The sequence below is a fragment of the Schistocerca americana genome, chromosome 3 (assembly GCF_021461395.2).
Source record: "Schistocerca americana isolate TAMUIC-IGC-003095 chromosome 3, iqSchAmer2.1, whole genome shotgun sequence".
Classification (NCBI taxonomy): domain Eukaryota; kingdom Metazoa; phylum Arthropoda; class Insecta; order Orthoptera; family Acrididae; genus Schistocerca; species Schistocerca americana.
This window is the reverse complement of record NC_060121.1, coordinates 573194873-573328723: the sequence shown is the minus strand read 5'-3', so window position 1 is coordinate 573328723 and position 133851 is coordinate 573194873. Positions and strand designations below refer to the sequence as shown.

General features: G+C 42.1%; 1 protein-coding gene across 1 annotated transcript; it reads left to right on the top strand.

Moving 5' to 3' along the window:
• The first annotated feature begins 41966 nt into the window (after nucleotides 1–41966).
• Nucleotides 41967–112970, top strand: LOC124607194 (cholinesterase-like). Its single transcript, XM_047139417.1, has 10 exons — nucleotides 41967–42078; nucleotides 42548–42682; nucleotides 46165–46441; nucleotides 55991–56176; nucleotides 59588–59790; nucleotides 69700–69850; nucleotides 85589–85770; nucleotides 102783–102912; nucleotides 103498–103630; nucleotides 112550–112970. The coding sequence occupies exons 1-10, from the start codon at nucleotides 41980–41982 to the stop codon at nucleotides 112716–112718; spliced, it is 1665 nt and encodes a 554-aa protein (XP_046995373.1). The 5' UTR covers nucleotides 41967–41979; the 3' UTR covers nucleotides 112719–112970.
• Nucleotides 112971–133851: the final 20881 nt, after the last annotated feature.

Genomic DNA, 133851 nt, shown 5'->3' with positions numbered 1-133851 from the left:
CTTTTTAAGTTCTCGGGTTAAGAGAGAAATGAAGGGTTTGTATAATTCTTACATTGCCTTCCGTCAGTCAGATTGTTAACGCCTATTGTTATGCGATATTTTAATGCTACTGAGAATTTAGTGAATGTATTCAGACGTACTTTCCACAAATAGGAGCAGTGCTAAGATAAGTTCTCGTCTAGTTTGTGACATATATGCTTTTCCTCCAGGAATTCATCTAATGACCTTTATTGATTGCGGTTAAGTTTTTCTTCTCTTTGAAACTAGCTAAGCGTAGTAAGTAAATTTGAAAAGGCAGAAGAGAATGTAGTTCAGGTAATAGAATGTGCTAGTCTGAAATGTTACCAGTAATTAAATACAGTAAATAATTTCTAAATGTTTATCTGGATCAGAATAACGAATAGACAGACATCAAGTGGTTTAGCAGAAGCAACAACCAATCAGACAATAAAGCTGGTAGGACCTTCTATTCTGTTCATCGTTGTCACATAACTTTGCTACCTCATGTGCCAGTTGGCAGAGTCAGTCAGATGACGCTTGAGGTTGGTAACTTAACTGTTTTTCTGTACAGTATGTTATTTCGTGAGACAGAATATCTTAAACTAGTTATTAAAGTATGCAGAAGAGTTATAAGATCATTAGCAGCGGTAACAACGCGTGCAAAATTTTACGAGTGATCTGCAATTTGGTACCCTATAGCCTTCAACTTACAATGGTAGTAATCGTAATTATATTGTATTTCAGAATTCTATGTATATAAATTTAACTGTTTAAATGTATTTAAATCTTATGGATAATCGCTTAACATTGCGAGGAACAAAATAAAATCATAATACAACAAATGTTGGCAGCTGTGGAAATCGAACCTATGTCAACAAACTAGCCATTTAACCAGTAGGCTACAGAACCGACGTCTGTACAAATGGTCAAAAATCTCTCAAAAATTCTCGCTTTGAGAACTTAAGAGCTATTATTGTGCGTACGCGTCCTGTTCTGCAGACCATTTCGTTGCTACAGACGACGTACTTATATATCTTAGCAAATAAAAAATTTTCAAGTATTTATCGGAAAATGCTGTCACTTGCAAAATACCTCGTATCAATATACTGAACCATTTGTGAAGTATGACGATGATTAAGATCTCATGATTCCTGATGCTTAAGGACAGGAACAAGTGCATAGCGAGTGACTGTGCAACGGATGAAGAAACCAATATCTCGAGAACGAAATGAGATATTCAGTTTTAAATAAAATTTCCATTTTCTTTCTACATAGCAAATAAAGCTATGTTTCGGCTAAAGATCAACAACAAACAAAGTTTCCGCAATGCATTGTTACCTGTGTAAACTCTCAAATTTCGTGCTGTACTTTACTGAATTTGAGCAGCACAGTCACTATGACGCATAGTGTTAAAGAAATTCAGTCCTTTACCAATCAAATATATTATACTGAAAGACGTGCAAACATCAATGGTTGCACCTAATAGTTATCTTAAAGATGAATGATAAATATTTCATAACGACTGGCATGTCCACATGGACGAAACTGGGCACATTATGCATGACCTTCTGACGGATATAAAAATATAACTTGAAAACTAAACGAGATATGTTCGTGCTCTCAAATTTCAATAACTTTTCGATATCTTGTCTGCATTTCATTTATACATTAAGTTTTTACCTCTGCAAATTCTTTAAAATTTTTTGTTTTGCTTTACTGTATTTGATGCAACACAGTAACTACGACGAATAACGAAAAGAAATTCAGCCTTTTATCAAGCGAAGATATCAGACTGCATGATTTGGGAAAATCTAGTCTTTTTCGCTAAATAGATTTCTTGAAACTGGATCATAAGTATTTCAAAGCGGCCGGAATGCCATGTCTCACCACAGGTAGCAGCATTAGGCGAGCAGTATAGCGACAACAAGGCCGCTCTCTGCACGGAATGTAGAGAGTATACAGTCAAAGTGATTTTCTAATTAATAATTCAACACTGAGAGGAATAAAATAATACTAAAGAAAACTTGGTGGCAGCAGGATTCGAACCCAGCCTAATAAATTACCACTCTATATGCTAAACCACTTTTTTTAAAAATCTTATTTTGTTCGCTTTTGTTCGTTGCATCTGCTCGGGGTGGACGTCGTAAGACGCCCCTTTAAGTTCGTTGTTGATCGATTAACTCAGTTTTTTTTACTGCAGAGGGCAGCTAACCCTCTGACCGAACACGCTGAGCTACCGTGCCGGCTGACCACTCATTCACACCACCATTATAACAAGTGTTCTGTGAATCCTCATACTCTATATTTGCAAAATGTGCAGTGCTCGAAGAAAGATACTGACGTCGATCTGTGCACAACTAGCACCATGATTGCTGACGGGGATGACGTCACACAAAAGCATGCATTGTCGGAAACGGACAGCAGCGTCTCTTCACTGATCTGATCTTACAAGAGAACCTCCCCATCGCACCCCCCTCAGATTTAAGTTGGCACAGTGGATAGGCCTTGAAAAACTGAACACAGATCAATCGAGAAAACAGGAAGAAGTTGTGTGTAACTATGAAAAAATAAGCAAAATATACTAACTGAGTAATCCATGCGCAAGATAGGCAACATCAAGGATAGCGGGAACTCAGGAGCGCCGTGGTCCCGTGGTTTGCGTGAGAAGATGCGATACGAGAGGTCCTTGATTCAAGTCTTCCCTCGAGTGAAAAGTTAAATTTTTTTATTTTCGCAAAGTTATGATCTGTCCGTTCGTTCATTGACGCCTCTGTTCACTGTAATAAGTTTAGTGTCTGTGTTTTGCGACCGCACCGCAAAACCGTGCGATTAGTAGACGAAAGGACGTGTCTCTCCAATGGGAACCAAAAACATGTGATCGCAAGGTCATAGGTCAACCGATTCAGGAAAACACGTCTAATATATTCTGTACGAAACTGGTGACGGTATGTGCGTCACATGACAGGAATATGTTGTCGACCCACCTAACTTGTACACTTGGCGAATGGGTAAAAAGATTATTCTACCTTGCCCGATGAGTTTGTCACATAAACTCCAACAAATGAATGCAACAGTTTCACAGTCACACAGTTTTCCCTGTGCTCTGTCAAAACATATGTTTTTAACGTTTTCAAATTTTTCCGTGTGTAGACCGTCAAATCCTGCATACGTCCAAGCAAATCTGAACATGTCCTGGAATTTTGGAGAGCGAAGTTGATTATGTGTGAGTGCCTGAACTTTGATAATTGTCTGAAAATAAGAAATTAAAACTTTTCTCTCGAGGGAAGACTTGAACCATCGACCTCTCGCTCTGCAGCTACTCACTCTAACCACGTGACCACGGCACTCCTGAGATCCTCCTCTCCTTGATGTTGCTTATCTTTCGCATGGACTACTCAGTTTGTATATTTTGCTTATTTTGTTCATATTTCCACACAACTTCTTGCTGTTTTCTCGATTGATCTGTGTTCAGTTTTTCAAGGCCTATCCACTGTGCCAACTTATAACTAAATCTGAGGGGGGTGCGATGGGTTACGTTCCCTTGTTAGCACCGCTGACAACCATTTCAGCTCTCGACATTGGCTCCTAGTTATTGCCGAGAGAGGGCCACAGAACATGCTTTCATCCATTTTGTTAGCAAGCCAGCATGTGTTCGAAGGGAAATGGCGTAATTTTAGTGTATTTTCCGGCTCCCATTCGATGACAAATGGCATAATTTTAGTCTTTCATCCGGCTTGCATTACAGTGTTTGCAGTGTGCTGTAGCACTTTAGCACATGATCACCAGCCGCCATTTACTAGCACCCTGGTAAACAAACCGGACAGCGTGTGAATGTGTCCAGAACCGAAAGTCTCAGTAGTTAATGCAGCAACATTATGAGCGCACACAAACGTGAACCGACTGCAGCGCCCCCTCTCACGCTCCACTGTCAATTACATTGTTATTTTGCTCGAGATAAATATCTTTTCGTCACAAAACAGTAGGGAAGTGAGATTTACACATAGAACAACTACTAAAAGTTAGATATAATGTTAGGAGTCGTGGCAGGATGTTTAGACTATGTGGTATTGTGAAGCGAAAATTCTTCGAATCGGTGGTGAACAGTTTAATTATATGCGTTTACATCTGACGATTCAGGCGTGTTACAAAGAAGCGAATAATATGTGAGGACACTGTAAGTACAGAAAAAGTGTAGGTGACAAAATCACTTGTGGCACACATCAACGATACAACTTTCTTGCGAAAGAAACAAATAGCAAGTGCGAGTAGGCTAACTCAGACACAAAGAAACTAAGAAGTAGGTGGTCACAAAAAAAATCAGTGCAATGTGCAAGAAAATCAAATCCTACTTCCTAAAATTATAATCAATTGGTGTTATCCTGTGAGACGCAGACGGACACCTCCGAAAAAGTGGCAAAGAAGGAGGAGATAGCAGATAGATGGCAGAGCTCCGTTAAAGACATTCCTTAACGTAATTGGGGAACAGGAATTGCTGATACGGAAGGAAAAACGTGATCCACAACAGTAGAAATCAGTATAAAGGCAGGGTTCCTAAGAAGGTAATATATAAAATGTATGAAGCATATACGTATGATTTATTAACTGAGTGATAGATACATATAAGGCATAAACAACTATAACAAAGTTACATAGTTTCTTTCATATCAAGAGTAATAAAACATGGGGTTTGGATCTTCTGGACGAAAAGTGGTATAAAGGTACTCACCGTCCTGTTACGTTAGTGCATTTTTAGTACTTTGTCGAAAATCCGTTCTTTCCAAAAATTCTCTTCGGTACTGATTTTGTTAGGGTTTGTAGTTCTTCCAGCAAATTTGTCGCCCACTCTTCTTGTATTTCTCTTTTCAGCTGACACACTGCCTCAGCTTGCCTTGCATTGCGAGAAGCACACCTTGCAAGTATTCTCTCGAGATTTTCCACGTGGTTCAAATCCCGGCTATGGGCAAGACATCGGTACCTCCACACCAATCTCTTCAAGTGCAGAAACCTGCACAGATGCATTACCTTGTATAAACATTAGACTCTCGTTCCCTATGTTCTCATACATTCTAATCCGTTATATTAAAATAAACTCTATTGTTCACCCAAGAAATGTATGATTTACCTTTTGTGCAGAGAGCTGCCAAAATCGTAACACTTTTACCACCAAAATTCCTACGCATTCTTACTTGCTGGTCTGTGCTCAGATAATGCCAGTCATATTAAAATCCTTCCGGACTGTCAAAATTAAACTTCTTCTCATCACTGAAGATCACTTGATCCCATTCTCAACTAGATGATATATGAAATTACATACAGATGAAATTACATATGGATGATATACATTTTTCAGCAAACTCCAATCAAACCTGTATATGTTCAGCTGTTAGAGCAGGTTTCTGCAGTCGTTTCTGGAATGCAAAATGTTTTCGTATCAGAAATTTGTCTTACATGTCTTGCAGTTACTGATAATTGTAAACCATCTACAGGTTGAGAAGAAGAACACTTTCTCACCCTTGCTTAGTGCAAATGTAACCGTTTCAGTGCCTTAGATTGTTTGCTATTTTCCCATATTATCCGTTCTGTCCATATCGTTCGCCGAATCCAACGAAATTATAATTTACTGCACTAGAACGGTTCAAATTTTTGAAGTTTTGACGATTAGAGAATCGCATTTTCTTATATGCGCCGATTTTCGCTTTTCCATCACGTGACAAACGTTTCCCGCTGGGCTACGTCACAGTCGTGGTTTATATGTACGATACGCACTGTCACTAATTGCGCCTGTTTCCTGTCTGAAGGAATGGCAAAATGTGATACCATTTGACTGCATTAGTCAGTATATTGGATCTCATAATCTTGCATATACACTGACAATGTCAATTTTGCTACAAATACCCATGCCTTCATGCTGATTTCCACTGCTGTGTAAAATCGTGTTGAATTATCTGCTTTCAAAGAACCGAGCCGCAGTCAATTATGTATCATCACTGTTAATTAAACCTGTGGGATTTGGCGTCTAAGGCTTATTGTAACCCCATTACTGTATTTTGGGTGTTACTATAGAAACTAGCACTTCACCCACAACACTACAAAACGCTTACGTGCGGCCATGGTACAGAATAGACTCAGCACGGCAATATTGCAACCGCAGTTGAAAACAAAACTGTCGCAGAGTGATCCAGTCTGTTGCCACACGCAAGACCCCTGACTTCTTATACCGAGCGTGCCTGCAATCAGCGTTTCAGCACAACAAGTGAACTACAAACGAGGATAAATAACTATTGAGTTGAGAATCATTCCAGCAGCATCTGCATGAGGCCGGAGGGCCACTGACGGCGACTAAGTGACGTGGGACAGTATGCAGCAGCTGCAGGTTCGGGCTTATACCACCACACCTTCTAGAACTGCCAAGTCCTCACAGGACTTTGTACTGCTCTGCTGGGGAGCTACCTCCTCGCCCACTTCCACTAGTGGTCAGACTGGTGGAGGGTGGCGGGGGGGGGGGGGGAGGAGGGGAAGGAGCTCGAGTTACGGGCAGTGCCGCCGTCCACCTCTCGGTGTTGGAACGGGCACCTAGGCACCACCAGAGGCTGGCAGCCCCTCCAAGAAACTCGAGAGTCTATAGCGACGCTGTCCCGGACCGCGAGCGGCAGAGTTGGCTTTACGAGAGGCTGGTGCAAATCTATGACGTCAGAATCCAAGATGACTGACCTAGAATAGGATCTCAGGTTGTTATTTTCATTCAGGGCCTCTGGTACAAGTATAGGTATCGAACACTGTCTACCTATTCTACGTACTCTTAAAGGAGATTTAACAATGTGACAGCACTACAGGGTCATTTTCATCTGTTTCCTCTTTATATTCAGACTACATTGACGACTGTGACCTGCTGCCATCTGCAGATGTGCACATCGCTATCCCACGACATGTCACCTCGGTGTGTATTCCTGAGTAGTTTGGAGTATCGCGAATTTACTGAATTGACTGGTTTTCCAGGAATTGTGGTTACGGTATGTCGATGACATTTTTCTTTGATATAAAGGAAATTTTCTGATTTTAACAATTTTCTTCACCACCTTAAAGGGCTCAGTGATTGTGTGCAATTCATGATTGAAAACAGTACTTGGAACACTTACCATATTTGGACATTACTGTCACATTGCAGGATGATTCTTCCAAATTTGATGTTGATCGGAAGACTACCAGTGCGGACGTAGTGAGATATAGTTCGTGCAGTCTTCCTCTCCAGCATAAACAGGTTGCTTTTCATGTTATGCTCTTGAGGTTACACAACACCACACTGTCTGTGGAAGCAGTTAATCTGGAATACGGGGTAATCCAGTTCGTAGAATTTTCTGATGGACACCTCTCTGACTCTGTACGGAGCACTTCGGCCTCACAGTACTCTACAAAATTCTTCTCACGGTGTCTCCCATATAGCTTCATCTACTTCCACTTGCCTTAAAAAAAAAAATTGTCTTGAGTGTTCCTTCCTCAAGCAGTTTTTGTATATATTCCGCCCGCGTTTCAGCCTTGAAGAAAAGTTTGATGCCATGAATAAAAAGGAAACAGCTATCAGTAGCAGTAAGAACAAGAGCTCAGATGACATGTCAGCTTTAAGTAAAGTAGGAAGGGTTTTTTGCTTAGTACTGGCATGCTATGTGAGCTCATGGTGTTCATACAGCTGCTGTTTCTTGTTTCTTCCCTACGCACAGGATCAACATCTCCTACAGTCGCACAGCCATCTACAGCGTTGTACGTGGCTAGTAATTCTTGATTTACCATTCCACACTTTCTGTCAATCTCGTTCTTACGTCACAATCCGTTTTCATAAACAAATTATGTAATCCACGTATAGGGCACGACATTTTAATTGGAAGTCGGTACTCGGTATCGGCAGACAAAAACAATACTCCAGTGCCTGTGTCGTTAAAAAGAACGATGCAAAGTTCTTTCAGACATAAATGCGTGTCCGAAGGAACAGCTACTGCGGCGACTGAGGCGTGCTGGCTCGTATCGATATCTGCTTCGCGGCCTAATGGCATGACTTCACCGTTCCGAGGCGCCGCCAGGTGGCGCGACTGCGCGCCATTGCGAGATTATCGGTGATCTCTGAATCAAATGAGACAGATAGATAGACAGAGAGAGAGAGAGAGAGAGAGAGAGAGAGAGAGAGAGAGAGAAAGAGAGAGAGAGAGAGAGAGAGATGGCCGTTGAGGCACGAGGCGTTGCCCGTGTTGAAATAGTGTTTTGCCTTGTACCCGGCAACCATTACGGTGGATTTTCGATCTATGGGGAACTTAGTAAGCTCGGTGTTTGGAAAGGTGTTTTTCTGGTGCATTCCATTCATAGTCTAGGTGGATCAGACAACCACATTCCTGGAGATTTACGCCGCTTTAACTTAGACGCCGTGCACTTCCTGCGAGCGCATTTGGCGTGACGCTCAATCGCATGGCGCGAGTTGTTTTGGGGCGACGCCTCTGCCTCCCTTCTACGTCGTATTGCTTTCTGGTATTTTATTTTGTTACTGTGAGTGTATTTGTTTCAATATAGGCTTAAGGTTTTCCGTTTGTAAAAATTAGTTTGTAAGTCGTATCGATGCCCTTCATAGTGACCTCATAGTGTGTTTAGGGTTACTGTTCTGACTGAACGGTTTCATGGCAAGTCACTGTTGTTTAGTATTTTCTCCTCTAGGGGTGCTAGTATCGTACGAGTTTCTGTTCATTTGTTTTTAATCCTGGCTATTCATTTAATCTATGTTCATGTTTTAATATGTATTGGTTTTAGTTATGTCTTAGACGCCTGACCTGGCCAGCTTCTGAAGGTGTTTATTGAGACCTTTAATATGGACACATTGATCAGCTGCTCATCATTGCCCTATCTGATTCTGAGGTAAGGTCTTGGTTGGCTTTACGTATGTGACTGCATCCAAAATTTTGTGAGTGCTATTTGACTTTGCTGACTATTCAAAATAGTTCAAATGGCTCTGAGCACTATGGGCCTTAACTTATGAGGTCATTAGTCCCCTAGAACTTGGAACTACTAAAACCCAACTAACCTAAGGACATCACACACACACCCATGCCCGAGGCAGGATTCGAACCTGCGATCGTAGCGGTTGCGCGGTTCCAGACTGTAGCTTCTAGAACCGCTCGGCCACTCCGGCCGGCGCTAACTATTCCTCCGGGCAAGTAACTGTAACTGTTTTGCATTTAATTAACTGAAGTCGCATATTGTATTTAATTATGTTTGTCACTTTTAGAGCTTTTATCTATTGAATTTGCTTAAAATCTTATTTGATGGCTACTCGAGTTCTTACTTAGTGGGCAGCTAGTAGATTTAGTTCGTTTTTAAAAACTGTCATTTAATTGTACCTAACTGAAGGGGATTAGGTGTCTCTTTATTTGCGCTTCCTTTGTTGGAGGGCCATTGCGCTTGTATTACTGTTTGATTTGGACCTATCTTGTTTAAGCGATTCCTTCGCTGCGCTGTTTTCTACCTTTCAGCGTTTCTTGCACTGGCTGGGGGGCCTGCGAGGACCCGGTACTGGAGTGGCTGTGTAGGGCCTGCTGTCGCGTGGCTCTGCTCCGCGCGGCGCGACCCTGGCAAGCTGCTTGTCAGGCAGCTCGACGTCTGACACCGTCTCTCACCTCTGCGGGCACTTTTCACGCCACTTCTTCAGCTCCCTAACTTGTGTTTGTCTTTCCTTCTGTAGCCTTTAGCGTCTTGTTCCTCAGTGCATATGTCAATTTTATAGTTGTTCTAATTGTCATTCAGCTTTGCCTCAGTTAAGAATTTTAAATTTTTGGTGCTCCCTTTCTTTACAGAAAATGGATTGTGAGGCACAATGTTGGGACGTGTAATGTCATTAACTGTGTTTCAGTTGCTCGAATTCTTTGTGCAAATTAGATATTTCTTCATTTGTGATTATCTCATTAAGAAAATAAATTCAAGTTGTGAGAAATAACGAATGACTTCATAAATGGTGCGTAGCCTTCAACGAGGAGCTGCGATCATTGTCCTATTCGTGGAGGTGTCAACCTTTATAATTATTATAAAATACAAAAAATGTATTTGCAGTTGTGAATACGGACCATCAGCTATATACAGGAGTGACGACAGTGAAAATTTGTGCCGGACCGAGATCCGAATCCAGATATCCGGCTTTACACAGATGGTCGCATTAACCATTTTCGCTATGTATGCTGTTCAATTACGTTATATGTATACGAGTACAGGCTGTGCACAGGAACGATGACAAATAGAAGTTTTCGTCTGGCCATGAGTCGCGTATGGATAGCCAAAGCTGTTAAAGGCGACAGTCTGGCTTGAGAAACTGAGTCGTGAGGATGAACGTAGAGTTTCTGCCTGCGATGCACACAACCTGACTATTTTACTCTGTAGGCTTAGACACCACTTTATTGCTAGCAGGAACATGGCTAACTGCTTTAGAAAAGCGGCTTTTCGACTCACCTTTCGTAATGAGTACAAATGACCAAAAGGGATGGAGGTAGAAGGCTTCCTTCATGATCAGGGAAGATATTGCGATCGGACATACTTGAATACAGCCTTCCACTCTCAATAGTATCTTATTTGTCAAGGTCTTTGAAATGCAACGTTTCACATGATATTGAAATTTGATCAACACGGCGTCCAGTTTCGACGCGCTGAAGGCAACGTCGGCGGGGTCACGGTGGTATATGCGGGCTTGGGCCTTCATACTATATGGGTACTGGATCTAACTTCCGAGATGCCAGCGGAGGAACTCATAGCGGTCTTCTGGCCCTGCGACATGGTTCGCAGTTACACCAAAGACTGCTGGGTGCAGTTCAATATGCACCCCGTTTTAATCGAGGTGCATCACGTCATGATTGTACATTGTTGTCCTGAACCATCCTATTTAACCATCAGCGGATGTCGTACAGTCGTTATATATGAAGTAGATCAAAACAACATCTCCTCTGCGTGTGGCAAGAATGGTCGTCTCCGTTGAGAAAGACTGCCACAGCAAGTCACTACTGCCCACTGAGATGCCGAGAGAGACTCAACAAACGGTATTGGCTGTCACCCACGTGACGGCCCTCACTTCGCCACCAACAGGTCGATAACCAACAGAGTCGCTGTAGGAAGCGGCACGCCTACCTGCGGAGTCCGACAGAAAGGAGGCACCTGCATCCATCTCTCCCTCTTGTACCACATCGACGCCTGTCGACGCCGTGCCGGACGCTTCGACAGATTTTTCATTGACCATCATTCCTACAGCGGCTTTTCTGCAGCCACGTCGGCGATCACTCCCGTCAGTGTAGGTCGGTTGCTTGCGCAATTAGCGGTCATCCAAGAAGTGTAGGCGGCCGCACCGCACGACCTCCAGTTGTGATGCATCGCCTTTCATCCAAGATTCCGTCACTGATTGCCCTGGAGACATCTCAGTGATGTCTCAAAACGAAGAGGACAACGACGTTACTTTAGCTAATGGAATAATAGTGACTAGTGTGATGTCTGTGCAAACAGACGACCTAACACAATTCCGCCCCGCTGTCGGCTCGACTTTCTGCCGACGCCATCGACGATGTTTGCCGTTGATCGTAGGGAAACATGCGAGGTGCTGACGACCTCCGCATGGAGCGGTTACCTCGAGGACGAGCTGGACCACGTTCAGGGCCCTGCGACGCCCACGGTGGAGCGATAAATGCATGGCAGCAACGGTGGCTACCAGGGACACGCGGTTGGTGGCGCTGCCATTCACCCACGTTCTGATGCCTATCGGCAGTCGCCTCACGAGGTACATTGAGAGGGAACAGTTTGTTCCATCACATTACAATTACTTTTTGTTGCATATTATTGAATATACTTTCAACATTTTTTTTAGTTTAAATAGTATGATATCTCGAGTGAAGAGATGTGGTCACCGCGTAGGTCGGTTAGTGCCAACCTAAGCTTGGAGTAAAAGCAGAGATGATGCATTTGTTTGCCAGGGGGTAGTCCGGGGTTGGTAACAGGTCCCCCTCCCCTCCATGTAAGGGAATGCCCGCTGAGAGCCGCCATGATAGCCACTCTTGCTGTAGCGGCTGAACAGAGCAGACGGGATCGAGGGCTCAAAATGGCTCTGAGCACTATGGGACTCAACATCTTAGGTCGTCAGTCCCCTAGAACTTAGAACTACTTAAACCTAACTAACCTAAGGACATCACACACATCCATGCCCGAGGCAGGATTCGAACCTGCGACCGTAGCGGGCGCGCGGTTCCAGACTGTAGCGCCTAGAAGGATCGAGGGCGATCTCCGTCTTTGCCGCCCATTTTACCATGGCATGACGTATTATGTTTTACACTGTTACCAATCCGATCTTTTTCAGGAATGAAATAGCGTTTCGTTACGGTCATTCATTCATTTTTTGAGAAATTTTGCATTTACAATTAAAGTTTTCTGTTAGGGTTTCTTATTCAGAGGCGAGAATGGACGCTCGCGTCATTCATTTATAGTGCTGCAATCACTTGGTGCCTTCAGCACACGAGAGCAGCAATAGCTTTAAAAAAATCGTATAGTTTCACTTTTAGAAGCAGCGTTTCTTGCAGTGTGAAAGTAACCTGGGGCCTCACCCCTCCTAGTTAACACATGGTCGTAACGGCTGATGAGTAATTTGGATGACGATTCCGTGTGAAACCTGGTTGGAGATGCGTATGTTACATACTTAATGTTCTAAGCGAGTGACGTAAAATTTTTCTAGGCCATCTCATAAATCTTGTTCACGGTTCCTCTTTAACCCCCATTTGCAAGCAGCTCGTCCTAACTACTTTGATAAGGAATAGGTTGAGCGTGTGAATGATTGTATAATATGGAAAGCAAGAACGAAGGGTGAGTACAAAGAAATTAGCTGTTGGTATCGGTCACCCCCGTGGTGCTGAATTGCACTACCAGCGAGCTACCAGTTCGTTCTTGGAAATTAGTTAAGGTGAGAATGCTTACGTGTGCTGTTAACTGATTATTTGCGTGTGCCGTATTTCACATGATGTTTTATTTTTTTAGAATTTGCTTTCTTTTGTGAATATGGGAGATGTTTGTGTGCGGCCTTATACGAGTATCTGAACAACATGAACAAACCGCAGTCGGTCACAGAGAAATGACTCACGTGACAATTCTTGAACATTTACACTCATGTCTCCATACCCCCGCCGGAGCCGGTACGACACGATGTGGCTCTATTCACGCATCTGTCTATCTCTGATGTGGGCCTTCGCTGTGTATGCACTGATCTCTCATGTACACACCCCCACGTCCGATGGATATCTACGTTCAATTACTGCGTAGCGTGTCTTGCAACAACGTTGAGATAAAGTATCTATTAAAGAGGTAGACAGTGGTGTGGCGCATCCTTCATCAACTGTACCTCTCGACATCTCTCTGGCTGATATGATGTCACCTGTGAAAACTCGGTACTACCATGCGACTGGTTTGATCGATACTCCTTTATACACCTCCTGTGACTGATGCCATCGCCTGAAGTGCGCCACTGCTTGTGAAATGTGGACTATGTGGAAGCAAACGGTCACCTGTTTCCTACGCATCCCTACACTGGTGGTCGAACCATGCGCTTTCATTCGCCTGATGGACGTGTGTTTCCCGGCAGCCAAGAATCAAGAAGTACTCTGGCTCAAAGGACGGACGGAAACTCACCTTTATCGAGACGGGGCCAAATCGTGACTTGGTCTTTCGATCATCACACAGAATGACCATGCCGTGGTTCAAAAACGTCTACTGTACCAGGGCATTTTCGCCAAGTACGCCGCGCAGGGTAGCCGCGCGTTCTGAGGCGCCTGGCCACTGTCCGCGTGGCTCCCCCCGTTGCAGGTACTCCTCCTCCCTTGGGCACAGGTGTGTGCGTGTTATACTTAGCGTTAGTTTAAGTTAGGTTAAGTAGTGTGTAAGCCGAGGGACCGATGAGCTCAGCTGTTTGGTCCCATAGGAACTTACCACAGATTTTCAAAAAATTTTCGCCAAGTACCTCTGTGGGATTTTGTGCGATTCCTCACTCACACACATTACATCTACATCTACATTCTACACCTACATTTATACTCCGCAAGCCACCCAGCGGAGCGTGGCGGACGGCACTTTACGTGCCACTGTCATTACCCCCCTTTCCTGTTCCACTCGCGTACGGTTCGCGGGAAGAACGACTGCCGGAAAGCCTCCGTGCGCGCTCGAATCTCTCTAATTTTACACTCGTGATCTCCTCGGGAGGTATAAGTAGGGGGAAGCAATATATTCGATACCTCATCCAGCAACGCACACTCTCGAAACCTGGACAGCAAGCTACACCGCGATGCAGAGCGCCTCTCTTGCAAAGTCTGCCACTTGAGTTTGTTAAACATCTCCGTAACGCTATCACGCTTACCAAATAACCCTGTGACGAAACACGCCGCTCTTCTTTAGATATCCTCTGTCTCCACTGTCAACCCGACCTGGTACGGATCCCACACTGGTGAGCAATACTCAAGTATAGGTCGAACGAGTATTTTGTAAGCCACCTCCTTTGTTGATGGACCACATTTTCTAAGGACTCTCCCAATGAATCTCAACCTAGCACCCGCCTTACCAACAATTAATTTTATACGATCATTCCACTTCAAATCGTTCCGTACGCATACTCCCAGATATTTTACAGAAGTAACTGCTGCCAGTGTTTGTTCATCAAGCTCCTGTCGGATGCAGCGCCTGATGCCGCACTGTCCTCGTTTTCTGTTTACCCTCTCCGCTACCTACAACTGCTACTTCACACGACAGGTAGAAAGACAGTTAAGGCGGCAACTCATGCAAAGCGGGAAATCCGGGTTCGATTTCCTGTTCGACACAAATTTTTACTGTCGTCATTCCCTTGTACTGCTAATGGTTGTTCGTATTCGCAACTCCGAATACATTTCATGTCCAAAGGAACGCTGCATCATTCTTCTTAACAATACACTCACTGCGATATGGTATTTATTTGGCTATACCGTGCAGCAACTTTCAATTAAAATGTCCTCACCTGTACAGGAGTTACATAATGTGTGTACGAGTACAGGATGTGAAGCAGGAACGACGACATAGGGAAAATTGGGATAGCTGTGTGTCGTAAATAGCGAAAGTAGTAAAGGTAACCAGATGTGTAAAGTCAGAAATTTGATTTCGAGTCCCAATCTGTCGCAAATTTCAACTGTCGTCATTCCTTTATAAGTCTGATGGTTGCTCACATTTGCAACTGCGAATATATTTCACGTAATTCATCTTAAATTATATTAGGCTGGTGCTTAAGTTCGTAGCGTTTTTGTTTTGCATGTTGGTATTCCGGTTGCTAAAGGTTTATTTGTCGATTATCCTCTTTGATTTGCAGTGCATTGTTGCTATTTGAGTTTACATATTGTTATTTTGTCATTGCCCGAATTCTTACGGGACTCGATAAGATTGTCTGCCGCGAGTAATGAGTGTAATGGGCAGGGGTACTACGAATGTAGTGTGTGGGCGTTAACCCTAGCATTACCAACGTATTTTTTGTTACATGTAATACCAACGGGGGGGGCCTCAAAGGCCCATAAAGAATACCACAATTTATTTTATCATAAATCAAGTTTATTTACTTCTGACACCTCTAATAACAATTCAAAATGCTTAGACATTGTTTTTGTATACTGGATAATAAAATATGTTATTATAATAGGAATAAAATGAACAAATCACGAGATTCAGTTTATATATTTTTTGGAATAATGTTTCAAAATAGTGTTTTCTTATAAAAACGACTTTTTTAATTCGATACACTACATGAAGCAAACAAAATTTACTGTCTCATTCTGCAACGCATTTTTCACACAACACTGTCTTCCTGCAGTGTTTCCCACAGACGTGTTTGTGGCACTAAGAGCAGGTAACAGTTGACTTTCCCAGCTTGTTGTACTTGATCTTTTTAGATGCAGCTTCTTAGCAGCATAGGTGGCACCGTCCACGTGTTCCTGGTTCTGCTGTTGAGGATGATGGTTCTACAGAGCAGCTGAGCTTCCGTTGTGTGATGCTTTCCATTGCCATTATTACTGGCTTCTGAAGTCCATACAAATTTTGTGCCCGTTTATCTACTTGAGATCTTATTAGTTCGAGACCTAAGTTAGTGATAAAAACTCTTCTGCGGTTTAGCAAATTCTTTTTCCAATTCGGAAAGTTGAGGAGGAAGAGTGAATATGCATTTATTGCTGCTATGTCAATGAGTGTGTAGAAGAGGGACAAAGGCCATCTTCTTGTTCCTCTCTTTGTGCTGTAGTGTCTTGCCATCTGGTCTATGGTGTCCACGCCTCCCTTTGTAGAATTATAAAAAAGATTTATGTTAGTCTTTTTTGAGTCTTCATTGAACACCCCTTCTGAGTGATAAGTTGAAAGCATCAACAGCAGTCGTTTTGGCTTCTCGCGGACTAGCGTTGATGCAAGAGTAACTGGTGGCCTCTGTGTCTGAGGGTCAGTATAAGCAAAGATGGAAGAGTGTAAACTGCGGCCAGTTGTAGTCTTCAGCTCTTCAGGTATGTGTCGTCTGTTAGACTGTAGGGTGCCAACAAGTGTGAGGTGAAAATAATTCCATAGAGTCTCAGAAAGCTCCACTGAAGTATAGTACCGATCTGTGGTAACATTACGGCCTGATTTTTCAATAGGTTTTATTAGTCTCTTTACAATTTCCATCGGTCCATTTGAATGCTGTGTATTTCCTGACTTGCCTGTATAGATGTCCATGCTGATCACATATCTAGTCTCAGAATCAGACAGCATTCGAATTAGAATGCCGTATTTTCCAGGTTTTTCTTTTAGAAACACCTTGAATGGACAGCGACCACGGAACAAAGACAACATCTCTTCCACTGTTGTATGTAGACCAGGAATGAAATACAATGGAAGTGAAGAATTGAAGCTTTCAAAAATTTCTCTCATTGGAGCAAACTTGTCAGTCTGGCGACGAATTTCTCTTGTGTTCTTATCATCAAGCCTCAATATTTTAGTCAATTCGAAAAATCGGGTCCGACTCATTGATCCATAGTACACTTGTCGGCCCTGAAGCAAAGACCATAAATCTTGGACAGGTATTTTATTGTCATGATTTGAACCCATGATTAGCAAGAGTCCTATATAACAAAATAACTCATCTTCATCTGTGTGCTGAATACCTAGTCGAGAAGCCTCTTCATTTGAGTGTAGTTTTATTAGGTTCATAATTTGAGGTGTAAAAAAGAGCTCTATAGCCTCTTTCGGAGACGCAATTCTTCCTTGTTGTCCTAGCCCCATTCTTTCTCGCACTATATTTTGTACAGAACGCCGATATTGTCGAGATGGCTTCGTAATATACTCTCGTCCACTTTTTGCAATGAATTTATCACATTCCGTATCATTATCATCTGGTGGATTGGCTTCAACCTCATCTTCATTCTCAGACGATGAATCAGTTCTAATTTCTTCCACATCATCATCCACTTCACTTTCCTCTAAATCTGATTCGTTCAAAACTTCTTCTAGCACTCTTTCAATGGAACTATCACGTAAACGATGTCTACTCATGTTGCTGGTTCAACAGCAGCAGAAACACTGAAAATAACAATGGTCCGCTTCATAATAATATGTCTGAAGGCAACAATGCCAAAATTCGTTTCATGGTAAGAATTTGAAACGAGAGACTCAACCTCGTAAATCTTTCCTTGCTATTACCAACGGGTGGGCTTCTAAGGCCCACAGAGAATTAAATCAAGTAAATGAATTTTAATTACATTTTTATTCCGAAATTCTGTAATGACTCAATAGTACATTCAATAACGAACAATTACCTTTGCTTTCAAGTTCATATATCAAAGGGTGTGGATACAAGATAGAAAAACTGAGTCAGTGGGCCTACGAGGCCCCCCCGTTGGTAATGCTAGGGTTAAGTTGGGAATGTGAGCGTGCAAGGGATAAATCCCTGCAGTCGCACTATCCTCTGCGTCCTCAGTGGCTCAGATGGATAGAGCACCTGCCATGTAAGCAAGAGAACCCGCGTTCGAGTCCTGATCGGTCCACAGATTTTCAACTGTCCCCGTTGATGTATATCAATGCCTGTCGACAGTTTAGGGTCTTGATTTAACTATCGTTTCCTACGCTAAAGAGATTATAGAGACAGGTAATTCTAGTGTTTACGTAAAAATAAAAGAATAACTACAATATGCCAAAATAAGGTCGTGTAATCCAGAGAAACATCTCATACGTTTAAGGAAATGTTTTGTAGCACGTTATAAGAGGCACTTTAATCCCTAATCCCTATCTCAAGACCACTGCTTAGAAGTCTATGCCTCTTCTTTTTCGTCTCCCTCTCCTATGTGAGTGCTCGTTAATAACTACTGTAAAACAGTAAGGAAAATCGCTTAAGTGATGTGTTAATTGAACTGTAGGTAACATATCAAAATTAAATGTAATTACAGATTCACTCGAACGTTTTCCACAGGAATCCTGCGCTGTGGGAGCCCTATAACCTGACCAACCGCAGCTACCTGCTGATGCAGGTCAACTTCACGCTCGCACACAACAGTCTTGGTGAGCGCATGGACTTCTGGAACGAGAACGTGCCACTGGAGGCGTTCCCCGGGACCTACTGATTAGAGTTACATGAGACTGTGAATACTGGATTACCACTTCGACATTTCGAAACTTTCTGTCAGCATTTCACGGAAGCAGTACTGAATGTTTTAAAAGTAGCTTTCTACAAAAATAATTGCGAAATAAAATATTAGTTTAGATATTTCTTCATATATCTCTGCTCGTTTTCTTTGTTTAAACAAGTGACGTATCTGTACTTCACAATATTTTTTGTTTTGTAATAGCAATATTTATTTGGGAAATTATAATTACGGTACCTTTTCTCTGTAGGTAACTGTTTCCTTCGGAATAACTCCTTTCGATCATCCTATACTGTAATAGAGTGCCGAGTATTTTTTAAGGCACAGGTGTGGTTTCTTTAAAAACCTCGGTTGCTACCACGTTTAAAATCCTTTTGGTAAGTGCGTCGACCCTGACGACGTCTAAGTCGACAAGGAGTTAGTTTCTGTCCACACAGATCTGCCGTATGGAAGTATACTGTTTGTCACAGAAAAAAGTCAAAATTGCAAGTTCACAGAGCAGTCTTGCTTTCAAAATCCTTAAATGCTTATTTCACAAGAGAATTCTAATAGAATGTGGATTTCCTCAATTTGTGTAATTGTTTTACGAGCACTTACAAGAGGAATTAGGAATGGTAGACAGTGTTGTGCCAAAATGGTGTATCTTGATGTAAAACACTACAGGTAAAAATAAAGTATTCGGTTCCAATTTTAATATTTCCTGAGAACTACGACAATCATTCGATGACATGCCTATTTGATGTGAACCTGCTGCTTCTCTTAGAAAAATTGTGAACGATAATTAGTTTTCCTTACATGTTTTTGGTACATGTTGCGCAATAATGTAAGACAAGTCTTAACTTAAGCTTTAATTTTGTCTATAATGCAACCTAAAGTAGATGCATAGTGTAACATACATTCAAATAATCTTCAATATTGTAGCATCACACAATTCTTCATTCAGTTGTCGCTGTTGCTAACCAACGGGTAGAATGTATCGGAACTACTACTACAGATAAAATTGTCGATGAACTGCAGATTATGATACAGTGTAAGACAACAGTAATGGAACTGTGGGCATAACGACCCAATGATCTGTGAGCCCATTCCCCACCCTTCATGGTAAAGTACACACTCTCTCCTCTCCTTTGCCCCTCCCATTAATGTTGATTGGTCAACTTGCATGAAGTGTGTTCATTTAGGACCTCCAATTTAGTATTCAATTTGTTGCCCTTACCAAACCAGCTTATTACCCAACTAATTTCTGATCAAACGTGGTCCCCAATTTGAGTGCCAAAATCAAACATGGCGGTCCAAGATGGCAGGAAAGTAAAGAGTCACCAACATGATGGATGTGTAAGGGTTCATATAAGTCCACCCTCAATGTAACCCCCATGACATCACAGTGGACTTTATCCAGTGTAAGACGACGTTAAATTACGTAAAAATCTTAGTAAGATAGCTTATTTGACATTTTTAAAACAGCTACATAATTCATGATCTATTTGTTTAAACATTTAGGGACGTTCTTGAGTCCCTACATAGATCTGTGTAGCAATAATACGTTACTAAATTACAATGCAAGAGTTCTCATACTTTTCTTGTAGTCGCGATGTATCACAAGGATTATTAAGGATCTACTTGTTTTACACAGTTACACATTTCGTGGTCTATCTATTTAAATATTTAGGAAAGTTTGCAGCACGTCACAGGACATGTATGTGGCAGTATTTAATTACAAACTCACTGGAGGTGGCATGCGCAGACTCTCAATACATTGCTGATTGAACGAGCCACCACCTTCTGCCGTCTTCCACAGTGGACCTCTCGCTATATGTGCTGTCACTTGTTTGTGGCACCCACACCACGCCAGAGCTGGAACCGTTTTTTCTCCCAACCACAGCCCCACACCACGCCTGTTGTGAGTGACGTGCAAGGGAGATATATTTTGACCCCAATACGCAGAGGAATATCAAAGAGAGCATGGGCCAGCACAGCTAAGAGATCCTGAATATTATTAGTACATTTCTCGACAAAAATTTCTTGTACAAATTCAGTTCAACTATTCATCACTAAGGCTGAATGTCAATTTCCTTTTGACTTCTTTATCGAGTCATACACTTCCATGTATGGAATGTGCGAAATATGCAGGAACAGCTAATGTTCGTGAGCCATCGACTCTACTGCATGAGGGAGCTATGATGTGGTGGACCGATCACAGGCAGTCGCACACTCCAATGAGTAGGCCTCCACGCCGTTCTACGAGTCGCCTTTTCTTGTTACAGTGCGCATGCACATAAAATGGACGGGTGTTATGGCTACAGTAGAAGTTTTCTGAACATCAGAAGCAACTGCATCAGTTGTACATCAGTTTTAAATAAGCATGTGACAGCCTAGACAGGAATGGACCCTCAAAAATATGAAAGGTTTTAGGATCCCACTAAAATCATAGAGGCCGATGGGATTGAGAATGAAAGTGATAGTCTGTAAGGACAGAATAGAACAAAAAGTTGACAGCATAATTCCATGTATGAAGGCAGTAAAAAGTGATCTCTGCACTACTCTTTAAGTTAGCACTAGAAAAGGTAATTCGCAAATGCCGATTAATCCTGGGAGCACATTATTTAACCAATGGGTCCACTTGGTTTCGTGCGCTAATGATGTACCATTAAGTATGAGGAATGACAGAGGTCTGAAGGATAATTATGCTCTATTAGAAGGAGCAGCACGGAAGTTAGGAGTGGAAGTGAACACGGGCAAAAAAAGGTATTTGATGATGGGGCATCAGGAGGAGAGACTACAACAAAAATAAAGGGTAAAGAATTTCAAAGACTGGAACAGTTTAAATACGTGGGTTCGATACTAACCGAAGATAACAGGACAGCAGTAGAAAAGGAAAACAAGCTAACAAGTGGAAACTCGCGATATTATTCCTTTCTGATTACATTAAAGTCCAGGAATGTTTGTAGGAATAAAATAATTAAAATGTAACTGATTACATTAAGACCTACAGTAACGTAACTTATGGATCTGAAGGCTATGAAGAAAAATAGCAGGTTACTGAGATGGGAAGGAAGATTTTGTCTGATATATTTAGGACAGTGGAAGAGAAAGAAAGCGGGTGGTTAAGAACCAACTCAGAACTAAAAGCACTTTCTGCAGAGATGACTATTGCAATGAAAAGAAAGCAAGGAAGAAAATTATCAGATAATCATGTACAGAGAAGACCCACGAAAAGATGAATTAAATATATGGAAGATGAACTCAAAGCAATAAGAGTCAGGAATTGGAGAAGAAAAGGAATGGACACGGAAAAATGGAGATAGGTGCAATGGAAGACCTGGTTTTATAACTATTTAAATATCCTGAATCATTTGTAGTACATTGCAGGGCATCCATAAAGCAGTATTTAATTACAAACACACTGCACGTGACGGACTCAGTCACGCAATACATTCTGACCACGCACGACAACGCATGTCGCACTCCTCTGCAGTGCTACGCTCAGAATGGCTGTGGCTATCCTTTTGCAGCAACCACACCACGACAGTGACACAGGTCACCTTAACTTCCAACCTCACACCACACCCAACGCTAGGGGCGTATTTTTGCCTACAAACACGAATGAACAGTCTCAGAGAACATGCACCTGCACAGCCAATAGCTGCTGATTACGCCAGAAACCTGATAATAACGGAAACTGCTTGCAAAATTCAGTTTTCTGGTTTTTAATTTTAGACTGAGGCGCAGTTTGCGTTTGACGCGATTTTTTGGTTGTGTACTGTACACGTGGGATGTTGGAAATACACAGGAACAGCTAGTGTTTGAGACGTGCCATCAGCCTTTGGAAGCTCTGAGGCAGTGAATATATCGCTGGCAGTTATCCTGAACAATGTGTACACTGCTGTACTCTCCTGCAAGTCACCCTTCCTTCTTCAGGCATGCTCATAATGAGTGTGGGTTTTATGTCTACATTTTGTTTAAACACAGTATGGTTTATAGCCCCCCCTATGAACCATGGACCTTGCCGTTGGTGGGGAGCCTTCCGTGCCCCAACGATACAGATAGCCGTACCGTAGGTGCAACCACAACTGAGGGGTATCTGTTGAGAGGCCAGACAAACATGTGGTTCGTGAAGAGGGGCAGCAGCCTTTTCAGCAGTTGCAGGGGCAACAGTCTGGATGATTGACTGGTCTGGCCTTGTAACACTAACCAAAATGGCCTTGCTGCGAACGGCTGAAAGCAAGGGGAAACTACAGCCGTAATTTTTCCCGAGGGCATGCAGCTTTACTGTATGATTAAATGATGATGGCTTCCTCTTGGGTAAAATATTCCGGAGGTAAAATAGTCCCCCATTCGGATCTCCGGATGGGGACTACTCAAGAGGACGTTGTTATTAGGAGAAAGAAAACTGGCGTTCTACGGATCGGAGCGTGGAATGTCAGATCCCTTAATCGGGCAGGTAGGTTAGAAAATTTAAAAAGGGAAATGGATAGGTTAGATATAGTGGGAATTAGTGAAGTTCTGTGGCAGGAGGAACAAGACTTCTGGTCAGGTGAATACAGGGTTATAAATACAAAATCAAATAGGGGTAATGGAGGAATAGGTTTAATAATGATTAAAAAAATAGCAGTGCGGCTAAGCTACTTCAAACAGCATAGTGAACGCATTATTGTGGCCAAGATAGACACGAAACCGACGCCTACTACAGTAGTACAAGTTTACATGCCAACTAGCTCTGCAGATGACGAAGAAATTGATGAAATGTATGATGAGATAAAAGAAATTATTCAGGTAGTGAAGGGAGACGAAAATTTAATAGTCATGGGTGACTGGAATTCGTCAGTAGGAAAAAGCAGAGAAGGAAACATAGTAGGTGAAAATGGATTGGGGCTAAGAAATGAAAGAGGAAGCCGCCTGGTAGAATTTTGCACAGAGCATAACTTAATCATAGCTAACACTTGGTTTAAGAACCATGAAAGAAGGTTGTGTACATGGAAGAACCCTGGAGATACTAAAAGGTATCAGATAGATTATATAATGGTAAGACAGAGATTTAGGGACCAGGTTTTAAATTGTAAGACGTTTCCAGGGGCAGATGTGGACTCTGACCACAATCTATTGGTTATGAACTGTAGATTAAAACTGAAGAAACAGCAAAAAGGTGGGAATTTAAGGAGATGGGACCTGGATAAACTGAAGGAACCAGAGATTGTACAGAGTTTCAGGGAGAGCATAACGCAACAATTGACAGGAAAGGGGGAAAGAAATACAATAGAAGAAGAATGGGTAGCTTTGAGGGTTGAAATAGTGAAGGCAGCAGAAGATCAAATAGGTGAAAAGACGAGGGCTAGTAGAAACCCTTGGGTAACAGAACAAATATTGAATTTAATTGATGAAAGGAGAAAATATAAAAATGCAGTAAATGGAGCAGGCAAAAATGAATACAAACGTCTCAAAAATGAGATCCACAGAAAGTGCAAAATGGCTAAGCAGGGATGGCTGGAAGACAAATGTAAGGATGTAGAAGCTTATCTCACTAGGGGTAAGATAGATACTGCTTACAGGAAAATTAAAGAGTCCTTTGGAGAAAGGAGAACCACTTGTATGAATATCAAGAGCTTTGATGGAAACCCAGTTCTAACCAAAGATGGGAAAGCAGAAAAGTGGAAGGAGTATATAGAGAGACTATACAAGGGCGATGTACTTGAGGACAATATTATGGAAATGGAAGTGGATGAAGATGAAGATGAAATGGGAGATATGATGTTGCGTGAAGAGTTTGACAGAGCACTGAAATACCTGAGTCGAAACAAGGCCCCCGGAGTAGACAACATTCCATTGGAACTACTGACAAAACTCTACCATCTGTTGAGCAAGATGTTTGAGACAGGCGAAATACCCTCAGACTTCAAGAAGAACATACAAGAATATAATAATCCAAATCCCAAAGAAAGCAAGCGTTGACAGATGTGAAAATTACCGAATTATCAGGTTAATAAGTCACAGCTGCAAAATACTAACGTGAATTCTTTACAGACGAATGGAAAAACTGATAGAAGCCGACCTCGGGGAAGTTCAGTTTGTATTCCGTAGAAATGTTGGAACACGTGAGGCAATACTGACCCTACGACGTATCTTAGAAGAAAGATTGTTGATTGGAATACTCTCTTTCAAATTATGAAGATGGCAGGGGTAAATACAGAGAGCGGAAGGCTGTTTAAAATTTGTGCAGCAATCAAATGGCAGTTATAAGAGTCGAGGGACATGAAAGTGAAGCAGTGGTTGGGAAGGGAGTGAGACAGGGTTGTAGTCTCTCCCCGATGTTATTAAATCTGTATATTGAGCAAGCAATAAAGGAAACAAAAGAAGAGTTCGGGGTACGTATTAAAATCCATGGAGAAGAAATAAAAACTTTGAGGTTCGCCGATGACATTGTAATTCTGTCAGAGACAGCAACGGACTTGGAAGAGCAGTTGAACGGAATGGACAGTGTCTTGAAAGGAGGGTATATGATGAACATCAACAAAAGTAAAACGAGGTTAATGGAATGTAGTCGAATTAAGTCGGGTGATGTTCAGGGAATTAAATTAGGAAATGAGACACTTAAAGTAGTAAAGGAGTTTTGCTATTTGGGGAGCAAAATAACTGATGATAGTCGAAGTAGAGAGGATATAAAATGTAGAATGGCAATGGCAAGGAAAGCGTTGCTGAAGAAGAAAAATTTATTAACATCGAGTATAGATTTAAACGTCAGGAAGTCGTTTCTGAAAGTATTTGTATGGAGTGTAGCCATGTATGGAAGTGAACCGTGGACGACAAATAGCTTAGAAAAGAAGAGAATTGAAGCTTTCCAAATGTGGTGCTACCGAAGCATGCTGAAGATTAGATGTGTTGATCACATAACTAATGAGGATGAAACACTATACAGGGTGTCCACAATGAGACTCCAACATTTTAATATCCTTTATCTTTCTCATTTCAGATGGTGGACCTGTGAATCCTGAAGGGACAGACAGAGCAACTCAACAAGTTTGTGGTGTGCAAATTTGATACGCCAAGTGGCCGTAGTGGAGCTGCAATCAATTGTTTTAGCAAAATGGAGGATATGAAGGAGCGTGAACAAGTGGTCTGGTGGTGTGCAGAGACAAAATCGGCGACCCAAGTGCAAAGAAACTTCCGTCGAGTTTACAACAAAGCGCCCCCGTCCTTCAAGACTATAAAGAAGTGGTGTGATCAGTTTCTGGCTACTGGGAGTGTTGCGAAAGGGCATGGTGGTGGTAAGCCTGGGACCAGCGAACATCATGTGGAACAAGTGCGGCGGTCATTCGAACAAAGTCCACAGAAGTCAGTGCAACAGGCCGCACGAGATCTTCGTATGTAATGTTCAACAGTGCACAAAGTGTTTCATCAGCGATTACGTTTGTACGCATATAAAGTGCAGGTTGTGCAATAAATCAAGCCTGATGGTCGACCAAAGCGAGAAGAATTTGCATGTGTCATTTGAGATCGCATTGCCGTGGACGAGACATTTTTATCACGCGTGATGTTTACTGACGAGGCAACCTTTCACGTGTCAGGGGCTGTCAATCGTCACAATGTGCGCATCTGGGGGTCCGAAAATCCACATGCACCTAGGGAACACATGCGCGACAGTCCAAAAATTAATGTGTCGTGTGGTTTGATGATAAATCGCATTGTTGGGCCGTTTTTCTTTCAGGAGCCGACTGTGGATGGAGCCATCTACCTGGACATGTTGGAACAATTTGCCGTGCCACAGATAACAGTCCTGCAGCCAAATGTGATGTTTCAACAGGACGGTGCACCACCCCAGTGGAGCCTTGATGTCTGAAAATTTGTAAATGACCCATTCCCGCAACGATGGATTGGCCGTGGATGTCCAATTCCTTGGCCGCCACGTTCGCCCGACATAACACCCCTCGATTTTTTCTTGTGGGGTTACGTGAAAGACCGGGTATACGCTACACCAGTAAAGGACCTGCAAGACTTGAAACAGCGCATAAGAATTGTCATCAACTCTGTCACAGAACAGATGTTCCGCAACACATGGCATGAAATTAATTATAGACTTGATATTCTTCGCGCTACCCGTGGCGCCCATGTGCAAGTGTACTGCACCGTGCACCTGTGTATGAAAACTTGATGAGCTGCTGTATGGTTTCCCTGTATTTGTTCGTCAATAAATTGTGTTTCCTCTCAGATTTTATGAGTTCAAATGTTGGAGTCTCATTGTGGGCACCCTGTATTTCGAGTTCAAATGCACAAGACACATCAGTTGTAAATTACTTCTTCTTTAGTAGTAAAAAATACATATGGATCACACATTGGCACTATCGATAAATTCACGACACACGTTTGGGCGTGGTTACCCTGAAAAGCAGCAGCGCCAATGTAATTATCCTGTGGATAACGTCTAAAACTTCGTAAGGCTGGTTGCAGCTGAGGAGATGGGAATGTGAGTAGAGCGTAGCGAACTGCAGGTAGAACTGCATAAGATCGATGATTGCTACAGGAACTGGGAGTTGGCATTCAGTTTAAGTCAGTGTGATATATTGTACCTACATAGGACGAAATATCCAGTCCTGTATGGTTACACGATTGATGAAGAATCACTATAACCCAAAATAATTACGAAACGCCTGGAGATAGCAATCCAAGGCAACATAAAGTGGAACGATCACATAAAAATAAATGTACAGAAAAGCAGACGCTAGGCCCAGATTTATTGGAGGTATCTTAATGGAGTGTAATTCATCCACAAAACAAGTGGCTTTCAAAACACTCCTTCTACAGAGTTTGAGAACCTTATCAGGTCATATTAATGGAAGACTCAGACCAGCTCCAAAAACATGATAGTTTAGATGTCGCAGGGACATTAGGGCGCTACAGAGACGCTAAAGGAACTGCAGTGGTACACTGTACAAGAGCGGTGCAATACGAAGATGTTTTCCGACGAAGATCCAAGAGAATAAGTTCCAGGAAGAATTGGTTAACATATTACGTCCTCCTAAATAAATCTCGTTAAATGACCACAGCGAGAAAATTAGAGGTAATATGGAGGTTTATCGCCAAGCGTTCTTTCAACACATTATCCACAAATGAAGCGGGTACCAGAATTACCATCCACTACATACCATAAGGTAGCATGAGGGTGTTAGACGTCTGATTATTGGTATAGTTTTCGTATAGACAATAGCATCACCTGGGAAAGACTTTATGGCGCGTACAATGTTAGCTATTGTAAACAGCGCAGCGAGCGAAATCGCGGATTAAGTAAGAATTGAGACGTAATTTAGACACGTCCTTGTCTAGGGAATATTCCGTACCAGGCAGCAATACTCTAAAAGAGGGCTGACAGGCGTAATGTAGGCAGTCTGCTTTGGTATATTTACTATACTTTCTAAGTTTTCTGACAGTAACACATAGTATTCGACTTTCCCTTCGCTGTGACCTAAACATTATTGTAGAGAGCAGTCGCGTTACTTCATACTTTCTGTCTGTGCAGTTGTTATTCATAACATGAAACATGCCAAGTAATGCACAGTTATTACTACTTTAAAAGAGGAAATTTTCTACACTATGCTCTATTGGCACAGTAATACTCATAATAATGGAACAGAAGAAATCTATGTTACGTATATGACCCCATTTTTCTTCCTCACAGCCAGTGTCGACTCGTGGATGCAATAAAAATAATAATACCATTACAGGTGACAAATTTGTCTGGATCTGTGCGTAAGTAATGAGCCAAAATCTATGCTGTGTAACCTAGTTCAAATACACACATCAAAAATAGTTTCGCATCACCCCTGTTCCCAGAGATCCTGAAGATAGATGGTGACTATGGATATTGTATCACAGACACATTCCATTTTACTGTTCAGAGATGTCAGTAGACCCGCCCAAAGGTGAAAACAACCATGCATGAGCAGCACCTATTAGACGGAGAAGGTCCAACAACCGATCAGTTCCGGTCTTCCCACTAGGAAGGAGGTACACAGGTCGTGTGGTCTGTAGTTCAACAATGCCTAGACAGTCAATACCGCGTTTCGAGTCCGCATAGTTACTTTGTGCCAGGAATGGCTATCAACAAGGGAAGTGTCCAGGCGTCTTAAAGTGAACCAAAGTTATGTCTATCGGACATGGAGGAGATACAGAGAGACAGGAACAGTCGATGACAAGCCTCTCTCAAGCCGACCAAGGGCTACTACTGCAGTGGATGACGGCTACTTACAGATTATGGCTCGGAGGAACCCTTACAGCAACGCCACCATGTTGAACAATGCTTTTGGTGCAGCCACAGGACGTGGCTGCATGATGCACACCTTCACTCCAGACGTCCATGGCGAGATCCATCTTTGTAGCCACGACACCATACAGCGCGGTACAGATGGCCCCAACAACATGCCGAATGGACCGCTCAGGATTGGCCTCACGTTCTCGTCACCGATTAGTGTCGCATATGCCTTCAACCAGACAATCGTCGGAGACGTGTTTCGTGGCAACGCGGTCAGGCTGAACGCCTTAGACACACTGTCCAGGGAATGCAATAAGGTGGAGGCTCCCTGCTGTTTTGGGGTGGCACTATGTGGGGCCGGCGTACGCCGCCGGTGGTCATGGAAGGCGTCGTAAAGGCTGTACGATACGTGAATGCCATCCTCCGACCGATAGTGCAACCATATCGGCAACATATTGGCGAGGCCTTCGTCTTCATGGACGACAATTCATGCCCCCATAGTGCACATCTTGTGAATGACTTCCTTCACGATACCGACATCGCTCGACTAGGACATGCTACCGGGTATTAGTGGTACCGGTGTGCACAGCAGTCTGGACCACCACCTCTGAAGGTCCCACGGTATGGTCGTTTTCACGAGCAATAAAAAGGGCGGAAGTGATGTTTATGTTGATCTCTATTCCTGTTTTCTGTACAGGTTCCGGTGCTCTCGTAACCGCGGTGATGGAAAACTTTTTTTCGTGTATGTATTTAATGTTGTCCGTTAACTGCTGTGCAGTGTATGGTATATAAACAAATTGTGGAAGTAAGCAGCTATCTTGTTTATGTGTGCACACACTACAGCGAGAAAAGGCGACTCCCAGAACTGCGCTGTGGTGTACACATCCCAGCACAGAACTGCTTGTGATCAGTCCATCGCCTCTTAGCTCCCCCCATGCTGATGGCTCGCAAACATTAGCTGTTTCTGCGTATTTCCCACATTCTACATGCGCCAGCTAGTGATATCGACACCTCTGCATGTCATCTCACAGTCTTCATGGTCATACAATTAAATGAAAGTGCCTAGTGTTCTCACTCCTTTAGGGCTCCTACTAACTGGTTTCAAACCTAGTGAAGTAGTGGAAAGTTAAGAGACTGTTGCTTTTCGAACCAGGAGGAGGGAAGTTAAAATTCTCATTCACCCTTACAGATCTGTTTCCCTTGAATCCCTGACAAATATTGTAGTGCTTCTTTTAGGGAATGCGTGTACGATTTCTGGTTCCATGCTTTTCAAATCGGAGTTGGTGCTTCGTATCTAACGACAGCGTCGTCGACATATCATTAAAACTTTTATCTTCCTTCGCATTTTCTTTGCGTAGCCCGGCATATGGGATTGCTTCAAAAATTGTTATTGTGTTTAAATATACTCACAATGTCTGACGCATTGTCTCTATGATACTTAAGTTTTTAATAAGGTTTAACATGAATATGCAGTTTTACTGTAACTATTTTCTCTCCAACTCTAGGGGAGTGTGTCGCTAAATCTCAGAGCCCGAGTGCTGATGCAGCTAACAGTTTTGATTAGCAGGTGGAATATATAGCAGGTCTATTGAAGTCGCTGCTCCGGTTACAGCATACCGACGCTTTCGTACTGGAGGTACAACGACGGTGTTTTCAAAGAATAGCTCTGTGCACAGCTGACAGCACATATTTAACGAATTTGTCAGAACTGTTCTTCTTTTTCTACTTTTTATCGTAAATGCTAGTCACATATATTTCCCTCACAGGTCTGTGCGTATAATTGCTCAAAGCAAATGAAAAGCAGACAATCCAATAAGATTTCTTAAAATTTATTTGTGCGATATAAAAGTTTAGGCGGTCGCACTCAACTTCAGGTTCCAACATGCATTCCTGTATATACTACCAGGTAGTCTCTTCAGATAAATAAGGGAATATCTTGCCGAGGGAATATGAAAAGCAAAACCAATTTCGTTCGCATAATTAAAAATTTCAGTTTTTAGATAGTCATCTTCTGGAGAATTTCACATAAATTAGGCACGCGTAATTTCTAATTAGCGATTTCAAGCAAAGACAGGATAAAACTTTTGCCGGAAAATTTTGGTACATTACGGACTAATAGTGATATTCTGAGAAGGATTATTAAAGCAAAACATCAGTGCCTTCCATACCTCACCTTAAGACCGAAAATGTGACTTTATTTCTACAAGTTGTGACAGTTGTTTGATAAATATAGCACTATGCATTAGATAAGGACGTCAAATAATACAAATCACTGAAACAATATAAAACACTTTAACGATTATTTACATACGCACACTAATATACCACATACTTGGACTTAGCTATGGAGATCACCTAATCAAACTTTTGTACCAATCATATTTAGTAAGAAGAAGTATTTATACCCGTATTTTACGAAGTCGGTCCATAGGTGCAGCATATTCCTCCGCGCTTGATCCTCTTCAGACTGTTGGTCCCAGTTATAATTGAGGTAATTATTATAATGGAGGAAGAGGAATCCTTGCTTTCCACCGTGTTCAACGCCTGAAACAGAGACGTGTACCGATTACAAATCACTGGTCGCAGCACTGCATGATGGATTGCACCTTACTTTAAATAATTACATGGAATGCAACAACAGTGTAAGAATGACGTTCCGCATTAATTTGGGAAAGATTAATACTGAACTAAGAAATCTCCTTCTCAAGGATGAAATCTTAATTGATCTGGAGTCTCGTAGCACTTCACTGAGAAAAACAGTAGCAGAGTTTACTGTGCGAGCACCCTGGCCACCGTCAAGTTTTGGATACAGAACTGGTTGGATTTTTTGAAATTTGTGGTAAGTTCACATGGGACGAAACTGCGTAGGTCATCGGTCCCTAGGCTTACACACTACCTAGTCTAACTTAAACTAAGTTACGCTAAGTACAACACACACATCCATGCCCAAGGAAGGGCTTGAACCTCCGATGTAGGGAGCCGCGCGAACTGGGCAGTTGGGTAAGGAGTCCTGTTCAAGATCACTTTCTTTTAGCAAAGCTGTGCTTTCAAATCATGAGGCGAGCCAATCTACGCCCTTGTGAATCTGCACTCCACACACATTTCATTTGCGACATTTCTCTGATCGAAACACAGAAGAATCTAAAGTGATACATTTAATGTAAGGACTTGAACATCAGTGTGCTCTTCTATAAAACTGGCACTAACGAGAGTTTTTCGCTCATCCGTTTCTTAATGTTACTTTGCACAGAACAAGGGCTAATCATTTTAGAATACGGTACGATACCACTGTTCCGTGATTATCGCGGTACGCTTGTAGTCCCACCCGGACCTACAGGTGGCGCTAAAGCTGCAAGAAGTTATCTCTCTGAGAGCAAAAGCGCACTGGAATCATCAGAGCAGGCCGCAGTTAACGCCACAGGTGTCCACGACAGAACGACTGGAGCGAACACATAGGGTCTTACCGAAATGAGCGGAACGAGTGGTTCACCTGGCCAGCGGTATAAGAGAGACACTTGGCGGCTGGCGGCTTAGCAAGCAGACGAAACATTGACCTCATTTTAGGGTATTAAAGACACTTGGAAAACTGCAAAGTAAATTTCCTCGAGAATTTTTGAGGAATAAAATAAAAGAACACTGCTGAGTGCTCTCTTTGTCAGCCCAATGGCTGTCTAGTTGGACAGTGTGCACAGCAGCCTTCCGGTAACTTTTGCTCCTGGTACCTCGAGAGTCTTGTTCCTGGTGTGTACGGGCAGAGCCTGTACATTGCCTTGTACTGTGTATCCTCTACTTCAGTCCCGAAGCAGAACACTTTTCTGCTTTATTGAGGTTAAAATGAATTGACGGACTGGGTCATTCGGTAGTGCACGCGGAATGCTTATGTTAAAGTTGAAACTCTGCAGTGTATTGGTAGTGAACTGCGGATTTCCTGTTGAAGCTTCTGAATACGTTAATTCAATTTCGTTTTAAGTATGTTCCCCGCACTGTTAAAGGGTATCAGCGGGTATCAGGAGGAGACTGAAACCCCGGAGCAGCTAAAAAAAAGGCCTGTCTAACGGTGAAGAGGCTATACCGTATTTGTTGATATTTGTTGATGGACTCCACCGTGTATTGTAAGGCACTCCATTACCGCCCTAAGATTACAGTCCTCGCTGAGCTTATCCTGACACGTATTTCCTACTGTCATCAGTTGCTCTAAAAGGTATACAATACTTGTGTCAATATTCCTGAGAAGCTTACTTTGAAGGGTGTAGATTCCAATATAAGAACGATGATACGGTCTTGTAGAATATGTTCTATTAGTACACCTTCACAGGACACCAAGCATAATGAGATGATTTCGCAGCCAGTAGAGAAATGGGGCGGTTTTGTCACTCAAGTTTCGGAAACCAATAAGTGTGGATGTTTTTCGAGGGTCTCTTGGCTGTTTCCCACCTGTGCAGCCATGACACAGGCGACGTTCGGTTATGTAAAATGATTATATGGTGTCATTGGACCTCACGAAATTTTGGTATCGGACGCCGCTACCATGTTCACCGCCATTCAGACAGTTTTGTTTTGTATTACAAGTAAGGTACTCTATCACCACTGCTTATTATCCGAACCCCTCATTCGCTGAGAGGGTCAGTGGGAACCTTTGGAGTGAGTTTATTGATTAACACCATCAACATCATACTTGTGGGATGACACATTGGGGTTGTGGGTTGTTGACTTACACCTTCAACACTGATAAATGTTTTACACTCATGACCCCATTCGTTAATATTTTTTATTGACGATCGTTTTCAGTTGCTGAAACTGTCATCTTATGATTTTCCAATTCTTTTTTTTTCTTTTATAAATCGTGCTCCATTTACAAACAATTAACTGATAATCATAAGATGACACTTCCAGCTATCGAAACCGGTCGTCTGTAATAAATATTAATTAATGCGATCTTGGATACAAAAAGTTTAATCAAGTTAAATATAAATCACTCCTTCCATTTTGTCATCGTGAGGAACTTCAGCCTTCAACGTTCCCATAAATGAGCAACATAAGGAAGCACCAAGGGGGCCTCGGTCTTCTGTTTGGCCGAATGCACTCGTGTGATTTCTGGTGTATTTACATTTCACTACCTAATAAAAGAAATCTTTATTCGAATTTCACGCTGCTCTTAATACATTATTATTATTTCCAGGAGCATTTCTTATATATAAGTCTTTGAGCTTATTTATTTCCGCTAGGTATATCATAATTAATGCCGTAAATGCAGACAGTTGAGAGTACATGGTATTAGAAGCAAGAAAGTCTAGTAAATGTGGACTCTACAATGCAAACGTGAAGAGCTGTTCAACATATGTGTTTCGGAGTAGCGAAGATGAACAATTACTCATAGCCTTATAGGTATGCACTTCAGAGCCAAAATTAAATGGACCATTTCTTTTTTTTTTTTTATCTAAAGTACTACTGGCAGTTTAACAGATTTGTTTCACAGTATCGAAGAGGAAGACGTGCCAATAACTCTTGAGGCTTTAGAACCCTTGTTTACCGGACATTTGTGCTCTTAGTTCATACAAGTTCAACTGCATGCGTTTACGCCATTGATTATGGCGCACCTTGCATTTTATTATGCTTTCATAATACCAGACACATTTTTATTATCCTACCTCGTTGTTACTTATATATATATATATATATATATATATATATATATATATATATATATATATATATATATATACTACGTGATCAAAAGTATCCGGACACATGGCTGAAAATGACTTTCAAGTTCGTGGCACCCTCCATCGGTAATGCTGGAATTCAGTATGGTGTCGGCCCACCGTTAGCCTTCATGACAGCTTCCACTCTTGCAGGCATACGTTCCATCAGTTGCAGCAAAGTTTCTTGGGGAAAGGCAGCCCATTCTTCACGGAGTGCTGCACTGTGGAAAGGTCAGTGTGGCCTGGCACGTAGTCGGCGATCCAAAAAATCCCAAAGGTATTCTATGGGATTCAGGTCAGGACTCTGTGCAGGCCAATCAATTATAGGGATGTAATTGTCGTGTAAGCAATCCTCCACAGGCCGTGCATTATGAACATGTGCTCGATCATGTTGAAAGATGCAATCGGCATCCCGGAATTGCTCTTCAACAGTGGGAAGCAAGAAGGTGCTTAAAACATCAATGTAGGCCTGTACTGTGATAGTGCCACGCAAAAAAAAAAAAAAAAAAAAAAACAAGGGGTACAAGACCCCTCCATTGAAAACACGTCCACACCACAACACCACCGTCTCCGAATTTTACTCTGGCAGATAACGTACACCGGGCTTTCGCCATGTTCACACCCTGCCGTCGGATCGCCACATTGTGTACCGTTATTCGTCACTCCACATAATGTTTCTCCACTGTTCAGTCGTCCAATGTTTACGCTCCTTGCACCAAGCGAGCAGCCACTCGACCATGAAATCCAAGTTTTCTAGCCTCCCGCCTAACTGTACCTATTACACATAAAGAACCTCTTCAACTGTCGGCGGTGTCTGTCAGTCAACAGACGAGGTCGGCCTGCACGCTTTTGTGCTACACGTGTCCCTTCACGTTTCCACTTCACTATCACATCGGAAACACTGGACCTAGGGGTGTTTAACGTTGTGGAAAACTCGGATACAGACGTATGATGCAAATGACACCTGACCACCTTCGAAGTCCGTCAGTTCAGCAGAGAACCCCCCCATTCTGCCCTCTCACGATAATGACTGTTGAGGTCGCTGATATGGAGTATCTGGCATTAGGTGGCATCAAGATGCACCTAACATGAAGTCCACACATTGCATGTTGTATTATCATACAGTGAGACCTTCAAAGGTGGTGGTACAGATTGCATCGGTACATCGGTACCTCTAATACCCAACAGCACGTCCTCTTGCACTGATGCATGACTGTATTCGTCGTGGCGTACTATCCTCAAGTTCATCAAGGCACTGTTGGTCCAGACTGTCGAACTCCTCAAAGGCGATTCGGCGTAGATACCTCAGAGTGGTTGGCGGGTCACGTCGTCCGTAAGTATCTCTTTTCAACGCATCCCAGGCATGTTCGACAGGTTTCATGTCTGGAGAACATGCTGGCCAATCGACTCGAGCGATGTCGTTATCCTGAAGGAAGATGTGCACGAAGGGGCGGCGAATTGTCGTCAGTGAAGACGAATGCCTCGCCAATATGCTGCCGATATCGTTGCACTATCGGTGGAAAGATGGCATTTGCGTATGGTACAGCCGTTACGGTGCCTTCCATGACTACCAGCGGCTTACGTCGGCCCCACGTAATGCCACTCCAAAACAGCAGGGAACCTTCACCTTGCTGCACTCGCTGGACGGTGCGTTTAAGGCATTCAGCCTGACCGGGCTGCCTGCGAACACGCATCCGACGGTTGTCTGAAGGCAGATGCGACACTAATCGGTGACGAGAACGTGATGCGAATCCTGAGCGGTCCATTCGGCATGTTGTTGGGGCCATCTGTACCGCGCTGCATGGTGTCGAGGTTTTAACGATGGATCTCGCCATGGGCGTCGGGAGTGAAGCTGCGCATCATACAGCTTATTGCACACAGTTTGAGTTGCAACACGACGTCCTGTGAATGCACAAAAAGCACTATTCAAGATGGTGGCGTTGCTGTCAGCGTTCTGCCGAGCTATATTCCGTAGGTAGCGCTCATCCACTGCAGTAGTAGCCCTTGGGCGGCGTAAGCGAGGCATGTCATCGACAGTTCCCGCCTGTCTTTATCTCCTCCATGTCCGAACAACATCGCTTGGGTTCACTCCGAGACGCCTGGACACTTCCCTCGTTGAGAGCCTTTCCTGGCACAAATTAACAATGTGGATGCAATCGCACCATTGTATTGACAGTCTACACATGGTTGAACTACAGACAACACGAGCCTTGTACCTCCTTCCTGGTGGAATGACTGGTACTGATCGGCTGTTGGACCCCTCCGTCTAATAAGCGCTTCTCACGCATGTTTGTTTACATCTTCGGGCGGGTTTAGTGACATTTCTGAACAGTCAAAGGGATTGTGTCTGTGGTACAATATCCACAGTCAACGTCTAACTTCAAGGGGTTCTGGGAACTGGGGTGATGCAAAACCCTATATAAGATGGACGTTGACTGTGGATATTGTATCACAGAGACAGTCCCTTTCACTGTTCAAAGATGTCACTAAACCTGCCCAAATATCTAAACAACCATGCATGAGAAGCGCCTATTAGATGAAGGAGGTACACGGCTCGTCATATAATGGTCCTTTTTATTGTCTATAATACAGAGCGTACAGTCATCTTTATTTTACAATGATTATTGCTATTCACCAACAGCAGTAACGTAAACAGGCATAATATGCACTATTGGGCAACGGAAAATCCACAATGCCTGCGATAAATGGAACATCAGCGACCTTGGCGGGTTAATGTATGGTGCGACATTATGGGAGGAGGGATAATTGGCCGCCATTTCTCGATGCCAATCTAAATGGTACAATGTATGCTGATTTCCTACGTAATGTGTTACCGATGTTACTACAAGATGTTTCACTGCATGAGAGAAAGGCTATGTACTTCCAGCATGAGGGATGTCCGGCACATGGCTCGCGTCCGGATGAAGCGGTATTGAATACCATATTTCATGACAGGTGGATTGGTGGTCGAAGCACCATACCATGGCCCGTACGTTCACCGGACCTGACGTCCCTCGAATTTCGTTCTGCGGGAAAGGTTAAAAGATGTTTGATGTCGTGATCCACCGACTTCGCCTGACAACATGCGCCAGCGCATTGTCAATGCATGTGCGAACTTTACGGAAGGGGAACTACTCGCTGTTGAGAGGAATGTCGTTACACGTATTGCCCAATGCATTGAGGTTGACGGACTTCATTTTGAGCATTTATTGCATGAATGTGGTATTCACAGGTAATCACGCTGTAAGAGCATGCGTTCTCAGAAATTACAAGTTCACAAAAGTTCATGTATCACATTGGAACAACCGAAATAAAATGTTCAAACGTACCTACGTTCTGTATTTTAATTTGGAAAACCTACCTGCTACCAACTGTTCGTCTAAAACTGTGAGCCATATGTTTGTGACTATTACAGCGCCATCTATCACAAAGCGAAAAAAGTGGTACAACTAAAACATTCTTATTTCTTTACGTACTACACGAAAATGTAATAAAAATGTGGGTTCCTATTTAAAAAAACGCAGTTGATATACGTTTGACCTATGGCAGCGCCATCTAGCGGGCCAACCATAGCGCCATCTGGTTTTCCCCTTCAAGCTAGACAAGTTTCGTTCTTTGTAGTTTTTTCGTTTGACGCTTATTTTGTGTAATATTTGGCCCGGTCACGACCAGTGGATCACCCTATATATATACACAAATAATTGCTGCTATTTGTGACACAGTTTGTTTCTTTCAAAAATTTCACGTTAGAATAGTTCTTCGTTTTTCACAGCAGTATGGTATGTATTGTATGCACTAATTTCTGCTCATACTCCCCTGATAGGAGCATCGCAAACCTCACGAATTACATGTGTAAAGTTAATATGGATAATTCTATACATATTGAAGTAATAGTAGCTGACTTTGGCACTGCGTGAATACATGAACTGAAGTACTGTTCTGCATGATTCACGAGTATTACACATGAAGATGCTTTGCAACTTCATTGTATAGAGCTTGAATACACAGTAGCCAGCGGTTCAGTCTCTCTGACACATGAGACTGTATCATCCCTAGTTCAAATAAGTTCATAGCAGCGGGATGCCATAAATAAAGGGATAGGTCTGTAGACATTACCCTGAGCGCAGAATCATTGTACAGTGATGTGATACATAGTCAGGCCAGCACAGTAAATGTCCAGGAGAGAAAGAGATGGGTTATAATCTGTAGACATGTGACCACTGGTGTACAGAATTGCACGACATACTTCCCCCACATTCTGAATCAGTAAACTGCGTTTTAATACCCTTCTATTTATTCTCAATATTCATCACCACATACCAGTCACCATCTATTTCTATGCCTATATTCATATGCTGTGACCTACTAACGAGTAAATTTTATGTGTAGAAGCGCATAGTTGTAGTAGCACACTGGGAGCAACTGGTATTGTCTCATCCGCAACATTCACTCTCTGTCTTTGCACTATCACTGGAATGTTCCACAATTCAATGAATCGTGCGTACGTTGGTGTCCGACATGCGGCGTGCTGTTTGAGACTCCTTCTGCACTGCAGATGCTGCTAAGCAGGTTGCAGCTGCGGAACTTGAAAGACTCTGGCGTTCTTCTTTGACTCATGAACAGGTATATCCGTGCTCTACTGCTGGGTGTCTTTAGCGATGAGCGACAGAGACAATAACAGATCATTGTCCTGCTCCAACATGCTGACCAGTTCCGCTACAGGATCCCTTGTGCTAAAGGTTGGTGTCGCTGCTGCATATCCCGACAAGCTGGGATGTTGTGCTTTCATAGTCTTGACAAGGTGGAGGATCCCACTGTTGTTGGTCTCTGTTGTGCTGCTGAAAGAAGGAGAAGAAGAAGACGAAGTATAAGAACACTTACCTATAACGATAATAATAGCAACTACAGACATCGAATGTGCACATTCATTCTTGGGGCTGTAGCCATGATAGGAAATGGTCGCTAGAATACAAACCGATATCAAACTCCTACTAAGCAGTGCCTGAAAGGGTACGTGGAACGTATAGAAAGGCGTCTCCAGGAAAGGCCCCTGATGTGAGACTGAACTGTATTCTTTGGTACCTGAGATAGACAGTTCCACTGACGACATTCTTGAGTTCTCAGCTTCAGAGGCAAGTATCTGTGGAGCTCAAAATTTTCTGACGGTCATATTCCCATGAAGGAGAAGTTGACGAGGAATTTACTTAATCAAATCCCTGAGAACGACTTTGTCCGATGAATCCGCTGATGGTCGGTGCACCGAATATACTGCAATCTTAGACAGCACACGAATGTGCCACGGCAACACCTTGTAAGCTCTTGGTAATAAAGCACCCATTTTAGCGGCTTCTTTTCGTAGCTTCCTCTTTCTGGGAGGGGTTATCTCGCCTCCTTTTCGTTGTCCTTCGTCGTCCTTCACGTTCACGTTATACAGTGAGGCCGCAGATGAGAAGAGTGTTTCCTGTGAGTTTGTGGCAAATGGCCTTTCCTGCGCTACGAATTTCAGCTGATTCAAGTGGGTTATTAATTCGTTCATGTTACAGTATATGCTGGGAACCATTTGTCATTGAGAATTTTCTTTACTCCTTTACCTCTAGCCCGATGAGGGAGACATGCCATTGGGTGGATCAGTAACGGGTCTTTTTGGTTGTTATCAACGTCTGTAAACTGCGTTCACCTTCACGCAGTGAGAGACGTCACAGTCTAATGGCTTTGTAGAGACTGCTTTTGATCTTCCTTTGATCTTCGTGTGCATTTCTCACAACTTGTGTGTGTATATTAAGGTAATTTTGGGCTTTGTACTGCTAATGCTTTGTAAAAATTTCATTTACTGCATGATTTAGTAACCAACAGTTCTGGGGTAAGTGTACCTTGCAAGTACACGTATTTTTGGCGACGTCGCGGAAAGACATCGCTGATTTCTCTCTCTCTCTCTCTCTCTCTCTCTCTTTCTCTCTCTGTGTGTGTGTGTGTGTGTGTGTGTGTGTGTGTGTGTGTGTGTATGTGCGTGTGTGTGTGTGTGTGAGTGTGTGCGTGTGTGTGTGTATCTGCGTGTGCGTGTCTGTGCAGGTGTGTGCGCGTATGTGTAGCCCTAATTTTCGGCACGATACGTCAGAAACTGTCAGGTGACCATCGGGCGCCAGACTGCTGTCTTCTGTAGACCGTACCTACCTATTAGAAGGTACGCGATGTGTCTCAGTGGCATTTGCCCTGTTACTTACTCACCAGAACAGTTTGCAGGAGTGATATGAAGCAGGTATATATATATATATATATATATATATATATATATATATATATATATATATATCAGCTCAGCTTACAGCTGTTCGTAAAAAGCAGCAACATTTGTATGAAGCTCTTGGTAGAGCCACCACTGTTAACACAGGGCTTAATGCGTCATGTAGCTACGCTACAATTTACTTACTCGCTAGCCTAAGTCCATGAAATTTTGAAATAAACAATATAATCGAAAATGAATCTCTAACGTAGACCGAGGAAAGCTATCAAATATTCATAGCCCTTGTAACAAACAACTAAAAAATAAATAAAGGTAAACTGATTATTCAAACTACATACTGCGGCGTTCTCTTGTTGCAAAAACTGCGGCGCTACATATTATGGGGTGCGACAGGAAGGATTTTTGGTACACCATGTTCGACAAAGTATACCACAGCTTGTTACACATACAAAGTTTCTGCGATAAACCTGATTCGTGTCATATGAATCAATTTTTGGTGTTAACTGAGAAAGAAACGTCAATGTCTGCGGAGAAGGTAAAACTGTGAGTTTATTAGTTATCCTCCTTAAAAACAAAACCATTCTACGGAAACTTTCCTGCATAAAACGGTATGTATTACAGTCCCCTTAAAAACACGTAGAAATATGTAACAGCAACTGTGCATCCCACAAAACCTATGCTTACAATTTACTATTGCTATGTTAAACAGTTTTTCTCTCTTAAAATTATCTCGTAATCATAATTTCCGTTAAATAGTTCACTAGCCTCAAATTGCATCGAGTAAAATATTGCAACGTGGATCAGTTAACTGCTCACTTTCTCATGACAGCTTTTAAAGGTAATGCTACTCGCAATGGAAACTTAACTTTGAAAGCCTGTTATCTTATGGATAGTAGAACCTGTTAGAGTTTCCACTTTTATTAACTTATCTTACCATAAACACAGTCATCATCAGATAATGTTCTTATCAAACGAATTATACAGTGATTTTATTGTCCAGTGGTCAAGGGCGTCGTTCAGAGCAAAGGTGTAGTTACATCCGCAGTGGCAACTCGCAGAAATTAATCTTATCAGATAATTGTAAACTGATACACTTCAGTCATCCAGACAACTACTGAGGTGATTGGGTCAGTAACTGTCTGTTGTTGTATGATTACGTTGAGAACTTGCACAATAACCATCGCTATGCATTCACGTCGGTCAACAATCGCAGCGTTGCTGTTATTCACCTTTGCAACAGTTGTCAAGGTAACGGCTTCTTCTCGCTCCTTCTCACCACATGGAAGTATAGAGAATAACGTAAAACAATTTCTGTCTTATTCATAATAAGAGCGATCCTCTTTGCTTTTCTGCGTCGTGAGTCAATACATTATTAATTTAAATTTCTTTCCGCCTTGTAGCGTGAAGCACAATTCTCTCGGGAGGCTACCGACGCAGTTAATTTGTTAGTGATATTGGTGGGTGCTGTTAGAGGGAGGTGAATGTCAATAACTTTATTTAGGTAAATAAATAAAGGGGTCATACGCTTAATCTCTAAAGCATTTGGTAAAATATCTTCGCATTTTATTCATTGATTCTCGAAATAGAATATTCCTAAGGTCAGCTCATATTATTCGCAATGTGTTTTCTGCCATACTTGCTGAACCAAAATGTTTTCCTCCCCTCATTACATTCACCATCTACAGTCATTTCGAGGCAAATATTCTACTGATTGCAGACGGAAGACGTGCTGGTGACCGTGGAGCAGGGCACGCTGAGAGGGACCACAGCCACGAGCGTCTACAACACCTCCTACACGGCCTTCCTGGGCATTCCGTATGCTCAGCCTCCACTCGGGGAGCTGCGCTTCCAGGTCAGTAATCACTGTGTGAACGTGAGACTGTCTTAGGAAGCAAACGAACAAATGTTGAACAGTCTGAGAGAATTTTGTCAGCCAACGGCCTTGCCGCAGTGGTAACACCGGTTCACGTCTGAACACGGAAGTTAACTGCTGTCGGGCTGGGCTAGCACTTGGATGGGCGACCTTCTGGTCTGCTGAGCTCTGTTGGCAAGCGGGGTGCACTCAGCCCTCGTGAGGCAACTGAATAGCTACTGGATTGGGAAGTAGCGGCACCGGTCCCGTAAACCGACATACCGCCGGGAAAGCGGTGTGCAGACCACAAGCCCCCTCGATATCTGCATCCAGTGGCGCCGGTCAGTACCCCTGGGCTTTCATGGCCTGTTCGGACGGAGTTTAGTTTAGTTTTATGAATTTTACGCTACTGGCCAATAAAATTGCTACACCACGAAGATGACGTGCTACAGACGCGAAAATTAATCGACAGGAAGAAGATGCAGTGATATTCAAATGATCAGCTTTTCAGAGCATTCACACAAGGTTGACGCCGGTGGCGACACCCACAACGTGCTGACATGAGGAAAGTTTCCAACCGATTTCTCATACACAAACAGCAGTTGACCGGCGTTGCCTGGTGAAATGTTGTTGTGATGCCTCGTGTAAGGAGGAGATATGCGTACCATCACTTTGAAAAAGGTCGGATTGTAGCCGATCACGATTGCTGTTTATCGTATCGCGACATTGCTGCTCGCGTTGGTCGAGACCTAATTATTGTTAGCAGAATATGGAATCGGTGGGTTCAGGAGGGTAAAGCGGAACGCCGTGCTCGATCCCAACGGCCTCGTATCACTAGCAGTGGAGATGACAGGCATCTTATCCGCATGGCTGTAACGGTTCGTGCAGCCACGTCTCGATCCCTGAGTCAACAGATGGGGACGTATGCACGTCAACAACCATCTCCACAAACAGTTCGACGACGTTTGCAGCAGCATGGACTATCAGCTCGGAGACCATCGCCGCGGTTACCCTTGACGCTGCATCACAGACAGGAGCGCCTGCGATGATGCACTCAACGACGAACCTGGGTGCACGAATGGCAAAACGTCATTTTTTCGGATGAATCCAAGTTCTGTTCATAGCATCATGATGGTCGCATCTGTGTTTGGCGACATTGCGGTCAACGCACATTGGCAGCTTGTATTCGTCATCGCCATACTGGCGTATCACCCAGCTTGATGGTATGGGGTGCCATTGGTCATACGTCTCGTTCACCTCTTGTTCGCATTGACGGCACTTTCAACATTGGACGTTACATTTCAGATGTGTTACGACCCGTGGCTCTACCCATCATCCTATCCCTGCGAAACCCTACATTTCAGCAGGATAATGTTGCAGGTCCTGTACGGGCCTTTCTGGATACAGAAAATGTTTGACTGCTGCCCTGGCCAGCACATTCTCCAGACCTCTCATCAATTGAAAACGTCTGCTCGATGGAGGCTGAGCAACTGGCTCGTCACAATACGCCAGTCACTACTCTTGATGAACTGTGGTATCGTGTTGAAGCTGCATGGGCAGCTGTACCTGTACACGCCATCCAAGCTCGGTTTAACTCAATGTCCAGGCGTATCAATGCCGTTATTACGGCCAGCGGTGGTTGTTCTGGTTACTGATTTCTCAGGATCTATGCTCCCAAATTGCGTGAAAATGTATTTTTTTTAATCCTATGGGGCTTAACTGCTAAGGTCATCAGTCCCTAAGCTTACACACTACTTAACCTAAATTATACTAAGGACAAACACACACACACATGCCCAAGGAAGGAATCGAACCTCCGCCGGGACCAGCGGCACAGTCCATGACTGGAGCGTTTTCAGACCACTCGGCTAATCCCGCGCGGCGAAAATGTAATCACATGTCAGTTCTAGTATAATATAGTTGTTCAATGAATACCCGTTTAACATCTGCATTTCTTCTTGGTGTAGCAATTTTAATGACCAGCAGTGTATCATCCATGTTTTGGCCTTCGGAGAGTATCATCTAAACACGCTGCAGATTTCGGCTCACGCCTTCATCTATCCGAATGTTAAACAGCAAAGTACAACATTTAGACGCCTGCCAAATTTTGGACCAGGCACAAATATTAGTTTGACAAAATACTTACAACTGACTAGGCGGTGGCAACGGGGTATGATAAAAGAAATTTCATTTAAAACTACTTCCCACTGTATCATAAACGCCGTAGTATTTGCGAAACAAGTAGTTCATCTAATATTACGATATTAAACTTCTTCGGGGAGATTGACTGATGGTATGTTTTTCGGTTTCCAGTTGATGACTGTACCAGAAACACAGTTTTTTGGGAACTTCTTCAGGTGGGCCTGCTGCTAGGATTTCAACAATTCTTCAAGTTATTGTTGTTGTTGCACCCATATTCGTAGCCATGCTCGATTTACGACGCCTGCTGCTCATTTTGATTTGCCTGTTGTATGATTTGCAAATTGTGTGGTTTGCAGAGCATGTATGTAGATGTAGTTGCTGACGTAGGCAAAGATAGGTTGAAGGATAATCAGAAACACACCTGATTGAAACAGCCAAGGAAATCAGCTGTGGCTGAGCACTGCCTTCACTCACGAAACTAATGACCAGAATCATCGTGCAGGCGCCGGGTACCTAGGAAAGAATAAGTAAGAATTGGATTGAAATAAAGACGCAAAAATCTGTATAATTATAGGCGGAGATTTTAATCTAAGCAGTGACTGATATTCGACATAGCTTATCAAGTTCTTCTGGTCATCTCATCTGTCAGAGCCAAACAAAACTGAGATAAGGTTTCACGGAAAAACGACGAGGGCAGAACAAAATACGAATGCGCTCTGAAGGACTTACCCGGCGACCACAGTTGAACTCTGCTATGAATGTAGAAGTTACACCGACGATGTATCAGAAAAGTTTCTCCTATGTCCAAGCAATAAATAGATATAACATCAATATCCAAAGCATCTGAAGAAGCTGAGTAGTTAAGTCGTTAAATGCTGTAATCAAAATGGAATCATAAATTCGGTTAGATTTCCAAAAACACGACGTTTCTATAATTAATGCTGCTCACATGAGTGTACTATTTAGAAAATGAATCAGTTTCAATAGAAAAATAACATATGCACTCACGTAGACTCACCTTTTGTGAACGTTTTTGCGGTTTTATGAACATTTCATTCATAGGAAAGTCTTTTCATATCCTTTAGTAGCTCAACAATACTGTGTCAAAGGGTCTATGTTTCCATATAAATATAACTGTTTCCACATGTACATCAAGACAAGAGACTGCTAGGTAGTTGCAGGATACATACATAAACAAAACACACAAACATCACAAGGTAGCGTCGCTAGGCATAGAACTTTATTTGTGTCAAAGCGAAAACTTTGTCTTTAACTTTCTAGATTACTTGTGAAAGACTTTAGATTTGTTTCATATTGAAAACTCTGATTCATGGCAACAGGCGCCGCAACCGGCTACCAGTTGGGAGGGAGTCCGTGAAGCCACAGAGTACGGCAGCGACTGCGTGCAGTCGGACGGCACCGGCTCGGAGGACTGCCTCTACCTGAACGTGTTTGTGCCTGGCGTCCCAGAGGAGGGTGCCGGGCTGCCCGTCATGTTCTGGGTGCACGGCGGAGGGTTCGTCGACGGCAGTGGCTCAGACGAGGAGCACGGTCCGGACTTTCTCATTTCCTATGGTGTCATACTGGTCACCATCAACTACCGCCTAGGAGCGACAGGTACGTTCATCTGTCCGTGTCCATCACGCTCCTCACCGCTCACATGGATTCTCAATGTTATTTATGCTTCCTTATCCCTGTGTTTTTCAGTTTTGGTGTGCATTTCTTCTCCCTTGTTATCTCTAGTTTCCCATCTGGATGATATTTCCTACTTCACTTTTCATCTTTCTGACTAGTGCTTCATTTTTTATCCTCCATTAGGTATTCTTTCCTCTAGACCCTGAAATTTTCTCTCAGGTAATTTAGTTTTAATTTGTTTGTAAATTCTACTAACTGATTTCCTCTTCTTCCAACTAACATTCCTCTTCGTCTCTCTCCTCCTCATCACCACCACTATCATCATCATCAACATCATCATCACCACCACGATCATCATCTTTGCTCCACCAAACATTCTTCGCTATTCCCAGTCACAAGGTTGACTGTGTAACTGCAGTGTTTCAGAAATTCGTTCCATTTCGTCACATATATGATGTAACCCGTATTCCTCATTTTCCATTGACACAGATTATTCACTGTGTCCCGAAAGACGTGGAAGTCCTCGATAATTAATTATAATATCTAAAGAACGTTCTGAGAAAAATGGTAGGTAAGGCATTGCGTATTTTCATCCGCAAATATCAGTCGAAACCGTTTGCTTGCTGATGTAACAGTGAAACTATTATTTCTTTCCGCTTCCTACAGTGAACATTTTAACGACATAAAGCTGGTTAAAAGACACGTATCATGAAGTACCACCTCTCAGTGGTAATGTGGTGAGTTTCCACAAATCATGATGCACTACGTGATCAAAAGTAATCGGACACCTGGCTGAAAATAACTTACAAGATCGTGGCGCCCTCCATAGGTAATGCTGGAATTCAGTATGGTGTTGGCCCAAACTTAGTCTTAATGACAGCTTCAACTCTCGCAGGCATACGTTCAGTCAGATGCATGAAGGTTTCTCGGGGAATGGCAGCCCATTCTTCACGGAGTGCTGCACTAAGGAGAGGCATCATTGTCGGTCTGTGGGGCCTGGCACGAAGTCGACGTTCCAAAACATCCCGAAGGTGTTATACAGGATTCAGGTGAGGAATACGAGCAGGCCAGTCCCTGGCAGGGATGTTATTGTCGTGTAACCACTCCGTCACAGACCGTGTGTTATGAACATTGGCCCGATCGTGTTGGAATATGCAATAGCCATTCCCGAATTGCTCTATAAAAGTGGGAAGAAGAAGGTGCTTAAGACATCAGTGTAGGCCTGTGCTGTGATGGTGCCACGCAAAACAACAAGGAGTGCAAGCGGCCTGCATGAAAAACAAGAGCACATCATAACACCACCGCCTCCGAATTTTACTGTTGGCACTACACACGCTGGCAGATAACGTTCGCCGGCCGAAGTGGCCGTGCGGTTAAAGGCGCTGCAGTCTGGAACCGCAAGACCGCTACGGTCACAGGTTCGAATCCTGCCTCGGGCATGGATGTTTGTGATGTCCTTAGGTTAGTTAGGTTTAACTAGTTCTAAGTTCTAGGGGACTGATGACCTCAGCAGTTGAGTCCCATAGTGCTCAGAGACATTTTTTTAGATAACGTTCACCGGGCATTCGCCATACTCACATCCTGCAATCGGATCTCCATATTGTGTACCGTGATTCGTCACTCCACACAACGTTTTTCCACTGTTCGATCGTCCAATGTTTACGCTCCTTACGCCAAGCGAGCCGTCGTTTGACATTTACCGGCGTGATGTGTGGCTAATGAGCAGCCGCTCGACCATGAAATCCAAGTTTTCTTACCTCCAGCCTGCCATAGTACTTGCAGTGGAACCTGATGCAGTGTGGAATTCCTGTGTGATGGTCTGGATAGATGTCTGCCTATTACACAGTACAACCCTCACCAACTGTCGGCGGTCTCTGCCAGTCAACAGACAAAGTCGACCTGTACGCTTTCCACTTCACTATCATATCGGAAACAGTGGACCAAGGGATGTTTGGAGTGTGGAAATCTCGCGTACAGACGTCTGACACAAGTGACAGCCAGTCATCTGTCCACGTTCGATGTCTGTGAGTTCCGCGGAGCGCCCCATTCTGCTCTCTCACGATGTCTAATGACTACTGAGGTCGCTGATATAGAGTACTTGGAAGTAGGTGGCAGCACAATGAACCTAATATGAAAAACGTATGTTTTTGGGAGTGTCCGGATACTTTTGATCACATAGTGTATTTGTGCTGGGCTGAATTCTGCCTACACGCTGCAGTACCAGCTCTGACTGAAAACTCTTTGTGTGAGAAACGGCTCTGGGAATGCACATTATGGCACACATCATACGAAGCAATCAATTAGATTGATTTTATAACAAGTTTTATTTTGAACTCTATCAAGTCTTTCTACAGTCTGTAAGAGCAAGCACATTGTTGTGTTTACATAAACCATCAGTTTATTTTTATTTTTCACTAGATGAAAAACATTCAAGAGATGACCATTCAGCAAAATTATCGCCCTTTACCACAGAGTCCCACTACTTCCCTTATATTTAGCGTATCTGCGCTGTGAAATACTGCAGACAACACAAGACAGTTTTCTACTAAACACTGCGACAATGTCAAGCTATTTTCTTCCATGCAAGCTGTTGCCATATTTTGGTATTTACTTCTTAAGAGCTGTTTCGTGTACTAGTTACATCAGTTAACCACATACACCCCCGATAGTCCTTTGTCGATTTCAGTAATTTTATGTGCATTTAGGCTAGTAAATAGTACGTATTTTCACTGTCTATTGCATCACTGAAATATCTTCGCTTCTGCACTTTATTTCTTAAATACTTCTCTTCCTCACAAAGAGATTTCTGCGTATTACGTTTAATTAATTACTATAACAACTAGTACGAGGGTAATCCCAAAAGTAAGGTCTCCTATTTTTTTATAAATACACAGACCCGTTTATTTTTATACAATGGCTTACATCAGTTTACAGCTTGAACATTTGTACAAGGTGAGTCACCTAACAAAAAAATGGTTCAAATGGCTCTGAGCACTATGAGATTTAATATCTGTGGTCATCAGTCCCCTAGAACTTAGAACTACTTAAACCTAACTAACCTAAGGACATCACACACATCCATGCCCGAGGCAGGATTCGCACCTGCGACCGTAGCAGTCCCGCGGTTCCGGACTGAGCGCCTAGAACCGCTAGACCACCGCGGCCGGCTTAGTCACCTAACATTACCGCTGGATATATTTCGTAAACCACATCAAATACTGACGAATCGATTCCACAAACCGAACGTGAGGAGGGCGGCTAGTGTAATTGGTTAATACAAACCATAAAAAAATGCACGGAAGTATGTTTTTTAAGACAAACCTACGTTTTTTTAAATGGAACCCCGTTAGTTTTGTTAGCACATCTGAACATATAAACAAATACGTAATCAGTGCCGTTTGTTGCATTGTAAAATGTTAATTACATCCGGAGATATTGTAACCTAAAGTTGACGCTTGAGTACCACTCCTCCACTGTTCGATCGTGTGTATCGAAGAGCACCGAATTACGTAGGGATCCAAAGGGAACGGTGATGGACCTTAGGTACAGAAGAGACTGGAGCAGCACATTACGTCCACATGCTAACACCTTTTTATTGGTATTTTTCACTGAGGCACATGTACATTACCATGAGGGGTGAGGTACACGTACACACGTGGTTTCCGTTTTCAATTACGGAGTGGAATAGAGTGTGTCCCGACATGTCAGACCAATAGATGTTCAATGTGGTGGCCATCATTTGCTGCACACAATTACAATCTCTGGCGTAATGAATGTCGTACACGCCGCAGTACATCTGGTGTAATGTCGCCGCAGACTGCCACAATACGTTGTTTCATATCCTCTGGGGTTGTAGGCACATCACGGTACACATCCTCCTTTAACGTACCCCACAGAAAGGTGTCCAGAGGTGTAAGATCAGGATAACGGGCTGGCCAATTTTTGCGTCCCCCACGTCCTATGAAACGCCCGTCGAACATCCTGTCAAGGGTCAGCCTAGTGTTAATTGCGGAATGTGCAGGTGCACCATCATGCTGATACCACATACGTCTACGCGTTTCCAGTGGGACATTTTCGAGCAACGTTGGCAGATCATTCTGTAGAAACGCGGTTTATGTTGCAGCTGTTTGGGCCCCTGCAATGAAGTGAGGACCAATGAGGTGGTCGCCAATGATTCCGCACCATACACGGTCGCTGTCGCTCTACCTGTCTGAGCCAGCGAGGATTGTCCACGGACCAGTAATGCATGTTCCGTAGATTCACTGCCCCGTGGTTTGTGAAACCCGCTTCATCGGTAAACAGGTAGAACTGCAACGCATTCTCTGTTAATGCCCATTGACAGAATTGCACTCGATGATTAAAGTCATCACCATGTAATTGCTGATGTAGCGACACATGAAACGGGTGACAGCGGTGACGATGCAGTATGCGCATGACACTACTTTGACTCAGTCCACCGGCTCTCGCAATGTCCCGTGTACTCATGTGTGGGTTCATGGCAACAGCAGCTAACACACAAATTGCACTCGCTTCTCCTGTGACGGGCTTGTTACGGACCCGTTTGCGTGCTACGACCATACCTGTTGCATACAGTTGGCGGTAGATGTTTTGCAATGTGCGGCACGTTGGATGCTCTCTGTCCGGGTACCGTTCTGCATACACCCTGCAGGCTTCAGCTGCATTTCGTCGACGCTCGCCATAGATGAGTATCATCTCCGCCTTTTCAGAGTTCGAATACACCATGGTCACAGTTCCTACAACACAACACTATCACAGACGTCTGGTACCACGGTGTACTACAGTTGGTCTGCGTGCGGAGACGAATGCAGAATAACAACAGCAGCAAGCGCTACATGCGGACACTGCGACAGCTAGACCAAACCACAACAGTGCACCACAGCCACACTCGTAAACACGGTCGCCATCGTAAACATGTCCCTGCAGATGCTGCTCGCCGACCGTGGCCCGTGTTTGTTACAACACGCAACTGAACGTCGGAGGTTTCAAGCGTCAACTTTAGGTTACAATATCTCCGGATGTAATTAACATTTTACAATGCAAGAAACGGCACTGATTACGTATTTGTTTATATGTTCAGATGTGCTAACAAAACTAACGTGGTTCCATTTAAAAAAACGTAGGGTTGTGTTAAAAAAGATACTTCCGTGCATTTTTGTATGGTTTGTATTAAACAATTACACTAGCCCCTTTCCTCACGTTCGGTCTGTGGAATCGGTTTGTCAGTATTTGATGTGGTTTACGAAATATATCCAGCGGTAACGTAAGGTGGCTCACCCTGTATATTTTTCGACATAATCACCATTTCTTTCGATGCATTTTTGTAGACGCTGTGGCAGTTTTTGTATGCCCATTTCATACCCCTGAAAATTTAGCTATTTTTGGACATAATCACCATTTCTGTCGATGAATTTTTGCAGACGCTGTGGCAGTTTTTGTATGCCCATTTCATACCAGCTCGCCGCCATGCTGTTCAGAAACTTATGAACCTCTTCTTTCACCTCGTCATCGGAGCTGAATCGCTTTCCGGCCAAATGTTCTTTTAATCTAGGGAACAGGTGACAATTACTGGTCGCCAAGTCAGGACTATAGGGTGGTTGGGTGATTATGTTCCACTGAAACTGTTGTAGGAGACCAACGTTTTGCCGAGCGATGTTTGGGCGAACGTTGTCATGGAGAATGTGTACGCCCTTGCTCAACATTCCTCTTCTCCGGTTCTGAATTGCCCGTTTGAGTTTTTTCAGAGTCTCACAGTACCTGTCAGCTTTAATTGTGGGTGGTTAGCACACTGGACTCGCATTCGGGAGGACGACGGTTCAATCCCTTCTCCAGCCATCCTGATTTAGGTTTTCCGTGATTTCCCTAAATCGTTTCAGGCAAATGCCGGGATGGTTCCTTAGAAAGGGCACGGCCGATTTCCTTCCCCATCCTTCCCTAACCCGAGCTTGCGCTCTTTCTCTAATGACCTCGTTGTCGACGGGACGTTAAACACTAACATCCTCCTCCTCCTTAATTGTGGTCCCAGCGATTCGGGCGAAAGAAGAGGTTCATAACTTTCTGAACAGCATGGCGGAGAGCTGGTATGCTGACATGGGCATACAAAAACTGCCACAGCGTCTACAAAAATGCATCAACAGAAATGGTGATTATGTTCAAGCTGTAAACTGATGTAAACCATTGTGGAAATAAGCAGGTCTACGTACTTATAAACAATAGGCGTCTTTACTCGCCCGCATCCCGTGGTCGTGCGGTAGCGTTCTCGCTTCCCACGCCCGGGTTCCCGGGTTCGATTCCCGGCGGGGTCAGGGATTTTCTCTGCCTCGTGACGGCTGGGTGTTGTGTGCTGTCCTTAGGTTAGTTAGGTTTAAGTAGTTCTAAGTTCTAGAGGACTGATGACCTAAGATGTTAAGTCCCATAGTGCTCAGAGCCATTTGAACGTCTTTACTTTTGGGATTACCCTCGTATTGCTTTGTATTTTGCTGGCTGGAACCGTTCATGTAACATCCCCATATAAAATGTCCCAGAAGCGTATTAAAATTTGTTCCTGTCCACCAGTAACAAACAGATTTTACGAGAGATTATCCTTGGTTGTAAGGAAAATACCAGATCTAATCATACCTCTCACTTAATCCCACATTTCCTCATTACTATTCGCCTCAGTGGTTCACAAGACCACACTACGAGCGTTATACCGAGTTTTGACCGACTTCATTTGTTCACTTTTGAAAAAAGCCTTCGAAGACGACCTTAGAAACGTATCATGTGTGGAACACGATCTAACAGTAGGTACGTAACCGTGCCGCAAACTACTGTCACGCCACCAGGAGCAGAGATCCGACAAGGGGTTTCCCTATTGAATCTAATGTAAGCATACTTCATCTGTTTATTGCTGTGTCATACGGGTAACAAGTGCTCAGAATCTGGACCTTGAGTTTTGGTACAAATATATATAGCTCAAAAAGTATGTTGTGTGTAAATTCCATTATTACATATCGTAGTACTGAAGCTTTTCATAAAGAATTCCATTTCTTCTGTAGCCTCGATGCTTTCTTGATTGCCTCTTGTTTTGGTTCTCCAGAAAGATAAAATGAGGTGTTAGGTCTGATGAGTGTGCAGACCCCTTTTTTCCCGAGAGATCGATCCAATGATCTCCAAATGTCGTGTTAAGAAGTCCTGAAATTACCTGTGCATAGTGGGCTGGATATCGTCGATGTTAGTTCCACATGGATTACGTTACATTTTGTGCCCGGCCTTCCAGTAAATTCAGTAGCGTATTTGTATGGAAAAGTTGCTATTTAGAATCCCATTAATAAAAAAAGGAACTTTGGGAAGTTCGCATCATATGTAGCCGGACCAACGTCGTTGATTCCCCACATCTCTCAGTCAGCACGCATTTTCAAGTTACCAGTAATGCGTATTACGAAGACTGATTTGGTATTGGTTTGTAACGACACGTAATCCGAAAACAAGATATTTTATAAAAATGCCAGCTCATTTTTCAGTTTTCGTATACACCATTACAAGAATTAGGACCGATTTTTAAAATCATTGCTATGAAGGTATGGATTGAACTAAAGGCGGAAAGCATAAAATGTGTTTAAATGCATTTTGCGTAGAAAAATCCTTTGGCTTATTTCAGCAGCATATTTAGCTGCCCCGTAGCCATATGTGGACTGCGCCTTAAATATGCTGAAATCTTTGTATCATATCCCACATCAGATTCTGTTCATTTTCGTCAGCTTATTTATTATGTTGGCGCATAAGTTCGTGGGATTTTTGTTTTGCATCTGCTATGGGTTTATTTATCGATTATCATTTTTATTTGTAGTTCACTGTTGCTCTTGGCGTTTACATGTTGTCATTTTCTCATGTGGAAATAATGAGTGGAGTCGTGGACGCTAGGTAATGAAGTACCAAGGGAGAAATCGTAACCTTTCCGAAATATTCTTTTGCCTGTGTTCAATAGAAAGGTAACAGCATCGGAGGCAGCCAGAAATATTCGCGCCGTGTTTGAGGACAACGTTACTCGACAGTGCACAGGAAGAAGAATGGTTTCTCGTTTTAATTAGGATCGTTCTGACATTAGTGACTCCACACGTTCAGGAAGACGTGCGGAGTTTGATAAAGATGGTTTAAACACATTAATCCATGATGGTCCACGTCAGCGTTCTTGAGAACAGCTAAATGAGCTCTGATCATTCCACTATCATGCGACATTTCTAAGCAGTGGGGAAGGCTGAAACATGGAATGCATTGGTACCGCATGCTCTAAGTCAAATTACAAAAATCAGCAAGAGGCCGCATGTTTGCTAGTCATCATATCTTCGTGAAAAACACCCCTTCCTATCCGTATTGTTACTGGCGACGAGCAGTGGTGTGTTTATGCTAACGTAAAGAAAAGAAAGCAATGGCAGATACTCTCCGTACAAAAACTTGTGCACATCCACAAAAGGCAAATTTACGCATCTGGTACAACAGCGACGGTGCGGTGTACTTCGAATTGGTTCCACGCGGTGCAACCGTCGATGTTTACATTTACTGTCAACAACTGAGATAAGACGAAATCCAAGAACAACGAGCAGGAGAACTGTGGGAAGTGATGCTACTGCACGACAATGGCCGCCTGCATTCTGATAGGCTGACAAAACACATTATAGAGGAGATGGGTTGGAAAGTCTTTCCACAGCTGCCTTATTCACCCGACCTTGTGCGCTCAGATTTTCACCTTTTCCGCTCTTTTTCGAACAACCGAGAAGGAAATTCCTTTTCTGATAAAAATGGGCTTCGAACATGGCTCGACAAGTCCTTCGCCTCAAAACCACGTGATTTCTACAGTCTGGGAATCGAAAAGTTACACCAGCACTGGCAGACTGATGTAAATAGTGAATGAGAGTTTATAATTGATGACTAAAGTCTGTATTATATGTATCTGATTTATTTATTAAACTTAGGGAAAAACGCTACGAACTTATGCACCAAACCAATAATTCTTTACATATCCAGTTTCTTGCACTCATTTTTATAATGTTCGCGAAGACAGGTCGTGGGGCCTTGACACGTTGAGAAAAGTTTTTTGCTGCTCTATCACTTTCGTGACATTAGCAATCAGATTAACCACAACCACCATCTCTACTCTTACATGCATTGCGAAAGGATGAGTAGCTTCACAATAGTTGCAACAGCAGACAGTTGATAGATGGTCTTCAAGTCCTTCTGTAGACACAAGAAACATACATGAGTTACGTGCTTGCTTATGAGTGGTACAGTAGGCCATAGACTTACGAAACCCATCCCGTAACGTAAATACTGTGGTTAGCGACTTTATTATCTAAATACTATTTGATCAAGTTCTACACGTGCTATGTCACTGAATCCTCTTCGAAGACTCTTTGCAAAGCTACAAAAAGTAATTTGTGGAGATGATGACTTGAATAAAAGTGTTTTATGTATTGACCATCAGCCTTAAATAGTAAATAAGTAGCTGTCTTGTTAAATATCAGCACTGTTACACAGGTTTTCTGAGTACGGGCGATTCAGTGGCACCTGGAAACGCGGGTCTCAAGGACCAGCAGTTGGCGCTCTCCTGGGTGCAGAGAAACATCGCCAGCTTTGGCGGCGACCCTCAGCAAGTAACTCTTCAAGGGCAGAGTGCCGGTGGTTCTTCTGTCTCGCTTCACTTCGTGTCGCCAATGTCCTCAGGTCAGTATTTCTCAGCCCATCTCGTTAGTCGCTTACATTTTTTCTTCTATAGACCTTACTCTTTAAAAAATATCGTAAAGAATCGCCTAAGAGCGGGGATCAGGAGATTCGAATGACTAAGAAACTGGATTCTTATGAAAAGTTTATAAAATGAAAAACATTGATATCTATTTGGACAAAATAATCGCAAATTTTTCGTTTGAAGTTGAAAAAAGAGATTTCGGTTTATTATTGCACGACGATGAGGTCATTAACAACGAAATTGATGTACAGGATACGGAAGGATGTAGATCGAGTTCATTAGAAACCACCATCTCAGTATTAGCCTAAAACGTATATGGAGAAGTCAAATTTAAGGTCGACCACTGATCTTTGCACCAATAGCGGGTGGTATCCATTTTTCGTAAAAATTTTCTAACAGGCTGTCCTCCCTGTACAGTAATTTTCCATCTCGAACTTCTCTTCATGCCATCCTTTTACTTAAATAGTGGCAAATCAAATAAATGAAGCGAGAAATTTTTGTAGATGCTGACTTTCTTAAATATCTCTTTAAATAACTGTTGCACATTACAGAGAAACTTCCGCATTTACGTGAACATATGTACCCCAAACGTCCTTTGCCGCATGTTCGACTCCAGTCAATGCTTAAATTTCCTCGTTGCACCAATAGAGTTGTGAAAGATGGCAGAGGAGCAGACAGAGGGTCTGGGGTGGGGAGGCTCTTCCCTTGGGGTGGGATGCTGCACCTAAAAGGCGGAAAAGTCAACTATTATCAGGGCAAGCGGACGGAGAAGGCAATGGAAGCTACTGCATTAAAAACACACAATATGTCTCCACAGGACAAGTGACTTGTAACTGGAAAGTGTCATGGTGACATGGTAAAAGACTCCAGACTGGTTCCGTCGATCGGGTGGCCGTAACGGAGACGGATGCCCATGAGAACAAAATTAAAAATATCAACGAAATTGTAATGTTCTGCGAGTCAGCCCACGGAATGTCATAAGAAGCTAGAAAATGCAAAAAGGGGAAGTTAAAGTCTCAGTCTAGATTTAAGGGGTCAATGAAGGGAAATGGAATGAACATGATTCCTGGTAAGACAAATATAGGGTAATATCACAAGTAACATGAAATAATGTATCGAGAGTAGGGTTCTTTTATGCATAAGAAGAAAATGGCTCTGAGCACTATGGGACTTAACATCTGTGGTCATCAGTCCCCTAGAACTTAGAACTACTTAAACCTAACTAACCTAAGGACATCACACACATCCATGCCCGAGGCAGGATTCGAACCTGCGACCGTAGCAGTCGCGCGGTTCCGGACTGAGCGCCTAGAACCGCTAGACCACCGCGGCCGGCGCATAAGAAGATAGCACAGAGAGTTGATTACTATGAAACGCTCAGCTATAGGTTATTCTCACCCTCCGCGTCCAGCGACTAACCCTACTTCTTTCGACAGCGTATGCTCCACAGACTTTGCACAAGCATTTGTGAATATTCCCCACAGTTTTCTTTCTCTGCAGTGAGAAGCTCAATGAAGGCACGTTGCTTGTAGCGTACAACACATATAGACGTCATTTTCAAACTGTCCTGCAGCTACACCATCTGTCGGAAGTGACGGACACTTGGCGCACTCACTCAGGAGACTTCAGATAATACATATGTAACGTTTCGCATTCGTAGAACTGTTTTCAGCTGAGAAAAAAAATGCAGCGCATTACGTTCTGGGCAACCCTCGTACATTGGCGTCAAGAGGATCATATGGAAAATATGGAGAAGAACAAGGGACAGGATGACAGGATATGTGTTAAGACTTCAAGGAACAGCTTCCGTGCTACTTGGGGGAACTGAAGCGCGTAAAAACCGTAGGGAAATGCAGAGATTGGAGTATATCCAACAGAAAATTGACGTTGTGTGCTAATGTTACTATGAGATGAAGAGGTAGGCACGGGAGATGAATTCTAGGAATTCAAGGCGGGCCTCATCTAGACGTTCAGAACACTGACGACACTTTGTAAGGCTCTACTGAGTGAGTGTCTAAGAGTACTTCGTTCCAACATGAGCAGTTTTCCATCGTATTCTATTCGATTACCTATTCGAGTACTTAGCAAGGGAAAAATTAGATTCTAAATGTCACTAGGCGTTCCCTAATCTCTGTTACCCCGTTCGTACACGAATCATACAGCGGTGGCAGCAACGTAGTTAGTTCCTCGATTACTAGTCCCTCAAAGTTTCTCATCATTGTTTGACGAGAACAGCGTCAATTTTCCTCCTAAGATCTACATATACGTTCCCCAGACACCGCTATTGGGTATTTTCCGTAAAAGAAAAAGCAGCAATCAAATGGGAGAGAAGGAAATGGGTGTTTCATGCCCACTCGAGTAAGGTGTAATTTGAGGCGGAACGGAAAATTATGGAGGACGTGGATAAAATAGGCCATTTCATTTTCAGAGGAACATTCCCGCAAATTGCTTTCTAAGGTATAGAGAAATTACATAAATATAGATAGTTGGACGCGGATTCAAACTCCCCGTGACAGCAATAATTGGCAAGATATTAAAGGTATAGAAACTGTAAAATAAAGGTTTTGACGTGTTATTTGAGACAGAGGAAATAAAATTATTTGTGCTTCAATGTGATAAAATACGCGTATAGTTGTGTAACTGCGAAATGATGAGCGATTTCATTGGATTGGCGTACACAGTGAATTTGTTAGTACTGTGTAGTGCATTAGGAATGACGATAATGTCTTTCGTACAAGAAACACGCACAAATAACACCTATATATTCATGCCCATCAGTGTGTCGGTATTTTTCCAAACTGCGAGATGAGGCAAAGCAAGAATACTCACCAAAAGTCGTTAAGAGTTAGTGGCTTCTTAGAGGCGACCTTCATCAATAAAAAATATTGAAACGGACAATTTCTTTAAAGGATACGGAGTGTGAACCACGAGCAGGTACATACGCAGACAGACCAAATGGAAGCTGCGTAGTTAGAGCTTACTACAAAACAAAACTGAAAAATCGGCAAGAGTTTGGTACGCATAATACACCAAATAACGCCTTTACTCAGTAGAATTTCCATAGTGGAATCCGGCCCCGCACTTCAAAAGATAAAATATTTGTGCTATATGAGTGCATTGAGCTTTACATTTGGTACGTTACCATCGGTTCTTGTGAGAAATCAGTGACTGTTTTGGTCTCTTAAGAGTGTACTATATTTTCTTATGTTCCAATATACAAAAAAAAGTTATTCAAAAGCAGATAGAGTCTGCATGTGGACCTTTCAAGGACATCTACTCAAATCTTGACCTTTTTAACAACGCTTTTCTAGCTTCAATACACATAGTGTACAAGTTATCTCTCTTTTCTATTTTTACCTTCTCCAAGTTTGTATCGCATGAGTTCACAGGTTTGTTTTCGCGACTCATCATTGAGAGCGGCAACTTCATCGCCCGGCCTATACTGCAGGCGACAGCGGCACGGCAACGTGCATTCCGTCTGGGAGCCGCCCTCGGCTTTCAAACAGACGACTCGCAGCAGCTCATCTCCTTCCTGCGATCTGTGAACGCTACAGACCTTCTAGTGGACAGTTCACTCATACTGACAGATGAGGTACGCGAATCACAAGAATTTTTTTTTTTCAGTTTGTCATTTTCATTCTGTAGACGTTGATGAAATTATAGATCACTAGCCCACACTGATCTCTATAAATCCCTTCATAAGGCAGACAACAAAGAAAGTACATTTCGCTACCTAAAGCTTATAAAAGTGCAAGAGCAGAATAGTCACACAAAATCAGAATTCTTGTAGCATGCGGTAGAAATAATATCTGCCGCCTAAAATTAAAAACAGCAACTAGGAGAGACAAGGGGTTTTTGCTCATAACGGCAAAAACTCTTTGATATCAACAAGACTGTGTATTTTCCAACTACGCCACATTACTGAGTACCGAAAGCTACAGTTTCAGTGTCTCATAGAGACATTCCTACGGTGAAATGTAGTGATGCGAACAAAATACGTGGTTTCAGTCAAAGTATTATAGCTGATTGTCAGTATCTAAAGGTACGCAGATGTTATAAACTACTACATAAGTGCAAGATATATGGAGATCTGGATGTCCATAACATGAGATCCCAAAAGAAAAACAGACTAACTGGAAACAGTTTCTCGTCTAATCAGGACGAGCTCAATTATTCCAAAGGTACATATTCACGAAGTTACTCAAAGCGGGATCTGCAGTGCTGTTCGCAAAGAAGTATTTCTGTACATTCATTGCATTATACTTAAGAAAGATACTGGAGAGCCTGTCACCCCACTACATACTGACAGACAAATGAAAAAGAAACATTATTTTTCACATCACGATGTATGCTAAGGATTTTGGAGAACTACGTCGTTTACCACGTGGTATTGTACCATACTTACTTGAAAGTAACGCTGCAGTCTTAGACTCAGCGCATGACGATAAGATGCATACCATATTTTCTAAGGAGTGTCCGTTCATCCAACTTTGATAAACGTAGTAATCCGTCACAGAATATTTCCGGAACAGTACCAGCCAAATACTCCTGCACACAATGCTGCCTTGAGCAGCCGCTGGTGAAGTATCAGCGCAGCAGCAGTGCAGTAGCGAGTCGCATATTTAGCTTTCAAATTTGTTTTCTAGTTTGATTCTTAATTTCTTTCCGAGTGTTTGTGCTCTTGCCTATTTAATTACAAAAAATCCTTACGTATTCTCATATTTGAGAGGAGTAATATTGCTTATTGGTAGCCATAGAGTATAAACTCGCGGAGTCGTTAGATATTAGCAGTAGGATGGATAGGGTGTGTACGTGCTGTGTGCGGGCGCAGGAAGAACTGGCCGCGGTTCGCGAGCAGTTGAGCGTGCTGTTGGCCACGGTCAGCCGCCTTCAGGCTGCTGCCTCGAGGTGCAGCGAGGGCGGAGGGTCTAGCGCGTCGGTTGAGACACCCCAGGTGTCGCTTGCTGCGTCCGCTGACTCAGCCGCCGAGGCACCTTCCAGTGTACCCGGCGCGTTCGGGCCGCCCTCACCTCAGGGTGAGTGGCGGACTACAACGCGTTCGCGTCGCTCGAGGCGGAGGGCCAATGTGGAGGCTTGCCGGCTGGCCTCGCCCGTTCATCCTGTCAGTGGGCAGGTGGCTGCTCCTTCAGCAGGGCCCGCGCGGGCACACGGGGGCAAAGGCTTGCTGGTTATTGGGAGCTCCCACGTTAGGCGGGTTATGGAGCCCTTTAGGGAAACAGCGTACAGGGCCGGAAAGAAATCCAACGTGCACTCGGTTTGTCTGCCGGGGGGCCTCATCCAAGATGCGGAGGCTGCCTTGCCTGCGGCTACCGAGTGTACAGGGTGCAATCGTCTGCAAGTAGCTGCTCACGTCGGCACCAATGATGTCTGTCGCATGGGTTCTGAGGCGATCCTCAGTTCGTACAGGCGTCTGGCGGATTTGGTGAAGACCGCTGGCCTCGCACGCTGGGTGCAAGCAGAGCTCTCTATTTGCAGCGTCGTTCCCAGAGTGGATCGGGGTCCATTGGTTTGGGGCCGAGGGGAGGGTCTCAACCAGAGGCTTCGTCGACTCTGTGACGGTCTTGCCTGCAGATTTCTAGACTTGCGCTATTGAGTGGGGAATTGTGGTACGCCCCTAGATAGGTCAGGGATACACTACACAAAGGAAGCGGCTACTCGGGTAGCAGAGAACTTGTGGCGTGCATGTGGGTTTTTTTTAGGCTAGGTAGTAGTGCGAGGTGTTCTGATGAACACTCACCAGTCGACGTGCAGGCAGAGAAATCAGGATGCGCTCAGTGTAAAGACAATTCAGCTATCAAGATACTAGCAGTAAATTTGCAGAGTGTTCGTAATAAAGTTCCTGAATTTACTGCCCTCCAGGAAGCGTATGGCGCGCGAATTATTCTCGGGACTGAGACCTGACTGAACCCTGAGATAGGAGGTTCTGAAATATTTAGTGAGGGTTGGAACGTGTATCGGAAAGACAGATTAGACACCGTAGGAGGTAGTGTCTTCATTGCAGTTGGCAAAAATATTGTGTCTACTGAGTTCGAAGTAGAGTGTGATTGTGAAGTTATCTGGACAAGTTTAACAGGGCTAGGGTTGGTTGGTTGGTTGGTTTGGGGAAGGAGACCAGACAGCGTGGTCATCGGTCTCATCGGATTAGGGAAGGATGGGGAAGGAAGTCGGCCGTGCCCTTTCAGAGGAACCACCCCGGCATTGGCCTGGAGTGATTTAGGGAAATCAGGGAAAACCTAAATCAGGATGGCCGGACGCAACAGGGCTAGGGGAAATAAAGTTAATTGTGGGGTGTTATTACAGGCCACCAGGTTTCACCGTGACAGTTCTGGAATCACTCAAATGGAGTCTACATTCTGTATCGCAAAAGTACCCGGATCAAGCTGTATTAGTCTGAGGTGACTTCAACCTACCTAGTATAGACTGGGATGTCTATGGATTCATTACAGGTGGTACAGACAAGCCGTCGTGTGAATTACTTTTGAACATGTTATCCGAAAACTGTGTTGAGCAGCTAAATCGACAGTCAACGCGTAATGGAAATACTTTAGATCTGGTAGCCACGAACAGACCAGACCTCATCGACGGTGTCAGTGTTGCGACAGGGATTAGTGATCATGTTGTTGTCATTACGACTATTTTTACGAATGTTAAAAAGTCGGTCAAGAATGCTAGGAGAGTATTCTTACTAGAAAGAGCAGATAAGCAGTTGTTAGCACCCCACTTAGTAAATGAATCGACTTCATTTACTTCCGGTACGATGGACGTGGAAGAATTATGGGCAAATTTTAAACACATTGTAAATCAGGCATTCGACTAGTATGTGCCGCAAAAGTGGGTTACGGACGGAAAAGACCCACCGTGGTTTAACAGCGCAGGAAGCAAAGGCAGTTGGACTCGCGGTACAAGAAAGATCGGGAGAATGAGGACAGGCAAAAGTTAGTAGAGATTCGTGCTGCTGTAAAAAGAGCGATCCGCGAAGCATTCAACCACTACCACCGTCATACCTTAGCAAAAGATCTTGCTGAAAACCCGAGGAAATTCTGGTCTTACGTAAAATCGGTAAGCGGGTTGAAGGCTTCCATCCAGACATTCACTGATCAGTCTGGCCTGGCAAAGGAAGACAGCAAAACGAAAACTGAAATTTTAAATTTAGCATTTCAGAAATATTTCACGCAGGAGGATCGTACAAACATACCGCCGTTTGAATCTCGTACAGATTCCCGTATGGAGGACATGGTAATAGACATCCATGGGGTTGTGAAGCAGCTGAATGGGTTGAAAATAAATAAATCTCCAGGTCCTGACGGGATTCCAATTCGCTTTTACAGAGAGCACTCTACTGCATTGGCTCCTTATTTAGCTTGTATTTATGGCGAATCTCTTGCCCAACGTAAAGTCCCGAGCGACTGGAAAAAAGCGCAGGTGACGCCTCTATATAAGAAGGGTAGAAGGACGGATCCTCAAAATTACAGACCAATATCCTTAACATCGGTTGGTTGCAGGATTCTCGAAGATATTATTAATTCGAATATAATGAATGTCCTTGAGACAGAGAAGTTGCTGTCCATGCATCAGCACGGCTTTAGAAAGCATCGCTCCTGCGAAACGCAACTCGCCCGTTTTTAACATGATATCTTGCGAACCATGGATGAAGGGTATCAGACGGATGCCATATTCCTTGACTTCCGGAAAGCGTTTGACTCGGTGCCCCACTGCGGACTCCTAACTACGGTACGAGCATATGGGATTGGTTTCCAAGTTTGTGAGTGGCTCGAAGACTTATTAAGTAATAGAACCCAGTACGTTGTCCTTGATGATGAGTGTTCATCGGAGGTGAGAGTATCATCAGGAGTGCCCCAGGGAAGTGTGGAGGTCCGCTGTTGGTTTATATCTACATAAATGATCTTTTGGATAGGGTGGATAGTAATGTGCGGCTGTTTACTGATGATGCTAGGGTGTAAGGGAAGGTGTCGTCGTTGAGTGATTGTAGGAGGATACAAGATGACTTGGATAGGATTTGTGACTGGTGTAAAGAATGGCAGCGTACTCTAAATATAGATAAATGTAAATTAATGCAGATGAATAGGAAAAAGAATCCTGTAATGTTTGAATACTCCATTAGTAGTGTAGCGCTTGACACAGTCACTTCGATTAAAGATTTGGGCGTAACATTACAGAGCGATATGAAGTGGGACAAGCATGTAATGGCAGTTGTGGGGAAGGCGGATAGTTGTCTTCGGTTCATTGGCAGAATTTTGGGAAGATGTGGTTCATCTGTGAAGGAGACCGCTTATGAAACACTAATACGACCCATTCTTGAGTACTGCTCGGGCGTTTGGGATCCCTATCAGGTCGGATTGAGGGAGGACATAGAAGCAATTCAGAGGGGGCTGCAAGATTTGTTACTGGTAGGTTTGATCATCACGCGAGTGTTACGGAAATGCTTCAGGAACTCGGGTGGGAGCCTCTAGAGGAAAGGAGGCGTTCTTTTCGTGAATCGCTACTGAGGAAATTTAGAGAACCAGCATTTGAGGCTGACTGCTGTACAATTTTACTTCCGCCCACTTACATTTCGCTGAAAGACCACAAATATAAGATGAGATAAGGGCTCGAACCGAGGCATATAGGCAGTCATTTTTCCCTCGTTCTGATTTGGAGTGGAACGGGAAGAGAAGATGCAAGTTGAGGTACGAGGTACCCTCCGCCACGCACCGTATAGTGGATTGCGGAGAATGTATGTAGATGTAGATGTAGTCTTAACTAATGTACGAGTGGGAGTGACTGGCACAGCAGACCCTTGCACTTTACTTGATAAATTAGGTCTAGATATGAGTACAAAAATAATGTTTTAGTTTATAGTAGCAATTTTTTAACAAAGAAAAAAAAAAGGAATTGCAAGTATCGGATAAAACATACATTATTTTTAAAGTGTATTGGCTCTGTTCCAACCGATACTATATCACGAATGCTGTAAATCCGACCACAAGAGAAAAATTCAGAAATCCTGTTAATCGAAAGTGTCAAAGGCTCTGACAATTTAAATTTATATCCTCAGTGTTTGTGAGGGAGAATTACAGGACCCGTCGAATGGAATGAACAGTTTAGTGATCGCAGAATATGGATTGCGAATGAACCAAAGAACATTTAAAATATTTAGGAGCCCCAGAAATTAGATTTATAACAAGCTTGACAACAAAAGTGTGGATGACGAACTGAAGGAATTGTGCTGCCTTTCATGGAAAACAGCGCATGGTGAGGGAAAATATATAGGATATATGAAACAAGCTCACTAGCGAAGGCAAACTTCTAAAATCTACCACTGGCCTTGATGAGAAGAATTAACGTCTTCTGAGATCGCAAGTTTGTGTCATATCACTGTATGGATGTGAATGACGGTTTGTGGAAAAATCGGTGGTGAAGAGAAGCTAGGCGACTGATACGCAGTGTTACGGGAGGATACTGAAAGTTAACTAAACTAGTAAGGTAAGAGACGAAGAGTTTCATCCAGAATTTCTGATTTAATACTGATTTTTGACCTGATACAAACAACTGCCATTCATAATACACGATCAGCAAATTTCGCTATTGTGCCATTTAAAATGTGTCGAATTCAGATAGTCCTGACTAGCGAAGGCAAACTTCTAAAATCTACCACTGGCCTTGATGAGAAGAATTAACGTCTTCTGAGATCGCAAGTTTGTGTCATATCACTGTATGGATGTGAATGACGGTTTGTGGAAAAATCGGTGGTGAAGAGAAGCTAGGCGACTGATACGCAGTGTTACGGGAGGATACTGAAAGTTAACTAAACTAGTAAGGTAAGAGACGAAGAGTTTCATCCAGAATTTCTGATTTAATACTGGTTTTTGACCTGATACAAACAACTGCCATTCATAATACACGATCAGCAAATTTCGCTATTGTGCCATTTAAAATGTGTCGAATTCAGATAGTCCTGTGATACTAATGACAGCGATCGTACATGGTGGAAAATGGAACTGTATTTGCATAAATTTGTGGCTCTGGCAACCTGTATGAAAAACATTATTTAATACTGATGTTCGGCAAACATGGGACAAACAAACAACAAACATTGCATCATACTGGGCAATGAAAGTCTTTCTCATAACACATTCACTCCACTTGTTTCACTGCAGTTGAATATAGGCGTCTGCAATGGGGGAAAGAGGGTGCACTGCACCCCTACCCCTACTGCCTCTAATCTGGAATACAGAGTCTTCCTTCATGTACTTAGTGAATAACCGTCATATCTCTTTTATGTAACCTATAAAAGTTAGTTCTTATGTCGTAAAGGACTAACTCATCTGTATAAAAATGAAAAATATACGAACTTGCCCCACCATTTTAAAATTTCTGTGGATGTGAATGTAACTTCAAGGATTGTTAATACTTCATAATTTAATGTCTTGAAGTCGTGTTTACAAGGTGACGACTTTGAGAAACAAAGATTATTCCTCTAGCATACTTCGGTTATACACACAAAGTACATCTAAAGAAACGGTATCGCTTCGGAATATGATTCAAGCGAATTAAAGTAGCTTTAGATTGTTAACCTTTGGATTAATTCTAATAACTAAATTACAGTGACGGAGAGAAATAGTAACACCAAGGAAGAGTTGTGTGACATAAACAAAAGTTGGGAGCCACGTTCCTACAACTGAAAGATTGTCATTCAAATTTTGCGGAAGTCTCATAAGTCTGGCGCACGTAGCGCCTCTACGAGCATGCATATTAGGTTTACTTTAAATATACGCTCTAAGGGTCATGAGTGTTAATTACCTTTAGGATTGGACGCGGTGAGTTGTTGACGTTAGTGAAGAACGCCTTTAAGGTGACAAAGGCGCCGTTATCAGCACCTCATTGAGTTCAAACGAGGTCGTGTAATAGGGCTACGAGAAGTTGGATGTTCCTTCTGCGATACTGCAGAAAGACTTGACTGGAATGTAGCTGGCAGGGGTGGTCACGGGAATGTACGGTCGCAAAAGACAGCCACATGATACTACCAAGAGAGAAGACCATAGTGTTCGGCGTTGGCTCTGTCACATCGCACTGCATCTGCAGCAGCAATCTGAGCGGTAGTTCACACAGCTGCGACACGACGAACTGTTACAACTCGGTTACTTCAAGAACGTCTCCATGTCAGATATCCTATCGCGTGCATTCCACTGATCAAAAACCACTGCCATTTGGGACTTCAGTTGTGTCAAGAGAGAGCTCAGTACAATGCAGGGTGGAGGTCTGTAGTATTTTATCATGAAAACTGATTCTCTGTCGGTGGCCGTGGTGGCCGACTTTTGGGCAGAAGGAGGCCAAGTGAGGATCTGCCACCAACCTGTCTGTGCGTTAGACACACTGGGCCTACACCTCGAATTATGGTCTGGGCAGCGATTTCGTATGACAGCAGGAGCACTCTGGTGGTTTTCCCACGCATCCTGCCCGCGAATTTGTACGTCAGTCTGATGATTCGACCTGTTGTGCTGCCATCATGACCAGCATTCCAACGAACGTGATCCAACAGGATAACGATCCCAATATGCTCTACAGAGTACCTTGGCCTGCTCATTTACCGAATCTGTCTCCACTCGAGCACGTATGGGACATCACCGGACGACAACTTCAACGTCGTTCACAAACAGCAATAACCGCCCCTGTATTGACCGTCCAAGAGCAACAAGCAGGGAACTCCATCCCACAAACTGATATCAGGCACCCGTACAACACAATGCGTGTATGTTTGAATGCATGCATTTAACATTCTGCTGTTTACTCCGGCTATTGATTTACCAGCATTTCACATTTAGAATGGCTTATTTCGCCCTTGCAGTCACCTGTGCTATGTTAATTACTTAAATATGTTACCTGTACAAATGCATTCCCAAAATTTCATTACTCTACGCTATTTATTTTTTTGTGTTGTGATTTTTCCATTAGTATAAAGGAATTATCATCATCAGTTTGTAGTTACTTAACACGATATGTGTTTTGAACTTTTTGGTCAACATTACCCCAATGGGGAACTTCACCACATCCGAAACTGCTATGTCCTAGGAACGTGCATTCTTCATGCTTATCACGCGAAAGATATAATGCACAAACTTTTCATCTCACTCTAAATATGATACTGGTCTATAGGTGTTCGATAATTTTCTTGTTTCAGTGCATTTCGGATGGATTTATTTCTGTTGGCTGACTAACTTAAGATCGCTTACAAACATTCACGCTTTTTTTAGTAGTTTAAGTTCATTTATTGGAGTCTGTTATGTAATTTGTTATTACTGAACTATCCTTAAATCCTGTGTCGAGTACGAAAAACTTACCTCCCGTTTAAAATAACTCGTACGAGAAAAATACAAGCTCTTACCAAGGAGTTTCCAAACTCTAGCTTCTACGCACCATTCGCAAATGGAACGAAAAGGAGAAAAATCATAGTGATATCCAAAGTACTATTTGCCATATACCATTAATTGCTTCCAGAAAAGAAATTGAGATGTGTTACATACTTCTACATCTTGTGAGATTTCTAATTTTTATAGCCTTACCAATCACCTGTATTATGAACCTAGTTTCAACCGATATAAATATTTGCATCTGTTTCCTTGTGTATTTCTCCTAATTTATTTTAAAAGTGTTTAGTCATTATGTCATTTGCTAAACATTTTCAGTGAGATTGTCAGTGGTAGAAAAGTGTTTCGTTTGTTGTTTATTGTAACTGACTGTGCATCACGGTCAGACGATATCCTCGTCGCAAAAAACTTTTTCAGTGGGCTGCATTGCGTTCCGCTTGCAAAACAAGAAAACAAATTTATTTTGCTGTCGTAGTTACGTACTTAAATATTTGCTACTAAGTCAGACGCGTGCCCGCTCGGTTAGCCGTGTGGTCTAACGCACTGCTTTCTGGGTGGGAAGGCGTGCCGGTTCCCAGCACGAGTCCGCCCGGCGGATTAGTGTCGAGGTCCAGTGTGCCAAACAGTCTGTGGACAGTTTTTAAGGCAGTTCTCCATCTGCCTGGCCGAATGTGGGTTGGTTCCCCTTATTCCGCCTCACATACACTATGTCGGCTCAGAAACGAGTAGATAATATGGCTTAGTTTGAATATGTACAAGATGTTTTCTATTAAAGGTACAAATACTTTTATTTGTTATGGGCATATTATATAAGGATACTTTGGAATCTCTGTATATTAGGTTTAGAGCCTTTACACAGTTGGATATAGAAATGTTCTCTCATATTTTATAATAGGACCCGGTGTAATCTATATAAATTAGGTAATAAGTTAATGAAACCTATTGCATTAAGATGACTGTGTAAATCAATGCATATCTTTCCGAAAATTATAAATATGCTGTAGGAGACATGTTCAAATATGAAATTAAGCTACGAGGTAACAGTTTCTAACTACTCAAAGCAGGAATTAAGTTTTCAAGAAAAGGTGAAAACTAATACTGTGTTCCTGTTCTAGGAGCAAAGTCAGATCATATCTATGCTGTGGGCTCCAAACATAGAGTCAGAATTGGAGGGCGCCTTCATTCCAGAGTCTCCCATTCAGGCTCTGCTCGACGGACGATTCAGCCAGGTGCCTGTATTGACAGGGGTTACTTCTGGAGAGCTTGGTTAGTATCCACCAAAAGTATGTATAAATTTTCAAATTTAAAGACATAGGACAACTAATGCAGAACACTCAGTGGTACATTGTCTGCCAATGTAGAGAGTCATATGATTTCAAAAATAAAGATTTCTATATTGATAATATAAGTAAATATCGTCATAGTCAGTAACTCTAGAATTCATATCCATGTTGCCCAATCATATACGGGAACTGTGGCACGTGCAACTAGCCTGTTGCCAGTACTTTGTCCAAAGAGCATCAGATATTGGCGACTTGATCATGTAATAAGAAATGTTGTGCAGCTATATTTTTTCCATCTTTCTATGATCCAGTAACATGTTCACATTTGAGTTAAATGCGGCTGAATCAACAAAATTTATTTGTACTGTTTGACAGCAGCAGAAATCCATTTTTAGCGTGTAACGAATGGTAGTCGAGTTTCAACTAGCGTCTCCATTTTCGGTACTGTCTGTTTTAGCCATAAGGATAGCCGTCAGTCATTTTAAGGTATAATGATTCCTCGATTATGTTCTTAATTTAATATGAAATCTTCTTATTGGTTCATATATCTACATCTACATTTACATGGATACTCTGCAAATCATCGAAACATCTACACAATAATTCCCTGTCACTGCAATCTCGTACAGCGCGCGGAAAAGTGAACACCTAAATCTTTCTATGCGAGCTCTGATTTCCCTTATTTTATTATGATGATCGTTTCTCCCTATGTTGGTCGTCATCGTAAAAATATTTCGCATTCGAAGGAGAAAATTGGTGATTGAAAATTTGTGAGAAGAATTCTGCCGCAACGAAAATCGCAAGTGTTTTAATGATGTCCATCACAAATTCTATATCATTTCAGTAACACTCTCTCCCCTTATTTCGCGACAATACAAAATATGCTACCTATCTCTGAACTCTCTAGATGTACTCCGTCAATCCTATCTGGTAAGGATCCCATACTGCGCAGCAGTATTCTAAAAGAGGATGGAAAAGCGTAGTGTAGGCAATCTCTTTAGCTGAACTGTTACAATTTCTAAGTGCAATGCCAATAAAACGCAGTCTTTTGTTAACCTTTCACACCATATTTTCTTAGTGTTCCTTCCAATCTAAGTTGTTCGTCATTGTAATTCCTTGGTATTTAATTGAATTTACGGCTCTTGGATTTGACTGATTTATCGCGTAAACGAAGTTTAACGGATTCCTTTTAGTACTCATTTGGCTGACCTCAGACTTTTCTTTATTTAGGGTCAACTGCCAATCTTTGCACCATACAGATATCTTTTCTAAATCGTTTTGCGATTTGTTTTGATCTTCTGATGACCTGACTAGTCGATAAACGACAGCATCATCTGCAAACAATCTAAGACTGACTGTTACTCACATTGTCAACTAAATAGTTTATATAGACAAGGAACAGCTAAGGGTCTATAACACCATCTTGCGGAACGCCAGAAATATCATGTGTTTTTCTCGATGAATTTCCCTCACTTACTTCGAACTGTGACATCTGTGACAGGAAATCACGAATCCAGTCACATAACAGATACGATGTTCCGTAACCACGCTATTTCACTACAATCCGCTTGTGTGGTGCAGTGTCAAAAGGCTTCTGTAAATCTAGAAATACGGAATCAATTTGAAATCTCTTGCCAATAGCACTCAGCACTTCATGTGAGTAAAGAGCTATTTGTGTTTCACAAGAACGATGTTTTCTAAATCCGTGTTGACTTTGTGTCAATATCCCGTTCGCTTCGAAGTAATATTAATATTCGACCACTATATATGTTCCAGAATCCTGCTGCATATCGACGTTAATGATATGGGCCTGTAATTTGGTGGGTTACTTCTGCTACCTTTCTTAAATATTAGTGTGACCTGTGCAAATTTCCAGTCTTTGGGTATGGATCCTTCGACGAGAGAACGGTTATATATTATTGTTAAGTATGGAGCTATTATATTAGCATACTCTGAAAGGAACCTAGTTGGTATACACTCTGGCCCGAGGACTTGCTTTTTTTAAGTGATTTAGTTTGCCTCACTACTCCGAAGATAACTACTTCCACATTACGCATGTGGACAGGTGTTCTTAATTCGATTTCTGGAATATTCCCTTCATCTTCTTTCGTGAAGGAATTTCGGAAGGCTGTGGTTAATAACTCTGCTTTGTCAGCCCTGTCGTCTATAGTATTCACGGAGAGAATGCATTGATTGTGTCTTCCCTTTAGTATAATTCACATACGACCAGAATCTCTTTGGATTTTTGCCACGTTTAAAATACAAAGTGTCGTTATGAAATCTGTTATAAGAATCTCGCAATGAAGTCCGCGATAAATTTCGAGCGTCTGTAAAGGATTTTGCGTCCGTTTAAATTTAGCATGTTCGTTTTTTTGCAACAGTGTCGGACCCATTTTGTGTACCAAGGGGGATCAGCTCCGTCGTTTAGTAACTTATTTGGTACAAATCTCTCGACTGCTGCCGATACTATTTCATTCAATTCAAGCCACATCTGGTGTACACTTACATTGTTAATTGGGAAGGAGTGCAGACTGCTCTCAGGAAGGCATATAGTGAATTCATTTCTGCTTTTGTGAATAAATATATTTTGCGTTTATTATTGGAGGATTTGTGGGTTAGAATATTCAGTCTCGCTACGAAAACTCTGTATTCACTAATCCCTGTATCCGTTTTGATGCTTGTTATTAGCTCAGGATTATTTCTTGCTAAGAGGTCAAGTTCGTTTCCCAACCGTTTACCATTCGCGTGGGCTCCTGAACAAACTGCTCGAAATAATTTTCAGAGAATGCATTTAGCACAATTTCGGATGATGTTTTTTGCGTACCTCCTGATTTAAACGTGTTTTTGCCGACATTTCGAGGGTTAATTAAAGGGAGCACCAGCTATAATTGTATGAATCGGGTATATGTTTGAAATTAAACTCTATTTTCCTTTGAATCTTTCAGTAATTGCATCATCTGAACTGGGAAGATTTGAATTATTATTTTATTCCGGTTGCCAAGAATATTAAAATAACTAAGCTGTATGTCAATTCGAGACTCATATTTCAAACAGGAGACTGATAAACTGAGTATTTACGTACTATATTTCACAAAAATGTTGCGTGGAAGAACCAACTCTTAAATCTGTCCTAGTTGAGCCACCATATTTCAAATTTAGGTGTGTTCCATGCAGAACGTCCAAGATATGAACTGAAATTGTTCGCAATATAGTGTATCCAGTTTTGTGCCTGTATTGTGTTTAAACTGTAAATTCTGTTTTCAGGGTCTTTGTAATTGCATAGCCAAACAGTTCATAATAGCAGTTATAGCTGTCTAATAGAACTTGCACATTTCAGAGTGACCCGTAAGTAATTTACAGAAAAAAATTAGCATTAAGAAGATCATTTCGTTCTGCAGAGAGCTAAAATTTGTTGCACCTTAGTACTTAGTAAATAAAATTTTACGAACCACACTTAACTGTTACTAATGTCTTGGTTAGAATAGAGATAACCTCCAAGGCGGAATGCAATGTAGCTTGCAGAAATGTTTATAATTCTTTTTTAAAGTAGCCTTAACTTTTGGCAAATGAAATCATTACTGGTTCTTTTATATAAAATGCAGATGCACTCAGTCATAACACCAAAGAGTGAGGTCACAGTCCTTAACCCACACAATACTGTTTTGACGAAGACGTATGTGTTGCAATGAATATACATTCCCCCACCCCAACGGCTGGCATTTGTGTAATAACAACTAGTTTTGAACATACGTTTGCAGTTTCCAAACTTCATGTAATGAAGGAGCCGACAGTACAAATGGTACAAGTTCTTGCTGAAGGAAACTGAGAAAATGACTTCAAAGTTGTGCGTGCGGAAAATTAATATAAAAGACATATTTGGCAATGTAGCTAATTTATACAAGACCAGAAGATTAATAATGATTGCAAAACATTTTTTTCGCTGTGCGTGCGAAGAATCAATCTACAGCGTTTCCGGTATTCATTTCCTCCTCGTCGCACAGTTAAAATTACTGTTCAACAAAAGTTTGTGAAGAGAAGTAATAATATTCATGATTTTCAATGACTCGCGCATGAGCGTATTTAACCTAAAGAAATAATAAAGTAACTTATAAACGTTGATATACAGGTAATGTTTCTTGTAAATTAAACTCAAAAAGAATGCTATGATTGACGAGTTTCGTTCTCATCTATAATTATCGCAACCAATGAAGTAACACTGATGGCAATATCAGCCAGTTCCAAACGTTGCATCCACAGATGAACTTAAAATATGGTTCGTTAGAACTTTATTTGGTCGCTATATGCATCCGGAAACGAACTCGTAAGAGCACGTATTTACGGATAAAAAAGTTACACAAAATGCATTGTTAAAGAAACAAAGTTACGGGATATTTCTTAGCTCCTTGTAGATATATGCCGTGAACACAATCCTAGCTACATTTTAGCTACATATCTTACTTCATTACTTAGACAGTGGAGCTTATAATTAGTCTGGGGCATCACAAAATGCTCCACGATCGTAAAATCCTGTGATGTGCATGCACGACATGGAAATCTTGGAACACATTATATTCGTACAAAACGTTTCGCTTCGTCAAGCAGCGATGCGGTGATCCACATCTTTATTTTCAAAGAAAGATCTAGGCACTGATAATAATGGCGATCCTAAATATGTGTTTCCCTAAGATTATTGAAAAAAATATTACACTAAGCTTGATTTAAAAGAAATTATTCGCAGATTCTCTAATTGAAGCTTCGACACAAGGCCTGTAAATAAAACAGTGGCAACTTTGATCAAACTCAGTATTTAATTAACTAGCAATATCACTACATCCTTTCAACGTAATCACCGGCGAAGTCTAGTACCTTTTGTTCAATGTCGGAAAGCCGTTTTTGACCGTTTGCAAGGCATTCTCTGTTGATGACAGCGATAAAGCGCCCTACAGGGCTGGATGTAGATGCCACATCCGTAAGTCGACCACCTAGGATGGGTTTTCTTCAACTTCAGAATCAGGTGAAAGTCACAGGGAGTCAAGTCCGGTGAGTACGGAGGATGTTCGAGGACGTCCCAGTGCCATCGTTGAAATAAGATCTTTTTGGCAGTATGACGTGCACTGACATGCAACATGATAGTACGATCGTCTCACAATAAATGTGGACGTTTGTGCAACTTAGCTGGACGCAGATGTCGCACCAGAAATCGGCAACAGGACCGGTGCGGTGTAAAACGACAATCTCACTCCGACTCGCACGAATCGCCTTAACCCGTAGTATAACCCTCTTGTATGGCAACGGATTGTCGCCATAGCTTTCACGTAATGCTCGAAGACATTCTGGTGGAATTTCTGCCACGATAAAACTCGATTTTAATCTACTGATGTTGATCACTTTTTGAAAAATATCGACACTCCACACTTCAACGTTGCACAAGAACAACACTCCAAACTGAATGCATCTCAAATGCACACAACAGATCGACAAAAACGCCACTCGACCACTGTTTGCGAATGCCCGATCTCCTGCAATGTCTGGACTAGGTTGCCCCTACTTTGTTTTCAGCCATCGCAGATCGTTTCCTAGAAGATATCTCTGTACATTATTGTCGCTCGACAGAGGTCAACAGTGAATTTATAGTCGCAAGGATATCGTAGAAACTATAATAGACCGTTAGTGTATGATATGAATAGCTTTGTTAAGGTCCATCACGAGTCAAGGAGTTGTTTTCATGGTCTTATAAACAGTTTATTACGAAATTCAGAAAAGTGTGTGGGAAATCGATGCTTACTGCCTAAAGCGGAAATTTAGCTTTATATAAATAAGTATACTGAACTGATAGTTGTTATTTAGCTACAGTGTCTGTAGTTAATTGCTTTCTCATGACAGAAGTTACTTATCAACTGCATAATAGCAGCCAAGTGCAGTTCTTTTACATTCGAAATAATCTGTATACGAAGGTTGTCATGGGGTGTCGATGTGATGTGATTCTCAGGTTACAAGCTAGCTGCCATGAGGCACAAACTTTTCAAGGCTACCTTTATAGAACGTAGAGAGATCTTTGAAATGGTATTACTCTATCTTGTGGAGTATCTTCAGTTGTACTGTTTCTGTGTTTAAAAAGAGCGTAAACAGTGTACCGGCACTTGGACATGTATTCACATCTTCCTTTTACTATGTAATTGAGCGATTCTTAATATCGATGGAACGTCCCAAATGCGAAAGGAAAGAGTGGATTAAAGCTAATATGGCCGGAATCCTCGTTCAAATGAGACACATGAAGGATATCCAGAGACTGTTGGCTTAAATGGAAACACCGAGAACGTACGGTAAAAAGACGCTCTAATGTATGAAGTAGTTAATGCAATTGTCATATCTGAAGAAATATTAAATATGAGCTATTTTAGTCTAATATGGGTGTAGCACTTGTTTAACGCTAATCAAAAGCAAATGCGAAAACGAATTTATCCGAATTGTCTGAGCAAAGTAAAATATGGTTCAGACCATTTTAGCATCAGTTGGATACTGTGGACGATATGACTTCCCACCGGAGCGAAACAACAATCAAAGCATTTGGTATCATCCGGTGGCCCTAAATAAAAAATGTGAAGTGATTTTCAAATTTCTAAATACATTGCGCATCAAAATTAAATGAACACTTTTTCGAACTCCCCTAATGGTTTCCCATTCCGATGTTTAAGTGTTCATTTGGGCTCCAAAGGGCCTGCAGCCTTTCTCTACAATGGTGATGTCATGCTCGAGTTCGGCGAAGCTTCTGACCATAAGAAAAAGGCCAAAGTTCACACTTTCATGTGAGCTCTAATATGGGTTAATAATATCGCATTAACACCAGGTTTCACCAAAATTCTTCCAACACCACCGTGGACGTGTCAAACAATGAGAAGGTCGTCACAGCCTCTCTTACCCACATTTCATCCCCTCTTTTGACATCTCTGCGATAGAGGTCGAATCGCGAGACCCAGCGTTGAAATTACGCTGTGTTCTTATGATTGGCGTAGGAAACATTTCCTACACAGTGCCGCTCAGATTCGACCCATAGAGGCCACACGGGGTGGCATAAAGAGCGTCAATGAAACATCCTTTTCCTTGGGGCGTTGATTCCCACACACTTCGCAGTCGAAAAAGACGGTTGACAGTGTGATGAGCAACGGGAAGACGTCATTGACGGCCTTTGACATTGCTGACACCTACGGACGTTCCAACCCTTCCCTAAGGATATTGTGGGGCTGCATCCGCAATGAACATGTTACGACCCCCCCCCCCCCCCCTACCTCTATAGAACGTAGGGAGATCTTTGAAATTGAGTTACTCTATCTTGTGGAGTATCTTCAGTTGTACTGTTTCTATGTTTAAAAAGAGTGTAAACAGTGTACCGGCTCTTGGACATGTATTCACATCTTTCTTTTACTATGTAATTGAGCGATTCTTAATATCGATGGAACGTCCCAAATGCGAAAAAAACGACTGTGTACTAGGGCAGGAGGAACTTTGTTGGCCTAGCATGTGATACGAAGGATCACAGGCTACTTAATGGTTTTTCAGCCCACCTGTTTTCCGCCCTCCTGAAGCGTCGTGAAGCAGGACTGCAAGATTAACACCCAGTTCGGTAAAACCCCCCGGTTCCCCCCTAGTAACTTTGTTAATCACGTTAAAAATGTACTTTCAGGAATTTCTATTCCAAGTCAATCTGACGGCTTGTCAAGTGCCGAAGCAGAGGTAACTCCTTCTACAACCCTACTGTCCGGTTTGCCTGGATTCACGCACTCAGCCGCCATGCTGAATTGTCGATTTTCCCGACAACTGTTGCGAAGCGTGAGGCGAATAAATTTCGTCCGGTTTGCTTTGTTATTGGCTTACTGAACATCTTTGTTAAGAGCGCTTCTACTGAATTGACTAGAAAACAGCACATACTATAGTATTTAAAGGAATACATCAGTAGAAGAATTCGACGTTGTTGAACTTGAGTTTTAATTTTAAGAACAACAAGTGATATTCTACGAAAATCATTGAAAGCCATGTATTTGGTCCTCTCATTTTGGAGCTGTTATAATAAACATATTTAAAAAAGGAACCCATAGGTAATAAATATGAAATTTGAATGAGAAGGGCTTTGTTTAGTCATGTCTTCTGACTGGTCTGTTCGGCTTTCCACGAATTCCTAATCTGTGCGAACCTATTCATTTCAGAGTACCACTTGCAACCTAGTTTCTCAGTTACGTGCTGGATGTATTCCAGTCTCCGTCTTCCTCCACACTCTGCCTCCTTAATATCACCCTCCATTACAAGGGTGATCATTCCCCGATGTCTTAACCTCGTCCTGTCTTACTGTCCCTTGTTCTTGTCAGTGTTTTCCAATATTCATTTCTTCACAAATTCTGCGGAGAACCTCCTCATTCCTCACCTTATCAGTCCACCTGATTTCTGTAGCACCACATCTCAAATACTACGAATCTCTTTCTGTTTCCCCACTGACTTGATTCACCACGATACCATGCTATGCTCCAAATCTAAAGCCTCAGAAATATCTTCCTTAAATTAAGGCATATGTTAAATACCATTAGACTTCTCTTGGCCTTGAAAGCCCTCCTTTCATGTGCCAGTCTGCTTTTTGATACTCTTGTTGCTTCGTCTTTCATGGGTAATTTTGCTTCCAAGGTAGCAGAAATCCTTAACTTCGTCTATTTCATGGTCACTGACCTTGATGTTACGTTTCTCGCTAATCTAAATTCTTCTGATTTTCATCACTTTGATCTATGTCTACTTTATTCTCTTTTCATATAGATTGTTCATTTCATTCAACATACCCTGTAACTCTTCTTCACTTTGACTTAGGATAGCAATGTCATCAGCGAATCTTATTATTAACATCCTTTAATCTTGAATATTAAACTCTCTCTTTAACGTTTCTTTTATTTCAGTCACTGCTTCTTAGATGTATAAATTGAGCGGTTGGTGCGAAAGGCTGTATCCCAGTCGTACACTCTCATTAAACCAAGCACTTCATCCGTGGTAACCCAGTCATTTAGATTCTTCTTGGTTGCTATGCATACAAATATTACGCGCCTTCCGCTACAGGTTACTCATATGCGTCTCAGAATTTTGAACAACGTTCCCCTGCTGACACTGTCAAACGTATTTTCTGTGTCGACAGATCCTATGAGAGTGACTTGATCTTTCTTCAGCCTTGCTTTCATTGTAAAACAGAAAGTCGGAATTGCCTCTCTGGTGCCTTTGACTTTCCTAAAACCAAACTGATCGTCATCTAACTGATCCTCAGTTTTCTTTCCGTGTCTTCTATGTATTATTCTTCTCTACCGCTTGGATGCGTGAGCTGCTGAGCTGACTGCGAGACATTTCTTGCACTTAGCTGCCCTTGCTATCTTCTGAAATGTGTGGATGATATTTTGCCAAAAACCTGATGATACGTCGCCAGTCTGGTATATTCTAACTCCAATAGCCGTTTGGTTGCCACTTATCCCAATGATTTTGAAAATGTCAATGGAACTTTATCTGTCCCTTCTGACTTACTTGCTCTAAAGTCTTCCATAACCGTTTTAAATTTCGACTAACATTAGATCCCCTACGTCTTCCACAGCAGCTCCAATTTCTTCTCTCACTTCATCAGAAAAGTGCTTCCTCACACAGAGGATTTCAGTGTACCATTTCCACCTGTCGTCTCACCTCAAAGTTTAACAGTGGAATTCCCATTCCATTCTTAACGTTAGCATCCACGCACTTAACAAACGTCAAACACGTCTCATCATTCCTCAGTACCTCAGGATCCCTCTTCCTTCCACACTTCAGTCCATTCATCATTACTAAATTCAGATCCGAGCCTATATCTGCTCCTAGGTACGACTTACAAGTCTGATTTCGAAATCTCTGTCTGACCTTGATGTCATTCAGCTGCAATTTGCGGTGTCTCTGTCTCCTCCTCTTGTGATTCTTGAACTGAGTATTCAGTATCATCATCCGAAATTTTTTACAGAACTCAAATTATCGGTAATTTCTCTCCTGTCTCATTCCTACTACCAAGCCCATAATCCCCCATAACTCTCTTTTCTGCTCATTCCCTTGCAATCCCATTTCCACTCCCCCATGGTTATTAAATTTTCTTTTCCCCTTACATCCAGAAATGCCCTTCCAATGTCATATACGGTCTCTGTCCCTTCATCTTACTCTTGTAACTTCGGCATGTATAACTGAACTATCTTGTTGACGTTGGGTCGCTGTCGAATCTGATGAGAACAACCTATCACTAAAATGTTCGCAGTAGCTCACCCTCTGTTGGAATTTCATGTTCAAAACGAGTCATAGACCCGTTATACTATTTTGTGCTGTTCCTGATATAATACCCTTGATATGTCTAAAACGGTGTTCTCTCCATTTAATTTCACTTCGCTGATACCTACTGCAGTAAGACTGAGTTTTCGCAATTTCCATTTTAGATTTTGTAGCTTTCTTACTGCTTTCAAACGTCCGACATTCCACGCTCCGACTCGCGGAATGTTATACCTATGTTGGTTATTCAATATTTCTCTCATTGTCACCCCCCTCTTGGCAGTTCCATCCCAGAGACCCGAATGGGGGTGTAATCCTGGATCTTCTTACGATGTAGAGATCATCATGACACTTTTCCAATAACATGCTACTTGTCGCATGAATACCCATAATGTGTCTTTAACGCAGTGATTATTATTTCCTTCTGCATTCTCATGCGGTTGATCGTTGTCGATTGTTCGGCCTCCAGGGGCAATTTTCCAAGCCGAGAGCAAGAGAATGCCCTCAACCTCTGTCTGCTCCTCCGTCCTCTTTGGCAAGACCTTTGACAGAAAGAGGATGACTCCTTACGCCGGAAGTCTTCGGCAGCCCGTGGTGAAAATTTTTATTCAAAATTTTGAGCAGTGGAAGGTCTTTTCGCGTGCTAGTCAAACACGCTCCATCTAGACCATAAGTGTGCCGACTGTAGCAGGAAAGGGAAATGTAATACTTCAGTACGAGTGCCTGAGAAAAACGACATAGCTACACTTAGCGTATTCCTACACAAAAAATGAAGACGTAGTATTTTGCAAGGGTTTGGAATAGCTGTAAATGAAATTGCTTATATTTTATCAGACACCAAATTGTTCAGTGGCATATAGCTTCAGAGTAAAAATACTTAAAAGGGCAGAAGCATATAATCCCATTACACAGAAACAAATTCGGGTTCTCCTCACATATTTCACATCTGAATTACAGTGTGTGCTGGAGTATACTTCCAGTAATCCTATTACTCCTTCACTCTAAAGTGTGAGGTCATCCACATGCTTGCTAAAAGGAATCCGTTAAACTTCGGTTACACGATAAATCAGTCAAATCTAAGGGCCGTAAGTTCCACTAAATTCCTTAAAAATCACAATTTCGAATAACTTAATTTGGAAGGAACACACAGAAAATGTTGTGCGGAAGGCTAACCAAAGACTGCGTTTTATTGGCAGGACATTTAGAAAATATAACAGATTTACTAAGGAGACTGTCTACACTACGCTTGTCTCTCCTCTTTCCTTACCAGATAAGATTGACGTAGTACATCGAAAAAGTACGAAGAAGGGAAACACGCTTTGTACTATCGCGAAATAGGGGAGAAAGTGTCATTGAAATGATACAGGATTTGGGATGGACATCATTAAAACAGAGGCGTCTTTGGTTGCGGAGCAATCTTCTCACGAAATTCCAATGACCAATTTTTTCCTACGAATGCGAAACTATTTTGTTGAATCCGACCTACATAGGGAGAAACGATAAGCATGATAAAATAAGGCAAATCAGAGCTCGTAAGGAAAGATATAGACGTCCGTTCTTTCCGCACGCTAAACAAGATTGGAATAATAGAGAATTATGAAAGTGGTTCAATGAAACCTCTGCCATACACTTAAATGTGATTTTTAGTGTATCCAAGTAGATGTAGATATAGACTCATCCCCCGTAATTCCCTTCTCCATGTCCCGCTGTATTCGCAAAAAGGCAGTGGGGAAAACTCCATGTTCACTCACACATTAAGCTCTAACTTCTTTGCTTTTCTCTACGTAGTCGTAGTTCAAGATGATGTATGCGGTACAAAGGAATATTTTGTCTTTCTTGGAAAGTAGCATTCGCCACAAGAATGCGATGAACATACCGAGATAAATTAAGCACTAAAGTTAGCATCTTATAAAATGAAGATTATATAAATATAGTAGAATGAAGCAGTTATTTCGATACGGTTGTAATGCGGCCGACAAAATATATTCGAACTCATATGAAGGCAAAGTAAGACAGTTTCAAAGCTGAAAGAAGGCGAGTGTTTCGAACTATTGTTGGATCACCCTTAGTGGCGGACTTGAAATCTGCGTGAGGTGGACGAGCTGAAACAAAAGATCCCAGTCCTCCGCAGCGGTGAGCTAGCTTACATCATGCTATACTGCCTTGGTCAGCTATGTGGCCGAAATCGGCGTGTCGCCGCAACGAAGTTGAGCTGAAGATGAAGAGATAGAGGACGTATATGAGTATACTGAACGGCCAATTCAGTAGATAAAGGAAGATAAAAATCTATTAGTCACGGAAGACTGGAATGCGGTTGTATGGGAAGGAGTAGAAGGAAAGGTTATGGAGAAGATGGGTTAGGGATAAAGAATAAGAGAGAAGATGGACTAACTGAGTTCTGCTACAAATTTGTTCTAGTAATAGCGAATACTCAGGTCAAGAATCTCAAGAGGTGGAGGTATACTTGGAAAAGGCCGGGTCATAGGGAAAGGTTTCAGTTAGATTACATCGTGATGAGACAGACATTCCGAAATCTGATGCTGGGTTGTAAGGCGTACACAGTAGCAGGTATACTCTGCTCAGAATGTAGTAGTGATGAAGAATAGGCTAAACTAAACTGAACAGGGATGTAGTTTTTGCCCCTACTGTTCAACCTGTATATCGAAGAAACAATGATGGAAATATAAGAATGGTTCAGGAGTGGAATTAAAATTGAAGTCAGGAGGTCAGGAAGAATCAATATGAAAAGAAGTGGGATTCGGAGAGACTAAGAAATGACAGATACGCTTAAAGTTCTTTAAGGGTACGTACAGCAATAAGGAATAGCTCAGTAGACCGTACAGTTGGAGAGGAATGGACAACTCTAAAAAGGGCAATCACAGAAGTTGGAAAGAAAAAAATAGGTACAAAGAAGGTAACTGTGAAGAGGTCACAGGTAACAGAAGAAACACTTCAGTTGATGGATGAAAGAAGGAAGTACAAGAATGATCAGGGAAATTCATGAACAAAGAAATACAGGTCCTGAGGAATGAAATAAATATGAAGTGCAGGAAAGCCAAGACGAAATGGCTGCATGGGAAATGTGAGAAATCGAAAAAGAAATGAATGTCGGAAGGACTGACTCAGTATATAGGAAAATCAAAATAACCTTCGGTGAAATTAAAAGCAAGGGTAGGAACATTAAGAGTGTAACGGTAATCCACTGTTAAGTGCAGAGGAGAGAACGGATAGGTGGAAAAAGTACACTGAAGGCCTCTATGAGGGGGAAGATTTCTGACGTGAAAGAAGTAGAAACAAGACTCGAATTAGAAGAGATAGAGGATCCAGTATTAGAACTATAATTTAAGAGACCTTTGGAAGGCGTAACATCAAATAAGGCAGAAGGGATAGATAACATTCCATCAGAATTTCTAAAACTCTTTGGGGAAGTGGCAACAAAATAGCTATTCACGTTGGTGTGGAGAATGTATGAGTCTGGCGACATACCATCCGACTCTCATAAAAATATCATCCACACAATTCTGAAAACTGCAGGAGCTGACAAGTGCGAGAATCATCGCACAATCAGCTTAACGGCTCAGGCATCCTTGATGCTGACAAGAATAATATACAGAAGAAAGGAAAAGAAAATTGCGGATGTGTTAGATGTCAAACAATTTGGCTTGAGGACACGTAAAGGCACCAGAGAGGCAACTCTGACGTTGCGGTTGGTAATGGGAGCAAGACACCTTCATAGGATTTTTCGACCTGAAAAATTCTTTCTACAGTGTAAAATGGTGGAAGATGTTCGAAATTCTGAGATAAATTGGGGTAAGCTATAGATAGAGAGAGAGTGGTAACATACAATACGCACAGGAGCCAAGACGGAATAATAAGAGTTGATGACCAAGAACGATGTGCTCGGATTAAAAAGACTGTAAGGCAGGGATGTAGTTTTTGCCCCTACTGTTCAATCTGTATATCGAAGAAACAATGATGGAAATATAAGAATGGTTCAGGAGTGGAATTAAAATTGAAGATGAAATTAGGTCAATGATATGTTTCCTGATGACACTACTATCCTGAGCGGAAGTGAAGAAGAATTACGTGATCTGCTGAATGGAATGAACTGTCTAGTGAGTATAGAATATAGACTGAGAGGAAATTGAAGAAAGCCGAAAGTAATGAGAAGTAGGAGAAATGAGAACAGTGAGAATCTTAACGTCAGGACTGATGGTCGCGAAGTAGGTCGTTAAGGAATTCTAGTACCCAGGCAGCAAAATAAGCTACGAGGACGGAACAAGGTGCAGACTAGCACTGGCCAAAAGAAGTCTACTTGTATCAAACAAAGGCCTTAATTTGAGCACGAAATTTCTGAGAAAGTACGTTTGGAGCACAGCACTGTATTGTACTGAAACATGGACTGTGGGAAACCGGAACAGAGGAGAATCGAGGCATTTGAGATGTGGTGCTACAGATGGATGTTAAAAGTTAGGTGCGACTGTTTAGGTAAGGAATGTGGAGGTTCTGCATAGAATTGTGAAGGAAAGGAAAACACTGACAAGGAGAAGGAACAGGTAGGACATCTTTTAAGACATCAGGGTTAGATTAGATTAGATTAGTACTTGTTCCATAGATCACGAATACGACTCTTCGTAATGATGTGGAACGTGTCAGGTTAATAAAAGGTGTCTATACAAGATGTTAAACTATACAAAATGTTACACGACATTTAATTTTTTTTTTTGGGTGGGGATGGGGAAATTACCAACTTACTATATCCAAAAATTCATCTAATGAGTAGAAGGAGTTGTCATTCATTTACCCCCTTCTGAGCCAAAGTTAGATTTAACCGTGAGTAGTGAAGATCATCCTTTCTCCTAGTGTTGTAGCCATGTACACTGCTATTACTTTTGAATTCATTCGGATTGTTAATAACAAATGTCATAAGTGAATATATATATTGTAGGCTATAGTGAGGATCCCTAGCTCTTTAAATAAGTGTCTGCAAGATGATATTGGATGAGCTCCAGCAATTATTCTGATTACATGCTTTTGTGCAATGAACACTCTTTTACTCAATGATGAGTTACCCAGTATATGAGGCCATACGAAAGCAGAGAATGAAAATAGGCGTGGTAATCTAATTTACTGAGATTTATATCGCCAAAATTTTCACTTGCCCTAATACTGCAAAATAAACAATAGTTAAAGTAGACGTCGGTTAATGTTATCAATTTAGAAATACTGCACGACTTTGATAGCTACCTGAAGAAAAGTAATGTTAGTCCGGCGCCTAAAACGTAGTGCTCCAGGAATCTAGACTCCGTAATCGAACTAGGTTGGTGTAATTGGCATTAATGCTGAGACCTCACAACCATTGTGGAGACAGCTTTTATGAATGAGAGACCAATATTCTATGTCAATGAGTTTAACATTCTCACAGGGTTTTCAATACTTGAGGATCCGTCGCTTGTCAATGGTCTTAATGAAGCGTTCGAGAATGCAGTTGGACCCTGCCTCCATTTGCCGACAGTGGAGCAGCAGGCAAGTGCATCCCAGAAGCTGAGGGACTTCTACTTTGGCAATGGCACCATTTCCTTGAATGACACGGATACCCTCGTCAATGTAAGTACTCTGATGAAGATCATCACAAGAATGAAAAATATTTCTAAACTAGTTGTTTACTAAATGTTTCGTAACTATGCAGTTGGCACGTCAATAATGTTCTTGTTGAATAATTCTTGTTAAGAAAAGTTTCAAACTTAAAATCCTATTCCATCTCTTTATCTCAGAGTATGGGAATACATAAAAAGACTTCAATAAATATATCTGCTGGTAATCTGTCCACTATGTATCCGTTATGGGTAGCCAATAGGAAACGTGAGAGAGAAACTGAACGTTAAATGCTGGCCGCTGCAGAGCGTCAGTTTGAAGCCACAAGCTTTGTCTCCGACGAACACTTACAGCTAGCTCAGATGCGATTTCTTTCCTATACCATTTTCAAGATATGTTCAAACACAAAACTAAGACCACCTCATTCCCCCCCCCCCCCCCCCCTAAGAGAGGCTACAGCCCTCACAGTCCAACCTCAATGCTCTCATATGTACTCGTGCATGGGACACGTTGATTTTATTAATTTTTGACCAGCCCTTTCACTCATAAATTCCTGCAGATTCCCACATCCTCATCAATCTGATCGGGTCAACTACAGCTGAAGTATGTACTCTGCGAAATACTAGATGTTGTTTACAGAAATTTCTCTGTCCTGTCTATCCTCGTATATGCTGGTTTCCACCCTGTACTATGACGAAGTGAAGCACATATTCATACCCAACATTTCTGGAGCTAAATTATGTCAAGTACTCCATATGAACGAAAAATACGCAAATTGGAACTCCAGGTTAGTGGCTGACGTTCGAACTGTTAGTGGGATGGTATTCGAATATTTTGTTTGTCATTGATGGGGTCGCCTGACGGCGAGAGTTGTCAGGTGGTGCAACAAAAAATAACCCTTTCAAATGGTATTTTAGTCGCAGCACAACATAATGAATGAATAAACTGTAAATCTACGAAACAGAATTTTATGTCACCATGAGCTTCACTCGAAAAATATTGTTAATGTTTTATTTTAGTATGTGCTGTTCCTAAGATCTGAACGTGTTGTCTTCGTGGCGATGGATGAGTGAACTAGTTTCAGTTAATGGTTGTCAATCTTTATGAATGAATGCACACTTAATTTAAATATGGTGTCCTGGATAAAGTTGACTGGTCGTAGGTTCTGCTGCGAGTTCCAACTTTAAATGAGTAGATACGGTCAAGAGTCCAATTACTAATGTTTTAATTGTTTCAGCGCTGAAGATTTAAGCCATTTCGCTGTAGAATGATCTTATTAATTTAGTCTTCCAATGCCATGAGGACTTTAGCGTTAACGACTGTAGCGTTACCTTTGAGCGTTACCATATCTAAGTCTACAACGGGGAAGACTGCAAAGACTGAATGATATTCGCCTTGAGTGATGATCCATTATCAACTTAATTGGGAAATCTACAGATGATACAACTGTTTCTGTCCTGGAAAGGGGTCTTAACTTTGCTCTTATGTGTTTCACCATCAGTAGTGGACTTCGTCTGTTCCAGTGAAGAGGCCGTGCGCAGTTTTGCAACAGATTTATCATAGGGTACTCACCTCGACTCTGCCTTGACGGGAGGCGTGTCACAGACGAGCAACATTGTTCCTTTGAGATAGCAGCTGTCGGTAGCTTAGAGGGTTCATGGATACAGTGTTCGTCAAAGGAGATAAAGGTAACACTATCGTGTTCATGCCACAAAAGGACTATGTTACGAAGATCGATGCTTTTTTTAATTTTATTCAAAAATCTCAATTCTAAAAGGATTATACTAACTGTAAAGTGAGCCAATTAGTGGAACTTTCGACATCTCTACCAAAAGAGGTCATTAATAGACTCAGGCCACGTAGTTCAACTCCATCTAGACAGTAAATATTACCAAAAATACACTAAGAAGGTGTCCCTCTATGACCTACTGTGGCAAAAAGAAGAGCAGCCATTTACAATCGAAGTACTTGGTGCCTTTACTCAAACCCACTGCAAACGTCGTACAGGAAATTCTACTGATATTATCAACAGGCTTAAGCCACCTAAGTTGGAAATCAACGACTTATTGGGCATTTTTGATGTTGCTTCACTTTCTACAAATGTGCCTCTGATGAACTCATTACATTTCATTGGGAAAAAGGTTGGTGCTGACATTACAGCGTTATTTGAGCGCACTCTCTCTTCAATGCACTTTTTATTTAACAACGAGCGTTTCGAAAAGTCTGACCGTGTTGTTATGGGGCGTCCTTTGTTTGCATTGGTGGCCAAACATTTTACTGACGATTCTGAACAAAGAGCACTGACAAGTTTTAAAGCCAACAGTATTTTCACGATTTCATTATGATACTTTCACAGTTTGTGCTCATGGTTTAGACGTTCACTGAGAGTTCCTTCATCATCTGAACTCCGTATACGAACACATTAATTTTTTATGGAAACAGAGAAAGGAAGTTGTTTGTTGTTTTTAGACGTCTCTGTGCAACGTAAGAGAGAGGGCACATTTGGACATTTGGTGGTACGAAAGGCGTCTCATACAGACCTATATTGACAGGATAATAGTTCACCACTATCCGGTACAAACAATGGGTGCCCTGAAGACCTAAATCCACCGTGTCAATACCATTCAAGATGCCAATGAACTGCAAGCAGAACTGGAAAGCTCCAAAATCTTTTCCTGAACAATAGATATTTGTATCAGCAAATACAGAGCAAGTTACAGACATACAAACACCGGAACAAGGACAAAAACGACGGCTTAAGAATAACAGCAGAGTTATCCCAACCTGTCTGGTAAAAGTATTCAGACTCCTGACTGCGAACATTCTCATGGAGGGCGCCTTTATGACGGCTTGAACTCTGCTGGAGACGCTTCCAGTGATATCTTTGGATGTCTGTCGAGAAATGGCCGCCCATTTTTCGACAATAGCCCACCCCAGAGTAGGTAGTGGTGATGAACACTGGGGTTTGGGGGTAACTGGACGCTGTAGTTCTACATCTACATCTACATCTACATTGATACTCCGCAAGCCACCCAACGGTGTGTGGCGGAGGGCACTTTACGTGCCACTGTCATTACCTCCCTTTCCTGTTCCAGTCGCGTATGGTTCGCGGGAAGAACGACTGTCTGAAAGCCTCCGTGCCCGCTCTAATCTCTCTAATTTTACATTCGTGATCTCCTCGGGAAGTATAAGTAGGGGGAAGCAATATATTCGATACCTCATCCAGAAACGCACCCTCTCGAAACCTGGACTGCAAGCTACACCGCGATGCAGAGCGCCTCTCTTGCAGAGTCTGCCACTTGAGTTTATTAAACATCTCCGTAACGCTATCACGGTTACCAAATAACCCAGTGACGAAACGCGCCGCTCTTCTTTGGATCTTCTCTATCTCCTCCGTCAACCCGACCTGGTACGGATCCCACACTGATGAGCAATACTCAAGTATAGGTCGAACGAGTGTTTTGTAAGCCACCTCCTTTGTTGATGGACTACATTTTCTAAGCACTCTCCCAATGAATCTCAACCTGGTACCCGCCTTACCAACAATTAGTTTTATATGATCATTCCACTTCAAATCGTTCCGTACGCATACTCCCAGATATTTTACAGAAGTAACTGCTACCAGTGTTTGTTCCGCTATCATATAATCATACAATAAAGGATCCTTCTTTCTATGTATTCGCAATACATTACATTTGTCTATGTTAAGGGTCAGTTGCCACTCCCTGCACCAAGTGCCTATCCGCTGCAGATCTTCCTGTATTTCGCTACAATTTTCTAATGCAGCAACTTCTCTGTATACTACAGCATCATCCGCGAAAAGCCGCATGGAACTTCCGACACTATCTACTAAGTCATTTATATATATTGTGAAAAGCAATGGTCCCATAACACTCCCTTGTGGGACGCCAGAGGTTACTGTAACGTCTGTAGACGTCTCTCCATTGAGAACAACATGCTGTGTTCTGTTTGCTAAAAACTCTTCAATCCAGCCACACAGCTGGTCTGATATTCCATAGGCTCTTACTTTGTTTATCAGGCGACAGTGCGGAACTGTATCGAACGCCTTCCGGAAGTCAAGAAAAATAGCATCTACCTGGGAGCCTGTATCTAATATTTTCTGGGTCTCATGAACAAATAAGGCGAGTTGGGTCTCACACGATCGCTGTTTCCGGAATCCATGTTGATTCCTACATAGTAGATTCTGGGTTTCCAGAAATGACATGATACGCGAGCAAAAAACATGTTCTAAAATTCTACAAGAGATCGACGTAAGAGATATAGGTCTATAGTTTTGCGCATCTGCTCGACGACCCTTCTTGAAGACTGGGACTATCTGTGCTCTTTTCCAATCATTTGGAACCCTCCGTTCCTCTAGAGACTTGCGGTACACGGCTGTTAGAAGGGGGGCAAGTTCTTTCGCGTACTCTGTGTAGAATCGAATTGGTATCCCGTCAGGTCCAGTGGACTTTCCTCTATTGAGTGATTCCAGTTGCTTTTCTATTCCTTGGACACTTATTTCGATGTCAGCCATTTTTTCGTTTGTGCGAGGATTTAGAGAAGGAACTGCAGTGCGGTCTTCCTCTGTGAAACAGCTTTGGAAAAAGGTGTTTAGTATTTCAGCTTTACGCGTGTCATCCTCTGTTTCAATGCCATCATCATCCCGTAGTGTCTGGATATGCTGTTTCGAGCCACTTACTGATTTAACGTAAGACCAGAACTTCCTAGGATTTTCTGTCAATTCGGTACATAGAATTTTACTTTCGAATTCAATGAACGCTTCACGCATAGCCCTCCTTACGCTAACTTTGACATCGTTTAGCTTCAGTTTGTCTAAGAGGTTTTGGCTGCGTTTAAACTTGGAGTGGAGCTCTCTTTGCTTTCGCAGTAGTTTCCTAACTTTGTTGTTGTACCACGGTGGGTTTTTCCCGTCCCTCACAGTTTTACTCGGCACGTACCTGTCTAAAACGCATTTTACGATTGCCTTGAACTTTTTCCACAAACACTCAACATTGTCAGTGTCGGAACAGAAATTTTCGTTTTGATCTGTTAGGTAGTCTGAAATGTGCCTTCTATTACTCTTGCTAAACAGATAAACCTTCCTCCCTTTTTTTATATTCCTATTAACTTCCATATTCAGGGATGCTGCAACGGCCTTATGATCACTGATTCCCTGTTCTGTACATACAGATTCGAAAAGTTCGGGTCTGTTTGTTATCAGTAGGTCCAAGATGTTATCTCCACGAGTCGGTTCTCTGTTTAATTGCTCGAGGTAATTTTCGGATAGTGCACTCAGTATAATGTCACTCGATGCTCTGTCCCTACCACCCGTCCTAAACATCTGAGTGTCCCAGTCTATATCTGGTAAATTGTAATCTCCACCTAAGACTATAACATGCTGAGAAAATTTATGTGAAATGTATTCCAAATTTTCTCTCAGTTGTTCTGCCACTAATGCTGCTGGGTCGGGAGGTCGGTAAAAGGAGCCAATTATTAACCTAGTTCGGTTGTTTAGTGTAACCTCCACCCATAATAATTCACAGGAACTATCCACTTCTACTTCACTACAGGATAAACTACTACTAACAGCGATGAACACTCCACCACCGGTTGCATGCAATCTATCCTTTCTAAACACCGTGTGTACCTTTGTAAAAATTTCGGCAGAATTTATCTCTGGCTTAAGCCAGCTTTCTGTACCTATAACGATTTCAGCTCCGGTGCTTTCTATCAGCGCTTGAAGTTCCGGTACTTTACCAACGCAGCTTCGACAGTTGACAATTACAATACCGATTGCTGCTTGGTCCCCGCATGTCCTGACTTTGCCCCGCACCCGTTGAGGCTGTTGCCCTTTCTGTACTTGCCCAAGGCCATCTAACCTAAAAAACCGCCCAGCCCACGCCACACAACCCCTGCTACCCGTGTAGCCGCTTGTTGCGTGTAGTGGGCTCCTGACCTATCCAGCAGAACCCGAAACCCCACCACCCTATGGCGCAAGTCAAGGAATCTGCAGCCCACACGGTCGCAGAACCGTCTCAGCCTCTGATTCAGACCCTCCACTCGGCTCTGTACCAAAGGTCCGCAGTCAGTCCTGTCGACGATGCTGCAGATGGTGAGCTCTGCTTTCATCCCGCTAGCGAGACTGGCAGTCTTCACCAAATCAGATAGCCGCCGGAAGCCAGAGAGGATTTCCTCCGATCCATAGCGACACACATCATTGGTGCCGACATGAGCGACCACCTGCAGATGGGTGCACCCTGTACCCTTCATGGCATCCGGAAGGACCCTTTCCACATCTGGAATGACTCCCCCCGGTATGCACACGGAGTGCACATTGGTTTTCTTCCCCTCTCTTGCTGCCATTTCCCTAAGGGGCCCCATTACGCACCTGACGTTGGAGCTCCCAACTACCAGTAAGCCCACCCTCTGCGACTGCCCGGATCTTGCAGACTGAGGGGCAACCTCTGGAACAGGACAAGCAGCCATGTCAGGCCGAAGATCAGTATCAGCCTGAGACAGAGCCTGAAACCGGTTCGTCAGACAAACTGGAGAGGCTTTCCGTTCAGCCCTCCGGAATGTCTTTCGCCCCCTGCCACACCTTGAAACGACCTCCCACTCTACCACAGGTGAGGGATCAGCCTCAATGCGGGCAGTATCCCGGGCAACCACAGTCGTAGTCCGATCAGGGGATGCGTGGGACGAGCTGGCCGTCCCCGACAAACCCCCATCCCGACCCCCACAGTGATGCCCATTGGCAACAGCCTCAAGCTGTGTGACCGAAGCCAACACTGCCTGAAGCTGGGAGCGAAGGGATGCCAACTCAGCCTGCATCCGAACACAGCAGTTGCAGTCCCTATCCATGCTAAAAACTGTTTTGCTAAGAACGTCTGAACTAATCTACAGAGAGCGCAAACAAATCGACAAAATTTAAACGGTTATTAAAATACAAGATTGCCTAGTAAATGCAGTAATGCTGCTACTTGCGCACTGCTGACACTGCTCGGCGGCGGAAGGAGACTAAGCGAAATTACACTATTCAGGTACTAAAACACGATGCTACACTCTCAAATACTATAATACGCCCGAAATTTATGAATTAAACAATGCAAGAACCAAAAACACGCAAAGAAATTAAGAGTTAAACTATGTAACAAATGAGTGAGCTAGGAGTATACGACTTGCTGCTCAGCTGCTTATCCAACGGCGGCAGGGAGCACAAAGGCGTTCCCAGGGGTTTATCTCGGGACTACAGGCAGAGAAGTCCGTCTCACGAATGTTATTGTCCACAGGCCATTGCCTCACATCTGCTGCTTCATGAGAGGTTGCACAGTCATGTTGACACAACAGTTTTATAATCTCGGAAATTTTCCTCTACTGCACACAGTACACAACGTTCCAAAATGTGTTAATCTACTTCCGCATTAAGCGTCTTCTTTTAAGCTCAATAAGGGAACCACACACTAACCATGAAAATCACCTCCCATAACACCTTCTCTGTACTTTATTGTTAACACTACATGTGAAGAGCTGCCGGATCATTGCACGTCATTCATTTTAATTCGTTACATACGGTCGCTGCTGCACCTGGACTGCTGGCAGCTCTTTGGAACTCTCATGTTATTCCCTCCGCTGAATTCATACTATGTTTCTGCAGCGACCCACTGTAATGCTCGATCTTCCTTGTCCGTCAGTATATGAGGTCTGGGTGGTTTTTATTTTGATGTGGTTGTTACTTCGCATTTCCGCTTTTCAGTCACATCACTGTCAACTTAAGCAGGTTCAGAAGAATTTAAATGTCCTTGATAGATTTGTTACTCAGGTAACATCTAATGACTAGTCAACATCCGAAGTCACTGAGCTCTTCTGACAGACTCATTTCACTGGTACTGCTTCACTACCGACAACAGCATTCCCTACCTCCTGGTATATTGGCGGGTCCTCATCTAGCGACATCTATTGACCAATTGTGTATGATTTAGGGGGGTCCAGGTACTTTTGATCAATAGTGTATACAGGGAATGTTTCCACGGAAGTAGGCACAATTGTACACTGTGTGTACGACTGGTTTGTTACTCTATTATCAACTGCATCTGCCCAGTGTTTGGCATGTTGCTGGGAGACCGGAAGACGCCTGGCCCCCCAAGACGGCTCGAATCAACAGTAGCGGACACGGACATACGGCCGTTCTCGGCTAGCTTTGGGGAAATCGCTTGCTGGCAGTAGTGGACCGTGTTTGCCGTGGATTTGTAAGCGCTGTGCCGGACTGAACATAGATGGAATGCGGCAGCAGGTCCTGTGGAGGGTTACTGGCGCCATCACGCCAGTTGAAGTTATCTTGCACCTGCTCCACCGTTGAAGGAAGCAAGCCTACTCAGGGAACCGTTGCGTGACCATGTTGTGGACTGTTTGGTGAGACTTTCTTGCAATGGTCAGTAATCTTTATTCTCTCCTTATGCGTGAACCATTGTATCTTGGTTACTCCCGCGCCCACATGATATTTGTGTTGTAACTCTAGTCCACAGTTGTGAACCAATCAAAGAAGCTCGGTTTTGTTTTGATACTTGGCTGCATGTGGCCTATTTTCTGGATTCCTATTCGTGATTTGCGGAGAATGTTTGTCAAGTTTCAGACTTGGTAGTCCATTCGCAATGCTTCTGAGCAGCGTGGCTGGCTTGTCTCCGCAAGTCATGCTGTCTGTCGTATCATTCTACTGGGTCTCCGCTCTGACTTTTTTGTCACGTTTGCCAGCCTCATTTAGTATTTTATTAAAGTAGTGTTCAGAGTTAATACCGTTAAGGTTGATTTTACACAACATGCCTCATATACACTATTGGCCATTAAAATTGCTACACCAAGAAGAAATGCAGATGATAAACGGGTATTCATTCGACAAATATATTATACTAGAATTGACATGTGATTACATTTTCACGCAATTTGGGTGCATAGATCCTGAGAAATCAGTACCCAGAACAACCACCTGTGGCCGTAGTAACGGCCTTCATACGCCTGGGCACTGAGTCAAATGGAGCTTAGACGGCTTGTACAGCTACAGCTGCCCATGCAGCTTCAACACGATACCACGGTTCATCAAGAGCAGCGACAGGCGTATTGATACCAGCCAGTTGCTCGGCCACCATTGACCAGACGTTTTCAGTTGGTGAGAGATCTGGAGAATGTGGTGGCCAGGGCAGCAGTCGAACATTTTCTGTATCCAGAAAGGCCCGTGCAGGACGTACAACACGCGGTCGTGCTTATCCTGCTGAGATGTAGGGTTTCGCAGGGATCGAATGAAGGGTAGAGTCACGGGTCGTAATACATCTGAAATGTAACGTCCACTGTTCAAAGTGCCGTCAGTGCGAACAAGAGGTGACCGACACGTGTAACCAATGGCACCCCATCCCATCACGCCGAGTGATACGCCAGTACGGCGATGACGAATACACGCTTCCAATGTGCGTTCACCGCGATGTCACCAAACACGGATGCGACCATCATGATGCTGTATACAGAACCTGGATTCATTCGAAAAAATGAAGTTTTGCCATTCGTGCACCCAGGTTCGTCGTTGAGTACACCATCGCTGGCGCTCCTGTCTGTGATGCAGCGTCAAGGGTAACCGCAGCTATGGTCTCCGAGCTGATAGTCCATGCTGCTGCAAACGTCGTCGAACTGTCCGTGCAGATGGTTGTTGTCTTGCAAACGTCCCCATCTGCTGACTCAGGGATCGAGACGTGGCTGCACGATCCGTTACAGCCATGCGGATAAGATGCCTGTCATCTCGACTACTAGTGATACGAGGCCGTTGGGATCCAGCACGGCGTTCCGCATTACCTCCTGAACCCAGGGATTCCATATTCTGCTAACAGTGATTGGATTTCGACCAACGCGAGCAGCAATGTCGCGATACGATAAACTGCAATCGCAATAGGCTACAATCCGACCTTTATCAAAGTTGGAAATGTGATGGTAGGCATTTCTCCTCCTTACACGAAGCATTACAACAACGTTTCACCAGGCAACGCCGGTCAAATGGTGTTTGTGTATGAGAAATAGGTTGGAAACTTTCCTCACATCAGCACGTTGCAGGTGTTGCGACCGGCGCCAACCTTGTGTGAATGATCTGAAAAGCTAATCATTTGCATATCACAGCATCTTCTTCCTGTCGGTTAAATTTCGCGTCTGTAGTATGTCATCTTCGTGGTGTAGCAATTTTAATGGCCAATAGTGTACTATTTAGTGTATTGTATTTTATGACAATACTTTGTATTCAATGCTCGCCAGCCTATAATACATTGTCATTTTATCGAAAAAGAGTTTAGCGCTTAGTGCTTTCCCGATTGGCTCAATTCATTGCCCTCCTGTACTTTAATAGAGTAGTATTATTTGCTTTCTGGGCTTTTCAGACTGGTTTATGCCTTGGTGTTATACTTAACTATAACTGTTTTATATCCTGCCTACCTCTGTGTATTACATGACTGGTAAACCATTACTTAATGCGTTATTTATCACAGATCTAATTCTACGCTTTGGTGTATCTGGTGACACCAAACGGTTTTGTAATACATCTTTGGAAAAGGTACCTGGTTTGGTAAGACAGCTGGGCAGCTGATTACATCATGTCTGTTTTGCCTGTCATTTGCTATTTTCTGAACCAGCAGCCTGTGTGACAACTACCTGATCATTTGCTTATTTACTGATGATGCCCATTGGCATCAGCTGATTCCATCTACATAGTCGGCTTTTGTCGCTGTTTATTTTCCTACAACCTTGAAATCAAGCGCTTGTCTTGCCACGGTGTTTAACAGGTCAACTGAAAATGATTAAACGCAACTATTTTCTTCAAAAATCCCGTTTGAGTAAATCTAAGTGACACCGTTTAAGGGCGATGTATAGTATAAGTTGAAACCGGTATTTTGCTCGGCCATTGCGCAGTAACAGCTCTCTGTGTTTGAGCTTAAGATCCTGAAGTATCTTCAGCGATTGTAAATTTTTTACAAGTCCGCCTGCCATTTACACTTTTATCTTGTATTTGACGCAAATGCTATTAAGCTTCCTGGTGTTGTAATTTGGTCCACTTAAGATTGGTTGGCGTTACGGTAAACTGACCTTCATGACCGAGGCACAACGACCCTTGATGAAACATGTATGTAAAATTGCATTAATTGAAATGGCTTCGCCGTGGGAGCCACATATCATCGGGCCTTAAGTCTTTTGCACAGTTCATGAGAATAATTTTTTGACTGGCTTCGCCCTTTAACTCGTTGTTAACCACTTATACTACTACTGCTTAAAACATCAAAATACTTTGACTACATCGTAGTAGACACTTGTGATTGGGCCGTAAGTCATTTATGCAGTTGCTGAGTATAGTGTGCAGATATATTCTCTTGATAGTATCTGTAAACGGGCAATGTCCTATGGTGATTAAGACGTTGATGACTACGGATTAGTAGTTGAATTATCTGATAATTTCATTTTGGCTTCTTGTTGTCTTTTAATCATCATATTAGTCCCACGCTTCTAAAGGATTGTATCAAACTTCGTTTTTTTTACTGTAAAAGGTTTAATCTTTTTGTTAAATTAATGCCCTAGCACACTTTATTTTATGGTCCAAGGACCTTTCCACCCGCCAAACAGCTCCCCGTTTCAAAGACTTAAGGCTGGAGTTACCTTACGTTATCCATCTATGATTAAATGCAACGAATTTCTTCAAAAATCGCATTTGAATACATCTAAGCGACTCCTTTTAACGGCGACGTTTATTATAAGTACGAACTTTTAAAGACGACTTCGAGTTGGGCAAGGTTGGTATTTGTGGGATTTTGGGCGAGTGTGGCAAATGTTATACAGGACAAACAAGTCTTCAGGATCGCACAGTGGAACACCGGCGGAATACTCGCTTCCTCCAAACCAGAAAGTCTGCTGTCGCCGAAATCTTTAATTCTACTGGTCATTCGATGGAAATGAGTGAAACCTCAGTTACATCGTATATGTCAAACGTATGGTCCCTGTTAGCAATGTATCAAAGGAATTACGAGCATATGAGTCGCTTATCAATCGGGCTACGCACTACATGGAATTCTCTCACAGAAAAAATTCGTGCTCTGCCTAGCCGGCCGGTATCATTCTGCAATTTTACAATCTAAAGACGATTGATCCGATATCGCCGGTCGGGGTGGCTGTGCGGTTCTAGGCGCTACAGTCTGGAACCGCGTGACCGCTACGGTCGCAGGTTCGAATCCTGCCTCGGGCATGGATGTGTGTGATGTCCTTGGGTTAGTTAGGTTTAGGTAGTCATAAGTTCTAGGGGACTGATGACGTCAGAGGTTAAGTCCCATAGTGCTCAAAGCCATTCGAACCATTTTTTTAAATCCGATATTGTTGAGGCCATCTTCCACGGTGGAAGGCTCGTGGCGCAGCGTGCTGAGTAACAGTACAAGCGCACGCGCACGAGCAGCACATACGCTGTGACAACTGGGTTAATCACGCATGGTCTTCAATAGTATTCGTTTCATGCAGCCCGCCATGAATTCCTCTCCCGTGCCAACCTCTTCATCTCAGAGTATCGCTTGCAACCTAAGTTTTCAATTATTTGCTTGATGTGTTCGAATTTCTGTCTTCCTCAACAGTTTTTGCCCTCATCAGCTCTCTCTAGTACCATGGAATCCATTCTCTGATGTATTAACAGATGTCCTATCATCCTGTCCATTCTCCTTATCAGTGTTTTCCGCATATTCATTTCCTCTCCGATTCTGCGTAGAGCCTCCTCATTCCTTACCTCATCAGTCCACATAATATTCAACATTCGTCTGTGCACCACATTTAAGTGCTTTGATTCTTTTTTTCCGTTCTGGTTTTTCCACAGTCCATGTTTCACAACTATAGAACGCTATGCTACAAATTTGTACTCTTAGAAGTTTCTTCCTCAAATTGTTTGATAATAACAGGCTTCACTTGGCCAGGAATGCATTTTCTGGCACTTCTAGTCTGCTTTTTATGTCCTTCTTCCTTCATCCGTCATCGGTTACTTTAGTGCCGAGGTAGCAGAATTCCTTAACTTCATCTACTTCTGTCCATAAATCCTGATGTTAAGTTTTTCATTTGTGATACTTCTCATTACTTTCGTCTTTCTTCCATTTACTCTCAACCCATATTCTGCACTCATTAGTTTGTTCATTACATTCAGCAGATCATGTAATTCTTCTTCCCTTTCACTCAGGATAGTAATGTCACCAGTGAATCGTATCATTGATATCCTTTCACCATTCTTCCACCATTTTACATTGTCCAATTCTTTCTCCAGGTCGGCAGATCCAGTGAACATGTCTTGATTGTTCTTTAGTCTTGCTTCCATTATCAACTGCAACGTCAGAATTACTTCTCTCGTGCCTTTACCTTTTCTAAAACCAAACTGATTGTCATGTAGCTCATCCTCAATTTTCTTTTCAATTCTTCTGTATATTATTCTCTTCAGCAATTTTGACTCATGAGCTGTTAATCTGACTGTGCGATAATTCTCGCACTTGCCAGCTCTTCCAGTCTTCTGAATTGTATGATGATTTTTTCTTGAAGTCAGATGGTATATCGCCACACATTCTATACTCCAACTTGAATAACATTTTGTGGCTACTTCTCCCAATGATTCTAGAAATTCTGCTGAAATGTTATCTGCTCCGTTTGCCTTATTTGATCCTAAGCCCCCCCAAAGCTCTTTTAAATTCTGATTCTAATACGGGATCCCCTACCAATTTAAATCGGCTCTTGTTCCTTCTTCTATCACATCAGTCAAATATTCCCCCTCATAGAGGCTTTTAATGTATTCTTTCCACCTATCCGCTCTCTCCTCTGCATTTACCGGTGGAATTCCCGTTTCACTCTTAATGTAACCAACCTTGTCTTTAATGTCATCTAAGTTTGTTTAAACTTTCCTGTATCCTGGGTCTGTCCTTCGTACAATCACATATTTTTCGATTTCTTCACCTTTTTCGTGCAGTCATTTCATTTTACTTTCCCTGCACTTCCTATTTATCTCACTCCTTAGCGACTTGTATTTCTGTATCCCTGAGTTTCCCGGGAAATTTTTGGGCTTCCGCCTTTCTTCGAACAACTGAAGTATTTCTTCTGTTACCCATGGTTTCTTCGCATTTACCTTCTTTATACCTATATTTTTTCTTTCAAACCTGTATGATAGTCATTTTTAGGGACGTCCACTCCTCTTCAACTGTACTGCCTACTGGGCTATTCCTTCTTGCTGTATCTATGTATTTACAGAACTTCAAGTATATCTCGTCATTCCTTAGTACTTCCGCATCCCACTTCTTTCAATATTGATTCTTTCAGCCTACTCTTCATCGCTACTACATTGTGATCTGAGTCTATATGTGTTTCTAGGTACGCCTTATACTCCAGTATCAGATATCGGAATCTCTGTCTGAACATGATGTAATCTAACTGAAATCTTCCCGTATCACTCGGCCGTTCCAAATGTAACGCCCCCTCTCGCGATTCTTGAACAGAGTATTCACTATTACCTGCTGAAATTTGTTACAGAACTCAATTAGTCTTTCTGTTCTCTTATTCCCTGTCCCTGGCCCATATTCTCGTGAATCTTTTTCTTCTACTTCTTTCTTTACAATCGAATCGCAGTCCCCCATGACTATTAGATTTTCATCTCCCTTTGGGTACTGTATTACCCTTCCAGTATCCTCATATACTTTCTATACTTTCTCTATCTCTTCATCTTCAGCTTGCGACGTCGGTATGTGTACCTGAACTAACGTTTTCTGGGTTGGTTTGTTGTCGATTCTGATAAGAACAACAATATCCCTGAACTGTTCACAGTAACACACTCTCTGCCCTACCTTCCTATTCATAAAGAATCCTACTCCCGTTATACTATTTTCTGCTGCTGTTGATGTTACCCTATACTCATCCGACCAGAAATCCTTCTCTTCTTTCCATTTTACTTCACTGACTTCTACTACAACCAAATTGAGCTTTTGCATGTCGCTTTTCGGATTTTCTAGTTTTCCTACCATGTTCAAGTTCTGACATTCCACGCCCCGACTCGTAGAACGTTACTCTTTCGTTTATTGTTCAATTTTTTTCTCGTGGGCACCTCCCCCTTGGCAGTCCCCTCCTGGAGATCCCAATCGGGGACGTTACAGGAATCTTCTGCCAATGGAGAGATCATCACGGCACTTTTGCAATTACTGGCCACCTGTCCTGTAGATACATGTTTCCTATCTTTAATGGTAGTGGTTTCCATTGCCTTCTATATCATCATGTCGTTGATCGTTGTTGATTCTTCCGCATTTAGGGGCAGTTTCCCCCCCATAGGACAAGAAAGTATCCAGAAACTCTGTCAGCCCCTTCGCCCTCTTTGATAAGGCCACTGGCAGAATGAGGGTGACTTACATGTCGGAAGTCTTCGGCCGCCAATGACGATTATTAATCAAAACTTGAGCAGTGGTGTGATTGGAACCTGGGACCGAGGACGTTTTGGTTACTTAAATTAGACTCTACCCCTGTACTACGGGTGATATGTCTTGGCAGGAACTTGCAAACATTCAGCAGTTTCTGGGAAACTTTAAGAATAAGTAATAGGTCGAACAAGTTTTAAATTTCATTGCTATAGTTATTTATGAAACAGTCGATGTTCATAATCGATCCACTGTCCCATGTCTTTTATCTCTGTAGCAGTCTCTCTTTTTTTTTTTAAAAAAAAAAAAAGTCTCTGCTACCATTCTATCACGAGCATGACAGTATCTTTTCGCCTCATTCCTGCTTGTGTGGAACAGTAATCGAACAAGTAACTTCGCATGTCCTACTTGTTTCTCATATTTCAATTAATTTTTCAAATTTTTCAATTAATTTTTGAAATTAATATCAGAAATGAAAGAGTATAGGCCAGAGATTCACATATTGACAGCACTGGGTGGTATGTTTTGATCTATCAGAGGTCCTCGTAAAGCGGAAGTTACGTAAGAGTAAAAAATCAAGTCGATGTAGAGATTACGACATCTGGACACCTAGATGGAACTGATCCTTTTGAGTATGAGAATCTCATCCACTGGAGCTATCTCGTTTGGTGTAAACAGACGACTGGCGTAATTCAATCTTCTTACAATTTTCGTAACACATAGTTCCCAGTTGTCGCCCATTCTGTGGCTGTAATAAGTACAGGTTTTCTGTGAAATCACCCATGCTGACTTGTCTCTGACTCTACAATCTCTCAACACTGAATCGCACATATTTTGAGTGAGAATGTTGGCAAGAATTCATAAGCTGTGTGCTTTATAACGTAATATCAATAGGTAATTATTTTCGAATGATTCTGTTTAGATCCAACGACACCAAGTAATATATTGACAATGCACAGAAGTTCTATAGAAAGTAAAGAACATCATGTGAGCAGTAGTTTTTTATGCTGAAGTTAAATCACTTTAACTCAACAGACGATAATGATAGCTTATTATTCGATTTCTTGTTCTTGATATCTGACATACCATGGAACAAAAGGTCAACATTAACGGCTCTTCAACGAAAGTACACCATCAGAAACATGTGCCTGGAATAAATTACTAGGCTGATACTGCTTCATGAAAACACACCTACAAATCCCAGATCATACATACTCTCTGGACAATACTTTTTTATCAGCCTATCAGTAGATCATCTCCATATTCGTTAATAGCTATTTACCTTGTGAAACAAATTTGGGAATATATAAAGAAGAACATTATTGTACAAAGACTTTATTTTCTTATGAAGTTATTGTCACTGTGTTTAAGAAATTACGTTGGACTGTCTTACTATTACGAGTGCGTCCAGTACATCTATATTTCCATTTCCAACAATATGAACGTCCAGAAGGTTCAAAATTTACATTTTTTCGTTAATATCTTGCTTCGATTATTTTTCCTGTTTTTCTATACATTAAGACACTGCAAAATCTTTCTTTTGTCACCACTATAGCTGCACAGGCGTAATACAAGAAAACAGTTTTATCATTGTTACAGTTTAACGACGACATAGGAACGTTTGAGCCTACTGATTCGTTGGTGAGAAAATTGGCCAGTATCTCCAACCTAACAGTTTATTATTACGAATTCGACTACAGAGGGGTGAATGTGCCCACTACACTATGGGGTAAGTTCTAGATCAAATCATGTTTTTAATCGCAGTTTTCCAAGAGCAAATTCAAACAATTCTTGACGCTATTTCAGTGAGTAATAGGGACCGCTAGCTTTTTATTTAATTTTGCTGTTTAACTGATACTATGCATCGGCAGTTCAACTTATCATCTCACATAATAAGCGTATTTGATGTATACTAATTCATTCTAATCGAATCTTTCAATGCCGACTGTTGTTTTCGTTTTCAAGATATTTCCACAAACGAGAACATCGAACGTAAGTGGTACGTGTCTTTGTGGCGGGCAAGATTAGAAAATGGCATTACTATGTGGATTATTTGAAATGAAAAGATAAAGGCTTCTTTAACTGCCATAATGTTCAGGCTTATTCAGCAGTTAAACACAAGGTCACAATTCAAAATCTGAAATAGTGGCATTATGTTCCAATGCATACCGTTTCTATAATAGGGGATGACACGATGAAGTACGTAAAAGAATGTAAATTCGCAATATAACTGTAACTCATTTTCTTAGTTCACCGACAAAATGTCACGCATACACCTCAACGCCTATTGTTTCATATTTTATATGTTTTACAGGAGTTATACATTCTGGGGAACTTCCTTTCCTGTTTTTGAGGAAAGACACAGAATACAATCTGGATCCCGCATCGGAGGAAGAACAAATACGCAGAAACGTGTTGCGGCTATGGACGAACTTCGCCAAATACGGGTTCGTTTATCGTTCCTCAGAAATGTGTGCTGCGTACAGAGTCCTTGTTATATAATCTAAGGTAAACTTGCACTAGTTTCAAGTGTACTTATTCGACTCTGCGAGTATCTACATAGTTTCGGGGAGGACAGCAACCACATTCACATGCAAGCACTTATACTATGTGATCAAAAGTATCCGGACAACCACATGAAATGCAGAATTGGTCACTGTATGTCACGAGAGGCATTTTTGCCAGTAAAAAACGAGGCTCTTGAGGAAAAATGGACTTACATTCCGCCACAGACATTCAGACCCATCAGAGCTCAAGCTGTCATATAAATGGAGGGTGGACGCACCCCATATTAATGTACACTAATAAGAGTCCAGATACTTCTGATGATATAGTGTAGTTTGAACTATAGTGCCGCCCAGAAGATTAATTGACAGTCACTCACCTTCACCTGCCTGTTCTACAGTCAGTGCCGGGATACACTTGATGTGCGAAATCTCTTAGCATAGTTTAGTCAAAAGATCTATTTATCTAATGAAAATACATTTTCCTGGAGACATAGTGTGCCCCGACCTTATCTTCGATAAGAATATAAGCTGAAGTAGTGAAATAATATTGTGCCAATGTCGGGGCTTAAAACCGGGTGTCCTACTAACTGGACAGACATATTATACTCTACACCACCCCGGCAGGATTTCCCCATTACGTACAAAGCTGGAGTGCTGTTCCCGTACTGAAGAGCCTCGGAAATACTGACAAGAAGGAGAAAATCAAACTGGGATGAGGTGTGATTTGAAATTTGCTTAGGAAGGGCACTGGACTGAGGTAGTCCGTGCAGTTCTTTCAGCCTCAATGCCAACCTAACATCTGCTCAGTAACGAGGACAATCGTTTTCAATACCCAACCTTGCGACCATTTTTATTCATTACTTCAGCTTCCATCTTTAGTCGAAAGAAGTGCATGGGCTCATTAAGGGATGCCGGTGGTTTACCGCTCTAATTATTACCATATTGTGGGTCGTAGATTACATGTTTCATGTGTATCTGTTCATGCATTGTCAATTCATATAGAACAAGACGCTCAGTAACATACAAATATCATCTCAGTTGACAACGACACCAGACTGACGTAGTGGAACATCATTTTACTCAACTCCATTGCCGATACAGATCACGTGGGAGTCAGTTTGGCGTCACCAAGATCAATTGCTCATTAACATTCTTATAATTCCTCTGCAACCCGCACTTTATTGAGAGGGTTCATCGAACCACTTTGTAAATATTTCTCGTCTTTGCCACTCTCTGAAAACACGTGGGAAAATGAACAAGTAAATACTTTCATGGAAGCTCTAGTCAGTCTAATTTTATTACTATGGTCATTTCTCCAAATGTAGGCGGTGGTCAACAAAATATTTCCGCGTTCGTAAGGGACAGTTGGGGACTGAAATTTTATGAAAAGATCTCGATGCAACGAAAAATAGTTTTGTTTTGATGATCACCATTGCAGCATGGTTACCATACCTGAGATACACTTTCCCTATTCCTCGATAACAGGATACGCGCTGACCGTCCTAGACTTTGTAGATATCCGCCGTCAGTCCTATTTAACAAGCCTTCCATACCACACAGCCATGCACCAGCAGAGGCCGATGAAGTATTGTGTAGGTAATCACTGGTTCCCTTCCCCTTCTCCTTTCTCAGAACATTTCGTGTGAGATACTTGCTGTCTATTTAAGATGTTCGAAATTATAATCGTTAGATCCTTAGATTTTTTTGAGTTATCAGTGATCTCACTGCTTTGATGAGGACTGCCACAAAATCGCCTCTTGTGCCAACCTTATAATCTCAGATTAGCACTTGTAACCTACATCCTCAATTACTTTCTGGATGTAACTCATTCTCCGTTCTCTTCTATAGTTTTTACACACGACATCTCCCTGCAGGACCACGAATGTTATTCCCTGATGTCTTAACAGCTGTCATATCGTCCTGTCCCTACTTGTGGTCAGTGTTTTCCAAACATTTCTTTCCTCGCCAATTCTGTGGAGAACTCTTCATTCCCTGCCTTATCAGTCCACCTAATTTTCAACGTTCGTCTTTAACATCACATGAAAATTGCTTCTATACTCTTCCGCTCCTGTTTTTCCACAGTCTGTGTCTCACTGCCATAGTATGCTCTGCTCCAAACGTACATTATCAGAAATTTCTCTCTCAAATTAAAATGTATGTTTCACTCTTATATGTCTATTGGTCAGGAATTTTCTTTTTGGGAGTGCTTGTCGGAATTTTATGTCTTCCTTGCTCCATCCGTCACGGGTTATTTTGCTGCCTAGGTAACAGAATTGCTCAACTTCATCTACTTCGTGATGACCAATTCTGAAATTTAGTTTCTCAGTGTTCTCATTTCTGCTACTCGTCATTACTTTTGTCTTTCTTCGATTTACTCCTCTCTCTCCATATTCTGTTCCCATTAGATTATTCGTTTCATGGCATTTCAATCAACAGATCCTGTAATTCTCCTCCCCTTTCACTGAGGACAGCTATGTCATCAACGAATCTTAAAATTCATATCCTCTTACCTTGTATATTAATCCTACTCTGGAACCTTTCTTTTATTTCAGTAATTACTTCTTCGACGTATAGACTGAATAGCAATGGCAGACTACTACACGCCTCATTACACCCTCTGCAATCCTTGTACTTTGATCTTGGCGTGCCACTCGTATCTCTTGGCTCTTGTAGAAGTTGTATACAACCCGTCCCTCCCTGCAGCGTACCCTTACTTTCCTCACAACGCCGAATATCTTGCATCATTTGACACTGTCGAACACTGTTTCCAGATCGACAAATCTTATGAACGTGTCCTGATTTTTCTTCAGGCTTGATTCCATTATTAACCACAAGTTAACAGTGCCTCTCTGGTTTCAATACATTTCCTAAAGCCAAACTGATCGTCCTCTAACAGATCTTCACTTTTCTTTTCCATTCTTCTGAATATTATACTTGTCAACAACTTGGATGCATGAACTGTTAAGCTGACTGTGCGGTAAGTCTCGCACGTGTCAGCTCTTGCATACGTTGGAACGGTGTCGATAATGTTTTTTTCCACAGTCAGACAGTATATCGCCGAACTCATAAATTATGCATCCCAGCGCCAGCGTGAATGATGGTTTTGTTGTACTGCCCCAAAAATTTTTGAACTCCGATGGAATTTTATGTGTTCCTTCTGCCCTCTTTGATTTTAAGTCTTGCTAAGCTCTCCTAAATTCTGATTCTAATGGCGTATCCCCTTAGAATTCCCTTTCCACTCTTAACGTTACCACTCTCTCTTTTAATTTTACCGAAGTTTGCCTTGACATTTTTATGTCCTCAGACACTCCTTCCGACAATAATTTCTTTTTCGATTCATTCACATTTTTCGTGCAGCCATTTAATCTTAGCTTCCCTGCAATTGCTATTTTTTAAATTCCTAAGTGAACTGTATTCCTGAATTTTATTGAACATATCTGTACTTCCTGCTTTCGTTGATCAACTGAAGTATTTATTTTGTTATCCATGGTTTCTTCGGAGCTTCCTGGCTTGTATCTACTTCTTTTGCTCCAACTTCTGTGGTAGCCATTTCTATAAATATCCGTCCTTCTTCCTTTGTACTTCCTACTGAGCTATTTCTTATTGCAGAATCCACAGCATCAGGGCCCTTGTAGTTTATTTCTTCATTGTTAATAAATCCATATCCCACTTTTTGTGTAGTTCAAATGGTTCAAATGGCTCTGAGCACTATGGGACTTAACTGCTGAGGTCATCAGTTCCCTATAACTTAGAACTACTGAAACCTAACTAACCTAAGGACATCACACACATCCATGCCCGAGGCAGGATTCGAGCCTGCGACCGTAGCGGTCGCGCGGTTCCATACTGTAGCACCTAGAACCGCTCGGCCACTCCGGCCGGCCTGTTGTCTAGTCTCCAAGGCTTCAGCCTACTCTTCATCCCTGTCAGATTGTGGGCTGCCTCTATATTTGCCCCTGTGAACGCCTTAAAATTCAGTATCTGATTTCGGAATTTGTGCCTCACCGTGATGTAATCTCACTGAAAGAACGCTGAATCACCCTGTCTTTACTAAGCAGACATCCTCCATGTGATTCTTGAACAAAGTATTCTTTCTTACCACCTGAAATTTGTTGCAAAACTTAGTCATTCTCCTCTCTCATACCAGTACCATTCCCATATTCTCTTGTAGCACTTTATTCTCCTCCTCCCCCTTCAACTGCGTTCCAGTCCGTCACGACGATTTGAGTTCCATCTCCTTTTACTCACTGAATTACCCATTCAGTATCCTCATACACTGTATCATCCTGTTCACCATCCGCCAGCGACGTCGGCTTGTATACCTGAACTGTTGATGTCGGTGTTGGTTTGCTGTTGATTCTGATGAGAACAACCCTATCACTGAACAGTTGACAATAGCTCACTCTCTGTCCTACCTTCCTATTCTTAACGGATCTTGCTCCCGTTATTCCATTTTCTGCTGCTGGTGATATTGCTGTATACTCGTCTGACGAGAAATCCTTGCCTTCTTCCCATTTCACTTCACTGACCGCGACTATATCTAGACAATGGATCAGGGGCACTACGTCAGTAGTGTGAGGATAAGTTGACAATTTGTGTCTGACGGGAGGCGTGCTGGGGTAACCCGAGCAGATGCGGTGGCTCAGTCGTCAGTGCATCTGACTAGGAAGCAGGAGACCTGGGTTCGAAATCCGGTCCGACACTAACTTTAAAATTTCCCCGCTGATGTAAATCGATGCCCACTCGCAGCGACCTGTAGTAATATTTTGCGTCATTGTATCTAGAAAGGTTTCCATGACCTTCTGCGTTGTCATGCCGTTGATCATTGCTGATAAGAAGCAGCCTTTTAGAGGCTGTTTCTCATCCCAGGGCTATAGAGTGCCCTTTCCCTCTGTCCAATGCTCCGCACTCTTTGACAATGCAGTTGGCATAATGAGGGTGACTTCCTATGCCGCAAGTCTTCTGCTGCCATTGCTGATGATTCTTATTCAGAATTTAAGGAACGTCGGCGCTCGAATTCGGGACCGAGGGCGTTTTGATTACTGATCACAGACACTCCCATAAAACATGGTTTGAGTAGTCAACCTTTCACTTTGTTTGATTCAGCGTATAACAGAAATTTAGAGCAATTTTGTTTCGTATTCATGAGAAGGACCTCACATTAATTATTGTTTAAGGTCAGTCAGTGATTTTCGCATTATGCAGTAATCCTGTCGAAATAATTTTGAAGTTGCTTTTGAAAAGTTATCAAGATGCTAAAAGACATCGTCTGCAAACAATGTAAGCGCACTACTGAGGTAGTCCCCTAAATCCTTTACATTAATTAAGAACAGAGTCACTTCCTCATGGGACTGTAGATTTCATTTCGCGTGTCGCTAGATGGCTTCCGTCACTTGCTATGGACTGTGACATTTGTGACAGAAAAGCCACGAATCCAGTTACACACTTTACATGGTACTCTATAGGCATGTAACTTGATTAGAAGCAGCTTCCGTGGAATGGTGTCAAAAGCCTTCGGAAAAACTAAAAATAGGGAATCAACTCGAGATCACTAGTGACTACCAATCGTTACTTCGTGCGTCTAAAGAGCCAGTTGTATTTTACAAGAACGACATTTACCGAACCCAGACCGGTATTATGTCAAACGATAGTCTTCTTCGAGGTGTATCACAATGCTGGAACAAAGAATATGTCCCAAAATCCCACTATAAATCGATTTCAATGATACAGGTCCTATTTCAGTGGATTACATCTATTTCCGTTCTTGTGAATTTGTGTGACCTGTGCTATTTTCAGTCTTTAGGCACGGGCCTTTAGTCTAGCTGGCGGTTAATGCATCTTCATCGGTATACTCTGAAAGGGATCGTAATCTGTGTAAACCGGATTGGAAATTTTTCTTTATTAAGGGAATTAAGTTGCTTCTTCTCATTCGTATTACTCTTGGTAAAATGTCTTCGATCTTTGCTTTTGCTAACAATTTATTAATGAAGAGGGATAGGCAGAGGTTTAAGATACAAGTCAAGAAGAATCAATACGCAAAGAAACGGCATACGGAAGTGCTAGGAAACGATGAGATACGCTTGAAGTTCTCTACGACTTTAGATACTGCGATAATGAATAGTTCAGTACGGGTTTAACTTAAGAGAAAAGGACATCTCTAAAAAGTGATTTCACAGATGTTGGAAAGTAAAACATAGGTACAAGGGAGGTAAATGCTAAGGAACTATGAATAATAGAAGAAATGCTTCAGCTGGTCGATGAAAGAAGAAACTACAAAAATGTTCAGGGGAATTAAGGACCAGAGAAATACATGTCGCTGACGAATGAGGTAAATAGGAAGTACAAGGAAGCTGACGTGAAATGGCTGCATCAAAAATGAGGGAAAATCGAAAAAGAAATGATTGTCGGAAGGACTGAGTCGGCATATAGAAAAGTCAAAACAAACTTAGGTGAAGTCAAAAGAAAGAGTGTTTGCAATTAGAGTGCAAAAGGTACTCTACTGTTAAATGCAGAGAAAATAATGGGTAAGTAGAAGGAGTACCTTGAGAACCTCTATGTTGGTGAGGACTTACTTGATGGTATGATAGAAGAAGAAACAGCAGCCGATAGGGAAGAGATGGCGGATAAACTATTAGAATCAGAATTTAGAAGAGCTTTGGAAGACTTAAAATAAAATGAGGCAGAAGGTAGAGAAAAAATTCTATCGTAAATTCAAAGACCATTGGGGCAAGTAGCAATAAAACAATTATTCTTGTTGGTTTGTAGAAAGTACCAACTGACTTCCGGGAAAAACATCATCCGCTGAATCCCAACGACTGCGCTGACAAGTACGAGAGTTAACGCACAATCAGCTTAACAGTTCATTCATCTAAGTTGCTGCCAAGTATAATATACAGAAGAATGGAGAATGAAATTGAAGGTCTGTTAGAAGACGATCAGATTGACTTTAGGAAGTTCAAAAGCACCAAAGTGGCAGTTATGATCTTGCTGTTGATAACGGAAGCAAGACTAAAGAAAAATCTAGACACGTTTGTCGACTTGGGAAGAGCGTTCGATAATAAAAAAGGTACAAGATGTTTGAATTTCTGAGAAAATGGGGGTAAGCTACAGGGAGAGACCGGTAATATTCAACATATCCAGGGGCCAAGAGGAGATAATAAGAATGGAATACCAAGAACGAAGTGGATTAAAAAGGGTGTAAGATAGGGATTTCGTCTTTAGCCCCGACTGCTCAATCTATACATCAAAGAAGCAATGATGGAAATAAACGAAAAGTTCAAGAGTGGGATTAAAATTCAGAATGAAAGTACATCGGTATTAATGTTTAATGACAACAGTACTATCCTCAGTCAGCTAACGACGTAATGTTACTTCGCTGTCTTACCTTTGTTGTCTTTTAATACTGCATGTAAAATCAGTGATTAAAAGGTTTCCTTTGTAAGGCCACACAATTCACAATCGGTACGCCAATCAGGAAAAATCGCCGTGAGCATTGAGGCAATCACCCCAACGACGCACCAGGTTGAAGATAATTGTTAGGTAAATCATCGTCCTGTGGTACGGGAAGCAGTCCGAAACAGCCTGCTGCAAGCCTTCGTCAAAAGGAATCGTCGACATTTCAGGCTTTTTGGAAGTGTACGATGCCATGTCCATCTAATGGAGAGGAATCAGGACTACAGACCGGGAACGCGAGCGTCTCCCACTTGAATTGGCGTAATTTCTGCACTGCGATATTCACAGTATGGGAACGTGCGTTATCACGAAGCAGCAGTACCTTTCGTCGCAGTTTTCCCCGACGTGTCATCTTAATTACACTCCATAAATTCTTCATATGAGGGTTGGAACTTAAATAGTGGCAACTATTTATTGACAACCGATGCAAAAGAGGTACATGTTTGCACTTGTTACTTCCCTTCAAAGTAGTCACCAGCGTTGTGTAGAACCTGTTGCCATAAATGTGGAAGGCGTAGTATACCGTTAGCAGAGACTGTTCTGTTGGTAGTGCGAATGGAGCAGTCTAAAGTTATGGTGATTCTCGTGTACGACTGTGATAGTGTTATCCTAACGCATTACGTTCCTCCACGGCAGGCCGTCAATGCACAGCATTACTGTTCATTTCTGGAGCATCACATGCGAAAGAAGCTGCGACACTTTCTGCGCAACCCACCCAAAGTGCGGGAGCATACAGCGCAAGCTGGGGCTGCTCTCTTAGCTCGATGGGACTGGGAAGTACTGTACCATCTACCATACTCCCTGGACTTAGGTCCTTGCGACTTTGATTTGATTCCGAAGATGAAGAAACCGCTTCGTGGCATTCGCTTCAGAACTGTTCCAGAGATTCGACAGGCAATAGAGCGCTCCATTCGCACCATCAACAGAACAACGTACCACAGTACTACATACGAAGTTGAGACGAACATTTTGAGACAGTACGCTTGTGGTCTATCAACTCGGAAAACTACATCAAACTGGCCTACAAAAAGTACTTAAGCTACAGCGCACGCGCGTCGAGCGAGGTTTCCAATGTTCTCGCGATCTCTTCGCGCAAACTGTTAGTCCTTTTTTCTTTTGCAAATTTAATTTACTTTAATTGTGTATTGAGAGACGTTTCTCTTGGAGTGTGCGGTTTTCAAGTTATTAAAGAAAAACGTACAGAAGTGATATTAAACGTGTTTTATCTCGGAAACCATTCGCAATAGGACATATGTCCATATGAAGTTTTTTGTCAGAATTACTAATACTATTGCGTCTCAAAGCATGTACCTTTCCTCCTGACTCACCCTATACAAGATTTAATATAAGAAGATAACTTATCAAGCAGAAAAGTAAAAGACAATACAGTGGTATTTCCTTTTACAGGAACCCCACTCCTGATGCGGATCCCGTGGTGTGGGAGCCATATGACCTCACCAGTCGCAGCTACCTGCTAATGCAGGCCAACTTCACGCTCTCGCACGACAGGCTCGGAGAAAGGATGGATTTCTGGAACAAGAATGTGCCGCTTCTGCCGTATCCCAGCACCATCTGACACCCTAGGTCTCACGTAATGAGTAGTGGTAGCCGACCTACGCATGACAACGATTTGTGCTGGTGACATGTTGAAACTTACGTTAAAATTAAAAATGAAATTCTAAATGACGTACTCGAAAATGTATCACTGTGAACTATTTATGATTCCTTTTAACCAATGTATTCGACTGCTGGCAGTTCTGTAGCTCTTATCATCATTTGCATATGTTGCCTGGAGATCTGTCACAATATACAACGACCTCATTCTGCGTATGAGTTCTGAAATATTCCACAGCTCATCTACACCACTTTAAGTTATCTAGAGATACCGTTGTTCACGTTAGTAACGTCTGACCGATAGTACTACAGAATTATCTGTCATCATACCTTTACTACCTGTCACCTGCTACCACTGTTCCATCCAAACCAGCGAGATTGCGGTGTGAATCTCTCTGGATATTCTAATTTCAGCTACCTTTATTTGATAGTACAGTGGTTATTAAAGAGCATCAGTACTAAGGCAATCTGATTATCACCTCCTCCTAGACAATTTAAATGAGGCTAGTTCGTTTTATTAGTCGTCGAACGAAGTCTAACACTTGTCCATAATCCTTACTACATACACGGTACTTACATGATCAATTAATTGAACTACGTCCTACAAATCGGCGATAAGCTGCTACTGGTTGTACCACATGACTTTCAATAGCTTAAGTTTGTGCCCATAAATATTTAGAATTGATTGTTACAGAAGAGAATGTCTTCTGTAAATCTGAATGATCTGGTAGAACAAAAATTCTGCAGCTAAGCTGCTACCCTATCAGTTCAAAAAGTACTGGAACTGTAACGGTGGTCATACTTCAATGCTCTTTGGAATTTCCCTAGAAACACTGTTTCTTGTCAACTCACGACCACTGAGAATAGGTGCCTACTGTCCAGATGAATGATAACGTTTTTGCTGTTTGACGATACACCGGAATATGGTTCCATTTACAAACATGCAGCACGTAGACATTAAGTCCAGTCGCACGACATACAAGTACAACACACATATTACTAATATTAAACATTCCACTGAAGTATGACGACACATAGACTCGTTACGTTATGGGGCACAGCACGTGTGCATGGATGAGGATACTTTGTACCACTATTAGTCATTCCCTCCTCTGTTTCATAACCAAATGGCGCGAGGAAAAATCGGTTGTCTCTATATTTCCGTACGAGATCTGATTTATCTCATCTTCGCGGTCATTGAGGGTGATGTACGTTGTTGGCACCAGAATCGTTCTGCAGTCTGTCACAAACGTCGGTTTTTTAAATTTTCTCAGTAGTGTTTCCCGAAATGGACGTCTTTTTTCCACCAAGGATTCCCATTTGAATTCACGTACCATTTTACCATTTCCTAAAATCTGCTTGCTGATATAACCGACCAATGTCTTTCTTTAATCTAACATGGAAGGGATCCAAAACATACTAAAAGTAATGAAGAATGGATCGACCACTCACTAGCCTTACAATCGACCTTACGCGTTCAATCCGTTTCATGACGCTTTGCAGCGTTACGCCTGGGTATTTATTCGACGTGCCTGTCAAGCAGCACACAATTAATACTGAAACTGAAAATTGCAGCAGTATTTTTCCTACTCAGGTGCCTTAAATTGTCCATGATACACAATGTTTAATTTGACAGGGCAGTTAATGTATTCTCTATTTTGTTAATGACTCAAGTCTGTTAAAATTCTATTCATTCAGACTGTTTGTATTGTATGCTGTAAGGATGTGGATGCGTGTTGCAGCACTTGTAGATGTGTTTGCGGTTGTTTATATGTATTATTTCTTTAATTTTATTTCATTTCTTACTCATTAGACCAAGGCGGGCTGCTAGTTAACTTCAATATTTTTATCCATGCTTTACAAGATGGAGAATATGGGAGGGAATTCTCAACCTATATTAATTTTCATTGCACAGATTTTTCATTCTCTATTTGTGAGAATTAGGTGGGACTAAGGGGCAATAATACAACGTCTTGACATTGTATAGTTGACTGCCAGATTTTCAGCATGTATTATTTCCCTATCGCAAGTTGCTGTTTACTACATAATATTATACAACACATTTTTACTCTTCGGCATCGTTCACTCACAGAGATACAATACAGTTATCGTTTACTTTAGATAGGAAGGTGTTACTCTGACACATTGAATGCAGAAGTAGTCTTTACCTTCAGTTACTGTTACTGACGAAAGAATATCTTTGCTCTGTTGCTCGGAAAACAAATATGGCGCTAACTACCACAAGTCGTGGCTCATCGTTTGACTAGATTTTTCTGAAACAAAGAACTTTCCATAACAGTATACCGAATTTTTCTGGCAGCCCTTAAATGCTGCACAAAACAGCTACTTTACTTTCTTTTTATACTTGACGTTTCTTCAGAATACTTACATATTTCATCAGATAATAATTTATGTATCAATATATCTCCCATCGGATCAAAGAACTTTATTTCATATGCTGGTAAAAATCCCGCCTGATCAATAAACAAAACTTTTAGCTATCGTAAGTTAACTTGAGCGGTGTCTACAAAAGTACGTATTGCAACAAATTCTTAAATGAACTAAATCGAATGAAATAAAATGAATGGATCGACTGGAAGAAATCAGTGAAAACATATTAGCTTCAAGTACTATCACTGCAAACTGTCCAGGTATACTGAAACTGTTGTGTTATGAATATATGGCAGCAACTAAAAATTTGTGCCAGGCTGGATCCAATTCGAAATAACTGCTAATGGCTACCAATTGTCTTGAGGCATTCCTTTTTTTTTTTTTTTTTTTTTTTGTTTTGTCTGAAATGTAGTTTTATCAAAACAGTTTTTCCCACGGCAAACTATCTCCCAATGACAAAATGGTAGTAAATAAAAATGTCTTCTCTGATGTAGCGGCCACGCGGGTTAGTCACGCGGTCTTAGGCACATTGTGCTGTTCGTGCGGCTCCACCCGTCGGAGGTTCGAGTCCTCCCTCGGGCATAGACGTGTGTGTGTGTGTTGATCTTAGCGTAAGTTACTTTAAGTTAGATTAAGTAGTGTGTAAGCCTAGGGACCGATAACCGCAGTAATTTGGTCCCATAGGAACTTACCACCACCGCCATATAATGTAGCAAAGTTGCGAGTGTTTTGTCCTAAAAAATATCTTCCTTTTTTCAGCAGCTGTCTTCATACTGGGCTGATGTAGCCTATCAGTAACAATTTATTTGGTCTCGCCAATCTCTTCAGCTAAGAGTAGCACATATACCGAACGCCTTGTTTGTTATGCGTAGTCTATTCTCAACATAAAATCTGGTATTTGGAAGAAACAGCCCTAGGAACGAGCTTGATACAACCAAAATTATTGCCATAAATAAGTGATACAAGCCAAGACAATTGATAATTTAGATAGACAAATACACAAAAGTGAAACAACGAATGAGCGTACTGCGAAAGAAGAGAAAATATTTGCCTGTACCCCATACATGTGCCACATATCACAAAAAATCACAAATCTTCAAAGAAACTGCAACAGTTGCATTCTCAACAAGCATTAAGTTAGGAAACAACATCATCCATAACATAAATGCAAATTCACAAAAATTCAACAGCAGTAGAGTGTAGAAAGTATCGTACCCAGTTGTTTCTCCGTACTTCGTGGGGCAAACAGGCAGAAACTTCAAAACCTGTTTTCAAGAACACATAATTTCCTTCAGTCTTAACCACTTTGAAAAATCAGTTGTTGTACAACAAATGTTGGAAAAGGAACATATAATCAACAGTAAAGAAAACTGCACAATGGAGCCAATGAGAAGAACTTAAATCTGGTAGAACAACTGGAGATGTACCTCCATAAAATCGAGAAAACAGATTTTATGTTAAATGAAGACAGGTTCCACAAGCTATAGTTCTATTAGTAATTTTAAAGACCTACTCTACAGTTGTTTTACGCATGTGTCAGTTTTTTAATAATTAAATATCTGGCATTATGAAGAAATTTTTTTTCTTCGATTGTGTGCTAAGTTTACACTGTTTATTTTCTACTGATTCGCACATATTTTCCGCATTTGACTTACGAAATTCATAACTTAAGATTAAACACTTTAACTACAGGAATATGAAATTTAGCTCATTCTAGAGCAAAAGTAAATCACCAAAACACGAAAATTCGTGATTCAAGGCGTTTATTTTATTCATCCAGTGTACTGAATACAGTTACGTTTGCACTAAAAAGTATACATAAAATTAAATTGAATTTGCCCAGCCAGGCACTGAAAGCAACATTGTTACACAGCAATTGCAAAATAAAACTTATGAAAGCCAGTTCCAGTATCAAGTTCAATGAAGCGTATTATTTTCGTTCTAATTATGTCAGTGTTAAGATCATAAACAGTTCTGCTGTGGTCCATATTTCCCAAAGGAAATGTGAGATACTATGGATGAAGCCAGAAGTAAAATCTCAGTATAAAAAGAAAGAATATATTATTAGGTGCTGTTCTTACACATATTTAGAATTATCTAATACACTACACTTATTACAACTAAAAGCTGCTGAAGAGTATGTTGAAAGTATTGCAAACAAAATGCAATCTGAAACCACACCCAGGCGTGAAAAGAAATTAGAAGCCATGTAACTAAAAGTGCATTAGCAAAAGGACAACCCTTCATCCAACAAAACACAGTTGTATGAGAGAGACATTAACCAAATTTACATTACCTTCAGTGAAAAAGAACAACATCTACTCAGGAAAGGGCTAAAACACAGTGAAAAACACAGATTAAGCAACAGTAATCTAAAAAACTTATCATACATACTAAAGAAGCAGCTGCTTTAGCTGACCTAAATAACACTGAGCAGACGTTCCTAACACACAACACAATAAAATTAATCGTAAAGGTATAAGTAAACATAAAGAAAGCCCCAAAGCAATTTATCAAGAGGGAAAACTAGTAAATAGCAAAAACATGGCACGCAATAACAACAGAGCCATGTATCTGAAAGCTGGCAAAATCAATTCTGTAGTAATTATAAAGAGAGATAAATACGTCACTAAAACACTTCCTTTTCTGAAAAAAAAAGACATAACACAGCTTAAACAAGATCTAACCGTAAAATTTCAAAAAAGGGTCAGAGAATGGTTAATAAATGCAATTTCCTCTTCACAGAAAAACAAGCAAAACCATTTATTTTGTTGAATCCCACAGACCGAAGGCTGAGAGCTTAACCTAAGACCCATAAACCTCATGTTCCATTGAGGCGTATTGTGAAATTTATAAACACACCTGTCTTCAGTCTATCTCAATTACTGAATGACATTTTGAAGCAATAGTATACTTTTGATAAGTCATAGACAGTTAAGAACACAAATAATTTAAGAACTAAAATTAAAGATTGGGAAGTTTCTGAAGGTGCAGGCTCACTTCTTTTGATATAACTAACCTATTTACACTAGTTCTGAACAAACTGACTGCTATTATTGGTACACAAATATATTACATTAAATGGGAACATTTCACCAACAGAAAGACGGTCTTGCCATTGGCGGTAGCAAATTAAGCTCACTGGCACGCATATTCAGTTATTTGTAAATTAAGTTCTTTAAAAAAAAAATAGACTCACAAGTAAAATAATATACATTACTTGAGATGTGTTGATGATTCCTGGCAGCTGTTTGACAGGACAAAAGAGGAGACTGAAGAATAGTATCATTAACCAATTCTTTCAATCAAAAACATAAAATACACAATAGAATATGAGGACAACAAAAGCATACATTTCCTTGTTCTTAAAAATCACCACAAACAAAAACATAAGTTCAGCATACACAGAAAATATACATACACAGACATAACACTGAACAACCTATCATGACATCTCTCCACACAGAAACATGCTGCATTTAGGTCCATGCTACACAGATACCCTCCCTTGAGTTAGGAGAAAACAGACTTGGGAATGAGCTACAAACAGTAAAAACACCGTGATAAACTGTGGCTACATTTTAACTATGGCACACAGTCAAAATACTTGACAATTTAGACAGACAAATACTTAAAACTAAGCTAACGAATGAGTACCCTATGAAAGAAGTGAAAATATTAGCCAGTAACCAATAACTGGGCCGCATATCACAAAAACCGCTAACCTTTCCAACCAAAACAAATTTAACAATTACATTCTCAACCAAAAATAAGTTAGGAAACCTACATGTCTGTAAGATAAAATCAAATACAAAAAATCCAACAGCTGTGGAGTGTACACAGTATCACGCCCCAGCTCTCCTGCCTGCTATGAAGGAAAAACAGACAGAAACCTGAGAACAAAATGGTTCAAATGGCTCTGAGCACTATGGGACTTAACTGCTGAGGTCATCAATCCCCTAGAACTTACAACTAGTTAAACCTAACCAACCTAAGGACATGACACACATCCATGCCCGAGGCAGGATTCGAACCTGCGACAGTAGCGGTCGCGCGGTTCTAGACTGAAGCGCCTAGAACCACTCGGCCACTCCGGCCGGAAAACTTTAGAACACGTTTTCAGTGTCAACAACTTCTGAAAAATCACGTATTGTTGAACATATGTTAGAAACGAAAGATATCATCAACAGTCTAGATAACATTTTGGTTGTGCTGCACAATGAAGCTGATGGTAAGAACTAAATCTGTTAGAACAACTGGAGATGTATCTCCATAAATATATATAAATAAATATGTTAAATGCACATATAGATTTCAGAAGCCACAGTTTTTTAGTAACTCTGAAGAACTATTCTAAGAGTATTTACTGTATTTGTTAATTCTTTAATGGTGTCATCTTTGATGGCGTTAAAAATTGGAAACGCTTTTCTTGGATTGTCTGGTAAGTGTACACTGTTTATTTTTCCACTGTTTCGCACATATTTTTCGCATTTGACTTATAAAATTCATACCTTAAAATAAAACACTTCCACGACAGGAACATGCGTTTCATCTCTTTCAAGGGAAATTGTTAATCATAGATTAAGAAGATTCACACCTGATTATGGACTCACAGCGTCCGAAATGCTTCGTGTATTTAGTGGAACAAGAAAATCTCTGACTGAAAAAGTTTTTTAATTCATATTTCTAGTTTCAAAATATTTCAGAATAAATACAGATTCTTTTTAATCTGAAATAATTTTCTACATATTTAACAAATATACAACAGTATGTGTCTGATACGTAATATTATCCACCTTTTTATTCTTACTCACCAAAAACGTTTTCCGTTATTAACCTCATATCTAGGCGACCTAACATCACAGATTTTATGAAAAGTTTATTTCCTCAGTCTGTATTGTTAGAGTATCCCTCTCTAAAGACAGAAGCATGATAACAATCATAGTGTTGTACAGTTTGAAAACAACTTAAAGAGTTAGTGAAAAAACATGAATTTTTATTAATAACAAAAATCAAAAGGGATTTTTAATTTTAATTTCTGTTTGTATTAAATACAACGTTACATTCTGAGTCTCTTACAGTCAGTAACCTTTTTTATTTTTATTTTCCAAAAGGCCATTCACAAATCTTTTATAACTATTCAGCAATATGTTCACAGAACAGTGTACATTCTGATTCGCAATAAGTATCACATTGTCGTTGTCTATACACTGATATCTCATAGGAAAATCAACTGGAATGCCCTTCTACAGCAAACTGTTTCTTGGATAATTTTTTGCCAAAATTATTTTTGATTTTGAGCAAGCATCTTATTTAGATCCACGGAAGTGTCACTCGTGGTCTCAGGGTATCTCCGCACTGCGCGTCGAGGGAGCAGGTTTCCTAGTGTTTCCGCCTGTCTAGTAGCGCCGCGTTTGTCGAACTACTGTATACTCAGTCTTGTGTGTATATTGGCCGGTGTCACATCGCTCTTGCCTAGCGAAGCTCGTTGTTTTTCCTCTGTCTGTGACATTCTCTCCTGTGCCATGACGCCTGTTGAGTCTACCAAGAATATTTCTCGTAGGGGTTCGTCTCCGTTTTGACAAGACCACGCTTCATGTGCAACTGGGCTCTCTATATATAAGAAAAAATTCACGATTGGTTGGTTTATACGATTCAAATTACATTTGATCATGTAGATACTGCTTACTTTGCTCCTGATTTGTGTGTATGTTTTGTGAAGTTTCACCATATCTTGCAAGTAGACCTACATCTCTCTCGGGGTGATTCTTGGCTAATGTTTACACATCTTGATGGTTCAAATGGCTCTGAGCACCATGCGACTTAACTTCTGAGGTCATCAGTCGCCTAGAACTTAGAACTAATTAAACCTAACTAACCTAAGGACATCACACACATCCATGCCCGAGGCAGGATTCGAACCTGCGACCGTAGCGGTCTTGCGGTTCCAGACTGCAGCGGCAGAACCGCGCGGCCACTTCGGCCGGCCACATCTTCATGGTTCCGTTAGTTTAGTCCTTCTTGTAAATGCGGCGATGGAATGTATTTCTGTTACAGTTTACAATCTTTGACTGGACGGTTCATTTCTTAAAGCGCCGTTGTTTCCTCGTAGAGTCGTTTGGCATATCCGGTGAGAACGTTGGTCTGCTAACATCACTTAATATCCAGAACGAAATCTTCACTCTGCAGCGGAGCGTGCGCTGATATGAAACTTCCTGCAGATAAAAACTGTGTGCCGGACCGAGACTCGAACGTGGAAACTATGCGTTTCTCGGGAAAGAGCTCTACCATCTGAGCTATTCAAGCGTGACTCACGACCCTTCCTCACAGTTTTAATTCCACCAGTACCTCCTCTCCTGCCTTCTAAACTTCACAGAAGCTCTCCTTCAGACCTTGCAGAACTAGCGCTTCTAGGGGAAAGGATATTGTGGAGACATGGCTTAGTCCCAGCCTGGACGATGTGAAGTTTCGAAGGTAGGAGAGCAGGTATTTCCGGAATTAAAGGTGTAAGGACGGGTCGTGAGACGTGCTCGGGTAGCTCAAATGGTAGAGAACTTGCCCGCGAATGGCAACGTTCCTGAGTTCTTGTCTCGGTCCGTCATACAGTTTTATTCTGGCAGCAAGTTTCGTCGTTTGCAGTGTTACAGTGGTATCCGAACCACAGCAGTGTGTGTTCAAACAATGTTCCTTGATACCTGAATGTTTTTGGTTACCAGATTCACGTTAGATATGCAGGGCAAGAAGAAACCTGCCTCCTTTGTAATGAAAGTGGCCATCTCAGATCCAATCCAACGTCGCCCGTTGACATTAGCTGAATTTGTGTCTTCGCAATATGCTGTCAGTACTTCTCCAGATTTAAACTACGCTGAAGAGACATTGCCCCCCATTCCGCTCGACTTTATCCGCCGTTACCGGCATGTTCAGATGCGGCCGCCGGCAGGAGTGGCCGAGCGGTTCTAGGTGCTTCAGTCTAGAACCTCACGACCGCTACGTTTGCAGGTTCGAATCCTGCCTCGGGCATGGATATGTGTGATGTCCTTAGGTTAGTTAAGTTTAAGTAGTTCTAAGTTCTAGGGAACTGATGACCCAGATGTTAAGTCCCATAGTGCTCAGAGCCATTTGAACCATTTTCAGATGCGGCCGCTGTTGCCGTTAAGGCGCCAGCACGTGTAGCCCAATTTAAAAGCCGGCGGACGTAGGCCGGTGAATGTTTTGATTTCACACCTACCCGTTCTTGTGGTGGCAGAGCATGCTTCTTTCGGTGTTCATCCTCTGATACTGACGATAATTGCGAATATAGTTTCGCCAGGAATGACGAAGCTGATTCTGTTGCTGTTGAAATAACGTTGCATCTGCATCTTCTGCTCCACCCGTATCAACGTTTGGTGCTGTTGTTTCCTATGATTTAAGGTCAGACAAAGGGTAAAATCTGTTCTTGTTCTTAAATATATATATCTTCAAAATATTACAACTAATATAGTAAAACGTGAGTCTGTTATGTACAACGCAATGCCCGTTATATTGTGCAATTTTTGTTTGAAAATGCTCATCGAAATACATTTTATATGAATTTGAATTTTTAATTACCATGGTTTCTACAATGTACCTTTCCTCGTAAACTAATCAAACAATAAAACTGGAATTTCACAATTTACATCTACATAAGAAGCTAATAGATTTTTGTTTAAGGTCATAGCTACTTTGAAATAAATTTTTCAGTTTTGTGTTACTCAGAACAGCTTAATATTTTTCTCAAATTTTAAGGGAGAACTTTTCTCAGAGATAAGATAACGGAAAAGTGTTGTACAGGATTATTCAGTTAGTAATTATTAAAAATTGTGCCAAATATCATGATTATAGCTTTTATAGTTCTTGAGAGAAGGTACATCAGCTCAAAAACGTCAGCTTATGTCAATTCGCATTTAAAGTTTTTATTTCAGTTTATGACAATACTGCTTTACCTCTGGGGACTAATGTTGTCGATATCCGTAATCTTTATTCTCTTTCTCATCATCCTGGAATAATCTCCTCCCCTGCCTCCTTAGTCTAGCCAACTTTTCATTTTTCCTTCTGCTGCCTCAGCTGTGTGCAGTCGCGCATCGCCGCTACTTCTGAGTGTCTTTAGTGTGAATGCTTCTGGATGGTAGTCTAGTCTCTGTATGCACTAACCCTACGTACATTTCCTCCATTGAGCGCTAGATACTCATCACATGCAGCTATCTTCGGAACAACTGAGGACACAAGTACTGTCTAAGGCCTTTTGACTCACAATTACCACATCCACAAGCATATGTGCTAGTATTTCTAAGTCAGTTAATCTAAATCCACTGGGAAACTCGTCTTTGGCACTGTACACAGCATCATCAGTTTCTTCACTAATTTTGTTCTCTGATGAACTCAGTAACTCTGTCAAAAATTGTTCTTCCTACTTAAGAGCAGCATCTGTAATATTGTTACCTAAATTTCCGGCACCTTTCACACGAGAAATTCGACGTTTTCTTACGGTGTTGAATATGCGTCCATTATTAAGACTCAGTTCGAGCAAAACAGTTTAATACATGCATAATCTAAAAATTGAAATAAGTTTGTGGCACGGACTGTTAAAAAAACCACATAGTAAACAAAGGAACAAGCAAAGGTAATCTTTCTCACAGAAAGTGCATCACAGTAGAGAAAGAGGGGGCGTTGCAGGAGCATACGCTCAAATAAACTTTAAGACATGTTTCTGGCCAGAATTCAGTTACGTCACTTTGTGATGTTATTCTTAAAGAATCAATCTAGTAAACTCCGCAATAAAAAATTTGATGTTTTTCTCAATTTTGCAGTAGACCTGTCCTTAACGAAGACCTTGTATGCTGTTCTGCCTTTACAGGACTCTAGTGAGATGTGATCCCTTCCTCAAGCTGATACGAGAGAGTAACAGGTTATCGCTTTCGGGTAGTCAGATTATGAAGCCAGCTTCAGACGCTGCGTTGACTGTTTATTCTTTACATGAAGTTGAGTTTCTTCGCTCCCAGTTGCGTTCCTCGCATTCTGTTGAGTGAAGCGGCTAAGCCTCCGTCTCCAAAGCGGACCTTGATAAGCCCCCTACACTTCCACGTCAAGAAGCTATGTTGTCATGGAGTGGTGCGAAACAACATATTCTACCTGAGCGTGCAATGTCACGACGATGAAAACGAAGCATGGGATCTGCACCTTCCGCTAGAGAGGTTTCAAACCCTGTACCTTCGCCCCCGCCGTCTTCCAGTGCTGTGGAGAGTGGGACGTGATGCGTACATTTTTTTCTAGCTCTGCTTTCATGCCTTACATGTGTTAACTGATACAGGTGTTTCTCCATTACGGCTTGCTGGGTTACAACACTTTATCTATGTTTCCCAAGCTGATGTGTGTTCGCAAGAAGTATTATTTCATGTGTTTTGTCCCCGTGGGTATTCTTTATTTCTTAATGTTGCGACAGAAAGTTCTATTGGCATATCCGTGCTGTATAGGGACGTTATTTCATGGACTTTGAAACGCTGGACGACGGTTTGGCTATACGGAGTCATTTTTGTGTCCTCGCCTTACTTTTTCTTTTTTTACCCCATCTGGATCTTGTCGTAAATATGACCTCTCGCGCTTTTATAAGAAAGATGCCTTTCGTTTACTTCGTAAAAGATGAAACATTTTGACTAGGGGGGGGGGGGGGGGTCTGATTCACATCCAGTGAATCAGACTACTCCCACTATAACTATCATCGTGAACTTAATCATAAGGTGGCGTCGTTAAGTCTACAGAATGCTTGAATCTGCAGACAACTAACATTAGAGCGTTTTACGCATTTTACAGGTACTTCTAATAGTGGACTTGCCGTTTTTAGTTGTCTGCTTGCCCTTGCAGTCAACTCTTGTGAACTGATGTAACCCAGTGCCAGCTTCACTGACCGCTGTACTGTTCCAGTGATTCTTAACCAAGTCGAGCAGCCGGTACATTCTTCTTGCCCTCTCTGGAAGTTAAATATTTTTACATCTGGAGAATCCATTTCTGAATGATATCATTTATGCCGTGTGGAACCGGGCAATCCATTCCCAAGTCTGTTGTCCCTCAGTTATGGAATAGTGTGTTGCCATTGCCAAAACCCGATTTCGCATTGCACTCACACGCTTTAGCGCTGGTAAAGCGGCTGAAATGAGGAGGACTCGGGAATTTTATTATGCTGTCCTTCGTGATCGTTATGACAGTGCTCGAGACATCCCTTTAAATATTATGGAAGTTCACTACGTGATGGCGAAACTCCTACAACTCAAAAGACAAGAATTAGATTGTGTTCGTTTGCAATCCCAACCACGTTCGATACTCCAGAATGAGTTGGCGCCTCATGTAATTCGGCTTAAGCGATCTCAAAAGCCATGTCCCATTACCATTCGTTCTACACAAGGTCGTGAGTGTTCATCACAACCTGATATAACACGTGAATTTTTCTGGTATTTTTCCGATCTGTACAATGGAGTGACTTCAGGCAGTATAGCGTCTGCTGATTTTAGTTCCCTCCTAGATAGTGTTGTTCTCAGATGTGGCCGCTGTTGCCATTAAGGCACCGTCACCAGCAGCACAATTTAAAAGCTGGCGGACTCAGGATATTGAAGATTTTGAAGTCACGCCTACCCATTCTCGTCTCTTTGAGAAGGTAATGGCTTAGGATGTTTCCTCCAGTGGTGATGCCCTGAATACTTCCCTCGTAGATAAGTGTTGTTTCGCCAGCTCTTCATGAGGTACTTTTGGCAGTTTTTTACCGCGATAGGTATGTGACATTGTAGTTTGCTCTCCTTCCCGCAAATAGCCGGATTCGGATGGGTTTCCCAAAGATTTAGGTTCAGTTTTGGCCTTTGACAGAGATACGACAACTTCTATGGTAAATGAAGTGGTGCAAAGGGCACACATCTCACCCGGTCGTAAAAATTGTTTTAATCCCCAAAAAGACGAAACGTGTGTCCGTGGATCAGGAAAGACCGATAACGCTACTCACGTTTGATTATAAAAACGTAGCGTGGCTGACAAATAGCCAAATATCAGTTCTGCTTGCTGACACTGACGCGCGTTATCGGAGTTTTCTCCCGGCTCGTATTCTTGGGTCCCCCATTGCTGAGCGTCGTAATATCATCTCGCCTTTACCTCCATTGTTCCTGTGTCGGGAGATATACCTTTTAATTATTTTAATCATGCGTTTGACCGAGTTAGTCATGATTTTCTCTTGCGAGTGTCGACGACTGTGGATTTTAATGATGCTGTACAACGGTCTTCACCTGTATACTTGATGGCATTCAGCCGTATATTGACGTGAATGGTCGTCTTACTTCCCCATAGAATTGTGTCAAGGTGTCCTCCAAGGGATTCCCGCTTCTATGTCGTTATTCGTGCTATTTCTGGAAACTTTACTGAGGCCCATGGCTGCTCCATTGGGTGGCTCGACGTTATTGAGAGGAAGGTTCATCGTTCGCGAATATGCTGATGATGTTATGGTACTGCTTCGTATCCATGACGACATACTGGTGCTCAAGGACGTTTTGGGTGCATTGTGACGACTTATGGGAGCACAGATTAACGGCCGGATATATCGGTTGCTCAATTTTCGGTGGTTTGACGCGGTTGAGATTCCATGGACTCGATCGTTGGGCGTTAAAACTGATCGACGTCGGATGGAGATTTCTGGTTTAAATTGGAAGTTCGTGCCTGACGGGATTCAAGGAGCGATCCTTGAGCACGAACGTTGCTCCCTCTCGTTTTTTCATAAGGTTCAAAAATGTTCAAATGTGTGTGAAATCTTATGGGACTTAACTGCTAAGGTCATTAGTCCCTAAGCTTAGACACTACTTAACCTAAATTATCCTAAGGACAAACACACGCACCCATGCCCGAGGGAGGACTCGAACCTCCGCCGGGACCAGCCGTATTTCATAAGGTTTTGGACGTTGGAAACTTATGTGTTAAACCAAGGTCATTTTCTTAATAAAATTTTTCTCCTTCCTGTGACTATGTTCCGAAACCTACAACGATTATCGGGCAGGTTTATCTGGCGACACTGTATTTTTCGGATGCACTACGATGTTATCGCGAGAACCCTCCTGATGGGAGGTCGGGGCCTCCCTGATGTTCAGGTCCAAGGCTTCTGTTAAACTACTTCGACGCACTGTTTTAATTTTAACGTGTCTTCGCGTCCCCAAATCACATACACCTCTTTTTTTGCCCTCCAATAGATGTTCATATGATGAATAATCAAGTAAGGCACATTCCTGAATATTTTCTTGGTGTCAGTTATGAGGTTGGTATTCTTTCCCAGTTGCATCTCTATCAGAATGCTACTATGACGCACGACGTTTCTAACTCGCGCTTTCTCTTTGGGGTCACTTTAGGGAGACAGCACGGAAGGTTGTTTGGTCCAGTGTCAGGCTACCTACTTCTCCGATGGAAGTGTCTGCCTCGTGGTACCAAGTCGTTCATAACCTTGTACCCACCATGGTTCGACTTTTCCGCATTGGCCTTACAGAGACACATCGATGCAGTCGTTGCCATAAAATGGATACATCATGTCATCTGTTGGCGCCTGCGGATACAGACATTAGAGTTTGCTCCACGGCAAATAGCCTTTCTTCCCAGGATGAGGGAAGCGGCAATATCCAATGAGATTTTCATACCTCCCGACTCAACCTCCTTTCCCAGAACGAAAAGCAGTACAGTTATGAGGCTTGTAGGGTATTACGTCCATTGCGTAGTGGACAGCGTGTGTCACGCGGATCCTTGTGTCTTTTACCAATTTATGGTTACGGCCCATTGAACATAACAATGGTTGCCATGCTATCGTGAGAGTTACGCGAATATGCTGTACCTGGTACTCAGCCGTCAAGGAGTTGGATGAGGTGTGGAGTTCCTTTTCTGTTCTCATGTTCCATTCTTGTTACTATGCTTTTGGCAAACTTGACTAAAAATAAACAAGCAACGGTATCGTCTGTGATCAGTAATCAATACGTTTTTGGTCCTTGGTTAGAACAAAGCCACCGCCGAAATTTTGAATAAATATCACCAGAAGTTGCGGACTAAGACTTCTGGCATAAGAAAGCTTCATTCAGCCAACGGCTTTTTAAAAGAGGCCGGAGGCGCGGAAGTTGGTTGAGGGTACTCCCTCCCAACTGCTCCGGGGAACTGGAATAAAGATGGAAAATGAACAATCATCAACGGCATGACGATGCAAAAGGCAGTGCAAACCACTGCGTTAATGTCATGATACTCTCTCCTTTGACATAAGATTCCGGACTAGTCCCCTATTCGGAGTGCCAGGTTGGGAGTGACCATGAGAGAAAAGCAATCTTTTCTCTAGTAACTAAAGGATATCGTTCTACCAGTCGGGGCGTGGAATGTCTGAATTTTGAACGTAACAGGGAAGCTATAAAATCTGCAAAGGGAACTAAAAAGGCTCAATCTAGATATAGTGAGGGTCAGTGAAGAGTAATTGAAAAAAGACAGAGATTTCGGTGATCATGTGAGTATAGGGCAATATGAACAGCAGCAGAGGATTCGTTAATAAAGGAGAGATACGGCAGAGAGAAAGCTACTGTGAACGGTTCAGTGGTAGGTTTATTCTCAACGGAATCGACAGTAAACGAACACCAACAACGATAATTCAGATATAAGATGCCGACGTCTCAAGTCGAAGTTGAAGAGATAGAGGAAGTGTATGAGGATACTGAACGGGCAATGAAATACATAAAAGATGAAAAACTATTAGTCACGGAGGACTGGAATGCGGTTGCAGGGGAAGGACTAGAAGAAAAATTTACAGGAGAATATGGGTTTGCACTTGAATGAGAGAGGAGAAAAACTGAGTTCTGCAATAAACTTCATCTAGTAATAGCGAATACTATGTTCAAGAATCACAAGAGGAGGAGAAGGTATACGTGGAAAAAGGCCAGGAGATACGGGAAGGATTAAGTTAGGTTACATGATTGCCCTTCAGAGATTCAGAAATGAGACATTGGATTATAAGGCGTACCGAAGTGCAGATATGGACTCAGATCACAATGTTATGACGAAGAGTAGGCTGAAGGTTAAGAGACTAGTCACCGAGAATCAATGAGCAATGAAGCGGGTTACGGATCTTCTAAGGAATGAATAGGTACGTTTGAAGTTCTTTGAGGCTGTAGATACTGCCATGTGGAATAAATAGGCAAATCAGTTGAAGAGAAGTGGCCATCTCTGAAAACGGCAATCACATAAGTAGGAAAGAAAAACATAGGTACAAAGAAGGTAACTGCGAAGAAACCGTGGGTCACAGAAGAAGTATTTCAGTTGTCCGATGAAAGAAGGAAGTACTAAAACGTTCTGTGAAATTCGGCAATACGGAAATACACATCACTTAGGAATAAAATAGACTGAAAATGCAAGGAAGCTAAGACGAAATGGCTGCATATAAATGTAAAGATTTCGAAAAACAAATAACGGTCGGAAGTAATGACTCAAAATTCAAAGCAGGAGTGGTAGCATTAAGAGTACAATGGGAGTTCCACTGTTAAATGGATGGGAGAGGGTAGTTCGGTGAAAAGAGTGCATCAACTATAAAATTCCGACTTTTCGGCGACTATGGCGAGACACCCTCCTCATGGTGTACTGCTAACAGCTGAATGAGCAATAGTTTGGTTACTTATGTGCTATGGAGAAGTGCTGTCATTGGGTATGATGGTGAGGAGGAAGGGTATTAGGTGTTCTTTTCTTGATCTGTGCGCTGCGTGTTGTCATTGGTGGAAATATGCGTTTTCCATTGGAGTTTCGCCGGCCGAAGTGGCCGTGCGGTTAAAGGCGCTGCAGTCTGGAACCGCAAGAGCGCTACGGTCGCAGGTTCGAATCCTGGCTCGGGCATGGATGTTTGTGATGTCCTTAGGTTAGTTAGGTTTAACTAGTTCTAAGTTCTAGGGGACTAATGACCATAGATGTTAAGTCCCATAGTGCTCAGAGCCATTTGAACCATTTTTTTGAAGTTCCGAAGCTCTTCTGCGTGTGGCCAGACGACTAAGGTGTCGTCAACGTATCGTAACCAGCATTCCGGGTGTAATGGTGCGTACGGGAGTGCTGGTTCTTCAAACGCTTGCATAAGAAGACTTTCTGGGCTCGACGAAAGATACAACTGACAAGTTTCATGCCGCCGGAGTTTATGAAATCGGGTGCGAAAGCGCACTGGCATATGTAGGTGGGACTGGGCGTCCAATAAGCACAAGGTTATCTGAACACGAGAGATATATCCGTCACAAACAATACAACAAATCAGAGGTGGCAGAACACCAGGAACAATGCAAGATGAAGATCGAATTTCGGGAGGACCGCGTACTGGGGAAACAGCCGATTAGTTTGAGGAGGAAGATTAGAAAGGGTATAGAAATGGCGAAGAGACCCGAGAATATGGATAGAGAAGTCGGGTACCGACTTTCAGCGCCTTGGCTGCGAGCAACAACAGCTTTGCGGAAGGTCAGCTGTCGCAAAGCAACTGGCGCGCGGTGGGCCTCAGCGGAGGAGGGTACACAGAGTGCTGACGCGCCCTAGCCGCTGCCAGGCAGTTAGTAAACAACGCTTCGCTGCAGTCGACGCTCACTTTCCTATTCGCGGATTTCCTCCAATGGCAAGCAATAAAGGAAATTCCAATGGAAAACGCCTATTTCCACCAATGACAACACGCAGCGCACAGATCAAGAAAAGAAGACCTAATACCCTTCCTCCTCACCATCATACCCAATGACAGCACTTCTCCATAGTACATAAGTAACCAAACTATTGCTCATTCAGCTGTTAGCAGTACACCCTGAGGAGGGTGTCTCGCCATAGTCGCCGAAACGTCGGAATTTTATAGTTGATAATGCGGCCTCAAACCCAGAAGAATTTTATTGACTTAGTTTGAAGACTTACGTGTTTAATTACAGGACTCCCATTCTAAGAATTTCCCACCTGATCTTCAGGGTGTTCTCTCCTAAATGACGATGTACATGAAGGGCATGTCGCTATCCAGATAGAATTGCATATGGACAATCACGAGGACTGTTTGACTCGATTGGTATTATTGATCAATAGCAATGTTAATTATAGAGTGCAACAGCGGGTCTTTCGTATAGTAAGAATACTACAGGCGGGATTGGATTGGATTGTTTGAGGGAAGAGACCAAACAGCGAGGTCATCGGTCTCATCGGATTAGGGAAGGATGGGGAAGGAAGTCGGCCATGCCCTTTCAATGGAACCATCCCAGCATTTGCCTAGAAGCGATTTAGGGAAATCACGGAAAACCTAAATCAGGAAGGCCGGACGCGGGATTGAACCGTCGTCCTCCCGAATGCGAGTCCAGTGTGCTAGCACTGCGCCACCTCACTCGGTACTACAGGCGGGAGGGAAGTCGTTAACAACCGCAGTTCACCACTCTTACGTAAGCTCACTCACAAAAATTTCTTCAGATCTAGACGGTCTGAAGGAATAGAGTGAACTTCTGCAGTTAACCAGTTGACTGTCAGAGACAATTTGAATTTTATTTGGATTATGAGACTGAAAATGCAATACATTTCTCTACACTTAACAAAGATGTTATAGTTCTTATTCTAAATGACAACTAGTCCTGTACTTTGCGGAAATTTATATTATGGTCCTCAACATTACAAAATAAATATTATATTCACACTTTTTTTATTACTAGAAAATTTAAAATAAAAACCTATTTAATTCTTTCTTATTATGAGTTATTAGGTTGGGATGAAATGTTCTTTATATCTCGGCTACTTATTGTGTAACTTGTTTTGGTTTGGTAATTGAGCATGCGAACCTTGGACACTGACAAGTAATGAAACACAATAGAAACACAGTGATCTCGTGCTGCTGGCATAATTTAGCAGAAATGTTGGTCAAGAACCGGTAATAATAACAGCTGTATTTACTATACTGATGTATAACAGCGGTACGTCTTATAAGAAGAGAGAATGGGTACGGATTACGCGTTGGTTGGCTGTTACGTATGAGTACAGTCCGGATTTTTATGAAGTTGCATATTACTTCCATAGCACCTGCGCGCGTAAAAAGTGTTAATCTTCACAAATTATGTTGGCAGTATTGCTAGTTTTCAAGAAAGAAGAAGTTAGCTTGTGCTATGAATGTAACACACCTATACACATAACAAAAACGTTATAGCCGCGCGGGATTAGCCGAGCGGTCTTAAGGCGCTGCAGTCATGGACTGAGCGCCTGGTCCCGGTGGAGGTTCGAGTCCTCTCTCGGGCATGGATGTGTGTGTTTGTCCTTAGGATAATTTACGTAAAGTAGTGTGTAAGCTTAGGGACTGATGACCTTAGCAGTACAGTCCCATAGATTTCACACACATTTGAACATTTTTTTGAAAAATGTTATAATTCTTATTCTAAACACTAACTAGTACTGTACTTGGCAGAAATTTATGTTATTATCATCAACATCACACAATAAATATTATTTTCACACTGGCTTACCAATACGTAATTGAAAGGGTACATACACAGTCCCTTTACTTCACCTGGATTCGAACAACCACCAACAACAAACGCGAAGCATCACAAAAATGTTGGCGGGTAGAGCAAGGAACAGCTGCGTACCAGAGCTGCTTGACGTGGAAGTACAGCACCTCATTAATGCATTGCCAAAGAATGGTTATTCGTCCGCTGAGGTTAAAGGAGCGTTAAGACCGCCGCGCAAAAGTCATAGCGATGCACAAGCGCCTGTGTAATCGAAAGTTTTCCTGCTTTTCATTCAGGACTTTATTGACCGCATAGAAACATTCTTGAAAAAACAGAACTTCGTGGTATTCTGCAAACCACCAGGAAGGTACAGCATGGCCTAAAATCGGCTTTTCGTACTCTCAAAACGCTGCGAAAAACGGAAATTTATATCGTGCAGTTGTGGGGCGATGTACGTGGGTACTACAAAGAGAACGGTTAAAAAAACGACCAGAAGAACTGAAGGGAAACTGTAGAAGGTGGTCGCGCGAGGTAGCCGAGCACTCTATGGCGTCTTGTAACGGTCCACGCGGCTTCCCCCGTCGGAGGTTCGAGTCCTCCCTTGGGCATGGGTGTGTATGTCGCACTTAGCGTAAGTTAGTTTAAGTTACATTAATTAGTGTGTAAGCTTACGAACCGATGACCTCTGTAGTTTGGTCGCATAAGAACTTACCATAAATTTGTAGAAGGTGGAGGGGGGTGGGGAATGACAGCTCAACTGCTGCGAGACGTTGGGTTTTAATGCAAAATCCATACGACAACGCCGGACGCTATGGCGGAGCGGTTCTAGGTGCTTCAATCCGGAACCACGACGCTGCTACGGTTTCAGGTTCGAATCCTGCCTCGGACATGGATGAGTGTGATGTCCTTAGTTTAGTTAGGTTTAAGTAGTTCTAAGGCTGGGGGACTGATGACCTCAGATAAATAAATGTAAATGTCGTGTGACTACGGCCTCCCGTCGGGTAGTTTGTTCGCCAGGTGCAAGTCTTTCGACTTAACGCCACTTCTTCGACTTTCATGTCGATGGAGATAATGATGAAGATTAGGACAACACAACAACCAATCCCTGAGCGGAGAAAACCTCCCACCCAGCCGGGATCGAACCCGGACCTTTAGGATTGACTACTCAGCCACTGGGGGCGGACATGACCTCAGACGTTAAGTCCCATAGTGCTTAGAGCAATT

Excerpts from the sequence above, each read along its gene's own strand:
- LOC124607194 (XM_047139417.1), top strand. The coding sequence starts at position 41,980 with ATGATTACGTTGAGAACTTGCACAATAACCATCGCTATGCATTCACGT. Across the intron at positions 56,177-59,587 it reads CGTGTCGCCAATGTCCTCAG|GTTTGTTTTCGCGACTCATC; the intron begins GTCAGTATTTCT and ends ATGAGTTCACAG. Across the intron at positions 85,771-102,782 it reads ACACGGATACCCTCGTCAAT|TTTAACGACGACATAGGAAC; the intron begins GTAAGTACTCTG and ends TCATTGTTACAG.